Below are 144,179 nucleotides of genomic sequence, written 5' to 3'. Positions count from 1 at the left end.
GCAGATTAAAACTGTGTGCCGGACCGAGACTCGAACTCGGGACCTTTGCCTTTCGCGGGCAAGTGCTCTACCAACTGATCTACCCAACCACAACTCACGCCTCGTCCTCACAGCTTTAATACCGCCAGTAACTCGTCTCCTATCTTCCAAACTAAACAGAAGCTCTCCTGCGAACCTTACAGAGCACTTTCCCGCGAAAGGCAAAGGTCCCGAGTTCGACTCTCGGTCCGGCACACAGTTAAATCTGCCAGGAAATTTCAACGCTTTGTTTCGGTTCCGCATTAAACTTTATTAGATCCCCTTTCCCCAGTTGGATAACCTGGGTAGGTTTCTCCCATCACATCTCCAAGCGCATTTCCGACTCCCTCTTGTCCGGTTTTCCCCTAATACGTCGCCATTTTCCGAGGTTGTGATTTGGATAGCACCTAATAGCACAGCTTAAACAATATTGCAGGTAACTTCATTTCCCAAGCAAAAGAAATTAACGAATGTGCAATGTCACTGGCTACTCACGTTCGATTCGTCGTGTATCTTCCCATCAGTCACCCCTCAAACAGATACGAACTGCAGCACGTAACAGGGAAAGTAAGTACCAGGTAAATGCAGTACTCTTGACCACTGCCGGTCGGCATCCTAATGTGAGCATCAAGCAGAGGCAGTTCGCAATAGCCGCACCGCATATTAAAAAAGGAGCTGACGATAGCGGGGGAAAAGGCATCGAACAGATATCTCGACAGAACGTGCCCGGGGCAACCTTATCCCTGTAGTGTGGCCAGCTTTGCGTTGGAACTGCAGGCAAGGGGTGGTTTCGGGAGGACGGGCGAGCGTCGGTTCCCACCGCAGAAGTTTGTGGCGGTCGCGGTCACCCGCGGAGGGACGGGTCCGAGCTGAACTCTGCAGCGCCCGAGAGCGCCAGAGGACACGTGAAGCAGCACGTGCCCCTCTGCCACTATGCACGTGGAGCCTCACGTGTCTCTCTGCCACAGGATACGTGGAGCTACATGCATCTCACTGCCAGCAGACGCGTGGAGCTACGTGTGTCTCACGGCCGGGCCTGTCACAGCCGCCTGCGCTGTACTGAAGGGGTTTGTCTGCAACGCTGTCAGTGAAACGGAGGTGGAGAAGTTGCCACACGTAATATTTATTCCTTTCTTTCGGTCATCTACAATCACTGCAGGCTGGGGAACAGTCCTACAAGAGAGTACAAGAATTCAAATACCTAGGGGCACTTTTCACTGAGAACTCGTCATGTGAAGCAGAGGTCAATTCCAGAATACAAGCAGGAAACCGATCTTACCACAGCCTAGCACAACTGTTTAGGTCCAGATACTCTCCAGACAGTTCAAGATTCGACTGTACAAAACCTTGATTCAACCTGTTGTCTTATATGGCTGTGAGACATGGAGTATCCGGGAAAAGGACTTCCATAAGCTCCTTGTTTTGAGAGAAAAGTGCTTCGGAAGATCTTCGGTCTGGTTGTGGATGCAGATGCAGGGGAATGGAGGACCAGATACAACCAAGAGCTTGAGGAACTATACCAGTAGCCCGACGTAGCAGGAACTGTCAAAGCCAAACGAATGCAGTGGGCCGGCTATGTGGCCCAGATGGAGGGTTACAGATGGCCTCGGAAGCTCCTGGATTTCACACCAACAGGAAAGAGACCGCCAGGGAGACCCAAGAAGCGTTGGAGGGATGGATGCCATGACGATTTAAATCAAGTGTCAAAAGATGTGGACGGATGGCAGATAGCAGCAATGGACAGAATACAGTGGAGGAGGAAACTAGTAGATGCGTGCGGTTCACTGGACCTGATCACGTAGTAGTAGTAGTAGTAGTAGTAGTAGTAGGTATGGACCTACAAGTTTTCTCTCTACAAATTCACGAAAACGTTCACGAGCAGGGAAAGTTCAGTCATTACCAAGATACGGCAAAGCATTTAGAATGTACAGTATATGTAATTTTTATCGACAGATATCCACTATTTCTGCACATGTTTCTCAGGTTTTGAAGCCATGAAATGTGTCAACCAAAAACTACACTTGGACGAGGACAGCTCTACAACGATGTAAGTACATGGAGAAGGAATGTACAGGCTTTCACAGTTGTTATGAATGTCTTCCATTGTTCTGACATGAAAACGTAATTGTCATTTTTCAGTAGCTGCGACTATTGCGACCAGAATAAAACCTTAGGAACCTCATGATTTTCCTCAATCGATTGCACGACACCAAAGACATGTAAAATTGCATTCCCTACTTGACTGACCAATGAATGGAGACTTCTGTTGCTTTGGATTCAGTGTCACTTCTAAGATTTTGAACAGCAAGAAATGCATCTCACACTGAGGTAACAACGGCCCCGTCCACCCAGTAGAAAATCAGTGGGCGAAGCACACAATGGCTTCCAACGTCGTACCTAAGGGAAAGATCTTGACGAGAACCCGGGAAAACTATGATCGTACGTAAAATCACTAAGCGGGCTGAAAGCATGTATCCAGTCATTCGTCGAGCAGTCTGGAGCGGCAATAGAAGACAGCAAAAGGAAAGCCCCGTCCACCCAGTAGAAAATCAGTGGGCGAAGCACACAATGGCTTCCAACGTCGTACCTAAGGGAAAGATCTTGACGAGAACCCGGGAAAACTATGATCGTACGTAAAATCACTAAGCGGGCTGAAAGCATGTATCCAGTCATTCGTCGACCAGTCTGGAGCGGCAATAGAAGACAGCAAAAGGAAAGAACCGTCCACCCAGTAGAAAATCAGTGGGCGAAGCACACAATGGCTTCCAACGTCGTACCTAAGGTAAAGATCTTGACGAGAACCCGGGAAAACTATGATCGTACGTAAAATCACTAACCGGGCTGAAAGCATGTATCCAGTCATTCGTCGACCAGTCTGGAGCGGCAATAGAAGACAGCAAAAGGAAAACAGGTGTTTCAAATTTGATGAACTCATTCACGCAGTCGGGTTCAAATATTTCAAATGGCTCTGAGCACTTTGGGACTTAACTTCTGAGGTCATCAGTCCCCTAGAACTTAGAACTACTTAAACCTAACTAACCTAAGGACATCACACACATCCATGCCCGAGGCAGGATTCGAACCTGCGACCGTAGCGGTGGCGCGGTTCCAGACTGTAGCGCCTAGAACCGCTCGGCCAACCCTGCCGGCCATGCAGTTGGGCCGTAGCAACAAATCGTTGTTTGACCGTAGCACGGACTCCCGCATAGAGGACATAAAAATATACATCACTAGTGTAGAGAAGCAAATGAAAGAGTTGAAAACAAATGTCAACAGATCCACATGCAATTCAGTTATGTCTTATAGACTGCATTCCGCAGCATTGGCCCCTTATTTATTTTCCATTTATAAAGAATCCCTCACCCAGCGCAAATTCCCAGGCGACTGGAAAACCCGCAAGTGGCTCCTGTTGATCAGGCAAGCAAAAGAGCAGACTGTAGCCGCGCGGGGTAGCCGCGCGGTCTCGGGCATCTTATCACTGCTCCCCTGTCAGAGGTTCGAGTCCTCCCTCGGGCATGGGTGTATGTGTCGTCCTTAGCGTAAGTTAGTTTAAGTTCGGTCAAGTGGTGTGTAAGTTTAGGAACCGATGACCTCAGCAGTTTGGTCCCATAATTTCCAAAAGAACGGACTCGCATAATTAAAGCCCAATATCGTTAAAAACGGTTCGCTGCGGAGTTGTTCGAACGTAATGAATTTCCTTGTGACAGAAACCCTGTCTACAAATCACTATTGACATACGAAGCATCGCTCGTGCGAAAGGCTGCTTGTCCTTTTCTCCGTGCCCCACTGCAAACTGTTCATCAAGGTCCGAGTACAAGGATTAGTGTCCTAGATCTGTGAGTGGTTCGGAGACTTATTAAGTAACGAAATTTGAATGAAATTACAATGAAATCCAGACCTTTAGCCGCTGACTGACGCTGATAAATATCAACGGGGACAGTTGAAAATGAGTGCCCCGACCGAGGCTCGAAAAGAGGGTCCCCTGCTTACATGGTAGACGCTAAATCCGTCTGAGGCGCCGAGGACACAGAGGGCAGTGTGACTGGGGAGATATCTCTGGCACGCTCCCCGTGAGACCCACTTTCCCAACCTACTGTCCACACACTACATTTGTAGTGCTCCTGTCAGCAGCTAAAACTCTAGATTTCATTGTAATTTCATTCTTCGAGAGCTGCAAGATCACCAATGGCATCTGTTCTTTCGGACATGTCTGAAAGAACAGATACCATCTTCATATTCAGATTCATATTATTATGTAATAGAAACCAGTAGGTTGTCCTCAGCGGCGAGTGTTCATTAGAGGTACGGATATCGTCACGAATGCACCAGGAAAGTGTAATAGGATCGCTCTTATTCCCTGTGTACATAAATAATATGACGGGCAGGGATGAACAACAATTTATGGATGTTTGCTGATGACGCTGTGGTGAACGCAAATGTGTCGTCGATGAGTGACTGTAGGAGGATGCAAGGTGACGGTATTTCTAGATGGTGTAATGAATGGCAGCTTGCTGTAAATATAGAAAAATGTGAGTTAATTCAGATGACTAAGGAAACAATCCTGCAACGTTGGAATACAGCATTAGTAATGCATTGCTTGACACAGTCACATCGAGTAAATAGCTAGGCGTAACTTTCCAAAATTATGAAATGAAATGAGGACGTCACAACGGTAGAAGGGAAGGCGAATGGTCGACTTCATTTTACTGGATGAATCTGGAGAAAGTGTAGCTATCTATAAGGGAGAACTTGTATAGAACAGTAATACGATCCATTATTGAGTACTGAGTATGTCGAATCTCCACTACGTTGGATCAAAGGAAATAAGACGTAGAAGCATTTCAGAGGTGGGCTGCTAGATTTGTTACGGTAGGTTCGATGTGCAGGCATGAAGTAGGTAGTGCAGGAGCAACAGAGAGGGAAGTGCCCCCCACCATCAAGGGGGCACGTGTGGTCTTCCGGCTCCGAGAGGTAACTGGGGTTGGCGGAGCGGACGGGGCTAGAACTGTTGTAGGGGCGGCATAAGACGATTTCATACGTACTGGATGAAGGCGTTCAAATTTTCTCTTAGTCTCAGTGTAGGTCAGTCGGCCCAGGGTCTTGTACTCCATGATTTTCCTTTCTTTCTGGAAAATCCTGCAGTCATGCGAGCAAGGCGAATGGTGCTCTCCGCAGTTGACACTGATGGGAGTCAGGGCACATGGAGTATTGGGATATGATGGGCATCCGCAATCTCGACATGTGATGCTGGAAGTACAGTGGAAAGACATATGGCCGAACTTCCAGCATTTAAAGAATCGCATTGGGGGAGGGATATAGAGATTTACATCACAGTGGTAGGCCATCACCTTGACCTTCTCGGGTAATGTATCATCCTCGAAGGAAAAGATGAAGCCACCGGTAGCAACCTGATTATCCCCCGGAGCCTGGTGGACACGCCGAATGAAATGTACACCTCGCCTTCCTAAATTAGTGCACAGCTCATCGTCAGATTGCAAAAGAAGGTCTCTGTGAAATATGATACCCTGGACCATATTTAAGCTCTTATGGAGTGTGATGATTACAGAAACGTCCCCCAGCTTGTCACAAGCGAGTAATGCCTGACTGGGCAGAGGATGCTGTTTTGATCAAGACTGACTCAGACCTCATTTTGGACAATCCCTCCACCTCCCCAAACTTGTCCTTGAAATGCTCAACAAAACAGGCTTCATCATCACGAAAGATTCCCCATCAGCTCTTGAACATACGTGGTACCGTAGCGAATAAGAGCCGCTGCTATCCTTAGCCTGACATTCCTCCCATGGTGTGGCCAGGAAGAGGAACGATTTGGGGTCATACTTATGTGCGTTGAATTGAGCCTCTGAGAGCTTAGAGACTGCTAGTGTTTGACAACCAGCAAGAGATGATGTACTACGCTTCATCAAGTGTCATCCACCCTGATGCCACCTACTCCGACCAGGGGTCCTCCCCATGGGCACCACCCAGCCACAGCAAAGGCCGCCTGGCAGGATGGCCATTGCCAGGAGTCCCAATGCCCAGGGTGATGGGCATCTACTCCTCGGCATAACGTGGGGAGTTAATGGAGCAGAGAGATGCCTCATGGACCCAAATAGTAATCCCTGGAGGGAAGACAGCACTCCTTCCGGAAAGTTGGAGCACCGGCATTTGAGGCCGACTGCAGATTGATTCTGCTGCCGCCAACGTACATTTCGCTCATAGACCATAGAAAAAATGGCTCGTATTAAGGCATATAGAGTGTCGTTTTCCCTCGCTCTACTTCCGAATGGAAAAGGAAAGGAAATTACTGGTTAGTGATACGTGGTAATCTCCGCCGTCCGCTGTACAGTGGCTTGTGGAATATGTACAGGGCGACAGTTATTGAACTATATGAAAAGAACGTAAATAAGTTACAAACTATGGGGTGCACACACTTTATTCAGCCGTGCGGGATTAGCCGAGCGGTCTAAGGCTCTGGAGTCATGGACTGTGCGGCTGGTCCCGGTGAAGGTTCGAGTCCTCCCTTGGGCATGGTTGTGTGTGTTTGTCCGTAGAATAATTTAGGTTATGTCGTGTGTAAGCTTAGGGACTGATGACCTTAGCAGTTAAGTCCCATAAGATTTCACACAAACACACACACACACACACACACACACGCACACTTTATTCAACACGTAAACGTCACTACAGATATTCGGATTTAGATTACAACATGTTCGATATGCCTGATATTATTGGCGATGATGTGGTGCTGGCGATTAGCGAAATTCTGAGTGACCCGCTGACCCGGAACATCGATGTTGTAGATGATCTCCTGCATGCTGTTTTCAGGTCACTAATGGTTGCAGGGTTATTGCTCTACACCTTGTCTTTAATACAGCCCCACAAAAATGAGTCACATGTTTTCAAATCCGGAGAATATGGTGGCCAATCGAGGCCCATGCCAGTGGGTTCTGTGTACCGCAGAGCCAGAATGCGGCCCCCAGAGGGCTCCTCCATGACATCAAACACTCTTCTGTTACGACGGGGTCGAGCTCCATCTTGCAAGGACCACATTCTGACGATATCAAGTTCGCTTTGTATAATGGGGACGAAATAATTTTTCAAAACCTTCACGTACCATTTGGTAGCCACCGTGACTCGAGAAATATCGCATCGATTATTTCAAGACTGGATATTGCTCACAACACGGTGACCCACTGGGGGTGAAGAGAATTCTTGACCGCCAAATGTGGATTCTGAGTCCCTAAAATGCGCCACTTTTGTTTATTGACGAAAACATCCCAATGAAATTGGGCCTCGTCGCTAAACCAAACTATATTCACACCAAAGTCCCGCTCGTAAATTCTGTGTACAACAGTGCTGGCGAAATACACCCGCTGTTCCATGTCCTTGGAGCATAATGGCAGATGGATTTGATATTTGTATGGGAAGAGATGCAGGTCTTCAAAAACAATTTGTTACAGTGTCTCATTGTTGATTCCCACATGTTTTGTAGCTCGCCTGATGGATTTACTGGCGCTGCTTAGAATCATAGCGCCTTTCTTCTCGATGTTTTCAGGCGTTTTCACCATTTTTGGATGACCGATACTGCCAACACTGTCATCACGAACACTACCCGTCATCTCAAACTTGCGAAACAAATTCTTGATTGTTGGCACACTTGGGCCGGTTGTCTTCAGGTTGAACTGTGTCAGATACTTACTTTGAGCGGCAGTTGGGCTGTTATTGCTCGCTTAGTAGGCCTTCACGAGCTCTATGCGCGCAGGCACGCTGTAGCGTAACATTTTCACGTGCAAATGGCCGGCGGCAACTAGGCGCGTCCACATCCGCATACTAATCCCCATCATGCCCGGCGGCTAACCGTGCAGCTTTGACGTCCTAACGCAAACCGTTCAGCAGTTATGACGATTTTATTTCATGTAGTTTAATAACTGTCACCCTGTATACAGATGTAGTATAACACAGAGACATGTTCCATTACGCCTACTTCCTTCCTATTTTTCATAAAAATACTCTTCCTTCGAGCTCATAACAGTACTGATTCTTATGAACAACATATTTGGGTATAAACAGAACTATTCGTAATTTATTTGTCAGTAAGTACACTTGGTGCCCGTAAACCAGTTAAGCGAATAATGACCTGATATCTGAGATACCTCTGGTTACTGAATGGGTAATTATCGGAACAGTCCGCTGTACCTTTAAGAGAAGGGAATAAAAATTAAGAGAGAGATTTGAGATTCTTCGTTACCGATCTCCCAGATACATCATCCCGGAACCCGGAACTCATGAAGATAGACGTTGACTCTGGATATTGTATCACAGACACAATCCCTTTCACTAAAACACCCCCCCCCCCCGTTCCAAAGATGTAAACAATCATGCATGAGCTGCGCCTATGGTGGTCCGACCTCAACAAGGGAAGTGTCCAGGCGAGTGAACCAAAGTGATGTTGTTCGGACATGGAGGAGATACAGATAGACAGGAACTGACATGCCTCGCTCAGGCCGCCCAAGGGCTACTACTGCAGTGTATGACCGCTACCTCCCTACTATGGCTTGGAGGACTCCTGACAGTGAAACCACCATGTTGAATAATGTTTTTCGTGCAGCCACAGGACGTCGTGTAACGACTCAAACTGTGCGCAATACGCTGCATGATGCGCAACTTCACTACCTACGTCCATGGCTGGACCCAACTTTTCAACCACGACACCACGCAGCGCGGTACAGATGGGCCCAACAACATGCCGAATGGACCGCTCAGGATTGGCATCACGTACTCTTCACCGACGTCTGTGGCATATGCCTTCAACAAGACTACTGTCGGAGACCTGTTTGGAGGCACCCGGTTAGGCTGACCTTAGACACACTGCTGACACACGCATTATGTGGGGCGGACGTATGCCGCTGGTGTTCATGGAAGGCACCGTAACGGCAGTACCATACGTGAATGCCGTCCTCCGTCTGACAGTGCAACCATATCGGCAGCATATTGGCTAGGCATTCGTCTTCATGGACTACAATTCGCGCCCGCATCGTGCACATCGTGTGAATGACTTCTGTGGTGTCACCGCCAGACACCACACTTGCTAGGTGGTAGCCTTTAAATCGACCGCGGTCCGTTAGTATAAATCGGACCCACGTGTCGCCACTATCAGTGATTGCAGACCGAGCGCCGCCACACGGCAGGTCTAGTCCAGAGAGACTCCCTAGCACTGGCCCCAGTTGTACAGCCGACTTTGCTAGAGATGGTTCACTGACTACATACGCTCTCATTTGCAGAGACGACAGTTTAGCATAGCCTTCAGCTACGTCATTTGCTACGACCTAGCAAGGCGAAATATTCTTCAAGAGTGTAGTCTGAACAGGTAATATTTTGAATCATGTACCGTCAAGAGCGACGTTCATCATTAATGGATTAAAGTTAAGTATGAAACTAATTACGTCCGCTTTCTGAATTCTAATTCCTTATCATGTTCCAGACCTCACGTCAGTATGGTGCTTCCGTCCTCACGCCAGCCTGCGTGAGCTAAAACGCGTGCATTTCGGCCTCCACTAGTAACACGGCGTTGGCTCTTCTGCGAACACAACAACTTCCATTAGGGTACCGACATCGCTCGACTAGAGTTGCCAGCATGTTTTTCAGGCATGAACCCTATCGAACATGCCTGGGGTAGAGTGAAAAGGGTTCTTTATGGGCGACGTGACCCATCAACCACTCTGAGGGATTTACGCCGAATCGCCGTTGAAGAGTGGGTCAATCTGGACAAAAAGTGCCTTGATGAACTTGTGGATAGTATGCGGCGACGAATACAGAAGTACATCACCGCAAGAGAAGGTGCTACTTGGTATTAGAGGTATTGGTGTGTGTAGAAGCAATGTGGACCACCACCTCTGACGGTCTCGCTGTGTGGTGGTACAACATGCAATGTGTGGATTTCATGGGCAATAAAAAGGTCGGAAATGATGTTTATGTTGATCTCTATTCTAATTTACTGTACAGGTTCCGGAACTCTTGGAATTGAGGTGATGCAAAACTTTGGTTGATGTGTGTAGTTACAAGTTAACACCCAGACGTCGGGTGTAATCAGTCACCTTATCTGTCACTGCAAGGAATTCGCTGAGAGGTTGCTTGTAGGCTATACTTCGACATTTTTCCACTCTGTGCCAGGTTGTTTCTTTTTATGTTCCGTAATGACATTTTAGGTTTCTTCTCCCTGGAGTCCTTAGGGAGGATCGTCGGCGTTTCTGCCTCAGTCAGTGTGGGTTCCATTTAACACTAGAACCTCCGGTGGAACATTTATCTCCACAATAAAGTTTCAAACCCTCTCCCCTTCCAATTATTTTAAGAGGGTTATGAGGGTTCATGACTTTCAATAAATTTTAGCCTAGTTCACTTTGAATTGTAAGTCGCCGCTGTCGGTTATATAGTTTTAAAAATGAATAATCTAGAATCGCTGACGTGACATTTTTGTCTCATTGAGTGAACTAAATCATGACGACTGGTACACATTGTTGGCAGGTGTTATCGTGTCTGATAATGCATGCAGATATGAAAATATAAATGCAGCATCTTTCACCAAATAAAATTTTGTGTAAATACAATAAACAGATGTTGTGAAGTAGTGGAGTTTCGCTTGACGACGCGGTCTCCCAGAAGAGCCGAAGTTATCTTTGACAAATAATAGTGAAGGACGTGAATCCGAAGGAGAATATGTAGATGGTCTCTGATCTCAGTCGGATTATGATTCAATACGAAGCACAGAGGGAAACTCCAATGAATCAGGGTGCTTCGATAATATTTCAGACGGATATCCACGTGTACATAGTAGAAGAAAAGGTGCAACATAAAACGTATCTGAAACCGTATAGTTTTGTTTTCTCACTTTTCACTACAGCTGAATCACTCCTTTCAAAACGCTCAGTTCACTTATCACTAGGTGTTGCGACACGAAAATGTCAACCAAATCGTCACGGTACTATACAAGATAGTAGAGGCCGTTCTGCGCCAACAATTCGTGGAAATGGTACCAGTGCTGTTATAGTTGGCATTTCGCAAAATGACAGTGTTGAAATAGAGTATAGCTACTACTAAATGATGAAGAAGGGACCATGTACGTGATAAATGGCGGTGTAATTCAAGTAAACGATGCTTTGTCAGGAATTTGACTGTCGGTACAGAGTTGAACAAAGTGGAAAGTAGTTCCGGCTAATACTGAAGCTCATGGTAGTTGCAGAATGCAAAATGTTCTTCGGGGGAATTTTGTTCCTACTCCGCACATGGAAAGGCCTGTCATGGAAGGCCCTGGTATTTGTTTATTGGCGAACATATTCACGAATGTATTCAATACAGCACGGAAACAGAGGCACGTAGAGTGTTGTTAGGTGAAGAATGGTCATAACGGTTAGAAGAGCTTGATGTATTTCTTCCTATTCCTAGGGTTATGCTAAATGCAAAGGAACAGAAGTCGACCTTCTTTGGTCAGAGAAGTGGGAAATACAACTTTACGTGACTGTGATGCAATGTAATCCTTTTCGGGAAAGCATGGGTTTCCTCAGGGTTGACTCGTGCGTGACACGTTCGGAGCGTAAAAATGACAATTCGTTTTATATCAGACCTATGGGAGAGATTCATACCCATTTGTCAAATTATGTACATTCCTGGTCCATATAGTCACGTCGACGGAGAGTTTTTCTCGTTCGAATGTAGATGTAGATCCACACAACTTAACAATTATTGTCAGAAATACTGGATAGCCGTCGCTAAAATGTCAAGTACTGTGTATGATGAATGCCCTCCCATATATTGGTAATGACTGAACTGGCCTGGTGGTATGCCTTAGTGAATTCGTATAGAGAAAGCTTGTAGGTCCATACTTAGATAAACGAAAGAAAGTTACGAGTAACAATTTGTCGCTTGACTTTCTTTGGCACGACATGTGAAAACAAAACTTTCTTGGTGTAAAGAAAATTACGAGCAAAATGCTTGAGTGTGTAAAGAAATCTGGCGACAACCTGCACTAGACGGTAGTTTTCAAAAACGACGATATGATCCAGAATGAAATTTTCACTCTGCAGTAGAGTGTGCGCTAACATGAAACTTCCTGGCAGATTAAAACTGTCTGCCGCACCAAGATTCGAACTCGGGATCTTTGCCTTGCGTGAGCAAGTGCTCTGCCATCTGAGCTACCCAACGACAGCTCAGTACCCCTCCTCACAGTTGTAATTCCGCCAGTAGCCCACCTCCTACCTTCCAAACTTCACAGAAGCTCTCCTGCAGACCTTACAATACTAGTACTCCTGGAAGAAAGCATACTGCGGAGACATAGCTTTGTCACAGCCTCGGGGATGGTTCAAAAATGGATCTGAGCACTATGGGACTTAACATCTGTCGCCACCAGTGCCAGGTGCAAAACTCCTGCAAATTAGGGAAAAGATCACATGAATGTGCACCGTAAGACGAACCAGTTTGCAAGAAATTTGTTTCCTATGTCTGTGTGGGTCGAAAATATCGGACTACAAAGAACGATGAGGTGTAGGAATGTACAAAGGAACATTTTTAATTTGACTCAAATATTTACTTCAGACGACGTGTCAAAGTGTAGACCTACAGCGGACTATGGTAAAGTGTTGATTCCATGTCAACTGTTATTGCTTGTTTGTAGAAAACCTCACTCTGTAGTGGATACTTTTTGATGTGACTGTTTTTCTATAGGTACATGATACTACGAATAGTTTTGAAGTATTTGCGTATTTGTGTTGATTTGGCCAAGAAATAATAAAATATTTAGTTTTTATTTTCATACTTGAAAATATTTTAAAATAATTTATAAATATCAAGTGTGACTGCACCCGATGTTTGGAATTAAATGGTTCACCACAATGAGTATTTGTTGCAGAAAAAGTCATCCGGTAAAATAAAGAAAAGGCTAAGAACAAAGGCATCGGCTAGAGACGGGATATCTTTATCCCAGTGGCGGTTCTAGTGTTAATGTCGTTCACACTTTGCTTGATAGGTTGAAACCAAAATGCTCCTCCGTGATCGTGAATCTCTGAACCGCGGTAGGCAATGCTTCTGTCACTGTTGTTACTACCCACTGTGAACACTGAAGTCTGACCTCATGGGTTCTTTAACAGTGACCAGTACTGAAGTTCTCGATTTCACTCTTCTGCGATCCAGGTTAGCAGTGTCACTTTGTATGGACGGCTGAGTGGTACTGTCTAAGAAGGTTATATTATGCTGCATCTCCAGTGGTGTTATATGGTGCAAGGAGAGTAGCTGCGCAGTAGGGGTGGATTTTATTGTGTCCCTGATAGTTTGCACGGCGTCACTTGTTACCCCACCAATTTTCTTTTATCCACACTGGGACAGTGTATTCTTCCACTAAATACACGAGAGTTGCCGCTGTAGAGACCCGAGGGATGCTGCACAATTTATTGATGTTGCTAGTCCCTGTCCACGTTTTACCTGCGGCCTTCGTCAGATTTTCCTTGTAATAGAGAGTATAGGCAACAGCACTGTTTATCGTTTCCAGAGGAGTGGCACTACTTTTGTAGTTGGGATTCACTTTGAACTAAATGGAAGTGGGGCAGCATTGGCTGGAGCTCGGTGTCTGCAGTCAGTCGACCGGTGGACGAGAACTATGGAAGCACAGCTTCGCAGTGTCACTGAAAAACAGCAGGGGCAGATAGCAGGTGGCAGACATACAGCGCTGGCTCACTGTACCTCTGTCTCTCTCTTTTTCTCTCGCTTCTGTGACAGCATGTCTGAGCGCTGGCACTAGCTACGCATGTAATCTTCTGATAATGTTGTACGTGAAAGTGACTGTTACATGCTACGTTGACTGCGAGCTGAAGTTGCCAGGATAATCAGCCTGCAAATTGTCAATTAGTTGACGCTGATCAACAGCATTTCCTTTGCTGGTAAAGGCTTCTTGGTATATTTGTCATTGCTGTGAGAGCGTAGTAGTGTGAGTGGAAAGCAAAACAGTGCCTGATCGGCGTTGGGGTGGTATTATTCTTCAATCGTTTGGTTTCTTCATGGTGCTACTTATCTTAGTTGTGACTTCGGCTAGGGTGGTGCCGTTTTCCGTTCTGGTATGAGGTTGCCTCCTAGAATACAGTAATATACTTTCAAGTTGTACAGCTTAGTTATTTGCGTTTAGTTTAAGTACAGGGGTTTTATGGTCTTACTGAATACGAAGACTCTACCTCGTCCACCTTTGCTTGTGAATTAGTACTAAGCCTTACGTATTTGTATTGGTTACTTGTATTGCGTGTGCCTCTTAGGTAACGTTGTCGGAATCATTATTTGTTTAAACTGTTATTAAATACCCAATAAATCATATTTAATTGATCAGTAATATTTAGTGTGATGTTGCACCACCTTAACGTCAAAGCTTGTTGAACATACGATTTGTAAAAGCAAACATTTATGCTTCCACTTTATGTGTTTGAGGGGTTGGTTTTGAAGGTTAGTCGGTAAAAATTGGAATAAAATGCTACTCATCCGTAAATACCTTTTAGTACTTTTCAAGTTCAAGACTGATTTGTCTTCTCACTAATTTTACCTAACTACATCTGGCTACTATGCTGTAGCCCCTTGGCCGATTTTAATTTACTTCCGGCAATGAAGATGAACTTCCTGATTGTTTTTACTTTCAAATTTCATTTGACGTATGTCCATGTTTAAAACCAGCATGTTTCACTTTCGACGCCCAGGCTACTTGCCGTCTCACTTCTGTCTTGGTCGGATTTGGGCTAAAGTCTCTATTTGTAAAAGTAGTCTCTCAGCAGCAATAAAATCAGGAGATAACAACTGCAGACATGAAGCGAATGTACTTCAAGAAAGATGAAGGCAAGTGAAGTAAATACAAGATACAATTTCCATTGTGCAGTGGAGTGTGCGCTGTTTTGAAACTTTCTGGCTGATCAAAGCAGTGTTCAAACTGGGAGCTTAACCTCGGACTTTAGCTTTTCACGGCAAGTGCTGTAACGACTTTCTACTGATGTTTACTTAAATCAAACAAAGACATCACTTTTCATCTGCGCATTATATAGATACACCTGTTTTTACTGTGAGTCGTTTCCAAGTGCAGGCTAAAAATTAAGTCGTATAAGACGTCAAGTGTGAATCAAACAGCTGGAGTATAGCTTTCAGCCTCCAAGCTGAACGCCAATAAAGCGTTTTCGCATGGATCTACAGATATGTAATATAAATGTTTTAAATATGAGGAGCTGCAGAATAAACTTTTCGATTTCGGGTTATAGGTTTACTTCCTTATTGCTTTGAAGAATTAGTAATTATAGACGACACTGAATGAAATGAAGGTTCATTGGAATTGAAAGTACCGAGTTTTGATTTTAGAATAAGGTATGAAAATATTATTCAAAGAAATCTAACAAATTACGACTACCACAAATTTTGCGTGAATAGGGATGATGATACAGCCATTAACAGGTAATACTTTGCTTGTCATAACTGTTCATTGCTAATGAAAATTTATAAAAGTTGCTACAACAACACGGTTCTTATCTTAACTGTAACACATCTTAGTCTCCATCACCGGTTAGCATCACTGCCTCTAGATCACGGGGTTACAGATTCGATTCCCGGCAGGCTCACAGATTTTCTTCGCTCGAGGATTCGGTGCTTTTGTTGACCTCATCATTTCGTATCATCTTCTCCACAAAGCTTCGCTAGTTGCTGAAGCGTTGCAAACAGAAAGACTTGCACCAGATGGCAGAAGAACCTCAGAGATCACTATTACAATTCTCTTCCTATAGTAAGCCCAGACTCTGATACACTTGCTGGGATGTGTTGACGAAAGGAGCAACTTGTTACAATTTCGCTGTAACATGTCAGTGTACGAGACACTTCGTTACAATTTTTCCGTAACAGTGATGGTGTATTGCGCAGTCAATTTCTTACAATGTACTGTAGCAGTGATGATGTGTGGGGCTATTTGTTATAATTTTTTTTAAGAATAGTGCTGTACAGAGCAATTTTTTACAGTTTTTCTGTAAAATGAAGATGTAATGGCTGAAGGATCATATAAGCTATACTGTATCATAGCCCAAGTTGGCATTATCAGCCGAAGATAGTAAAGATTTTGATCTACAGGGTAAAGTTAATACCTTTGCAGAGCGATCTGTGTAAAGTTTGTCTGACTTTGATATCGATTTTAGCCAATGAAATAAGAGTTTATGACAGTTAAACAGTTTTACTTTGGTGCAAAGAGCAAATTACTGTCATCGCTAAGTGCTCTTTAAGCTGTAAGTAAGGTCAGATTTTAGTTTCTTCACTCAGTGGGATATAGACGAAAACAGGCTTGTCAACTAATCTGTGAGTTATATGAGTAGTGGCTGTTAGTGAGATGTGTAGCCGGCCGCGGTGATCTCGCGGTTCTAGGCGCGCAGTCCGGAACCGTGCGACTGCTACGGTCGCAGGTTCGAATCCTGCCTCGGGCATGGATGTGTGTGATGTCCTTAGGTTAGTTAGGTTTAAGTAGTTCTAAGTTCTAGGGGACTAATGATCTGAGAAGCTGAGTCCCATAGTGCTCAGAGCCATTTGAACCATTTTGAGATGTGTTATGTGGTAACTAATACAGGCAAGTTAGGTGTGGAAAGTTTGAGGGCCCATTGTCCCTTGCAAAGATATCGACCTTTAGTCATCAACTAGAGAATCTTACATTATAACTTTTATTATTAGTGCCAATATGGAAGTCACATGAATTTTTTATGTCACAGAACAGTCAAGTTACAGCAATAGTACCACAGGTATTTTATACCCAAAATTTTATGTGTTTAGGGATATGATTTTATTTTTGTGCAAGATCGAATTTTGGTTTGGAATCAGATATGTGATTACACTTGGGTGTTATAGTAAGCAACCTACACGCGTTTTGTACTCGAAATCATTATTTATGTTCCTGCATATCGGCAAGCGCAGGCACGAAGATGAGGAACACAAGAGCGGAAGAGGCGGTGCGACGACGTCAGCAAATATCCCTCTGACAAGGACCACACTAGGACAAGAGCGCCCTCTAGCCGAAGAGGATATAAGCGCCGCTCCTGACAGCCTCGGCCGGACATTATCATCAGTCTGAGTCCGCCTCCGTAGCGTAGCGACAGTGTTTCCGACTACCACGCAAGGGCCCGGGTTCGATTGCCGGCAGGGGACTGGATGTTATGTGTCCTTCATCATTATTTCGTCATCATTGACTCGCAAGTCGCCGAAGTGGCGTCAACTAAAAGAGGACTTTCAATACGGCTGCCGAATTCCCCGGAATGGGGACTCGCGGAGCAGGGCAGTGTTAGCACTGTACTAGCGGAGAGCACTACGATAGCAGTGATATGTGATCCGCATCAACTTCTTACAGGCCCTTCTTCCTTTTCTTCTTCTTGCGTTATGGCCTCTGTAGGACCACGGGTAGCCCCTTCGTGGACTGAATTTTCCTCTTCTTCCCCCAGAACCGCTTCATTCTTTCTCTGCTTCTCTCCTGTTCTTCCGAGATCTTCAGTGTCCGTTTCTCCTGTCGGCTCCACTAGTGACACTCGAATCTTTTCCTGTATTCTTCTCTATCATTCATCTCCGGCATATTGGTAGGTGTATATTTGTTCCTCCCCGTGTGGGGTTGCTAGTCCCCCATCGGGCGCCTCCCCGGGTGGCGAATTGGGGAATGCTCTCCAGATATGGGGGGTACCGGGGAAATAAAATACCCAGGTTGGACCAAAACTAGCACGGGTAGGGAAGACTCGTTAAGCCATGGTGAAGGCAAATCCCTAGGGGTAGAGTACCCCAAAATCAAGACTCCTGGTCCTCCACGTTGGGGGTTGTGCAGAGGGCTACCAACCCACTCATGTAAAACAATTGCCGGTCAGGACACTCAAGGTATGCCTCGGAAACAGGACAGAATTTACTGGAACAGAAATTGGCAAAGTTACAAGGATTTCTCTTTTGGATCGTGGAATGTCAGAAGTCTATACCGCCCAGGAAGCGCACAAATACTAATAAACGAACTAGGAAAATACAAGGTACAACTGGTAGCGCTCCAAGAAATAAGATGGCAGGGAACGGGATCAATGAAAATAGGAGACGGGACATTAATGTATGGAGACTGCGGTCAGCGCCATGAATTTGGAACGGGCTTTTACATTCATAAAACAGCAATTGACACAGTAAAGGAATTCAAATCAATTAATAACCGAATATCACACATTACAATTCAGGCTCAGTGGTTTGATATTACATTTATAAATGTTCATGCACCCACAGAAGATAAGGAATATGACGTGAAAGAAGAATTTTATAGTCAACTGGAACAGACATATAATTCAATAAGTAGTCATAATGTAACAATAGTGTTAGGAGACTTTAATGCCAAAGTAGGAAAAGAAGAAATCTACAAACCAACCATTGGGAATTACAGCTTACATGATGAAAGTTCAGAGAATGGTGTGCGACTCATAAACTTTGCAATGGCAAATGGTCTCACATTAAGCAGCACAAAATTCCAACACAAACGCATTCATTTAGGGACATGGATATCACCAGATGGAAAAGTAGTGAACCAGATTGACCATGTCGCCATCCAAAGATGATTTCAAAACAGTATTAAAGATGTTAAAACTTTTAGGGGAGCAGATTGTGAGACAGATCATATGTTAATCATAGCTCAAATGAAAATAAAGCTAAAAAAGAAACAAAGTACAAATATGGTTGAAATTAAAAGGTACGATGTAGAAAATCTGGCAGAAGAAAAAATAAAAGAAAACTTTAGGAAAGAAATGGAAATTAACCTATCGGAATCTAGACTGACGCATAGTGACCAGCAAGACGTGGAAAGTAGATGGAGACACCTCAGAAACAGTATTCAAGATGTAGCTTCCAAAACTGTAGGTAAAAGAAAACGAACTAACAAAATCTGGTTTAATATAAAGTGCCAAGAAAGAGTACTGGAGAGGCAAAATGCGAGGAAGGCATGGTTACAAGACATGGACAATATTACACTAAAGGAGAGATACTATAAAATCCGCAAGGAAACACAACGAACTCTAAGACAAGAGAAGAGAAAACACTACAACAACATGGTAAGAGAAGCGGAGGATGATTTCAAGCATCACAGAGCAAGGCAGATTTACCAGAATATAAAAAAGTCCTTGGGAAAATTCACTAAAAGGGAACAGTTTATAAAGGACCATAATGGGAAAATACTTACAAACAAGAATGACATACAAGAAACATGGAAGACATACTTTACACAGCTGCTCAACTGCAATGATCCACAATATTACTTTACATTTGAAGAACCAGATACAGTTGATATACAAGTCACCACACCATCAGTAAATGAAATAAGACAAACAATAAAGAAATTAAAGAACAACAAGGCCTGTGGGGAAGACCACGTATATGCTGAGCTTTTAAAAAATGGAGGACCACAATTGGAAATAGAACTACATTCCTTAATTGAAACAATTTGGGAGACAGAAAACATACCGGCTGATTGGAAAACTGCAATTATATGCCTCATCTTTAAGAAGAATGATCCCCTTGTCTGTGATAACTACAGAGGAATTGCCCTACTCGATGTCACGTATAAAATTTTGTCGATGTGTATACTACACAGACTGATTCCCATAACCGAAGAACTGATTGGGGACTACCAATGTGGTTTCCGCACTAACAGATCCACTTTGGATCACTTATTCACATTGAGACAAGTAAATGAGAAGGCATGGGAATTTAATGTAGATATCCATATTCTATTTATAGACTTCAAGGAGGCCTATGATAGCATACACCGACAGACACTCTTAAACACCATGAAAGAATTTAAATACCATTAAAATTAATCAAATTAGTTAAAATGTGTTTGGAAGAAACCATATGCAAAGTTAAGACACCTGCAGGAGAAACTGAAAATTTTAAGGTGTACACTGGACTGAGACAAGGGGATGCCATCTCACCTATTCTATTTAATATTATCTTAGAGAAGATTGATAGAGAATTCACCAAAACTAATCCACAAGGGATCCAACTGCAGGGACAAAACATTACTAGACTTGCTTATGCAGATGATGTAGCCTTAATAAGCACTTCAAAAGCTGAATTAATCAGGATGATGCAAAATTATTGCAAAATAGCTGAGAAAGCTGGACTTCATGTGAATGAAGAAAAGACAGAATATCTAGTCATAAGTAAAAAACTCCAAAAGAATACACCACTGACCGTAAATGGTCTCACTTTCAAGGCAGTTGACCACTTCAAGTACTTAGGGAGTCTTTTTAGCAGAGACAATAGAGCAGAAATAGAAATAGACGCCCATCTAGCAGCAGCTAATAGAACTTTTTACAGCTGTATCAAAATTTTAAGGATGAGATCACTCAGTACTGAATTCAAAATCCGTTTTTATCAGTCAACTATTGTACCAGTAGCATTATATGGACGTGAAGCTATTACATTCAGGAAAAAAGATGAAGAAAAACTGTTGATATTTGAAAGAAAAATACTAAGAAAAATATTTGGACCAATCTTCGATGAAAACGTCATGGAGTGGAGGATAAGGAAAAATGAAGAACTACGGGAGCTGTACAAACATAGTACCATTGTGGAAATGTTAAAGAAGAGAAGACTGAACTGGGCTGGTCATGTAGCAAGGATGCCGGAGAACAGACTACCCAAAATAGCATCCACTAAGTAATTAGAAGGAAAGAGAAAAAGAGGAAGACCTCGAATTAGGTGGATGGAGAATATCCGGGAAGATGCAGCTAGGATGGGCATCAACTCTGATTGGACAACAATTTCCCTGGATAGAAATAATTGGAAGAGGCTCGTAGAGCAGGTGTATGGTTGATAAGGCCTTAGCCACGTGTAAAGTAAAAAGTAAAGTATATTTGTTCCTCCAATTTTCCTCTCCTTCGACCTTGATCCCAATTCCAACCAGTCTTTCCGAAGTTCAACAACCCATTTGGTTTCTGTCTTTCCCCTTGTTCTCCCTGTTGTTTCCCACACTCTCTTCGTCATTCTGTCCATACTCATCCTAACTACATTTCCAGCAAACCTTGACCTTTTGAGTCTGATTTCCCCGGATATTGTTCTCATGTTACGGTACAATTCTCCCCTAGGTCTTCGCATCCACCTCTCCCCACCTCTTCTGGGATCTACTATTTTTGCCGGCCAAAGTCGCCTTGCGGTTAAAGGCGCTGCAGTCTGGAACCGCAAGACCGCTACCGTCGCAGGTTCGAATCCTGCCTCAGGCATGGATGTTTGTGATGTCCTTAGGTTAGTTAGGTTTAACTAGTTCTAAGTTCTAGGGGACTAATGACCTCAGCAGTTGAGTCCCATAGTGCTCAGAGCCATCTACTATTTTTCCCAGTATTTTTCTCTCTTCTTTCTCTAGTTGTTCTGCACCATTTCCTCCTAGTGTCATCGTCTGAGCAGGATATAACACTGCATTCCTCACCGTTGCCTTGTAGTGACTTATCTTTGCCTCTGTGGATATATTCGTTTTATTGTATATCTCTCTCGTCATGCAGAAGGATGACCTCATCTTCTTTATCCTCTCTGTTATTCCCTCCTTGCTCCTGTTCCTTCTTGTTATAAATTCTCCCAGGTATTTAAATTTGTCCACCATTTGCACAGTGCCTTCCGGTGTTTCCTAGTCTGCAGTGGTATTTAATGTCTTTGTCTTTCTGGCTGCCATACTTAAGTTGTCCAGTTGTGTCTTTGCTTCTTCTTCCATCTCACATACTATTGCTATATCGTCTGAAAAGGCTAGGCAGTCCACTTGAGCCCTGTTGTCCTTTCTGTCCCCAACATGGCTCTTTGGTATTCCCATTTCCTAGTTTATTGTTCTCCACTGCCTGATCATTTCGTCCAGTGCTATATTGAACAACAATGGTGACAATCTACATCCCTGTTTAAGACCAGTCTTGATCTCAAATTCTTCTGACAGTGCTCCTCTGAAACTCACCCTTGCTTTTGTGTCTGTCAGAATTTATTTTATGAGTTATTGTGCAGTTCTATCAAGTCCTTTGTTCTTCAGGGTCCTAACAAGAGTGCCGGCCACGGTGGCAGAGCGGTTCTAGGCGCTCAGTCCGGAACCGCGCGACTGCTACGGTCGCAGGTTCGACTCCTGCCTCGGGCATGGATGTGTGTGATGTCGTTAGGTTAGTTAGGTTTAAGTAGTTCTAAGTTCTAGGGGACTGATGATCACAGATGTTGAGTCCCATAGTGATCAGAGCCATTTGAACCAACCTAACAAGAATCTCTCTGCCGATGGAGTCATATACAGCAAAGCACTTTGATTGTTAGCATGTCGCCCATCGCTTGCGACACTATTGTGAATTCAAAGTTAAGTATTGTCATTCTGTTTTATTGTAATATAAACTATTAATGTGTATTCTGAATTTATTCAATGTTTTCCGCTGAACTATAAGACGAATGCACAGGCCAGGGAAGCTGATTCAAATATGAACATTTTGCTGACTTACATTCGCACATCTTGGCCTCGTTCCTTGCACCGAATAAAGAACTCTATAGTGCGCTGATAGTTTGCCTGTCGGCATAGCTTCGCTATACAGAAAGGTGTCATTCTTGTTCAAAATTACAGTGGTCAGTCACGTGTGCTGATTCCTAAAGCTTTACTAAGAGAAGTGTTGCTGTTTCTTCACCAAGGACACTGGCGGATTCTTCGTACGAAACAGTTACAGCGTCGACACTGGACACCCAAATAGAACATATGATGTCACAGCGTAGTGCATGTGCGGAAACAGTCCGCTCCGCCACAGTAATTCTCTGCTTGGCCTAAGTCGCAGTCACCATGGCAACGTTTGCACATAGAATTTGCAGGACCTTTTCGCAATACTCGTTGGTTGATTGTGGTTGACTCGTACAGCAAGTTTGCCTTTGCTATGCCAATGGACTCGACAACGTCACGTAACGCAAATAGAACATATGACGTCACAGTGAAGTGCATGTGCAGAAAATCAGTCCGCTCCGCCACAATAATTCTCTGCTTGGCCTAAGTCGCAATCACCATGGCAACGTTTCCACATAGAATTTGCAGAACCTTTTCGCAACACTGGTTGGTTGATTGTGGTTGACTCGTACAGCAAGTTTGCCTTTACTGAGCCAATGGACTCGACAACGTCACGTAACGCAATTCAGGTGTTGGCATCGATTTTCTGCCTCGAAGGTTTACCTGAAGTAGTTGTGTTAAGACAGTAGCCCTCAGTTCACGTCCAATGAATTTGAAACATTCTGTGAACGCAATGGCATACAGCGCCTAACTAGTGCACCGTTCTATCCACAGTCAAACGGCGAAGCGGAACGTTTTGTCAGAACATTCAAGCAGCAGATGCCCAAACCTCTCTCCCCACACACCAGGGATCAAGCATTGCAACTGTTTCTCGCCTCACATCGTTCGCACCCACGAGATGGACCATCGCCGGCGGAATTGCTTCACGGCCACCACCATCGGACACTGTTCCACCTCCTCCACACTCCTCTGCAACCGGCGCCGAAGGAAGACCGCAAGTATCGCTTTTCGCCGCATGATATTATCTTTTAAAGTGTTTTTAGCGGCAGCAGACGGTGGGCGCGACGTGAGATAGTCCGTCTTGGCGCTTGCATGTAACTTATTGCAGGTCCAGATGGCTTGCAGTGCCGCCATCAAAATCAACTACGCCTCCGTCATGTGCACAGTCGTCTTTCAGTGTCTCTTCCCCCAGATTCACGGGTCCAGAGAACAAAGCGGCCACAGCAGCTGCCAGAGGAGGTCATCACGACACCGCGGGACGACCCCATTGAGGCGGACCCTTCGCCTCTTCCACCTCCTCTCGTCCTACCGATGGAGCTGGACCCGCCCACAACTCAGCAGTTGCCGCCTTCTTCATCTGGTTCATGGCAGTAGGAGGTGGCCGCGTAACCTTCTGGTCGTTTTACATGGCGCGTTTCATCCAGAGCGCAGGTGGAATGGCTGGGTGTGACCGGAAGTTTGACGTCCCCTGCAGCCACAGCCTCCTCCGCCGTGGTCGCACTCCATACACGACGAAGATCCCACGCTTTTGAAACGGGGGGAGGGGGGGGGGGGCGAATGATGTTGCGCCATATCGACAGGTGCCAGCACGAAAATGCAGAACACCAGAGCGGAGGAGGCGTTGCAACAACATCAGCCGATAGCCCCCTGACAAGGACCGCACCATGACAGGAGCGCCCTCCAGTCGAAGAGAATACAAGCGTCGCCCATGCCACCCCAGGCCGCACAGTATAAGTCAGGGACTCACGGGCCAGCACAGTATTAGCATAGTACTAGCGGAGAGCACTACCATAACAGTGACGAGTGATCCATATCAACTGTTTTGTGTTACCAGAAGAGCCAACACCGTGCTACGAGTGGAGGCCGAAATGCAAGCGTTTTAGCTTACGCAGGCTGGCGTGAGGAGTGAAGAACTATACTGACGTGAGGTCTGGAACATGACAAGGAATGCGAATTCAGATAGCGGACGTAAATTAGTTTCATACTTAACTTTAATCCATTAATGATGAACGTCGCTCTCGACGGTACAGACTCACGATATTACTTGTTCAGAACACATTCTTGAAGATAGTAATTATAGTAAGTGAATATGTCGCCTTGCTAGGTCGTAGCAAATGACGTAGCTGAAGGTTATGCTAAAGTGCCGTTTCTGCAAATGAGAGCGTATGTAGACAGTGAACCATCGCTAGCAAAGTCGGCTGTACAACTGGGGCGAGTGCTAGGGAGTCTCTCTGGACGAGACCTGGCGTGTGGCGCCGCTCGTTCTGCAATCACTGATAGTGGCGACTCGCGGGTCCGACGTATACTAAAGGACCGCGGCCGATTTAAAGGCTGCCACCTAGCAAGTGTGGTGTCTGGCGGTGACACCACAAACTGCTTTCATGGACCTTGTGTAGATCAAAGGACTTCGATTACATGCAATTCGACCATCGCTTCCGACACCGTTGTGAATTCAAAGTTGAGTATTGTCAGTCTGTTTCATTGTAATATAAACTATTAGCGTGATTTGCTTCATTGTTGTATAGCATTCTGAGAACGCAGCATCCTTTAGGAACCCTATGCGAGACGAGTGGACAGGACCCCACAATTTATATGATAAATAAATGCACTTTTTTGGGAAGGTAATATTTTTGAGATACCTGACATTCATCTCTGTGTGGAAGCTCATTTCCTTATCGTCTCTGGCCACGTTATATTCTATGTAAGCATTTTGGAATTCATGACTTGAACGTACTCCTTGCGTATTACAAAAATATGTAGTTTCTGTGATGTAACATGTTAACGGTCGCATGAAACTGAGTAATTAATGGAACGGTTTGTCTCGCTATAATGTCAAAAAGTGAAGGTGGTGTATAGAATACAATGGAATATAACTGCTGATATGTTCAGGATCAAGGAAAGCCGTTTTAGGCACGGAATAATATGAATTTTATTTTTCTTATGCAGAATATACGTTATCCTCTTACCCCTTGAAATTTTGCTTCGTGATGTGATGCATTAAAAATCTTGTGAAAATGGCAGATGTAGTTCCATCTTTATATGGCGAGTAACATACCCGCAAGTAAGCCTACGATCAAAATGTCATCACCCTTTACACTTTTCGGCAGATATTCCAGACAATTTAGACGTGGAAAGAGCTTTCTTTTCTAAGTATTGAGCTCTGTCCGTCATTTCCTTTGAATATGTTGTATGTTTCCATCTCGTATTTGGAAAATTATGTTTATATTTTGATATTATTTAGCAATTGGTTACTGAAAAAAAAGGTCTGCAAACTTAGAGCCCTTGTACCATTGTTCCGATCGGTAAATGCCGCAGCCAGCTACCCTCGAAAGTTTTGTTTTTGTACGTGCCCTCATTTAGCCCTAAAATCGAGTATCAGCTGTCTTTGTAGTATCTTCTTCTTCTTCGCTGATGGATCACTTAGGACCACGCGTAATCATTTGTTGGCCTTCCTTTTCGCCCAGTATTCCTTCATAAACAACGAATGGGCTAGCTTTCGTTGCGTATACCATGTATGTCGGTTAGTTTTTCTCTCTTCTTCCTCAAAACCCCGTGTGTTTGTGATTTTTCTGATTTCATTTCTATCATGTAGATTTGGAGACCCTAATTCTCTCAGGTCTTTTTCCGTCTGTTTGTACCAGTTCGGTCTTGTAGTTTTGTTCTTTAAAAATGTATGGATTTTGTGCGTTAACCTGTTTGAGTCCATTCTTTCTAAGTGCCCCATGAATTTGATTCTTCTCATGCGCATTGTGTCTATTTTTTTGGAGATATTTTTATATATTTCTGCATTGGGTTCTGGATAATGTACCCCATCTTTAGTTCTTGATCCTAGGATTTTCCTCATTATCTTACGTTCTTTCACTTCTAATTCCTCTTTTAGTGTTCTGTGTTGAAGGTTTAGTGTCTCAGATGCGTAGAGAGCTTCGGGTCTAATTACTGTTGTGTAGTGTCGTATTTTGCAGTTCCACGAGAGACTCTTTTTGTTGTAAATGTTTTTTGTTAACTGAAACGCCGTCTCCATTTTCTGGACTCTTGATCTGACAGATTTCTTTTCTTTACAATTTTCTGCAATCCATTCACCTAAATATTTAAATTCTTTTACTCTAGAGATGTAGTTATTACCAATATTGGGATCAGAAGGTGCATCTTTGACGTCAGTCATAAATTTTGTTTTTTCAAATGAAATTTGTAATCGTATTTTAGCTGACTGTTCTTGTAATAATTCTAGCTGTTTCTGTGCATCAGTAATGTCTTGTGCGATCAGTGCCATGTCATCAGCAAATGCTAAACAATGTAATTCTATGCCCTTATGTCTTGGTCCCAGTCTGTGTGCTGGTGTACCTGCTTTTTTCCATTCTCTAACAACTTTTTCAAGAGCACAATTAAAGAGCACTGGGGACAGTACATCCCCTTGTAGTACTCCTGTGTCTATTTCAAATTCTGTGCTCAATTCTTCCATAAATTTTACTTTGGATTTGGTGTTCGTGAGTGTTTCTTTTATGATGTTTGTTGTCTTTTGATCTAGTCCAAATTTTGCTAATACTTCAAAAAGGGATTCTCGGTCTATACTGTCATATGCTTTTTTAAAGTCGACAAACGTGATGACATAACTTTTGTTTGAAGTACTATGTAAATATTTCTTTGAGTTTTTAAAGTTAAGGATTTGTTCTACGCAAGATCGACCTTTTCTGAACCCACCTTGGTATTCGCCTAGTTTTGAATCCAGCTGAGGTTCTGCGCGGTTTAGTAGGGCTCTAGACAGAATTTTGTATGTTATTGACAATAAAGAGATTCCACGATAGTTGTTGGGGTCTGTTTTATTTCCTTTTTTTGTACAGAGGATGTATGATTGCAGTCTTCCAATCTGTGGGGATTTTCTCAGTTTTCCAGATTTCATGCATAATTTCTTTGAGTTTTGCAATAAGATTTCCTCCTGCACTTTTCCATAATTCTGCGATGATTTGGCCTTCTCCTGATGCTTTGTTATTTTTCAGTGACTGAATTATCTCTTTAATCTCTTGTAAACTTGGTGGCTTTGAGTCTGGGTTTAGTTGTGTACGATGGAACTCAAATTTTTCTGCCGGCTTTTCACAATTCAGTAATTTAGAAAAGTATTTTGCAAGAATTTCACAGTGTTCAGTGTTGGTATGAGCACTTTCCCCATGGTCATTTTTGAACTGGAGTGATGGAGGAGAGTACTTTGTTAATTTTTGTTTGAATACTCTGTAGAAATTTCGGGAATTGTTTTTCTTGAAATCATTTTCTATGTCTTGCAATTTTTTGTCTTCATGTTGTTTACGGACTGTTCGTATTGCATTTGTGACTGTTTTCCTGGTATCTTTGAGATCTTCCAGGGTCTTTTGATTTTTGTTGCACAACCAATTTTGCCTCACCTGTTGTCCGAGATTTATCAGTTGGTCACACTCATCTGTCCACCATGGGTGTTTACGTGTTCTTGTTTGAGGTGCTACAGTTTCAGCTGCATTTAAAAGTCCTGCTTGCAGTTGTTGCTAATTTTGTGGTTTTAAATTTTGCGTTTATTTTGTAAATTGTTCATTGCCATTTATATTTTGTACATCATATTTACGGTGTGGAGATTTCTTAGTGAATTTTCTTTTTTCTGGAATGATATCTAGGGAGAATTTTGTTGGGTAATGGTCGGAATCTAGGTCTAGTCCATTAAGGACTTTAAGTTTCATGATTTCTACTGTATTTACGCGGGAGATCATTACATGATCCAACTGATATTCACCTAGTAATGGATTAGGTGAGATCCAAGTTCTCGTTTTCGAGGCTCTTTTCTTGAAAAATGTTAATTTGAAAAATAGATCATGGTTTTTGCAGATTTTAATGAGTCGCATGCCATTCCGGTTGTCTGTGTATGCCCTGACCATTTACCTACCCAATATCGATATTTCTTTTCTTTACCGATTTGTGCATTGAAATCGCCCATAAGGATTTTGACATGGTTATTTGAAATTTTTTGGAGAATATTATCTAATTGGTTCCAGAATTCTTCTATTTCTTCTATTTTGTTTTTGTTAGTGATGTTAGTTGGTGCATGTCCATTGATTAGGGTGTACATCTTATTAGCTGATTTTATTGTCATCGTGGAGAGCCGATCCGAGTAAGATTTGAAAGTTGCGACTGAATCAAGTATTGATGTATCTACTATAAATCCAGTTTCAAATTGTGGACAATTTGCCATGGCTCGTTTTCCAGGTTTTCCTTTGTATATCCTGTATCCTTCAGAATCAAAAGGATTTTCATCTGTATATCATGATTCCTGAAATGCAATAATTTTGATTTTACGTTCTCTGAATTTGTCCAGGATGTTTTTTAGTTTTCCCATTTTTAAGAGAGAATTTACATTAACTGTCATTAGCCAAATTCTAGATTTTGGTTTGATTTTGTTATTACGGGGTTTTGAGGTACTCCGATTTACCTAAATGCACACTTCTGTGGTCTCCCCAGAATCCGAATAGACCACTTGCGGTTTTTCAACCGTGGGATTTGACCCACTGGGGTAATTTGTTTTTGAAGGTGCTGTATCCATGTTGATTTAATTGGACTGGGTTTGTGACTGAAATTGAGATTTCAGTCTGGTTAAGCTCAGAGTTCCACTTCTGAGTTTTATAGATCAGCCGCCACTAACATGTGGAACAGACGCTGTAGGGTTACCGCCACTAACCTCTGGAACCGTCGTGCCCTTTGTCCAAGTAACCTTGGACGATAGCTTTTATAGTATCTGAAAAATCGAGGTTGCCTCTTCTGCCAGTTCCGCCGTACCGATGATCTTAATCTCCGCCTTCACTGCCGTTGAGGTCTTCACCGTGTTCCTGGCAAGGGGCCCTCACGAGGTACTATCACCCGGGCCAGGTGAACCAAGGTTTTTTTATGAGATGTTACTCCTCCCCCTCCTCCTTTTTCAACTGGGCTTGGGACCGGCTATGGCGGAGTTCTTTGTAGTATGTTGTTTTTAAACGAGTGCTTTTTATACTGTTACAGGAAGTAACAATTACAGAGAGGGATACGTTTTATTGATGAGGCTGTATGGTATCTGGCATAAACAATGGTTTTGTAAGCTATAAAAGAGAGACAGATGAAAATTACTGAGAGAGAGAAAGAGAGATGAATTTGCTGAACTCCACTCATTTGGCATAAGGATTTTGTTAGTGACAGATAAAAAGAGGGAGAAAGAGATGAAATTTACTGTGTTTTTGATAAATATTGCAAATATGAAAATACTCTAAGTCACACAAGTTTGGTCCTTTTTTATGCTATAAGAAATGGAATGCACAGTATTTAACATAAACACTTTTTTCGATTTGTTTGCAGGTAATACTGGACCTTAAGGTAATTCTGTACATGGCACATTCATATAGATTTGTTTATGGCACCAGTTTACACTACACAGTTGAAACTTACATGGTAGGTGAAACTAACGTATTATGGTAACCAACCAAGCTGTTTCCAGTTAGTATAGTCTTACCACTCAGATGGCAAGCACATATGCTATGCAAGAACGGAGCCTACCAGTAAACATTCATTGCACATTGAGTCTATTTTTAAGCAGTTCGCATAGTTAATATTCTGTGGAAGTTGGTTAAAAATGCTTTACAAAAACCCCTGTTACAAATTTTCCGAGTCATATTGCGTTTTACGAAGACGCATATTCGAAAATTTAATATGAACCTGGGGTGAAATTCGTTCAAAACATAGTTTGAACTTTCACTTAACTTCTTATAAGACATGGTAGACTTTCATTTTTAATAAACGAAGCAATATGACAGAATACGTCAAAATATTTTATGAAACTACAGTACTATTTGGGCTAATGTACACGTTACGGGAGGGGGATTGATTTACTCTTCCTACATCATCTAGTACACTATATTCTAAAACTATGTAGTGCAGATAAAATATGTATAACTATACTTATTCGCGGTTGTTTCCGGTCTGCAATAAACACAGTGTCGATGAAATTTATGTATGTCACGAAATTTGAGTGAAAGTGTTATTATTTGAGGCAACAACACTATGCATTTCACTTCATTTACATGAAGAACACATGTTTCTTCAATGACCCTTGACAGCAACGCACTTTCGCATACCCACTGCAGGAGCCTAATTTTTGTCATGATTCATTTACGATTGTTCAAAACTGTGCTTTCAAGAAGCATTTAACGGCATTTCAGGACCACCGGAACCTCACAGTATCCACAACTTATTATAAGAATGTTGAACTGAATAATTATTCACTATAAATTGAGAAAGATGTTCTCTCCCAGATAATGACAAGACAGGTTTGTAGAGGAGAATGTTGTAACTTGGAACATTTGTCAGACTTTCTCCTCTATCCAGCTCTATAACAGAAATGTAGCATTCACTTAATGTGTGTTACAGTATTTTCCCAAAGTTACAAAATTAGTCCGGAAAAATACCGTTTTTGAAGAGTGAAAAACTGTTCCAAACTGCGACCTAATCGTGTACCTAGGAACACATATTTTATTCAACTTTAAAAGTGTTACTATCGAGAAAACCTTGTGAAATCTGTATCTGACAGGAGTGGCACGGTTTTCCCCACATACATCCACGATTGCGGCCTGTGGCAGGAATCAGAGAGAGCCGAAACGATGCAGCGCACAGCATCTCCGGCCCGAAGAGGGGCCGAGTGACGTCACGTGGTGCGAGGGGCGGGCGCCACGCCTGAAGCTGCCACTCCCGCCTCCCTAAAAGCTTCAGGCATCCGTCGTTGCTTCCTTTCGCCATCCAAAGCCCGTCCCCGTGCCCTACCGAGGGGGTACCGCTGGTCTCTGTGAAAATTCTTGCTGTTCATTCTAACTTTAGCCGCCTCTTTGAACATAATCCCAGTATGTTGACGCATGAGCCACGGCTTTCGTTTTTCAAACTCTATTTCGTGTCAGCCGCGGCAGTCAGTGGTTTTACTCCTGTCGACAGTACCGGAGGTAGCCATCTAAAGTTCGAGAATTTTTTCCGAAATGACGCGGATTGAAAACAGAGAAGATTATATTCAGACATTGTGAGCGTGGGGTGATCTGAGATTCTGTTATTCTGCGCAACGGATTAATCTGAGCTGTACCCTTTACCCTGTGGCTCCTGCAAGATGCAATTTCCACCCCCACACTATAGTCTTTCTGTAAACTCAAGACCGAGCAGCGTTTTTGGTGAGGTAAGTGGCCTTTCCCGGAAGAATGCTGCCACCGCCCTGCAGGGGCACCCAAAATGTGTTGTCCATTACCTGTCAAGCGATGTAGATCGGCGCGCAGTGATATACGTCGATTCTGTTCGTGGGATCTTAGTTGGCAGTATTAGCCAATTAAATTTGTATGCTTACTGATATACTTCGATATCCAGAAGTGATGGATAATCGTCTAGCATTGCAAGAAAATGTGCAGAATACAAGGAAGAGGAGGTATTTGCACAAGCGTTCGATTGTCTCTAATGTTATTACAGAGTGTATTAAAGACGCGGCCCAAAAAGAACTGTTGGCTAATATTACCAGTCCCAATCAAAAGGCTGCAATTTATACAAACGTCAGCCTCGTCCAATTGGACGCGTAAGGAACGAACGCGAAAATGAGCCGCATGGTTTAGTGGAATCGTCACGAAGGAAAACTAATAATCTTGGGAGGAAACCGATCGTTGTAGACAGTTTCAAAATCACGTAACACCTTTGATTCTTATGGAACACAAAATCTTTATCTCGGTCACTATTCAACTGATTCTGAGACATATTGCTTTAAATATGTGCGCAATAGCTATTCTGAACACAGCTGAAATTTTCTTCGAAACATGTACATCGATTCTGGACTTCTAAGCAAAAAGCTTGACATACGAGGTGTGTTCACATATTAATTTTTACTTTTTGGTAAGAACTTTATTTGTTAATCTACAGCAATGTTATCGTCTTCAAAATATTCCCCATTACATAATATGCACTTGTGCCAGTGCTTTTTCCAGTTCCCGAAATTCTTTAGGAACTGTTTCTTCAGGATAGTTCATAGGTCTCTTAACTGTGCATTTTTAATCTCATCCATGCTTGTAAAACTGCTGTCCTTTAAGGCCTGCTTTGAAATGTTTATACCACCTGTATGCCCTTCACTCACAACAATCTCACCAAAAGCAATATTTAACATGTCTAAAAATTTCATACCCTTTATTCCATCCCTACAACAAAATTTAATACATATTCTCTAATCTGTTTTTATACAAAACAAGAAATCCTTGATGCTACGAAAACACATGTAACCTTTTTGACCGCTGACAGCAGAGTAAATACCCAATATGCATAGCATTGTACACATACTTTTGAGACATGTTTACGAAGACAGTGACGAAGAAGAAGTGCAAATCAGACTAATACAACACACAAAATTATAAGCTTCTGCTTGCTTTTTAAACACTCTTCGTGTTGCAAGTCCCTCAAAGGAAACTTCTACCTTTTAGTAGAAACAAAAAGTAAGAACAAGCCTTAAATTCTACAGATTGATTGCATTATATGGGGTTCGTTTTACGAATAGCAATAGAGGTACATACAATACATTCACATGAACAGGCATTCGGTTCTATGTTTGTAGTATAATACCGACTTTACTCTATCATGTTGTGTTTCGGAAGAAGCTATCGTTTTTTGTATTCCTTATGGTCTTAATGCACTTGTCTAAAAATAAACGCAGCCGAGACGTATCTGTATACGGCGTCGCGACAGATTTTTAAAGTGCGCGCCGCGCAGGGCCGGTACTACGTTGTGAAACAGCCTGTAGAAGCGATTTGTGACGTATCTGGGTTGGCAGAGTGGGGACTCGCTCGCTCGCTCTTCAGTTTACCGACAGACTATACTACAGAGGTCAGACAGACGCTCCTAACGTTCTAAAGAGAAATGCCTGAAAAACTTACAGCAATAAATATCTTCTGGAGTCGTCCGCTGTAAGGAAATGACACAAAAATTCACAAAATTTATTACGTAACTAGTGGGATACTTGAGTACTGGAGTAGTGCTAGTTAGTGTAAGAAAAATATGAAACTAACGAAAGTTATTACTTATTTTGCACAAATTCTGAGAAATTACAATGGCATTTTGAGTTGTGAATTGAACAACTTATATCCTCGTTCTTTTCGGAATGTGAAGTTACCTCTCAAGAATAGGATTCGCTAATGAAATTCTACACAAAGTTTAAGATAGTTGTTGACTTGGCAGAATGGCTGAGAGGTGCGCCTACTCAACTTGAATAATTATCCTTTAGAATGTTGCTAGGTACGGTCGAGGCTGTCGCGTGTGAAATGCAGTGAAGTGCACTGTTGTGGGGGAAATATGGGGCTCACAATAGCTGTAGCGCACAATACCGTAAGCTTCGATGACTGCTCCCTGAGCTGACAAATAAGATAACTCGTTCTATCTGGATTGATCTTCGCCAATCAAACTCTCCCTACGCTTTGATGAGGCCAAGGATTCTTATTCACCCCTAGTCTAACTATTGGCGTGGTACACCGATTAGATAACCAGTCCACTGCGATGCCACTCAAAAATTCGCTGTCAGGCGTTTAACTATAACTCTGTCCGTTCACATAGCACAATAAGTGTGTCCGCCAGCACAGTGAACAATGCTTAATCGCAAGGACTCAATATAGAAAGTCGCACTTCTATTCGCTCTCGACAGAGGTGCTCTCCCAGTGAAGTACTGGGGAGAGACTTGTTCCTCGCTCCAAGAGCGACAACGGAACGGCCCCTCTTCACGCCATACGTGAACGGGTATATCATTAAGTCTCTTCCATTACTCCTGCAGCTCAAGGCGTCAGAAATATCGTCTGCCAATCAGCATTGCTCTTCTAAAACGGGAGAATGACGTTTCTTTTAAGGCGACCAGTCAGGAAATCTGTAGTATCGGCGTTTGGCGTTTGCTGTCTCCCTGTGAAAATCTGTGAAACTGCGTGCTATGTGTAAAGAATGCGTGGGTTGGACGCTCCCACACAATGTAGCGGAATTTGCTTTTAAGCCGAACACAGGGTCATTCCTCCTTTCCCTCGGGTGAACGCTGTCTGCTCCACGGGCGGCCACAGACCGACGTAGATGGGTTGGGACTGGCCTCCTGGCGTGCGGTTGCCTGTCTCGAACTAAAACCTCCTGTGACCATCGTGTCTGGAATGTATGTCTGTGCGCCAGCCTCGAGTATTTCAGCCACAGTGCGCATTTGCGATTTATTAGTTATTTGCATATTGTTTACATGAATTCATGCAACATTGACCTTATCTTATCGAGTTTGGGTTCGAATGAAGCGTCTTGATGTGCGGAATATGACTGCGAAGGCGGAATATGTAAGCAATGAAGGTCAGGAGACCACTAAGTCTTACAACATGCCGTCGCGAAAGACTCTGAGGAGTCTATACTGTATGCCAACAATCAGTAAGTGAAATTAAGTTAAGAAGAAGTATTACCAACATGTAGTTACAAGTTACTCCGCAACTATGCATATTTCGAGCGCAACTTCCCTAGTTGACCAACCTACAGGGAGGAGACTGCGCGCCATGTTCGTCGGCTGTTGAAGCTGCGGGTGAAATGTATAAAGTTGCGGAGTAATTTGGCATTTCAGCAATGTTGTCGTGCCCAAGTTTTCTGTGGTAAAACATCACATAAGACAGGAAGGAGTGAATAATATTTTTCCCGGAAGACTAATCTGGCAATCGTCAAAGAAAGGATACAAGGTACAAACTGGATACTAATGGACGAAATTTATATAATTGCTGTCTCTTTCCATCTGCAATACGCTCAGCTCTTGACTGAGAGTGTGTCGATATGCCGACGGCAGCTCATCCAAGAGCTCATCATAGGAATTCCACAGCTAAATAGACAAAGGAATTTGAGAGTCTTGCAATCACGTGCCTATGGAAGGGCACGCACTGTCATCAACCTGTCGGTCAATAACTTTTACGAAGGAGCCGTCTCGGCCCTTGATAAAGGATTGAATTTTGTTGTTACATCACGCACTTACTGTACCTATTGTGGAGTTTATTAGTGGAGTGGAACAGGCGGTGCAGCATATCTCACCAGACGAAGCCGACGATGTAAGACTTACCACCAGTCGCATTTTAGATTCAGGCAAGCCGTCATAGTCTAACATCAGGGGAACAGAGAGAGAGAGGCTTCCTGTACTGCGGAAAGACGATGATCTTGTGGTACTTCCTGCTGACAAAAGAAATGCCACGGTTTTTCTTAATACTACTGAATATCCCAGTAAATTGACATCGTTGTTGCAAGATAGCACATACAAATGCCTTAAAGGGGACCCAGCCCTGTCATACAGCAGAAATATGGGGAGAATTCTGGTCTACCGGAGGATGTCATCAAACATCTTAGAGCACGAGCTCCTAGATCTCCTGGGATGTACGGATTACCTAAAGTCCAGAAAGAAGGTATCCCACTGAGGCTAGTTCATTGCGCCATTGGTTCCCTACCTACAGATTGGCCAAATATTTAACTAAGTTGATGACCCCAATAGTCGGCCTCTGCGAACATCACATCAAAGATTCTGAGATGTTCATTGAGAAAATTAAACAGATTACATTTGGCCCAAACGATATTTTAGTCAGCCTAGTAGTTGTCCCAGTATTTACAAAAGTTCCTGTAGAGGACACATTGAAACTGTTACTAGAGCGGTTTCCTCCTGAACTTATAAAGTTGTTAGACATGGTGTGACGACCACCTACTTCTTGTACGGTGGTAAATTTTATCAAATGACGGTTGGAATGGTTATGGGTTCTCTGTTATCTCCAGCAATGGCCAAGTTTCTTAAGTAACATTTTAAGGAACGTACATTAAATTCACCTCCCCTTCGTCCGTCTTCATTTTATCATTATGTTGACCTACGTTTGTGGTCAGGCCACATTGCGTAGAACCTCTTGAGCACTTCCAGGAACATATGAAAAGCATGCACCCAAACATCCATTTCACCATCGAGACAGAAAAAGTCTGATGTTTTTAGATGTTCTGGTACAACGAAAGTGGGATGGACGTCTAGCCCACTCAGTGTATCGCAAGCATGCGCACACAGATTCATATTTAAACGCCCAGAGATTTCACTATCCAGTACACAAGAGAGCGGCTTTAGATACACTGGTACACAGAGAAAAAACCGTTTCTGACGAAGACCACTTGGATTCAGGAATAAATCATGTGAAGTTTTTGTTCTGGGAGAATACCTAAGGATCACGTGATATCATATGAGCAGTCATCAAGAAAAGGAAAGGTGAAAATGTTGAACCTTCTGATGATGAGCCACCGATTGCATTCCTTACCCTCTGCAGTGGTACAGCCAGCAAAACAGGCAAAATAGTTACGCCGTAGTGAAGGGATGGCCCTATCAGAATCTTTGCAGGCTGTGCAAGAGTCACAGTCGGGTTCGAGTTAATTGGAATCGCCAGCACGAATTCCCCATTTTTCAGTAGATCTTTCAGCAGCTAACCTAGTGACACCCTTCTGCAGCAGAACAACAGAGGACGCAAGAGCGCCCATTAATGATGTACTGGCTGCAGCTGCAATGAGTGATTGGACACATGGAACTACTCTGTGGACGGCGTGTTTATGTCTTACAAGTGAAGCCAAGACATACATGTTGTATCAAAAAATACTGAGCAATGCCAATTTACTTTAACAATTTGTGGGAGGTTGTGTCAGAGATACTGTAAGCAGAATAGTGGTTTTTTTTTAATAGGGAAAATTTGATTGGTTTCAGACAGAATGTGAGACTGTGGAGGCTTTTTCAAACAGAATTCATAAAGTAAATGAGTAAGCATATGAGTTGACAGTTAACCCAGAAGCTTATGGAGCAATACTCAGGGAGGCAGAAAACAAAGGACATGATGCGCTTTTGCGAGGAATTCCTGCGGAGTTTCCGTTACCAGTGCGCATGGAAAATGTAGAGGATTTGGCTACAGCACTACGTGTTGCCACACATTTACAGGAAATAATTAATGCTACAAAAATAGGCAATGGCAATCGAAATTCTGCTTCTGAAAAATGGTTTTATCCTTTTTGAAAGGCAGAGCATTTGAACAAACACTGCAGTTAACCACAGAGTTGCAAATGTGGATGTTTTAACAACAAGTTGAACAAGTCTGGGACTGTTAAGTAGAGTAACAGAAACGAGCAACAGTAAAAGCTAAACATAAACAAGGTCGTTTCTATCATTGGAAAACATTCCCAGAAGTCAGAGTACTGGGGTCATGAATGCATCAACGGAAGTAGTTGGGCAAAATGCGTTCTGACACATTTCATTCGTGCAGGCTGCACACATTCAGCGGTAAGCATCCATTCAGGGGCATACCTACTGTTTTCTTAATTTTTGATTTATGTGCACCTGAGGGTTAATTTATTATATCCTGGGGATAAGCAAACCTCCTGAGAAACCCTCACCTCTCCCTATTCCTACCTCCTCCCTTACTCCTATGGTAAATTCCCAACACCAACCTCCCCTAATTAAATAAAGAACATGCCAACTAAATTGAACACAATATTATAATTGACACTGATTTGAATTCCATGTCCTGAAATCCTTCCTTTCCAGCGTAATCTGAGTCTTTTCCCCATGAATTTCCAGATGGAGAGGAGAGGGGTAGTGGGGGAAGGAGAGGAGGGCTGGGGGATTTCCCAGAGCGGACGGTTTATTAATGGATCAATTTAATTAATTAGTCAAATTAATTTTATATCAAAAGTGTGTTTGTGTTGGCGAGGGGGACGTGGAGGTAGGGGATTTCACAGTGGTTTGGGGGAGGAGGAGGACAGGGAGGGGTGTGGGGTTTTCTCAGAAGGACAGATTATCTGTAGGTGGTCATCAATCAATCTCCAGGGTATGATAAATCAATGAACAGAAAAATAAGCTTGCCCTCAAGGTACGCTTACTCCTGAATGTATGCAACTCACACAGACAAAATGCTCCAGAATGAACAATACAAAGGAATGAAAAAATAAAAAAATAATGGAATAAATTCACACAGGAGATGAACATAGAATTTTGTACACTAAAAGAGAATCTAATAAAGTTTTAGTTTTCCATTTCTTAAAAATCTAATGTAGCACCCATGGTCCAGGTGCATGCCCGCACGGTAGCTCAGCGTGTTCTGTCAGAGGGTTAGCTGCCCTCTGTAATAAAAAATCTGACTTAATGGAGCAGTAACGAACATAAACGTGTGTCTCGCGACGTCCGCGCCGAGCAAATACAACGAACGAAAACTAACAATACGAGTTTTAAAAAAAAGAAAAAAGTATAGCGTCTTTGATTAGTAACCAAAACATCCTTTTCCCAGGTTCGAAACCCACCTCTGCTCAAAATGTTTTTAATAATTACAACTGACAGCTGAAAACTTCCAGCATGAGAAGTCACCCTCATTCTGCCAGCGGTCTTGTCAAAGAGGATAAAGGAATGGACAGAGCTTCAGGGTACTTTCTTGTCCTTGGGGTGAGAAACTGCCCCCAAAAGGTGGAAGAATCAGCACTGACCAGCGGCATGATGACGCACAAGGCGATAGAGACTATTGCATTAAAGACACATAATGTGTATCCACAGGACTTGTGGCCAGTAACTGAAAAAGTGTTATGACGATCTCTCCATTGGCAAAAGATTCCAGAATCGTACCTATTCGGATCTCTGGGAGGAACTGTGAAGGGGGAAGTAATGATGAGAAAAAGAATGAATAACCAACGAAAGTATAACGTTCTATTAGTCGGAACATTGAATATTAGAAGCTTGAACGTGGTACAGTAGCTAGAAAATCCGAAAAGGGTAATGCAAAAGGTCACTGTCGGTATAATACGTGTAAGTCAAGTGAAGTAGAAAGAACACAATGGTTTCTGGTCAGATGATTATAGGGTAATACCAACAGCAGAAAAAAATTGTATAATGGGAGTAGGATTCGATAGGAATGGGAAGGTAGGGCAGAGAGTGTGTTACTCTGAACAGTTCAGTAATAGGGTTGTTCTTATCGGAATTGACAGCAAACCAACACCGACAACGAAAGTCCAGGTATACATCCCTACGTCGCAAGCTGAAGATGAAGAGATAAATGGTTCAAATGGCTCTGAGCACTATGGGACTCAACTGCTGAGGTCATTAGTCCCCTAGAACTTAGAACTAGTTAAACCTAACTAACCTAAGGACATCACAAACATCCATGCCCGAGGCAGGATTCGAACCTGCGACCGTAGCGGTCTTGCGGTTCCAGACTGCAGCGCCTTTAACCGCACGGCCACTTCGGCCGGCATGAAGAGATAGAGAAAGTATATGAGGATATTGAAAGGGTAACATATTTCACAAATGGAGATTAATATCTAATAGTCATAGGGGACTGGCATGCAGTTGTAGGGCAAGGTGCAGAAGAATACGGGTTTGGGACAAGGAATAAGAGAGGAGGAAGACTGACTGACTTCTGTAATAAATTTCAGCTAGTAATAGCGAATACTCTGTTCAAGAACCAAAAGGGGACCGGAATACTTAGGAAATAGGCCAGGTGATATGGGAAGATTTTAGTTATATTACATTATGATCAGACAGAGATTCCGAAATCAGATACTGGATTGTAAGCTGTACCTAGGGGCAATATAGAATCACATCACAATGTACTAATCATTAAAATTACTCTGAAGTTCAAGAGTTTGGTCAGGAAGGATCAATTCGCAAAGAAGTGGGATAGAGAAATATTAAGGAATGACGAAATCCGTTTGAAGTTCTCTATGAGTATAGACAAAGCAACCAGGAATAGCTCAGTAATAAGTATACTTGAAGAGGAATGGACGCATCTAAAAAAGCAATCACAGAAGCTGGAAAGAACAACGCAAGTATAAAGAAGGTAAGCATAAAGAAACCATGTGTAACAGAAGAAATACTTCACTTGATCCATGAAAGAAGAAAGTACAAAAATGATCAGCGAAATTCAGGAATAACGAAATCATTGCGTAATGAAATAAGTAGGATGTGCAGGGAATCTACCAAGAAGTGGCTGCATGAAAAATGTGAAGAAATCGAAGAAGAAAATAATGTTTGTTGGAAAGACTGACTTTGCATATGGGACTGTCAAAACAACCTTTGTTAAAATTAAAGGCAAGGGTCGTAATATTAAGAGTGCAACGAGAATTTCACTGCTAAATGCAGAAGAGAGAACGGATATATGAAAAGGATGCATTACTGGCCTCTATGAGGGGGAATATTTGTCTGAACTGATAGAAAAAGAAGCAGGAGTCAATTTAGAAGAGATGGGGGATTCCAGTACTAGATTCAGAAATTAAAAGAGCTTTGGAGGACTGAAGATCAAATAAGGCAGAAGAGATAGATAACATTCCATGGTGATTTCTAAAATCATTTGGGGAAGCGGCAACAAAACGACTATTCACCTTGGTGTGTAGAACGTATGAGACTGGTGGCATACCTTCTGACTTCTGGGAAAATAATATCCACATAATTCCGAAGACGGTAAGAGTTGATAAGTGCGAGGACTATATCACAGTCAGCTTAACAGCTCATGCATCCAAGTTGATGACAAGAATAATATGCAGAACAACGTAAAGGAAAAGTGTGTATGTGTTAGATGACGATCAGTTTCGTTTTAGGTAAGGTATAGGAACCAGGGAGGCACTTCTGTCGTAGCTGTTGATAATGGAAGCAAGACACGATCATAGGATTCGTCGACCTGCAATCGACAATGTAAAATTGTGCAAGATGTTCGAAATTCAGAGGAAGATAGGGGTAAGCTATACGGAGAGATGGGTAATATACGAGCCAAGAGGGAGTAATAAGAGTGGACGACAAAGAACGAAATGCTCGGATTAAAAAGTGTGTAAGACAGGGATGTGGTTTTTCATCCCTACTGTCCAATCTGTATATCAAAGATTCAGGAGTGGAATTAAAATTGAAGGTCAAAGGAAATAAATGATACAATGCGTTGATGACATTACTGTCCTGACTGAAACAGAAGAATTTCATGATACGTGGAATGGAATGAACAGCCTAAGGAGTGCAGAATATGGATTGAGAGTAAATTCAAGAAAGATGAAAGTAATGAGAAGTAACATAAGTGAGAACTGCGAGAAACCTAACTAACATCAGGATTGATGGCCATGATGTAGATGAAGTAATTGAATTCGGCTACCTAGAGAGCAAACCAACCAATGGACGAATGGGCGAGGCGAATATCTAAAGTACACTAGCACTTGCAAAATAGGCATTCCAAACAGTGGTTAGTCTACTAGTATCAAACATAGACCTCAAATTCAAGAAGAAATTTCTGAGAATGTACTTCTGGAGCACAGCGTCGTATGGTAGTTAAACGTGGGCTGTCAGAAAACTGGATTGGAAAGGACTCGAAGCATTTGAAATGTGGTACTACAGTCGAATGTTGAAAACTAGGTCTGCTGATAAGGTAACGAATGAAGAGATTCTACACAGAATGAGAGAGGAAAGGAATATGCGAAAACACTGACAAGAAGAAAGGACAGGAAGACAGGACATCTGTTAAGGGAATGATTTCCATGGTACTACAGGGAACTGTAGGGGGCAAAAACTGTAGAGGAAAGCAGAGACTAGAATACATCCAGCAAATAGTTGAGAATGTAGATTGCAAGTTCTGCTCTGAGATGAAGATGTTGGCACAGGAGAAGAGTTCATTGTTGACCACATCAAACCAGTCACAAGACTGATGATTAATATTTTCTTGATAACTGCTTCACCTCAATAAATTTTTTAGAAATGTGTATATGGTGTGTGTGTTGATGTGTTTGACTGACGTCACTGTGCATAAAAAAGAATTTGTGGTAGAAAAGACTAATGGAAAGACCATCGTAAAAATGGTCAGTAAGTTGCCATATTTTTCATGGTTAACAGACATTATGAGTGTAAACTAACTCTTTCTACATTACAGTGAGAGACCACATTTATAATCCATTGAACAAGCAAGCAATTAGCCATCGTCTGCGAATAACTCCAGGGAATGATGACCGATAACATCGAAAACCACCGACATCTTGACAAGTAACAGTTACTGTCATTTTAGCGTCTTTTCCGATCCAGTCTGTGCCTTGAAAACGACAGGGGTTTACATGTGGAAATATCGGACTTTTGACGAATTTATTCAGCTGCATTCTTGCGTGTTATTAGAGCATACAACCTGGTGGGAGAAGCTTAACATCTCCTTGGGAAATATGTTGAACATAATAGTCTGCATAATTCAAAGGATACAAAATCCTAATCAAAAAGGTAGGAAGTTCTCGTTATTATGTACGCAATTGATATGTTGACAAACACATTTTTTTAAGTCACAAATCTTTAAAACTAAGAAGTAGTATTACTCTCTTCCAAAGTCTACATCGCAATATCACTGTCACTTCTATATGAATTTGCTACCGAACAATCTGTTTGTAAGTTTACAGTGATAGTTTCAAGGCTTTATCCTTCATCACTTCCCTGTCAAATCATTCTTTCTGAAGCTTTTAAGCACGCCGCACAGACAGTGCCCACGCTTCAAGTAGGAATTTGTCTATTGCCTCATGCACAAGCGATTCAATGAATGTTATCTTGAACGTTTATCCTTTCCCCAAATTAATTCCATAGGGCTACATTTACAGCGACACGTAGGTAAACGCAAAAGTGCCTCATTCTAGAGCAAGGAAGTCAAGTTTGTACGTTCTGTCACGTGACTTGTATGAATTAACGAGCTCCAGGAGATCGGCGCGACTCTGGTTAATTCTGTGCTTAATATTTTTATTTTTAAGCTAGGGAAAAATATCTACTTTACTGGTGCCTCTCCTTGATGTTTTCTCTGTAATAGTTGAATTATAATTGGCAACGGCAGACGTCGAAGGTATGACAAGAATTGTGAATTACGCCACGAAACTGACAGCGTTCATTTCCGAATGGTAGTCACTGCCGTTTTTCTTATACATAAATACAAGTTTATTCTCGCAAACAAGACCAGACGAAGAGTCAGCAAGTAAAATAATTATCCGATAACCTACTTCTATGAAAACTTTAAAACCGCCAGAGCCACCTCTCATTTTCCAGCAGATCTTCCTGGAATGATTTCATTGGCCCATTTTTCATCAAGGTAATACACTGTTGAACTATGTCCTTCTCTTGTATCATGTATCTTTATATGGGACGTAGTTCGTGCTGCACCTGTGTTACTTCTTTGAACTGAAGACACTCTTTTTAACATACACTCCTGGAAATTGAAATAAGAACACCGTGAATTCATTGTCCCAGGAAGGGGAAACTTTATTGACACATTCCTGGGGTCAGATACATCACATGATCACACTGACAGAACCACAGGGACAAAGACACAGGCAACAGAGTATGCACAATGTCGGCACTAGTACAGTGTATATCCACCTTTCGCAGCAATTCAGGCTGCTATTCTCCCATGGAGACGATCGTAGAGATGCTGGATGTAGTCCTGTGGAACGGCTTCCCATGCCATTTCCACCTGGCGCCTCAGTTGGACCAGCGTTCGTGCTGGACGTGCAGACCGCGTGAGACGACGCTTCATCCAGTCCCAAACATGCTCAATGGGGGACAGATCCGGAGATCTTGTTGGCCAGGGTAGTTGACTTACACCTTCTAGAGCACGTTGGGTGGCACGGGATACATGCGGACGTGCATTGTCCTGTTGGAACAGCAAATTCCCTTGCCGGTCTAGGAATGGTAGAACGATGGGTTCGATGACGGTTTGGATGTACCGTGCACTATTCAGTGTCCCCTCGACGATCACCAGTGGTGTACGGCCAGTGTAGGAGATTGCTCCCCACACCATGATGCCGGGTGTTGGCCCTGTGTGCCTCGGTCGTATGCAGTCCTGATTGTGGCGCTCACCTGCACGGCGCCAAACACGCATACGACGATCATTGGCACCAAGGCAGAAGCGACTCTCATCGCTGAAGATGACACGTCTCCATTCGTCCCTCCATTCACGCCTGTCGCGACACCACTGGAGGCGGGCTGCACGATGTTGGGGCGTGAGCGGAAGACGGTATAACGGTGTGCGGGACCGTAGCCCAGCTTCATGGAGACGGTTGCGAATGGTCCTCGCCGATACCCCAGGAGCAACAGTGTCCCTAATTTGCTGGGAAGTGGCGGTGCGGTCCCCTACGGCACTGTGTAGGATCCTACGGTCTTGGCGTGCATCCGTGCGTTGCTGCGGTCCGGTCCCAGGTCGACGGGCACGTGCACCTTCCGCCGACCCCTGGCGACAACATCGATGTACTGTGGAGACCTCACGCCCCACGTGTTGAGCAATTCGGCGGTACGTCCACCCAGCCTCCCGCATGCCCACTATACGCCCTCGCTCAAAGTCCGTCGCGGCATGCTACCAGTGTTAAAGACTGCGATGGAGCTCCGTATGCCACGGCAAACTGGCTGACACTGACGGCGGCGGTGCACAAATGCTGCGCAGCTAGCGCCATTCGACGGCCATCACCACGGTTCCTGGTGTGTCCGCTGTGCCGTGCGTGTGATCATTGCTTGTACAGCCCTCTCGCAGTGTCCGGAGCAAGTATGGTGGGTCTGACACACCGGTGTCAATGTGTTCTTTTTTCCATTTCCAGGAGTGTATCAGGAAACAACGTCATGTAAAATTCTTTACATTGATGAAGCACTTACCATTGAAGGTATTGTAATTTTCTCCTATATGACTGTAACACGCTTTTGTGATGTCGGGCATTCATAATTCACATGGAGCACTTTAAAACATCGTGGTTAAAACCATATATTTGGATTATAGGATCCTTGCGATTTCGATGCTTTCCAGGCGATGCGAAACCACCTTTTTCTACCATTCCTAAGGCCTGACATTTTTGTTTGCAATTCTCTTTACAGTTCTCTTGCTGACACCACATGATTCTGGATTCTGTGCTTGTGTCTTCAAATGTCAACAGTAGGAGATCAGCTTTCAAATTCACATTTGAAAAAGTTGTAAATATGCTAAGTAATCCCCCTCGCCTGATCGTGAAGCATTTCACATTTACTGCCATCACCTGGCTTTTTTATTGCATTTAAACATTACTGACACACATTAACACCTGTACTGCTACAAGAAAAAAAAATAATACAAAAATAATTCGGATGTCGCCAAGTACGGCAACAGTCCAGCATGTAGGAGTGAGCTTCTCAGAGTCTAAGTGTAACTCACTGCTGTCTGCTTGGAAAGAGAATGAATAGTATTGGTTGCTAGTGGCTAATGGAGGGGGATGGGGATGCGCAGAACTACTGAAAATTGGGCCACCTTCCAACATGACGCATACTTTAGTATGTAGCATAGCCGGAGGTCTACGTTAGGTTGGAATGCTTGTGAATCTTCGAAGCCAACATATGTGCGAGTAGAAAACTTGTCTTTGATGACAGACTGACCTGTAGTGTCGCCCGATGTCTAGATTAGAATAGACAACAGTGTGTACGTACTGGTTTGGCGAACATAAGGTATATGATAGCCAAAAACATATCAGTGGTAACAGATTGTTCTGTAGCATGGCCTGAAGTCTAGGTAAGGTTGGAATGCAACAGCGTGGTGGCGATTTCGCGAGGCCAACAAATGTTGTAGCGAAAAATGCGTCTTTCATGGTAGCTTGGTCTGCAACTTAGAATGATATCTATGTTAGAGTGGAATGCAATAGCTTCGCTGTGCGTTCGCCGAGACAAGTAATGTGAAAGCGAAAACTGCGTCTGCGAGGACAGAGTAGTTTTTTCATAGCCTGTAATCTCGGTCAGGCTGGAATGTAACAGTTTGGTTATGAGCTGACGAAGCCAACGAATGCCATAGGAAAAAAGCGAATCTCTAGTGACAGCCTGTCTTATAGTGTACCCACAGGTCGAAAGTTGTTTGGCTGTTTAGTTGGTGCACCGGCCGCGGTGGCCATGAGGTCGCAGGTTTGAATCCTGCCTCGGGTAGGGATGTGTGTGATGTCCTTAGGTTAGTTAGGTTTAAGTAGATCTAAGTTCTAGGGGACTGATGACCTAAGATGTTAAGTCGCATAGTGCTCAGAGCCATTTTTTTGTCTAGTTGGTGCAACTATTGACAGTGATAGTGAAAAACGTGTCTGTGTTGACAGACTGATATGTAGCGTAGACAGAAATGGAACAGCTTGGTTTTGAGGTGGTTACACAAATGAATGTGATATCGATAAACGTATCTGTGTTGACAGACTGAACAGCAGTGCAGTCTGAGCTCAAAGTTAGTTTGAAATGGAACATTCTGGTAGTGAGGTGCGGACCCAACGCGTTTCATAGCGAATAATGTTTCTGTGGTGGCAGACTGATGTGTATGGTAGTCTGACGTCTATGTTAGACCTGCAACATCCAGGTTTTGAGTTGTCAGAGCCAACAAATGTAAGAGCATATAAAATGTCTATCGCGAGACTCGTGCCAAAATCCATAGGTCTTGGTTTGTTTGGAAAGCAACACATTGATGTTAATGCCAATGCATGTGATATCGAGACGAAAAACATGTCTGTGATTTCAGACTGGTAAGTAGCATAGCTACAGCTCAACGTTCAATTGGCATGCGAATTTTGCTTGTGAACTGATGCAGCCAATGAATGTGTGAGGGAATATCGTGACTTATCAATAGTGTATCTCGTGTCTAGGTTACGATGTTCGGTTGTGAATTGGTGACCACAAGGAAAGTGATAACGAAATCTTGTCAGTTGTAACACACAGTTCTGAAGCGTTGCTGAGTTCTACGTTAGTTTGGAAGTTTGGAAGTTTGTTTGTGAATAGCGAAACGATTGAACGTGATAGCGATAAACGTGTCACTTTTGACAATCTGACATGTAGCGCAGCCTGAATTCTGGATAAGGTTTCGTAGGAACAGTTTGGTTGTGAGTTGGCGAAGCCATTGAATGTAATATGGAAAACGTGTATGTGCTGAAAGTTTTGTGTTTCCGACTGATAGGTTGGCGTGCAACAGTTCATTTATCAAACTTCCTGGCAGATTAAAACTGTGTGCCCGACCGAGACTCGAACTCGGGACCTTTGCCTTTCGCTGGCAAGTGCTCTACCATCTGAGCTACCGAAGCACGACTCACGCCCGGTACTCACAGTTTTACTTCTGCCAGTATCTCGTCTCCTACCTTCCAAACTTTACAGAAGCGCTCCTGCGAAACTTGAAGAACTAGCACTCCTGAAAGAAGGGATATTGCGGAGACATGGCTTAGCCACAGCCTGGGGGATGTTTCCAGAATGAGATTTTCACTCTGCAGCGGAGTGTGCGCTGATATGAAACTTCCTGGCAGATTAAAACTGGTTTAAAAAAATACAGTTTTAATCTGCCAGGAAGTTTCACAGTTTTAATCTGCCAGGAAGTTTCATATCAGCGCACACTCCGCTGCAGAGTGAAAATCTCATTCTGGAAACATCCCCCAGGCTGTGGCTAAGCCATGTCTCCGCAATATCCCTTCTTTCAGGAGTGCTAGTTCTGCAAGTTTCGCAGGAGAGCTTCTGTAAAGTTTGGAAGGTAGGAGACGAGATACTGGCAGAAGTAAAGCTGTGAGTACCGGGCGTGAGTCGTGCTTCGGTAGCTCAGATGGTAGAGCACTCGCCCGCGAAAGGCAAAGGTCCCGAGTTCGAGTCTCGGTCGGGCACACAGTTTTAATCTGCCAGGAAGTTTCATATCAGCGCACACTCCGCTGCAGAGTGAAAATCTCATTCTGGAGTTCATTTATCAGTTGGAGAAGCCAGCGAATGTGATTCTCACTGGAGACAGACTGATCGGTAGCATAACCGGAGGACTAGGTTAGGATAGAATGGAACGACTTTGTTTTGAGATGGCAGAGCCGTTGAATTCAATTCTGGAAAAAGGAACAACGGTGACACGTGGGTCTGCAGCTTAGTCCGAGGTCCAGGCTAAGTAGGAATGCCACAATTGAGTGGTGAGGAGGCGAAGCCTACGAATGTGATGGAGCAAAGCGTATCGATAGCGACAGATTGGTCTGTACTGTAACGCGAAGTGTACGTTATATGGGGCTATAGCAGTGTGGTTGAGTTGTAGAAACCACTGACTGAGATACTGATAAAGGTGTCAATGGTGACTGACTGATGTGTGAGGCAGCCCATGGTGTAGGTTATGTTGAAATGCAATAGTTTAGTTGTGAGTTGGTGAGGTTAGTGAATGTGATAGCGTAAAACATACCAGTAGTGAAAGAACATTCTGTAGAGTAACACGAGTTCTAAGTTACCTTGTGAAGTAACGTATTGCTTGTGAGTTGGATGCTGCAAAAAACCTGTTGGATGACAGAGTGATCAGCAGCGTATTCCGGGATGGAATTGGGAATCTAAAGGTTTGTTTTTGCGTTGGAGAAACCCACCAATGTGTTTGTGATAAAACTGTCGGTGGAAACAAACTGATATGAAGCATAACCCGAAATCTAGATCAGTTTGGAATGCAACAGTTTGGTTACGAGATATTGAACCCAGTGGTTGCGATGAAGACTGAGTTATCGCAGTGTTGTCAGAATTCTAGGTAAGTTAGGAATGCAACAATTTGGATGTGAGTTGTCGTCGCCATCGAACATTATAGCGTAAAAACATGTCTGAGGTGACAGACTTAGTTTTTAACATAGCACAAGCTGTAGGTTAGTTTGGAATGTAGTGACTACGTAGTGCTTTGGTGGAGTCACAGAACTTGATAGCGAAAAACGTGTCAGCTGTGTAGTCTGACCTGTAACGTAGCGTGATTAGGTTGGACAGGAACAGTTTGGTTGTCAACTTGAGGAGTCAATGAATGTGGTAATGAAGAACGTGTCTCTAGTGACAGACTGGACTACAGTGTAGCCCGAAGGCTAGGTTAGATGGTTAGCAGCAATTCATTTGCGAGTTGGCGGAGCAGTAGAACGGTATGGCGGAAAAGCAACTGCAGTGCAACAGTCAGCTTGTGATTTGAGTTGTCAAAGAGTGTGGTAGCGAAAAGCGTGTCTGTGGTGACAGTCGGCTGTTGGTCTGCTCCAGTTCTAGATTAGTTTGCAGTGAAACGGTCTGAATGCCAGTTGGCGAAGCCAACGAATGTATTAGCTATAAGCGTGTCTGTTGTTTACACACTGGTCTGTTGCGTAGCCCGACGTCTAGGTTATATCGGAATGCAACCGTCTGGTTGAGTGTTGACGAAGCCATTAGTTGAGACGGAGATAAACGTGTCAGTAGTGATTGATTGATCTATATCACAGGCCATGATCTAGGTTGGTGTGGAATGGAGTGCAACAATTCGGTTGTGGGTAAGCGAATCAAACGAAAGTGATACCGGAATCCTGTCTGTGCTGGCAGAATGACCTGTAGCGTATGTAGCACATCGACCGTCTTCGGTCAAAAAATACTCCAGAGCGGGTCTGGGTTGCAACAGGGCCAGCCACATTCGGGTGAGAGGGTTAGCGTTACAAAGCAAGACACTGCCTACTGGCTTTGTGCAGCAGAGCCGGCTGGGCGAGGTATAACAATAGCCGATGCTGCAATATGCTTGCAGAAGGACAAGTCTTTCTTCACTCGCCATCAAAGTAAAGTTTAGAGTACGTGCCTTAGGCCCTGAACAAACGTAGTCTGTAGTGTATAAGTATTCAGCCATTTATGTACTAAATGATCATTGTCTCAGTGTCATATCGTACACCAAGAGCCTGTGACATCTGCAGAGACATCCTGGAACGCAGTTCAGGGTCTACTGCTCGACCATGAGACAGGGCAGCCTGCCTTGACTCTCGATGGAGCCACCCCCTGGCTCGACGAATTCACTGCTATCATCGGCTGTGCCGCCGCGTTTTCATCACAGTCGCCCCCGGCATCATCGCTGACAGCGGCATTCGAGTGGTGCCACGCTTGGCCCCGCTCTTTGCGCTGTCAGCAATGCCAGTTCCGCATGAGAGGCAACAGGAAGCCCCAACCAAGCTGTTCCTAATGTACTAAGCGAGAGGGCTGAAATAAAGAAATTAACTGAACAAATCTACTCTCGTCCTGATGTCTCATTTCAATCTCCACGTATGTCCAAAAAAAGAATGGTATTTTGATCTTGGAGATGAAGTTTGACTCACCATCATCATCATCATCATTTAAGACTGATTATGCCATTCAGCGTTCAGTCTGGAGCATTCCTCCATGATCCCCTATTCAGTGCTAACATTGGTGCCTCTTCTGATGTTAAACCTATTACTTCAAAATCATTCTTAACCGAATCCAGGTACCTTCTCCTTGGTCTGCCCCGACTCCTCCTACCCTCTACTGCTGAACCCATGAGTCTCTTGGGTAACCTTGCTTCTCCCATGCGTGTAACATGACCCCACCATCTAAGCCTGTTCGCTCTGACTGCTACATCTATAGAGTTAATTTCCAGTTTTTCTTTGATTTCCTCATTGTGGACACCCTCCTGCCATTTTTCGCATCTACTAGTACCTGCAATCATCCTAGCTACTTTCATATCCGTAACCTCAACCTTGTTGATAAGGTAACCAGAATCCACCGAGCTTTCGCTTCCATACAACAAAGTTGGTCGAAAGATTGAACGGTGCACAGATAACTTAGTCTTGGTACTGACTTCCTTCTTGCAGAAGAGAGTAGATCGTAGCAGAGCGCTCACTGCATTAGCTTTCCTACACCTCGCTTCCAGTTCTTTCACTATGTTGCCATCCTGTGAGAATATGCATCCTAAGTACTTGAAACCGTCCACCTGTTCTAACTTTGTTCCTCCTATTTGGCACTCAATCCGTTTATATTTTTTCCCACTGACATTACTTTCGTTTTGGAGATGCTAATCTTCATACCATAGTCCTTACATTTCAGATGTAGCTCTGAAATATTACTTTGCAAACTTTCAATCGAATCTGCCATCACAACTAAGTCATCCGCATATGCAAGACTGCTTATTTTGTGTTCACATATCTTAATCTCACCCAGCCAGTCTATTGTTTTCAACATATGATCCATAAATAATATGAACAACAGTGGAGACAGGTTGCAGCCATGCCTAACCCTGAAACTTCTCTGAACCATGAACTCAATTTACCGTCAACTCTAACTGCTGCCTGACTATCCATGTAAAGACCTTTAATTGCTTGCATAAGTTTGCCTCCTATTCCATAATCTCGTAGAACATACAATAACTTCCTCCTAGGAACCCGGTCATATGCCTTTCCTAGATCTATAAAGCGTAGATACAATTCCCTGTTCCACTCATAACACTTCTCCATTATTTGCCGTAAGCTAAAGATCTGGTCCTGACAACCTCTAAGAGGCCTATACCCACATTGATTTTCATCCAATTGGTCCTCATCTAATACTCGCACTTTCCTTTCAACAATACCTGAGAAGATTTTACCCACAACGCTGATTAAAGAGATACCTCTGTAGTTGTTACAATCTTTTCTGTTTCCATGTTTAAAGATTGGTGTGATTACTGCTTTTGTCCAGTCTGATGGAACCTGTCCCGACTCCCAGGCCAATTCAAGTATCCTGTGTAGCCATTTAAGACCTGACATTCCACTGTATCTGATGAGTTCCGACTTAATTTCATCCACCCCAGCTGCTTTATTGCACTGCAATCTATTGACCATTTTCTCCACTTCCTCAAATGTGATCCTATTTCCATCATCATTCCTATCCCATTCTACCTCGAAATCTGAAACATTACTGACCGTATTTTCACCTACATTGAGCAACTCTTCAAAATATTGCTTCCATCTGCCCAAAGCATCCACAGGATTCACCAGCAGTTTTCCTGACCTGTCCAAAATACTTGTCATTTCCTTGTTACCTCCATTTCGAAGAGTGCTAATTACACTCCAGAATGGTTTCCCAGCAGCTTGACCCATGGTCTCCAACCTGTTTCCAAAGTTTTCCCAAGATTTCTTCTTGGATGGTGCAATTATCTGTTTGGCTTTGTTTCTTTCTTCAACATAACTTTCTCTGTCCGCCTGAGTTCTAGTATGTAGCCATTTTTGATACGCCTTCTTTTTCCTTTTACAGGCTGCCTTGACTGTCTCATTCCACCAAGCTGTTTGCTTCATCCTACTTTTACACACTACTGTTCCAAGACATTCTTTAGCCACTTCTAGTACTGCGTCCCTGTACCTTGTCCATTCCTTTTCCAATAACTGTAATTGACTACATTCAACTAACTGGTACCATTCTGAAATCGCTGTTATGTACTTGTGCCTGAAGTTTCTCCACTCTTATCCTCCTACATATGGACCTGACCTCCTGCACTTTCGGCCTCACAATCCCTATTTCACTGCAGATTAAATAAAGATCAGTGTCATCAAAGAATCCCCTGAATACACGTGTGACCCTCACAGCCTTCCTGAATTCCTGATCTGTTATTATATAGTCAATGACAGATCTGGTTCCCCTGCCTTCCCAAGTATATCGGTGAATGTTTTTATGTGTAAAAAAGGAGTTCGTGATTACTAAGCCCATACTGGCACAGAAATCCAAGAGTTGTTTCCCGTTCCTGTTGGCCTCCATATCCTCTCCAAATTTACCCATAACCTTTTCATACCCTTCTGTTCGATTTCCAATCCTTGCGTTAAAATCACCCATGAGCAGAACACTGTCCTTGTCCTTTACTCTAACAACTACATCACTGAGTGCCTCATAAAAACTATCCATCTTATCTTGATCTGTCCCTTCACAATGCGAATATACTGACACAATACTAATTTTCTTCTCGTTCGTTTACGTACCTTATTGCAACTACGCTGGGTTCCATTTCTTTCCTGATGTAAAGTTTGACTGCAGTGAATTTTGTAAAGTAACCTGTTTGCATGTGGAGAACCAGTGGATTTGTCTATATTTAGAGGTAATGTAAGTCACGAGGAGTTAGCGCGTGTTAAGCGTGTGCAGTATAACCTTAAAGGGGAACTCAGCGCCAAATGAGAAATCAGTTCCAGGAAATGTCATACATGTAGTCGTGGGGGTGACATATGGCTAGGCAACTCTGGGAGACGAGATGGCTCATGATTAGAAGTAAGAATTAAGTTGATGCACTTTGTTTTCTTGTCTTGTTTCTCACAAGGGGGTGTTGTGACTTACAAACATTAGACAGAACCAAAACACAAGATGTGTCAGAACAGGGAGCAGTACGCATATTGTTAGAAAAGGTAGCACAGTTAACAGCGAATAATACCGATCTGCGTGGATTGGTAGAGTTACGAACGTCACACCGGGGTACAGATTTGTCAGTCGTAAGCTCCTTTTTCTACATTAAAGAGCCGAAGAAACTGTTCACCCGACCAATATCGCGTATGGCCCCGTCGAGCACGCAAAAGCACCACAACACTACGTAGTATGGACTCTGCTAATGCCTGAAGTAGTACTGGGGAGAACTGACACTATCAATCCTGCAGGGCTGTCCAAAAATCCGTAAGAGTACGAGGGGGTTGAGATATCTTCTTGACTTCACGTTGCAAGGCATCCCAGATATGTTCAATATTGTTCATATCTGGGGAGTTTGGTGGCCGGCGGGAGTGTTGAAACTCAGAAGAGTGTTCCTGGGGCCAGTCTGTAGCAATTATGGACGTGTGGGGTTCGCATTGTCCTGCTGGAATTGCCCAAGTCCGTCGGATTGCACAATGGACACTAATCAGGTGATCAGACAGGATGCTTGCGTATGTGTCACCCGTCAGAGTCCTATCTAGATATATCAGGGGTCCCGTACCACGCCAACTGCACTGCCGAACCTCCACCGGCTTGAACAGTCCTCTCCTATCTTGCTGGGCCCTGAATTCATGACGTTCCCTCCACACTCGTACAATTTGAAACGAGGCCACATGTTTCCAGTTAATAACAGTCCACTGTCGGTGCTGACAGGCGCATGCGAGGCGTAAAGCTTTGTGCCGTGCAGTCATCAAGGGTACATGAATGGGCCTTCAGCTCCGAAAGCCCATATAGATGTCGTTTTGTTGAATAGTAGGCACGGTGACACTTGTTGATGGCTGAGCATCGAAATCGGCAGCAATTTGCGGAAGGGCTGCCCTTCTGTCAAGCTGAACGACTCTCTTCAGTCATCTCTAGCCCCGTTCTTGCAGAATCTTTTTCTGGCCCCAGGGATGTCGGAGATTTGATGCTTTACCGGATTCCTGATATTCACGGTACACTCGTGAAATGGTCGTGTGGGAAAATCCCCATTTCATCGCTACTTGTGAGATGCAGTGTCCCATCGCTCGTATGCCGACTATATCATCACGTTCAAATGCACTTAACCTTGATAACCTGCCATTGTAGCAACAGTAACAGATGTAACAAATGCGCCACACACTTTTACGGGTGTTGCCGATCGCAGCGCGGTATTCTGCCTGTTTACATATCTTTGGACTTGAACATGCATACCTATACCTTTTCCTTTGGCGATTCGCTGTAATAACAATCGAGGATGCGCAGGCCTTTGTTGGAGACCTCGGAAATGTGTTTGAGATGGTCTGATAAAGAAAGATTAAGTGTTGCAAATCTGAGACTAACAGGGGAAGCGAAAACTTATGTAGGGTATTCAGAAGCTCTTAAGGGTGTCACAAAACTTAAATAATTTAAGGAAGGGTGAATTCAGTGACACACGAAAGGAAACAGTGCCACACATTATAGGGGTTATGGGTAATACCTAAGAAAAATACGGAGACTGTGGAGGAAAATTAATGGATGTACCTATGAATTAGAACAGAATGCGGCAGTAAATGCAAGAAGCTAAGTAGCGGGGACTTGACGCTTTTCTAAGAGGGTTGCACCCGCAAATGTCGAGACTTGTACAGGCAGGGGATTTGACGGATTTGCACACAGCGGTGAGGTTAGCTATGCAATGTGCGGAGACGGATTTGTTGACTGAAATGCATGGTAAATGGACGTTGTTTGCAGCTAAATACGAAGTGTTTAAGGTGTGGACGAATGATCATGTAAGGAGGCAGTGTCGCCAACCTCAGACTAGTGTGAAAGAAGTAGGAGGAGGCAATAACTTTAGAAGTAGAGGATCAGGAAAGGATAATGTGTTGAAAACAGTTCTTCCCAGTAAGATTGGATGCTACGAAGTCGTATGCAGAGGTGGATTGTCGACAAGAGGAATAGTAGGAAAAGATGGTTGCAGGACACAGTGACGCATGTCTCGGTCACCAGTAGTGAACTGGTGAAACGTAAGCATTGGGACTCACCATGGTATAGATTTCGTGGAGTGGGAAATAAAAATGTCACGCTATTAGGATCGGTGGACATAGACTTCTGCCTGGATAGGGTTCAATTTAAACAAAGAGATTGTGCCACCCATGAGTGAAGGTTACGACACGATCCTGAGATTATATTTCTTACATTAGCATTGCGCCACAGTCTACCTTCAGCAAGATAGGGTTAAGCTTGACGGAAATTGTTTCAGTTAGCCAAAGCCAGTGCCAGTGTAGTGATGTCGCGAGGTGAATCTGTCGTGAAGGCGAACCGAATAAACCGCGAACGACCACACTAACACTTTATTCGTGCGATTGTGTATCGACAGATACTGGGAAATCACGTTGGGTCCTGTGCGGCTGGCCCCGGCGGAGGTTCGAGTCCTCCCTCGGGCATGGGTGTGTGTGTTTGTCCTTAGGATAATTTAGGTTAAATAGTGTGTAAGCTTAGGGATTGACAACCTTAGCAGTTAAGTCTCATAAGATTTCACACACATTTTATTTGAACACATTGGGTCAGTGCTGAGTCTAGCTCGTGGTCGTGCGGTAGCGTTCTCGCTTCCCGCGCCCGGGTTCACGGGTTCGATTCCCGTCGGGGTCAGGGATTTTCTCTGCCTCGTGATGACTGGGTGTTGTGTGCTGTCCTTAGGTTAGTTAGGTTTAAGTAGTTCTAAGTTCTAGGGGACTGATGACCATAGATGTTAAGTCCCATAGTACTCAGAGCCATTTGAACCATTTGAGTCTAGTTTGCCGGTAGGAATTTCGAGTGTGCTGGAATTGTTAGAAGAGAATGAAGTACTACATCAGACAGGTTGCTAAGTTAAAAGAGGTATTGTACACGTAGAAGAAATAAAGGGCGACAATAACGTACCTGTGTCTATTGATAATTTTAGCGCGGAGGACATATGATTAACAAAGAGATTGTTAATCGCTAATCCTGGAGGAGGAAGGATTGGACATGAGGGGTGTCAGCCACGGACAATCATTGGATGCCATTGAAACTGCATTACGAGAAAAAGTGAAGCATCTAGAGGGAAGCAACAGGGAATGGATGGAACTCAAGGATTTATTTTTTCCAGACGGACCACTAACACCATATTACACTGCACCGCATACCAATCGGAAACGAATCAGCCGGCCGGAGTGGCCGAGCGGTTCTAGGCACTACAGTCTGGAACTGCGAACCGCTACGGTCGCAGGTTTGAATCCTGCCTCGGGCATGGATGTGTGTGATGTCCTTAGGTTAGTTAGGTTTAAGTAGTTCTTAAGTTCGAGGGGACTGATGACCTCAGAAGTTAAGTCCCATAGTGCTGAGAGCCATTTTTGTGAAATGAATCACCAGTCTACTGCAAACCATACAGAATACTGTGGTTACAGACACCTAAAGGGGAAATCCTAACGGACGCCTGCCCTTTTCCAAACATCACAGAAACCTTAGCTTACTTAGGGCAAAGCAGGTATTTTTCAACAATGGATTTGAAGAGCGGTTATCACCAGAAATAGGTTTCACTCCAGGATCGACACAAAATAGCGTTTTCGGCACCCTGGGAACACTACCAACTCAGAAAATGGCATTTGGATTAGGAAATGCATCTTCAACGTCTCAGAGACTGTTGGATAGAGTACTCAGAGTCTGAAACAAAGGGAACTCTGATGACGTAATTGTTTATGGGACTGATATGGAATAGTATATGCAGCGACTAAGGGAAGTAATCCTCAGGATAAAAGCGGCGAAGTTAACACTGAGGACAGCACAGTATAATTTTGTGATGGAAGAGGTAGCTTTCCTCGGTAATATCATAAGTAAATATGGGGTCAAGACAGATCCAAGGTTACAGCTATACGAAAATTTCCTATACGAGAATCTGTAAAGGAATTGCAGTCGCCCTTGGGACTCGCGAACAATTACCAGTGACTCGTAAGAGGATTTGCGGATATTGCCAGATCGTTGACACAGTTCCTTAAAAAAGGTACTAAGTTTGTGTGGTCAGAAGAGTGCTAGCATGTTTTTGAGCAGCTGAAAGAAGCTTTAAAATTGAGTCCGATATTGGTATTTCCGGATTTTAATAGACAGTTTGTTTTAACATGTCATGTGTCAAGGTATGCACCGGATATGTACTGTCACAAGACGTACAAGTCACAGAACACCCCACAGTTGATGCATCAAGACAACTAAATTCTGCAGAAAGACATTATTCCACAACAGGGAAAGAGATGTTCAACTTATTTATAGAATCATACATTTGAAACTTTATCTGTAGGGTAAAATGTTCAGATTAATAACAGATCGTGTGGTATTACAATAGTTGGTGTTAAGGGATCCTTCTAGCAGGCTGACACGATGGTGAGTAAGACAAGATGAATTTGACTTTGAAGTTACTCATAGATCTAGGAAGAAGCACGGAAATGTGGAGGGCTTAAGTAGAAAAATAGCAACATTACGTACTGAAGGTAATGAGAATAAGGAATGCCAAGCTATACAATGAACAGTGCTGAGTGTGGCATCACTCGAACGCTCCTAACAGTGACGTCTCCAGCTGCAAAAGTGATGACAGTGTGGCGGCACACATGATGATGTATGAGAACTTCCTCCACTGAGTGGGTGGCTCCCTCGTGATTCAAGGCAGGCTACCGTGTCTCGTGCTGGAAAAGTGGACCCTGCACTGCATTACTGGATGTTGTTCCAGATATCACAGGCTGAGACGAGAATCATTTAGTACACAAATGGTTGAGTTTTTATGTGCTCCAGACTATGTACGTTTATGGCTTAATACACGCCCTCTAAACTCGTCTGTGGTGGTAAGTGAGGAAACGCTTCTGTCACACTAGCGTACTGTAGCGTCAGTTGTTGCTATACCTCACCCAGCTGGATCCACCTCCGAACGCTAGCAAGCCGTGATATGCTGTGCAGTCTCGTCCGCCTGTAGCTGTGTCTGGTGCAACACACACCCACTCGGGCGTACCTTTATGACCCAATACGGTCGACACGCTACAAGTAGCCTGGTTTCAGTGTTATATTGTAATGCAAGAGTCGGGTTGTGATTTCACGAAGCCAGTGAATGCGATAGCGAAAAACGTGTCTATGATGAAACACTTGTGTAGAGCAGTCTGCGGTTTATGTTAGTTTAGTATGTAGTATTTTCTTGTCAGTAGGAGCAGGCAACGAATATGATAGCGAAAAATACGTCAATGTTGACAGATTGGGCTGTACCTTAGGCTGATGTCTAGGATAGTTAATGTAACAGTTTGGTTGTGATTTCGCGAATCCAATGAATGTGATAGTTAAAACCGGATCTGTAGTTACAATCTTGCCTGTAGGTTTCCCTGAGGTCTGAGTTAGGCTTGAATGCAGCAGTTTGGTTGAGTTGACGAAGCCACTGAATGTGATAGCGACAAACAAGTCAGTGTTGAAGACAGTTCTACAGCGTAGCCCAAGTGTTAGGTTACAGTAAAATGGAAGTATTTGGTTATGAGTTGGCAAAGCCAACGAATGCAGTATCGATAAACGTGTCTATGGTGAAAGACTGGTCTGCAGTGCAGCCAGACGGTCGGCTTAGGTTGGAATGCAGCAGTCCGATTGTGTGTTGGTGAAGCCACTGCACATTATCGCGAAAAATTGTGCCTGTGCTGGCAGAATGGTCTGGAAAGGAGACCGAGTTTCTACGTTAGTTTTTAATGCAGCAATTTGGTTGTGTGTTTTCGAAGTTTCTGAATGTGACGGTGAACAGCTTGTCTGTAGTGACAAAATATTTTAAAGTAGTCTCAGGTCTAGGTCAGATTGAAATCCGACAGTTTGGTTGTGTTCATGAAGCTAAGGAATGTGATAGAGGAAAACGTATCTCTAGTGACAGGCTTGTCTGTAGCGCACCGAGAGATATACAGGGTAGTCTATTCATCGTGACCGGGCCAAATATCTCACGAAATAAGCATCAAACGAAAAAATTACAGACAACGAAACTTGTCTAGCTTGAAGGGGGAAAACAGATGGCGCTATGGTTGTCACGCTAGATGGTGCTGCCATAGGTCAAAAGAAAATGAACTGCGTTTTTTTTAAAATAGGAACCCCCGTTTTTTTATTACATATTCGTGTAGTACGTAAAGAAATATGAATGTTTTAGTTGGACTACTTTTTTCGCTTTGTGATTGATGGCGCTGTAATAGTCACAAACATACGACTCACAATTTTAGACGAACAGTTGGTGACAAGAAGGATTTTAAATTAAAATACAGAACGTAGGTACGCTTGAACTTTTTATTTCGGGTGTTCCAAAGTGATACATGTACCTTTGAAAACTTATCATTTCTGAGAACGAATGCTGTTACAGCGTGATTACCTATAAATACCACATTAATGCAATAAATGCTCAAAATGATGTCCGTCAAACTCAATGCATTTGGCAGTGCGTGTGACGACATTCCTCTCAACAGCAAGTAGTTCGCCTTATGTAATGTTCGCACGTGCACTGATAATGCGTTATCGGTGGATCACGATAGCAAATATCCTTCAACTTTCTCCACAGAAAGAAATCCGGGGACGTCAGATCCGATGAACGCGCGTGTTTCGACGAAAAATCCACCTGTCATGAAATATGCTATTCAATACCGCTTCAACCGCACGGGAGCCTTGTACCGGACATCCAGCATGTTGGAAGTACATCGCCTTTCTGTCATGCAGTGTAACATCTTGCAATAACATCGGTATAACATTACGTAGGAAATCAGCATACACTGCTCTATCTAGATTGCCATCGATAAAATGGGGGCCAATTATCCTTCCTCCCATAATGCCGCACCCTACATTAACCCGCCAAGGTCGTTGATGTTCCACTTGCCGCAGCCATCGTGGATTTCCTGTTGCCCAATAGTGCATATTATGCCGGTTTACGTTACGGCTGTTGGTGAATAACGCTTCGTCGCTAATACACTCCTGGAAATTGAAATAAGAACACCGTGAATTCATTGTCCCAGGAAGGGGAAACTTTATTGACACATTCCTGGGGTCAGATACATCACATGATCACACTGACAGAACCACAGGCATGCACAATGTCGGCACTAGTACAGTGTATATCCACCTTTCGCAGCAATGCAGGCTGCTATTCTCCCATGGAGACGATCGTAGAGATGCTGGATGTAGTCCTGTGGAACGGCTTGCCATGCCATTTCCACCTGGCGCCTCAGTTGGACCAGCGTTCGTGCTGGACGTGCAGACCGCGTGAGACGACGCTTCATCCAGTCCCAAACATGCTCAATGGGGGACAGATCCGGAGATCTTGCTGGCCAGGGTAGTTGACTTACACCTTCTAGAGCACGTTGGGTGGCACGGGATACATGCGGACGTGCATTGTCCTGTTGGAACAGCAAATTCCCTTGCCGGTCTAGGAATGGTAGAACGATGGGTTCGATGACGGTTTGGATGTACCGTGCACTATTCAGTGTCCCCTCGACGATCACCAGTGGTGTACGGCCAGTGTAGGAGATTGCTCCCCACACCATGATGCCGGGTGTTGGCCCTGTGTGCCTCGGTCGTATGCAGTCCTGATTGTGGCGCTCACCTGCACGGCGCCAAACACGCATACGACGATCATTGGCACCAAGGCAGAAGCGACTCTCATCGCTGAAGATGACACGTCTCCATTCGTCCCTCCATTCACGCCTGTCGCGACACCACTGGAGGCGGGCTGCACGATGTTGGGGCGTGAGCGGAAGACGGTATAACGGTGTGCGGGACCGTAGCCCAGCTTCATGGAGACGGTTGCGAATGGTCCTCGCCGATACCCCAGGAGCAACAGTGTCCCTAATTTGCTGGGAAGTGGCGGTGCGGTCCCCTACGGCACTGCGTAGGATCCTACGGTCTTGGCGTGCATCCGTGCGTCGCTGCGGTCCGGTCCCAGGTCGACGGGCACGTGCACCTTCCGCCGACCCCTGGCGACAACATCGATGTACTGTGGAGACCTCACGCCCCACGTGTTGAGCAATTCGGCGGTACGTCCACCCGGCCTCCCGCATGCCCACTATACGCCCTCGCTCAAAGTCCGTCAACTGCACATACGGTTCACGTCCACGCTGTCGCGGCATGCTACCAGTGTTAAAGACTGCGATGGAACTCCGTATGCGACGGCAAACTGGCTGACGGCGGCGGTGCACAAATGTTGCGCAGCTAGCGCCATTCGACGGCCAACACCGCGGTTCCTGGTGTGTCCGCTGTGCCGTGCGTGTGATCATTGCTTGTACAGCCCTCTCGCAGTGTCCGGAGCAAGTATGGTGGGTCTGACACACCGGTGTCAATGTGTTCCTTTTTCCATTTCCAGGAGTGTAGAATGCATGCAAAGAATCTGTCATCGTCCAGTAATTTCTCTTGTATCCAATGGCAGAACTGTACACGACGTTCAAAGTCGTCGCCATGCAATTCCTGGTGCATAGAAATATGGTACGGGTGCAATCGATGTTGATGTAGCATTCTCAACACCGACGTTTTTGAGATTCCCGATTCTCGCGCAGTTTGTCTGCTGCTGATGTGCGGATTATCCGCGACATCAGCTAAAACACCTACTTGGGCATCATCATTTGTTGCAGGTCGTGGTTACACAGGTGGCTGAACACTTCGTCTTTCCTTAAATAGCGCAACTATCCGGCGAACGGTCTGGACACTACGATGATGTCGTCCAGGATACCGAGCAGCATACATAGCACACGCCCGTTGGGCATTTTGATCACAATAGCCACACAGGAACGCGATATCGACCTTTTCCGCAAGTGGTAAAAGGTCCATTTTAACACGGGTAATGTATAACGAAGCAAATACCGTCCGCACTGGCGGAATGTTTCGTGATACCATGTAGTTATACGTTTGTGACTATTACAGCGCCATCTATCACAAAGCGATAAAAGTGGTCCAACTAAACCATTCATATTTTTTTACGTACTACACGAATTTGTAATAAAAAATGGGGGTTACTATTTAAAAAAAACGCAGTTGATATCCGTTTGACCTATGGCTGCGCCATCTAGTGGGCCAACTATAGAGCTATCCAGTTTCCCTCTTCTAGGTAGAGGAGTTTCGTTCTTTGTAGTTTTTTCGTTTGATGCTTATTTCGGGAGATATTTGGCCCGGTTATTATTAATGGACCACCCTGTATGTTAGGTTGGAACGCATCAGTTTGGTTGTGAGTTGTTACTGTGACAACTTGTCTGTAGTATAGTCCGAAGTTAAATTTAGTTTGGAATGGGACTATTTGAATTTGAGTTGGCGCAGATGTAGAATGTGTTAGTTAGAAACGTATCTTCAGTGGCAGCCTGGTCTCTAACATACCCAGAGTTCTAAGGTTATTTATAATGCAACAGTTTACGTGTGAGTTGGCAAATCAGTAGAATGTGATAGCTATAAATGCGTCATATTTGATGGACTGACCAGTAGAGTAGCCCGAGTTCGAGGCTATGTTGGAATGCAATAGCTAGGTTTGGATTTGGCGAAGCTAATTAATGTGACATCGAAAGACTGATCTCTAGCATACCCCAGACTGTAGGGTGGATGTGGAAGAACTATCTAATAAACTTTCGATGGTTTCTCGCGTGTGTGCAGCCCTATATGAGGCGATCCTTCGATAACCTCGAATTAGAGTGTCCGCACGTTCCAACACTATAGGGGTAAAAGCTGTGTTCGGCTGGCCGCCACGCCGGAGATCGAACAGACTTGTACGACCTGGTTGAAATGATGACAGACGTCTTCGTCAGCGACTTACCGTGCTTTTCTTTGCCGCCAGCTCTCCGTAGGCGTTCTGCAAATTTCTATGAATATTTCCCATACTCTGGTTTTCCGCTAAATGGCATTCAACCACAGCTTTCTACTTGGAACGCATCCTTGTTACACACACCGTTTTGAAAGATACGTGTAGCTCCGCCACCGATCAGAATATCATGAAACTGTAAGGGCTGAAGCGGATATATTTCACTACTTCCCACAATAAGTTCTGTATCTTTCAACCGAAATCAGCGAAGAAAAATACACTACTGCCCATTAAATTTTCTGCACCACGAAGATGACGTTCTACAGACGCTACATTTGGCCGACAGGAGGAAGATGCTGTGATATGGAAATTATTAGCTTTTCAGAGCATTCACACAAGGTTTGCGCCAGTGGCAACACCTACAACGTGCTGACATGAGGAAAGTTTCCAACCGATTTCTCATACACAAACAGCAGTTGACCGGCGCTGCCTGGTGAAACGTTGTTGTGATGCCTCGTGTAAGGAGGAGAAATGCGTACCATCACGTTTCCGACATTGATAAAGGTCGTATTGTAGCCTATCGCGATTACCGTTTATCGTATCGCGACATTGCTGCTCACGTTGGTCGGGATCCAATGACGGTTAGCAGAATATGTAATCGGTGGGTTCAGGAGGGTAATACGGAACGCCGTGCTGGATCCAAACGGCCTGGTATCACTAGCAGTCGAGATGACAGGCATCTTACCGGCGTGGCTGCAACGGATCGTGCAGCCACGTCTCGATCCCTGAGTCAACAGATGGGGACGTTTGCAAGACAACAACCATCTGCACGAACAGTTCGACGACGTTTGCAGCAGCATGGACTATCAGCTCGGAGACCATTGCTGCGTTTACCCTTGACGCTGCATCACAGACAGAAGCGCCTGCGATGGTGTACTCAACGACGCACCTGGGTGCACGAATGGCAAAACGTCATTTTTCCGGATGAATCGAGGTTCTGTTTACAGCATCATGATGGTCGCATTCGTGTTTGGCAACATCACGGTGAACGCACATTGGAAGCGTGTATTCGTCAACGCCATACTGACGTATCACCTGGCGTGATGGTATGGGGTGCCATTGGTTACACGTCTCTGTCACCTCTTGTTCGCATTGACGGCACTTTGAACAGTGGACGTTACATTTCAGATGTATTACGACCCGTGGCTCTACCCTTCATTCGACCCCTGCGAAATCCTACATTTCAGCAGGATAATGCACGACCGCATGTTGCAGGACCTGTACGGGCCGTTCTGGATACAGAAAATGTTCGAGTGCTGCTCTGGCCAGCACATTATCCAGCTCTCTCACCAACTGAAAACGTGTGGTCAATGGTGGCCGAGCAACTGGCTCGTCACAATGCGCCAGTCGCTACGCTTGATAAACTGTGGTATCGTGTTGAAGCTGCATGGGCAGCTGTACCTGTACACGTCATCCAAGCTGTGAATGCCCAAGCGTATTAAGGCCGTTATTACGGCCAGAGGTGGTTGTTATGGGTGCTCATTTCTCAGGATCTATGCACCCAAATTGCATGAAAATGTAATCACATGTCAGTTCTAGTATAATATATTTGTCCAATGAATACCCGTTTATCATTTGCAATTCTATTTGGTGTAGCAATTCTAATGGCTAGTAGTGTACGTTGCTCGACTTATTGAAAGCCCCATGTATCACGGGCGTGCGTGCTTTCACATCTTCGACCACGGTACACGGGCTGGCCGATGGTATTGTGACGCTGTGATCCTTCCTCATTAGCGTATTTTCAGAGGAGAATTCGTACCCGATTTCGTTTTTATGTATGACAATGGACGACCGTATCGAACCGTGCTGGTGGAGAAGCTCTCGGAAGGAGAAGATGTTCGGCGAAAGGACTGGCATGCGCGTTCCCTCGAATACCATCCATCACGTGTGGGATGCGTTAGGGTTAAGTATTATAGCACGTCTACATGCAACATCGAACATCCAGCAGTTGTCAGCCGCACTGGTGGAGGACTGGACGACCATCGACAAGCACTGGTTATCGAACTTTTGGTCGGCATGGGAGCAACTTGCACTGTCGTCCGTGATGATCACACACTCTATTAATAACCATTCCCCGCCAACTGTAATATCCATGCGACCATTATGTACCATGGTTGATATGGCGCGCTGCGCTATCCTGTGATCTTGTTTAGAGTGCCCGCTATAATCGATTATAGTTCGCTGTTCTGGTGCGGGTGGCGCTCCGGTGGTGATTTGCTATTACGTCGCTGGCGTGTGTTTGTGGTGGCCGGTGGAAAGCGAGAGGGTAGTCGGTTTCCGGGTATTGGACGGAACGTGAAGTTCGCTCTGCCTGACCTGCTGGTGACTAGCGCTAAGGTTGTTGTGCCTCGCAATATGAGCAGAGTGGTCTGGGGTGGAGGCGACTCGCCGCTGTGCTGGCCATGCGGTGGTGATTAATTGGAGTCGGAGTACTTGTTCTCCCTGCCTGTCTGATGTGGAGGTCCGGTGGCGTCCTGTGATACTCTGGCCCGAAGACAACTAGTTGCTGAATTTTGGAGTCGTCTGCCAGGTTAGGTTGTGGGCTCGGTTGGCTCGTCAGATTTTCCACTGGAAGCTCCAGCAGCGGTTTCTGAACTTCATTCTGATGTGGGAAGGCGTTGTAGAAAGTTTTTGCTGTGTATGTGTGGCACGTTACGATATTTGTTGGTACTAATTTCTTTGCTCAACTGGAGTGTCTTTTGGTTAACCCGCTGAGTGGGTCGTTGCCCACCCGGCCTGCTCATCGTTACCTTTGGTGGTGCCTGTTTGTTCCTTTTTGAAGGAATTCACGTAGGTGGTTCATGTTACCTGCCCGCAGTTGCGTTCATGTATGGTATGTTTGGCATTTCATGTGTTAGGTAAAGTCTGCCTAAGAAAGGCGGTTTTGGACAGTATATGCACAGTCAATTACTGCTGCTTGTTGTATGTGGTCTTCTGGGACCTGAACAACACGATCTGGTCAATTTGGTTTGTGTAACAGTATTTAGTGGTATGTTCTGTATTTTATCTCACTGTGTTATTATTAACTTGGTGGAATAGTCGCGTTTGGTGTCGTTAAGGCGCTTCTAAGACAGTGCTTTGACTATTCATGTGCGCTTAGCTTTTATTGTTTTGTTTTAAGAAGCGAGAATTGTTTATTAAGATTTGTGTGTGTTGGCATCCGGCGCCTTGGTTATCATGTGCTGTCGGGATGTTAAATTGTTATTTGATTTTTGAATTTTACCTTTTGTTGATATTATCAGTGGTGTGTTAAAAAACATAACAAAGGTGCGTAAGTGATGGGTAGTTGTGGGAGGCATGTTAGGGAACTCTCAGTTGTTTATTTCGGGGACAGTTTCTAGAGGGAAGGCTCCGAAGTGTTGAGAGCTCGCTCGTCTGTGATTGCTTTGGGAGTTGCCCTTGCCCTTTGGTTGTATCAAATTATAATTTTATTATATTTATTGGTTGTACGTTGCGCTTCTTTGATTTTATGGTGCCAAGTGCCATTATCTTTCTGAAAGGTCTTTTATATAAATGATTTTAAATTGTAATGCCAAGTTATCTTATTATTGGATCTTGGTCTGTGGAGTAAAATCTTTTAAAGCACCATTGTAATTTGCCCTTGCAGAAGAAATTTCTCTTATTTTATGGTGCCAAGTTGCCTTTATTATAATTTTTTTTAGTTTATTACTGCTCTTAATGTTTTCCGATTTTATGTTGCCACGAGTCATTGTCATTTTAAAGGTTTTTGTAAATGATCTTAAGTTGCATTGCCAAGTTAACTTATTTTTGGATTTGGTCTCTTGGGTGAACTCTAAAAGCACTATTGTAAAAGGTTCTTTGATTTTATGGTGGCAAGCCGCCGTTGTTGTTTTTAAAGCTCATTCTTTTAACCATTTGTTAAATTCTATAAGTTATATGAATTTGTTGTTATTTAAAAGAGTTTAGTATTGTTAATTTAATAAATTGTGTACAGAGTCTGCTGTTTGGATATTATAGGGTGGAAATCCTTGGATAATTGTCCTGTAAGAATACACATTCCAGTGGTGGGTTCACTGTACTTATTACTTTTGAATAAATTCTGTTTGCCTCATTGCTTATTTCTTTCAGTTTCCTTTCATACTCCACTGTAGGTGTTCTTTCTGTTTATATTGTCCAGGTTTACTTGGCTGCAACACATCGTGCGAAAGTTAGAGCCAAAGCTGCGCGTTCTGGACTAGTGCGTCAATCGGTGCCGACTGTTCGCCTTGTCATCCTTTCTATTCACGTCGTCGGATGCGGTATGTATGGATGGGCAACGGGACAGCACACCGTTTTCCCAATCGCTGTCGGCTGTTTTGTCCTTGGAGTCGCTATAACTGATGAGAGAAAATTAAACACATTCTATGAACAACTACAACACGGTACTTAGGATGATAACGACAAACTCCTTTAGTAGTAGAAATCACAATTTACGCATATGAAAACGAAAAGCCTATGTCGCTCATCAAAAACCAGCTTACTTTACGAACAACAGACTTCAATATGTAAATCATATAACATATCTGCAGGCCATAATCGGCAGTAAGTTTATATTCAACACATGACCAATAGATGTACAGCTTTAATTAATACTGCCTTAAAATAAGCTACACTCAGCTGAGGTAAGCGCACTGGTACAATATGAATTATTTACAAAAAGAACGCACATCTTGACGTCGTTCCTTGCATAGAATAAAGAACTCTGTAGTACGCAGATATTTTGCCTGTCGCCATAGCTTCGCTATACAGAAAGGAGTTATTCTTGTTCAAAATGACAGTGGACAGTTACGTGTGCTGATTCGGATTATAGTAAAAAATTATGTTATTTATACAGATTTTCCCTTCTTCACAATTCATTTCTTACTGCAAATTGTTGCAAAGGTCTTATAATATTAGTTAATTTTATTTTCAAGCCTGCTTGATGTTGGAAAAGTTAAGAACTGTGAAATTACTGGACTCACAAGGTAACGACAGAGATACAGTTGCACAGGGAAGTGGAAGCAACATTCAGCATTGTGTACGAACGGAAGAGCGTCACCGTACACTTTGTTACGTACAGACTTTTATGGTGAACTGACTGGCCGAGAGACAACTCTTATGGGTATTGCGAGAACTTACTATTTCGTAGTACAACTGGAACTTATTGAAACCTATGTTTGTTAACTTACTAATTGCATTGTTAGGAAGGCAATTCCGGCAGGAGTAGCCAAGTGACAGGTATCTATAGAAAATATAATGGTTAAACGTGACTGGTGAATTAATCCTGAAAGTTATTACAGAGTTAAGTTAATATGTTAAAGTTACTGTAGGAGGTAATAACTGACTTGACGTTGTGGTAAACAGAGTGGAAATTGAGGGAAATAATCAACCGAAATGTTAAGCCCAGCAAATAAGTGTTGCTACACTATTAATATAAATAAGTTAATCTGTATAGAGAGAACTCATATAAGACTCATGTTTGCGTAGTCTACATTATTTCAATGATTACATAAAAGGATATGTCTGTCTATCCATAAGAGATAGATCACTGTGAAGACTGTAAACTGCTGTTAGAACTTTAGAACGAAAGCAGCACTTGTATGCCAGCTTCCATAGCGCCAGGTCACGAAAACTTACAACTGCCGGGAGAGCGGTACGCTAACACCGCATTCAGTGACGTAACTGGCGGAGGATGACACGGCGGTAGGTCGCCACCAGTGCGCACCCAGGTCCTGTAGACTGTTTCGTTGTGCTCTTTTAACTTCAGTGCTGTTGCATTGTTGCTTCAGTCCTTCTATCCATACCGACAACGCGTATGTTAATGTACACTACTAGCCATTAATATTGCTACACCAAGATGAAATGCAGATGATAAACGGGTTTTCATTGGACAAATATATTATACTAGAACTGACATGTGATTACATTTTCATGCAATTTGGGTGCGTGGATCCTGAGAAATCGGTACCCAGAACAACCACCTCTGGCCGAAATAACGGCATTGATACGCCTGGGCATTGAGTCAAACAGAGCTTGGATGGCGTGTACAGGTACATCTGCCCATGCAGCTTCAACACAGTTCATCAAGAGTAGTGACTGGCGTATTGTGACGAGCCAGTTGCTCCGCCACCATTGACCAGACGTTTTCAATTGGTGAGAGATCTGGAGAATGTGGTGGCCAGGGCAGCAGTCGAACGAACATTTTCTGTATCCAGAAAGTCCCGTACAGGCCCTGCAATATGCGGCCGTGCATTATCCTGCTGAAATGTAGGGTTTCGCAGGGATCGAATGAAGGGTAGAGCCACGGGTCGTAACACATCTGAAATGTAGCGTCCACTGTTCAAAGTGCCGTCAGTACGAACAAGAGGTGACCGAGACGTGTCCACCAATGGCACCCCATACCATCACCCCGGCTGATACGCCAGTATGGCGATGACGAATACACGTTTCCAATGTGCGTTCACCGCGATGTCGCCGAACACGAATGCGACCATCATGATGCTGTAAACAGAACCTCGATTCATCCGGAAAAATGACGTTTTGCCATTCGCACTCCCAGGTTCGTCGTTGAGTACACCATCGCAAGCGTTTCTATTTGTGATGCAGCGTCAAGGGTAACCGCAGCCATGGTCTCCGCGCTGATAGTCCATGCTGATGCAAACGTCGTCGAACAGTTCGTGCATATGGTTGTTGTCTTGCAAACGTCCCCATCTGTTGACTCAGGGATCGAGATGTGGCGTCACGATGCGTTATAGCCATGCCGGTAAGATACCTGTCATCTCGACTGCTAGTGATACGAGGTCGTTGGGATCCAGCACGGCGTTTCGTATTACCCTCCTGAATCCACCGATTCCATATTCTGCTAACCGTCATTGGATCTCGACCAACGTGAGCAGCAATGTCGCGATACGATAAACGGTAATCGCGATAGGCTACAATCCGACCTTTATCAAACTCGGAAACGTGATGGCACGCATTTCTCTTCCTTACACGAGCCATCACAACAACGTTTCAACAGGCAACACCGGCCAACTGCTGTTTGTGTATGAGAAATCGGTTGGAAACTTTCCTCATGTCAGCACGTTGTAGGTGTCGTCACCGCCACTAACCTTGTGTGAAGGCTCTGAAAAGCTAATAATTTGCATATCACAGCATCTTCTTCCTGTCGGTTACATTTAGCTTCTGTAGCACGTCATCTTCGTGGTGTAGCAAGTTTAATGGCCAGTAGTGTATTTGGGTGTCCACACCCTGTCAAGTTCAGTGTCGATGCGCTAACCGTTTCGTACGAAGAATCCGCCAGTGTCATTGGTGAAGTAACTGAACGACTTCTGTACGTAACAAAGAGTACGGTGACGCTCTACCGTTCGTACACAATGCTGAATGTTGTTTCCACTTCCCTGTGCAACTGTGTCTCTGTTGTTACCTTGTGAGTCCAGTAATTTCTCAGTTCTTAACTTTTCCAACATCAAGCAGGCTTGAACATAAAATTAACTAATATTATAAGACCTTTGCAACAATTTGCAGTAAGAAATGAATTGTGAAGAAGGGAAAATCTGTATAAAGAACATAGTTTTTTACTCTAATCCGAATTGACATAATCACATGATTGGCTGCGGTGTTTTATTCCGACCTGATGGCTCTTAAACGAATATTGTGTATTGATTCCAAACACCTTCGACAAGGCATTAAACTGACAGCCGCCTTTAAACAAATTACCCTCTACCACCACAACGTCTGTTAAAGACCAATTCATTCTCCATATATTGATTATGCTCTCCTTTTCTTTACGTACGTATGCTTGATAGATTGCTCTGTTTAAATGAATTGTGTTGCGCTGTCGAAACATAGTAGCAATGGTCCCCATTGTTTATGCGGTATTTCAGCCGGCACACCTGCCGAGGAGGGTTGAGAAGGAATTCAAAACAGAACTTGCTGAGGCTCAGGGTCGTCGTTTCCCCACCAAACAGGTTGGTCTCTTTCAGATAAAATAATCTGTAATGATAAATGACACCAGTGTACGTTTCAACTTATTTCGTAAGTAAATGTGTGTACCCTGTGGTCACTAAAATTTGAACATTAAGATCATGAAGAAGTCCGCTTGGCATAAAGTGAACAGCATGCATGGACATGCAAATGAATAGTATTTCACGGAAACCACACAAAGCAGGAGCAACTTGATCTACAGCTTACGTACAACGAAAAGTTACGCACCACTTTCACACTCATAAACGCCATTTGAATTTTGGTCTTTTTCGACGAAATCCCCCTTGTGAGTCGTATGTGATGGAGAACTATCCGCACTTTTGAAAAATCTACAGCATCAGTGTGGTGGACTGTCGGGACTACACGTTATCGTTCGGCGACAATGCTGCTTGTATTAGTTGAGACCCTGCGATTTCGAGGCGCCGGGGCTAGCAGTGTATTTAACACTAAATTCTTCCAGAATCTTTATATCGAAATGATGCTCTAGCCTCCCCTCCCCCCCCCCCCCCCATTTTCTAACTCCTACCTTTGCTGTTGCACATGGATTAAGAAGGAACGCGAACTGCCTGTAATCGACCCTGCAAGTGGAGTAGAAAAGAGTTTGGCAGCTGCAGTAATTTAATTTGACAGAAATTAATTTGATAAAGGACAGTTTCATCAACGTAGTGAGAAATGAAAGGATTGCTCTACCGATCAAAAGAATGAAAGTTCTGTCCAAAATAACACTTTGATTTATTATGACTAAACTCAAAATAATAAACAAAACACATGAAAATCATACAACATGTCAAACTGAATACTCAAATAAATGCTGTGAAGGTGAAGTTGGCCATTAACTAGATTGTGACATTTATGACCAAGTGATATGTGGAGTCAATTCCTTGCAACTCATATCTTAAGAGAAACACCCAAGACAGAACCACGTTAGAAAAGATGGGAACAGGCGCGCTCTGCTGAGCTCAGACTGTCACATAGCGAAATTCCATAATCTGCCGGTGTTGCGGACTAACCTTACCAAGCTGTCTTCTTAAATGAAAGGACACGATCCGGCATACCGGAGGCGATGGCTGGTTGCTTCGACGTCCCGTCGTGGTGATGATAATGTCGCGAGTATAGCCCGAAACAAATTATCCTGGTCTGGTTGTTCCAGACTAAAGACCTCCTAGCAACACAACTGCGCCACTGAGGGAGACGAAGAAGGCTCGCCACACAATCACGATTGTAACAAGTGAAGTCACACAGTAACTCCGATGCAGTCAACTTTTGCCAAAACTGTTCACGACGGGCAACATAGGCCGCTTGTACGCAGAACGCTCAATTGCCAACTGTACTCGGAAAGTTACGTTGATGTCGAAACTTCAGCAACTTCGTCCAACAGTTACAATTAAATGAAAGTATATTAGACAGCCAGCGGAAGGTAGGCTGTACAGAGCAGCGAGAGCTCAGTCTTGTAACCTAGTCCGACCGAAAGGCGAGAGCCGACTCCCTCAAGAGCACCCGTACAAGTCGAACACAGAACATTGCCGCCCCCACGACAGTGGCCGTGGTTAAACTTTCCTATCAGCAACTCGAAAACCGGCGGAAAATTCCACTCTATTGCCGAAGCACTGCTATTCCACCAATGGAGATTCTTGGCGCCAATTTCAGCGCCGATTTTGCTACGGTACGGAGCTATCTCCTGAGCAAGCCAATCACAGTTATGATTTTGCAGAAAACGCGGAAATTTGCCCGTCAAGACTGCCTGGGAACACAAGTCATTCCCACGCCTCGCTGGTAGCCCGTGAGAAAGTGTTTTCACTAAGTTTCTGCGAAATAACGGAATCTCAAGCCTGCAAAATAACGGAATCTCTAGCGCCAGCTGCTCCTTCAGGCCCCAGTGGGCGCGCCGGCCCCGCCCTTATGATAATGTCGGCGTCTGGACAGCATCCACTCGACTCCCTCACACCCATCGGCATAACACTTTCCAGATCAGCAGTGCCCGTCTGTCACCGGACGACCCAGGTGACGAGAGACGCTGCGTGGGAAGTCGGCATGTGAAGCAGTAGCAACTTTTCACCACCTGCAATTAGAGAGGAAAATATTAATATCTTCTGAGTTCTCAGTACTAGCCTTGAAACGAGAGTGCTCGGCCATACTTCCCCAAATCGAATTACTCAGAGTAGGATATAAATATGAGAGGGGGCAAGTCACTGTGTGCGTGTTAAAGGCATGCCACCTCTCACGAATACCATACGAATATGCAGTCGACTGGTTCAGAACGCTCATATCCGACGCCATATGGGATCTCAAACCCCCTTCCCCAACTAGCGCCCGAGAGGAATCGCTTGGCCAAGGAGGATCGTTACATGCCTTGACTCAGGAAACAGTCTTGCTTGCAGCATGACAGGGTCGTGGGATCGAGCTCATATGCAGAAGCTTTTCTTCATTTTCAATTTCTACCTTACACTGCGAATATTCTGAAATAATGATCAATGTATTGTATTTATTAGTGCAATCACAAAAGACATGAAAAGGGATGGCAAAGAAAAATTTCGGATTGCAAAACAATATTTCCAGTAAAGCATTGCATCGTCCAGGAAGTCTCTGCAAATAACTTCCCAACAAATGGCTGTAATTTAAGATGTACAGCACTCCGTATTCCGTTAGCTTCACTTTGACTCTCAAACAGACCTTGGAAGTTTATGCAGCCCTGCGATGTCTACGTTTATCGTCAGGTATAGAACGTGATCAAAAAGATGGAAAACAGTCGCATTCCCAACAAGAGAGAAAAAGAAATCACTTCCCGAGAATGCTACATCTTTGTACATTCCATTGTACACCACCAGCAATCTTCGCCATTATTTGGCGAAACGGTGCCTTACGTGTAATTTGTTACCAAACTGTGCGCTGACAGAGAACCTTTTATGAATGTAAAGCAAGTCCGTTTTTCTATACCATCCTTAACACAATCACATATCTGTGAAAATGGAGAGTTTTTATCGTGTGCGAGATGCCGGTAAAATTATTGCTTCTGCTGTTATTAATATAAATGTCACCCAAGCACGTGTAAATCATGAACTGCAACATAATAAATGTAGAAGAATCTCTTGTGTATACTTCACAGTCCATTACTGTAAATTTATTTGAAATCGAAATTTTTACTTTGCCTATCTTTTTCAGATCTTTTATGAAAATGTTAACAACTACAGTATATATTAGCATTATTTAGATTTATTTAGAGTGTGAGTAAAGTAAAAGTTTAAAGCGAAAAGAAATTCACATAGCATTCTGTACTTTATAAGCCATGCCAGTCACTGTATTCTAAGCACGCTAACGTAAATGGCTTACAAGCGCCCAAAAACGCGCCAAAATGATATTTTTCTCTCAACGATTGGCCATATTAAGCTTCCACTCCTGTGACTTTCATTTCTGTCCAAACCCTGCTTATGAGGAACATATGAATGAATTTGGTGGAGATGAGTAGGTGCGGTCCCCTTGTCAGGCAAATCCCTGCCTCATGTACGGCATCATGGTAGATGCATCCACGTGTAAATTGCTCCAAGATGAAAGAACGTTACCTGATTGAATACCACATTGTCATATTGGTACAGCTACTGGCGTGAGTGTTTACAGTGCTACTAGATGCTGTATATGACCATTACTGGCTAGCGCAACCGGTAAGCTGGACAACAGCTTCTATACATTCTCACATAAAGGGGACAATCGAGTTCCTATGCCGCCAATGTTAAATTATCGATTTTTGTGACCCATTATCTTGAAAACTTTTTAAGACATCAATTTACAATTTTCCATAACTATTGAACGTACCTTTCTAGATACATTTCACTACAATTATTACTAATATGTACTGTGGGTCATGCAATCTTTTTTTTTTTCAAACACTCAATTTGTGAGGAAATTTTGTAATTAAATGAACGTAAAAACAAAACAACTTAGGATATATTAATTATTCTAGTTTCATATGTGTTGAATCTCACGTTTGGAATACTGTGAAAATGTCATGTCTCTACCATCAGTACTTTTTTAGAAAATGAGTCATTTATTGCAAAAAATGTAGTTCAGAGATATTGAGGTTTAAAACTTTTATATTACAAATTCTTATACAGACTTACATTTCTACTTCTTTTATGCACTAGAATTGCCCTGGCCCATAATCTATGTCTTCTTCAGTGTCACAACAGCCCAGTGCTTACCTTCGCCTTTTCTTTCTGGTTTCTTTTGTCATTTGCTGAGCAGTTAACTCTGCTTCACGTACACGAAGCTCATCCAGTTCCCGCAGTCCTTTAGCTGTGTTCTGTCCAAATCTTACCCGTAACTTCTCCAGAACCTTAAGCCCTTCATAGTTCCCACTATTAAAACTTATTACAGCATCGGACACTGCTAACGTTAGAGTCATAAGGCAAACAAATACATTTTTAGGCACACTGCACCACACAACATTATTGAAGGACTCATTCACATTCTGGATATCCCCATGTAAACACTTTTTTAGTAGCTCAGGATTTGCAAAACTCTGTAAATAGGTTTGATTGCCTCCATTACTGCCAAAGGAAGAGAACGTTTATGTGTAAATTCAGCTTGCCTATATTCACACCAAGTGTTTGGTGGTGGCTGTGTTCTCAAGTACTTCAGAAGAAAATGCAGGTGTCATATCTGTTACCCGCAAGTTTGCGTTTCTTGAAGTTACTTTTACCCTTAGTCATTTTATATATGTATAAAAAGCAATATAAGTTACCTTACTACAAAAATAGCTGATAATCACACTACTTTCAACGAAACTTAGTATCAGAAAGAAAGGACTGATTTGTTTATTCGAAATGCCAACTTAAGAGACGTAGCAGTAGGCACAAAACAAATCAATTCGCAGCCTTCTAGACTGTGTAGTTCCCATGATATGACTGTTCAACGCAGGCAATATATACGTAGCCGCGAAATTTGACAGTCACGTGTCAACATTCAAAATACTATTTGAAGCTCTCACATTATATACCAAAATGTTCAGGAAATTCCAAAGTACATTAGGGAGTTGAGAACAGAAAATGCCAAATTTCAACGAATTTCACATACGTTGTTCCCTTAATCTGACAACCTGTCAGAAGCCTGAATAACGACGTTTCGCAGCATGACACGTTGCGAGATGTGCAGGAAGTGAGTTAGTGTGGCTCTGCAAGGTACCTACAGGGTTGTGGAGCCACGTCGACTACAGTGGAACAGATGGTCCCATAGATTGAGTTTGAAACCAGGGAGTTTGGTGCCCGGGAGAGGAAGGTAAACTCATCCTGGTGTTTTTCGAACCACACTCTTACAGCTGTGTGACATGCTGCATTATCCAACTGGATGCCATCATGCTGAGGATGAATGAACTGCGTGTATGGGTGGACATGGTCCCTAAGTATAGGTGCATATTTGAATTGATCCGATGCGCCTTCCAGAACGACAAGGTCACGCAGGCAATGTCACTAAAATATTTCCCAGACCATAACGTGTGACCCTTCTGACGAGTATTGCAGGGCATTTGCTTTCAGACGCTCACGCCATAAACGCCAATGGCCATCTGTCCGATGCAGTGCCCGTTTAGCCACGTAGCAGCTACGGATCTCGTCCATTGGGGGGCCGCGCCCGGGCGCGAAAACTCTTGTCAGGTTAGAGCGTTTTCTTTCTTTTTTCTTTTTTTTAACAGTCATTTCATGTATAGCATTTATATGTAGCAAGTAGACTAGTGAAAAAGGTGAATTATCTCATCACTGGTTAAATTCGTAACATTCTGCTAACTGATTAATAATGTTTCTCGCGTCATGATGAAGAACAGGGTAATTCGAATGTCGCAGCTAGCCTCTATGGCCAGCAGTAGCTTCTTAGTGACATTCAGTTCATGCAGCAAGCCCCTTGCATGCATCCAATGCCTCACAGAACAACAATTAGAAACGTAAAACCGCGGGAGTGTTGACGTTGGCAACAAAGATTCAAAAAGGGCAGTCGACACAAGTCCCGAGAGGTACAGACATCTAACAATCGGCGCTTGGAGGCCAACCGTCAATTTCTTTTACAAAGCAGAAGGTTATTAAGTGGGTTATGTCGATTTTATATAGTAATTCCAAAGCTGCTGACTGAAAAAAATGGTTCAAATTGCTGTGAGCGCTATGGGACTTAACATCTATGGTCATCAGTCACCTACAACTTAGAACTACTTAAACCTAATTAACCTAAGGACATCACACAACACCCAGTCATCACGAGGCAGAGAAAATCCCTGACCCCGCCGGGAATCGAACCCGGGAACCCGGGCGTGGGAAGCGAGAACGCTACCGCAGGACCACGAGCTGCGGACTGCTCACTGCAAAGTGGGAACCACAGAAGCGTAAGGTGAGGTCATTGTTTGTTCGTATATACCGCTAAGTTTAAACAATTGTTGGTTCTCGGCATGTACGAGAGTGAGTCAAATGAAAACCTTAAATTTGTAATAACAAATCGGAATTTCGCGCCGTCATCCTGTAAGTTGGTAAGTTGCTACAAACAGTGTGCAGGCCTGCAGGTGGCAGTATAGTGCAGATGCACACATACCGTCGCAGTATCAGTATAAAGATGGCCGCCCCACTTGCATCTTACACCAGGGAAGAACAGCGTTCTGCTATTCGGTTTTTGCGTAGTGAAGGTGTGAAACCTATTGAAATTCATCGACGAATGAAGGTTCAATACGGTGATGCATGTTTGTCACAGCAGCAAGTCTACGAATGGAGTAGGAAGTTAGCAAATGATGTGACTTCAGTGCAAGATGCTCCTCGACCAGGTCAGGCACAACGAGTGTGTGCCTAGAGGGACCACTGCCACACTGATCTCCTAAAAAATCATCTGCGGCCTGCAACCAAATCAAAGTGACGTGGATTGCTGTCAGCAGGCGTCCTTTTACAACATGACAATGCAAGGCACCACACTGCCCGTACAACAGTTGCAACAATCACGGACCTGCATTTTGAGTGTCTTCGTCATCCAACATGCTCACCAGACACTGCCCCAAGTGATTTCCATATGTTTGGGCCACTCAAAGACGCAATGGGAGGAAAGAAGTTCCGTTCTGATGAGGAGGTACGCAGCGCGGTGCACGAGTGGTTGCGCGGACTACCAAAAGAATTTTTTTCTAAAGGGATTTAAGCACTTTGTAAGCGCTAGAGGACTTGCATTTAGCGTGGGGGAGATTATGTTGAAAAGTGATACAGCTTGGTACCACTTCTGCACAATAAATAATATTTTAAAAAATATTTAAGATTTTCATTTGACTCACCCTCGTAACTATGCTGGGAATCAGATGTGTAGGGAATTCGAGAAGCTTGTTCCTACCATGGGGCCAGATCACGAACGTATCATTCACAAATCAAGTAGGTTACCATTTGGATGACGCCAAGGCTTCCTCCTCGAAGTACTCCATATACAGATTCCACGAACAATACGAGACTGGAATAGAAGGGAGAACCAATAGAGATACTAAAGGTACCCTCCACCACACACCATCAGGTGGCTTGCGGAGTGTGGATGTAGATGTAGATTCGCGACCATTGGTGAGAGTGGGCTGCCCACTGCAACTCCTTCCATTTGTTCATAGTATTCTCAGTTAAACAGAAAATACGTGGAGGTCAGGAGATGCTTGAAAAGGTCATTGGTCTTCTCGTCAAATTTCTGCCCAATAAGCTCGACTGACTCTTGTAGAGGCACCCTGATGAATAACGAAACAACGTCATAGCTCACAAGGATATCTGAGTCTTGCATCATGAAAGCGGACCGCGGAGGAAACGGCCCGTGGTGGGAGGGAATACAACGCGGCCATCCGTCCTCAGGAACTCAGCTCGTCAGCGCATCTGATGCGCCGAAATATTGTGTCTGTTGGACACTATGAACCGGCAGTACACCCGTGGACTCTTCGATTAACAAATACGCTGGGAGAAACTAAAGAATCGCACTCTTAGAACGAATTGTTTCAGTCGCAAGCTTTTTAGCTGAACGAGGCCTAGCATTTCGAGGTAGTGATGAAAATGTTGGTTCACCCCACAATGGAAATTATATGGATTTATTAGAATTACTAGCAAATTTTATGTGTTTCTGTCCCGACATATACGTATTCATGCAAATAAAGTAAAGTGATATACGTCATTTTTGTAAAAAACAACGTGAGAGGAGTTTATCCGTCTAATAGCATCAGCCATACTGTATCATATTATTTGCGAAATTAAGACATTAAAATACTATTCAGTCTCACTGGATTCTACTCCTGATATATCTCACATAGATCAACTGACTCTGATACTTCGCTACGTCCTACCATCCGGACCAGTGGAAAGATTTGTGAAGTTTTTGGACACGGAAAGTCATACTGCTGAACAACTCTCCCAAAGATTGCTATCTTTTTTAACAGGGAATAGCATTAATATCAAAGATTGTCGTGGGCAAAGCTATGACAATGTCAGTAACATGAGTAGCAGGTACACCGGCTTAGAAGCGCGAATTAAAGATATAAATGAGTACGCTGACTATATTCCCTGTTTTTCACATTCGCTAAATTTGGTCGCCAACTGTGCTGCAGAACGTTGTACAGAAGCATTCCTTTCCTTTGATTTCCTTTAAAGCCCCTGTACATTTTTTTCCGGTTCTGCCTATCAATGGGGCCTTCTTTTGAAACCACTGAAAATTGATGGTACTTAAATTCCGATTTTGAAAAGGTTATAGGACACTAGGTGGTCGGCCAGACCTGATGATACGAAGGCTCTTTTATTTGCAGAACGAGATTTTCACTCTCCTTTCTTTCAGGAGTGCTAGTTCTGCAAGGTTCGCAGGAGAGCTTCGGTAAGGTTTGGAAGGTAGGAGACGAGGTACTCGCAAAGTAAAGCTGTGAGGACGGGGCGTGTGTCGTGCTTGGGTAGCTCAGTTGGTAGAGCACTTGCCCGCGAAAGGCAAAGGTCACGTGTTCGAGTGTCGGTCCGGCACACAGTTTTAATCTGCCAGGAAGTTTCTCTTTTATGTGGTTTCCATACGATCAGACAAGTTTTGTATGAGATATTTACTAGCATGTATCAAAAGATAGAGCGCCGCAATCAGGCTTATGGACTGGTTTTGAAAATTAGTAATTTGGAAACGGAAATAATGTGTGTCGCAAGGAACAGAATCCCAGAAGGCTTGCAAGCGATTAGCGTTTCGCTACAGTCGTCTGATCGAGATCTGAGCACCGGATATGCCCCTTCTAAATCCTTACATGAACATATACAAGCAATGATGTTCACATTTAGAGAAATTGAGGCTAAAGCCAAATCCCTGACTAGCTGCGAAGAACATCAGCAACAAATTTCAAGACGACAAGAGAAAAATACAAAGTACGACCATGTTAGTGAGTCAACTACACCCGATGAAGTTGTATAAAATAAAACACATGGAGAACATTTTGAATTTTAGGTGTTTATTGTTATAATTGACAATTTACGGGTTGCATTAGCTAAACGCATGGATAAATACCATCACCAGACCAATGTTTTCGGAATATTACGTGACTTTAAATCTCATATAGCAGAAGAGATCTTGAAAAGAACACCTAGCACCGTGAATGCTAGATGAGGAGATGAGATTTAGGAGAGTCGCCCTTGGCAAACACGCTAGCCACTATAGTGCATACTACGGTCTTTTTTTATGTGAATGGTAATCAGCACGTGGATTTGATAGTTGTGTAATTGTTAATGGTGATGTGCTTTAGACCCTACAGCAGTGATTGATTTGTTCAAATAACTTACGGGAATGGAGCTGGGAGACGTCACCGACAACCACCAAGATTTCGACAGAAGCACACCGTGCCATATTCATGGCAGTTTTGCCTTGAGAATGGCAGGGTGAGCTCCTGTCGAAATGTTGGTGGTTGTGGACGATGTCCCCTGGCTGTATTCTCGTAAATTCTTTAAACGTTATATACCCCAGGACAAATTAAGGTCTCACAATGATCAATTTGTTTACATAACAGATTATATAATTTCATTCTAAATTGTATTACCTGTGTTAACGAACAACTAAATATTTACAAGAACGTGAAATTTTCCGTTTTTTAGTTCAAAATAATGTCAGGATATTTCATCATATATGTGAAACTTCCTATTTACTCTAAACAATTTAGTACACTACCATTTTTGGCAGTTAGTGGGATTGACAGTCATTGTATTGTGTCACTGGCTGTGTCTGTTTGTTGTTTTTGGTGGAAGCCAAATGCTTCATTTCAATCAGATTGAGGTATTCTAGGAACTTAGTATCTAAATACCTTCCTGTGTGTCCTATTGTATGTTTCCTCGCATCTACCTCATTTTAACTTATAAACACCTGAACAGCTAGATTTACAGAACTGGTCTAGGGAACGAACAATTCGTGATCGTATTGTGTTGTGTGTTCTTAACCTTATACTAAGATTTGGTTTTCGTGATGCGTAAAGTTTGATTTGAAAAAATATTAGCACTTTTTTTTAAGAAAAAGGTGAGACTTAACAGCACCTTAGTGCTCAAAACAGATAAAGGCAATATAGTTGTAATCATGTGCAAGACAATCTATATAAAATTAAAGTTAGAGTTTTTCCATAAAAATAGCATTGTTCACGAGGAGAAACACACTAGAAATCGAGTCTTGTCGGAATTAGGAAATCCTTGCCTAAAGATAGAAATCCTTGACAAAAGATAGAAAACCTTTTGCACACTATGAACCTACTTGCATCTAAATTATAGTCCAAAAGAAATATTCATAATGAAAGCACACCTATCAGACCAACAGTAACCCGTATGAATAACCCTGCATTCCATCTAAGAAAAACATATACTATATGTTACAACTACATACACAAACTTCAGTAAAGAATAAAGGATTCATGAGACATGATACAGCAACTTACAGATCTCTGCTTCCCTAACCACGTAAAAGTTATTTCCTTAGAAGTAACCAACATGTACACAAATGTGTCACTTGATGAAGCCATTAAAGTAATGGAACATAATTTACATACACATCGTAATATGACCGCAATGGTGAAGGATTACTTACTTTACCTAAATTAGTAATCTCCTTTAATTATTTCAGGTTTAAGAACCAGCTCTATAGACAAGAATAAGGTATTATAATGGAAAACAGCCTTGCTGATACAATATATCAATATATCCATCGTGATGGGGTACTAAAATTCGTAATTGCTGTAGGTATGTTGATGAAAGAATATTTTATCTGACTGATCAGGAAAATACATATTTATGTTCCATTGACAATAGAATAAAATACACATAAATATCATCTTTATAATCATGTATGAACAACATAATAAGATATGTGTTGTAGGTCTTGAAATTACAAAATTTTTGCCTTCCAGAGAAAGACAACCACAAACAGCATAATTAACAATGCAAAAACGCATACAGAAAAATACTTTTTGACCTTCAATAAGAAACTAATGAAATATTCACTAAATGAAGAGTACAGTGTCTGAAACAGAAACGTTAAAATAGCTACAATATAGCAAAAAACAATGGTTACGATTGCTCCTCAGTCGAAAAAATTTAAACTAAAAAGCTGCACAAATAAAAACTGCAGAGCAGCCTTACGCTACCAAGGGTACATGACAACAGGAAAATTTTCACATAATAGCACACTTGCGCTTCATAGAAACGTACCGTAACTGAGAAAAAGCAACAGAACACACAATACAACACGCTCATGATTTTTTCTCGTACCCATAACAATCCTGTAAATTTAGCCATTAATGTGTTTATAAATCAAAATTCGGTTGCTGTGTCAATATGTGCATAGGACAGACAGGAAGAAATTTCAAAACAAGATTTGCACTTTACTTTTCTCGCGCCTGAAACAACAAAAACGTACAAACAGTGACATAACACAAAAAGGTAGATCGTTTAATAGGTGAGAAGAAACAGAAGCTTCCACATATATCAAGAAACAGCCCTACAGTATAAAGTAATTAACAGTGAACGCGAAAAGGAAATATTGCTGTGACTACAGTAATGTGACAGAAAATCCTAGAAAGTTCTGGTTTTACGTTAAATCAGTAAGTGGATCGAAACAGCATATCCAGACACTCTGGGATGATAATGGCATTGAAACAGGGGATGACAATCGTAAAGCTGAAATACTAAACACCTTTTTCCAAAGCTGTTTCACAGAGAAAGACCGCACTTTAGTTCCTTCTCTAAAACCTCAAACGAACGAAGAAATGGCTGACATTGAAATAAGGAACAGAAACTCAACTGAAATCATTCAACAGAGGAATGTCCAGTGGACCTGACGGGATACCAATTCGATTCTACACAGAGTACGCGAAAGAACTTGCCCCCCTTCTGACAGCCGTGTACCGCAAGTCTCTAGAGGAACGGAAGGTTCCAAATGATTGGAAAAGAGCACATGTAGTTCCAGTTTTCAAGAAGGGTCGTCGAGCAGATGCGCAAAACTATAGGCCTATATCTCTGACATCGATCTGTTGTAGAATTTTAGAACATGTTTTTCGCTCACGTATCATGTCATTTCTGGAAACCCAGAATCTACTCTGTAGGAATCAACATGGATTCCGGAAACAGCAATCGTATGAGACCCAACTCGCTTTGTTTGTTCATGAGACCCAGAAAATATTAAATACAGGCTCCCAGGTAGATGCCATTTTCCTTGACTTCCGGAAGGCGTTTGAAACAGTTCGGCACTGTCGCCTGATAAACAAAGTAAGAGCCTACGGAATATCAGACCAGCTGTGTGGCTGGACTGAAGAGTTTTCAGCAAACAGAACACAGCATGTTGTTTTCAATGGAGAGACGTGTACAGACGTCCAAATAACCTCTGGCGTGCCACAGGGGAGTGTTATGGGACCATTGCTTTTCACAATAAATATGAATGACCGAGTAGATAGTGTCGGAAGTTCCATGTGACTTTTCGCGGATGATGGTGTAGTATATAGAGAGCTTGCAGCATTAGAAAATTGCAGCGAAATGCAGGAAGATCTGCAACGGATAGGCACTTGGTGCAGGGAGTGGCAACTGACCCTTAACATAGACAAATGTAATGTATTGCGAATACGTAGAAAGAAGGATCCTTTATTGTATGATTATATGATAGCGGAACAAACACTGGTGGAAGCTACTTCTGTAAAATATCTGGGAGTATGCGTACGGAACGATTTGAATGGAATGATCATATAAAATTAGCTGTTGGTACGGCAGGTACCAGGTTGAGTTTCATTGAGAGAGTCCTTAGAAAATGTAGTCCATCAACAAAGGAGGTGGCTTACAAAACACTCGTTCGACCTATACTTGAGTATTGCTCATCAGTGTGGGATCCGTACCAGGTCAGGTTGACAGAGGAGATAGAGAAAATCCAAAAAAGAGCGGCGCGTTTCGTTACAGGGTTATTTGGTAACCGTGATAACGTTACGAAGATGTTTAGCAAACTCAAGTGGCAGACTCTGCAAGAGAGGCCCTCTGCATCGCGATGTAGCTTGCTGTCCAGGTTTCGAGAGGGTGCGTTTCTGATGAGGTATCGAATATATTGCTTCCCCATACTTATACCTCCCGAGGAGATCACGAATGTAAAATTAGAGAGATTCGAGCGCGCCGGAGGCTTTCCGGCAGTCGTTCTTCCTGCGAACCATACGCGACTAGAACAGAAAAGGGAGGTAATGTCAGTGGTCCGTAAAGTGCCCTCCGCCAAACACCGTTGGGTGGCTTGCGGAGTATAAATGTAGACGTAGATGTAGATCTATAATTCATATAAGAAATACACATGTAAACTGAAAGGTTACCTCTCGCAGTTTAGGTTGGCAACCACGAAAGAACGGAACGTAGCCGCTTTTGTTCATCGCTGGTGTTAATATTCAAGATTCTGCCATAAACGATATGAAGGACGTATTGTGAAGCAGAACACGCTAGAACATTAACAATAACGATTGTGCAAACACACTTTCATCACAACGTTGCTGGAAGGGAAGCATTTTTAGGAGACAGGATGCATTTGAAAAAAGACAACGTCAGGGCGGCCGTCAGTCGAGAACGAAATGGTGGAAAATATTTGCATGATCTACGAAAAAAGCCCCAGAAAATCCAGGCGCTGTGGCAGCAGAGAATTGAATGTGCCGCAGTCAGCACTCTGGCGTGTGTTGCGAAAGCATCTGGAGCTGAAGGTGTACAGAATTCAAATGTTGCAGGCGCTAAAACCATCTCATATGCCAAAACGGAAACAATTTTGCATTGATTTTCAAGCAAAGACGAACATGGTCACCTAAGTCACTTACGTCGCAACATTAACAAACCTAATCTGAGGATATGGCGTACACAAAACACGCACACCTCTCTGAACCATCAACATGATTCTCCGAAACTGAACACTTACTGCACCATAACCGCCCGGAGAGTCTCAGGTCCTTTCTCCTTTCCAGAATCTTCCGTTACAGGCATAACGTACCCCGATATGCTTCCTCAGTGATCGTTGCGTAGCCGGCCGGTGTGGCCGAGCGGTTCTAGGCGCTTGAGTCTGGAACAGCGCGACCGTTACGGTCGCAGGTTCGAATTCTGCCTCGGGCGTGGATGTGTGTGATGTCCTTAGGTTAGTTAGGTTTAAGTAGTTCTAAGTTCTAGGGGACTGATGACCTCAGATGTTGAGTCCCATAGTGCTCAGAGCCATTTGAACCATTCTCGGAAACGTCAATGTGTAAAGGACATACGTAGCCTCATTTCCGCATTACTTACAGGAGCTAGGGACTGATTAGTCGGCGCAGTTAATTCCACTGACTGGGCTACGTTGCATCTGGTCTGGCGTGAAATGCAGTAACGGATAGACATCCACTGTGTCACAAATGGAACCCACATCGAACGTTTGCGAGTGTCCATACAAATCGTTATAGTTAAGTTATCAGTCTATATATGTATTTCCGAAATAAAGTCATTAATTTAGTCACAGGAATACTTTCTTTTTGTCCCACTGCTTTTGATTTACTCTGTAATTTGAACGAATAGTCGGAACTAAAAAACATGAAGTTCTTCGAAATGCTCAGTGTTGAAGTGCATTATTTTACATGTATATTCCATTAACACAAATAATACAATTCAGAAATAAAATTATATAATCTCCCATACGACATATTTTCTGAATTCTGCGTGATACAAAATGTGGTTTCAAATTTAAATTTTTAGGAGAAAGATCCTTTCTTTTTTTCTCTTTATTGAGTGCGTGTAGCTATAAACAATAGATTTACTCTTTAGCTTCATGTAATATTTAGAGGCCTGTAATATTTGAATGAATAAATAATTATTAAAACCGATAAAGGATTATTTCTGTTAACGGCCTTTCAATAACAACAAATCATAACCAGTTGTACTGTGGATGACGAACTGATGAACACTGTCATTTTGAGACTCATGCTGGTATTATAGCAATACTTCGTATATATTCACGTCTATTTACACTTATATATTCTATGACGTTCAAAACTACAGTGTTACAAGTAGATATAATGACGATGAAACCTATCCGAATTCAGTGCCTGTTGCCATTAGTTTCATATCGAGATATACGTCGTTTCATGTAAGCCACGTCTGTAATTTTAACCAAGTATACACTAGACACAACAGCGTAAGTGCCATACAAAAGTGGAAATCTACCGGGTGATCAAAAGGTCTGTATAAATGGGAAAGCTGAATAAATAACGGAACAATGTAGATATAGAGGTTCAAATTGACACACATGCTCGGAATGACATGGGGTTTTATTAGAAACAAAAGTTAAAAAAAACATGCTACAGATGGCGCTTCTTCTGATCAGAATAGCAATAATTAGCATAACAAAGTAAGACAAAGCAAAGATGATGTTCTTTGCAGGAAATGCTCAATATGTCCAATATCATTCCTCAACAATAGCTGTAGTCGAGGAATAATGTTGTGAACAGCACTGTAAAGCATGTCCGGAGTTATGGTGAGGTATTGGCGCCAGATGTTGTCTTACAGCATCCCTAGAGATGTCGGTCGATCACGATACACTTGCTACTTCAGGTAACCCCAAAGCCAATAATCGCACGGACTGAGGTCTGGGGACCTGGCAGGCCAAGCATGACGAAAGCAGTGGCTGAGCACACGATCATCAACAATTGACGCGCGCAAGAGATCTTTCACGCGTCCAGCAATATGGGGTGGAGCGCCATCCTGGATTTTGGTTCTAATAAAACCCCATGTCATTTCAAGCATATATGTCAATTTTTACCTCTCTACATACATTATTCCGTGGTTTGTTAAGTTTACAAATTTATACTGACTTTTTGAAAACCCGGTATATTGTACAGTACAACACGGCGTGGCTTTGATGATGATATAATATGTGGAAGAAATGTTACACTAATTTACATCTTACGAGACGGTTTAGGTTTACCTGGCTTACCTCGATGATTGTGCACAATACTGCTTCAGCTGAGACCCACCACTTCCTTCTCCACCAGAGCTACTGTGCTGTCTGAATTGTTCCCGAGGTATCTCCATTCCCTTTTATCATCTTTCTTTTATTCATTTACTTTTGTCTAGGATGTTTAGAGCTTTCACATCCTCTCTTGTATATAACACGGCTTCCTTAAAGTTATTCTTCACAATGGACTTGGCTGTGTGCTTAGTACACGATTTGTACTAAGCAATAACTGTATTTCTGGTAAATAATAGACATATCACAGAAATGTCGGTTCTGTTAATTGTGTTAAATCAGCATAAGAAGTCAGACAACCAAACAGACAAACCGTACATAGGTATCACACGTACCAGTATGTGAGTAGTTTCAGTTACCTTGGTCTGGGTAGAGATGTGGCAGCACCACTGGATGGTCTGGGTTTTGTTTCGTTTTCAATGGCTGTATCTTTGAATTTCCGAAAAATGATGAGTAAGACAATGTTATTGCTCTTTAATTCCCACAATCCGTTTCTAATCCTACAAGTGTGCACCAGGGTCAGTCTGACGCTGAAGTTTTTGTCTGCTACTGCGCATGCGCCATCACACATACACAGCCCTCTGCCACCAGTGTAAATTCAATGTTGAGCGAGACCTAGCAGATGACGGACGTTCCAAACTGTGAGACGCCGTGGTTTAACTAATTTGACAGAAACAAGTTTTAAAGCGTCACTGTGACTCAGGAGTACACATTGTCTCTAAGTGTGAACCACATGTATGCCAAAATGGTACATAGGGGCGAAATTTTACCAACGGTAGATGCTATACGAGAAGCACTGTTAGAAGAACTCAGTCGTCAAAGTGACGTAAGTGACTTTCCTGATGGAAGTGGTTCTCAAGCTGAATCTCAAGCAGCTGTCGTGCACCAGCCGAAACTGTTAAGTCTGCGGGATTTCGGACAGCGATGAAGAAAATACCCTCGTCCACAGTAAGAACGGTCATTGTTGAAATACAGGTGTCCTTAATAGAAGAGGCCTACCTGTTGCCTGTAACATTGTAGTCCGTATTCCAAGAGTGAGGAAATAATGAATGAATCGGTCTATTAATAATTGAGAACCCCTCAAAATATTTCTGTAATGTGTGCCATTTCATTAAATGAATAGCATCTCCATGTACTCAAGCTACAAATAAATTCTTTAGATCCGGATCACGTTCAAGTTTCGTCATTGAAAAGCAGTTTTTCCTTAGTAACGAATTTTGTATTAATAGTAATACACTCAAATTCTGAAGGTGGCAGGGGTAAAATACAGTGAGCGAAAGGCTATTTACAATTTGTACAGAAACCAGATGGCAGTTATAAGAGTCGAGGGGCATGAAAGGGAAGCAGTGGTTGGGAAGGGAGTGAGACAGGGTTGTAGCCTCACCCCGATGTTATTCAATCTGTATATTGAGCAAGCAGTAAAGGAAACAAAAGAAAAATTCGCAGTAGGTATTAAAATCTATAGAGAAGAAATAAAAACTTTGAGGTTCACCGATGACATTGTAATTCTGTCAGAGACAGCAAAGGGCCTGGAAGAGCAGCTGAACGGAATGCACAGAGTCTTGAAAGGAGGATATAAGATGAACGTTAACAAAAGCAAAACGACGATAATGGAATGTAGTCGAATTAAATTGGGTGATACTGAGGGAATTAGATTAGAAAATGAGACGCTTAAATTAGTAAATGAGTTTTGCCATTTGGGGAGCAAAATAACTAATGATGGTCGAAATAGAGAGGATATAAAATGTAGACTGGCAATGGCAAGAAAAGCGTTTCTGAACATGAGAAATTTGTTAACATCGAGTATACGTTTAAATGTCAGGAAGTATTTGTATGGAGGGAAGTATTTGTATGGAGTGTAGCCATGTATGGAAGTAAAACGTGGACGATAAATAGTTTATACAAGAAGAGAATAGAAGCTTTCGAAATGTGGTGCTACAGAAGAATGCTGAAGATTAGATGGGTAGTTCACATAACTAATGAGGTATTGAATAGAATTGGGGAGAAGAGAAATTTGTGGCACAACTTGACCATAAAAAGGGATCGATTGGTAGGACATATTCTAAGGCATCAAGGGATCACCAATTTACTATTTGAGGGCAGCGTGGAGGGTAAAAATCGTAGAGGGAGACCAAGAGATGAATACACTAAACAGATTCAGAAGTATGTACGTTGCAGTAGGTATTGCAAGATGAAGAGCTTGCACAGGATATAGTGTCTTGGAGAGCTGCATCATACCAGTCTCCGGACTGAAGACCACAACAACAACAGTAATACTGATAGAAGAAATACATGACTTAAGTGCAATATGATGCGTTTAATATACGAGAGTTCAATTTCATTACAAAATAATCCATACTGTGGCAATTTCAGAGAGTTACTCTACTAGGGTTATGTTAATAAGCACGAATTTCTCGCGAACGTGCTATCTTATTGCTGAGTTTACTATGTTAATCAGGTGTACGCCAAGAATTTTAGATTAATTCTCCATGTATTGCAATATTCCTGCCTACGGTAACTGAAAAACTTTTTCTTTCCTCGCAGGAACTGCAGTGCTAGCTACTGTCGAAATGGCGGCCAGAAGGGACCTGTTACGATGTGTAGCGCGACACCACGCCATTTGCAAAGTTTTTGGGATGACACCATTCACAGTGAACAATGAGAGGTGTGAACTACGGACCACACGCACTGGTACACTGTACGCTGTGACCGTTCTGATCTTGAGTGTGGCAACAGTAGTGATTCCCATAAAATGGCTGCAAGGTTTCACTGCGGAAGCAAAGCATACCTTCAACTTCGTGTGGCTGGTCACCTATATGGCTACTAACCGCGCCACTATAGTGACGGCAGTCGCGGCAGACCTATTTCAGAACACACGCAAGTACCAGAGGATCCTCGCTCTGTTGTCTTATCGAGACAGCGGCGTCCTGGAACTTCGCCGTCCCTCTGGTGCGGCAGTGCAGATCTCCAGCGAAGTGGTGTGCATGGTGTCTCTTTCGCTACTCGTACTTGCTGTAACGTTGGATATTCTGGAATACGAGCCCATCTGGTCATTTGCGCTCATACTGTTCACCAGTATTATTCCACAAATAGCTCTTTCCAGATACGTAGGGCTCGTTCTTCTGGTGTGGAGTGACTTACGCCGACTGAACCAGTGCCTGAGAGCTACGGCTACAGCGAGATGCCAGCAGCGGCGACCACTTGCAGATCGCTACCGGGAACTGAGGAGAGTCTACTCCGCACTGTGCCACCTCTCCCAGGAGGTTCTTTCGGCCCACCAGCCGTTCTTAACGTTTCTCATACTCACTTCACTCTGCAGTGTTTCTTGGAATTTAGTTGCCGAAATTTTCTCACAGCGCCACGAAAACGTAGCGGTACCGTATGTCTTGTTTCTGTCGTGGCGATCGTCGCAGGTATTTATGGTCGTAGCGGCCTCGCACGCGCTGTCAAGCGAGGCGGCTCAGACGGCTCCAGTCCTGTGCCGGCTGCTCCTGAGTTCGACTCTCGGCAGCGCAGAAGCGGTGGAGCTGCGCCGTTTCTGCCATCTAGCACGCAGTCAGAGCCCCGGCCATCACCTGTACGGCGTCACGCCCTTGTGTCTGCGATTCCTTGTGATCTCCTCCTCTTTCATCACAACTTGCACCGTGATTCTGTTAACTTTCTGAGCAGTGTTCTCAGATACTGCTTGTGCTAAAAATCATAATTACATTATTGCTTAGCGTGAAGTACTATGCACTGCTTTCAATAAACGCGTTGTTATGAGTACGAGTTTCTGGAACACATCCCTGTTATATCAATTTATACCTGACAATTGGTCAGTACTTAATATCTGTAGTATTGTAACGTGTCTGCTATGATGAGACGTAATTTTATTTGGTTCTCAAAATGCACAAATTGTTATTGTTACTATTAATTTTATAATAATTTCCCATCACTTTAGAAATAAAAATACAGTATATACATAATTTACAAATTTACAGATATATTACACTGGTATCAAAAACTAAAGCAACAAACCACTTTGTTTCTTTCCTGTGTCTAATTGATGATATAATCGCACAAACTCTCGACAGGTGACCGTGCGATCGTGGCATTCTGGTCAACGGATAACAACGCCAAAGATGACGCCAAGGCACCTATCAAACGGGGTAGTGCTTGCTGTAACACCATAATGAACCCCAAAACCCAGTTAGGAAAGACCATCATGATGTAAAGTAGGGAAAAGTCATCCTGACAGGTACGACAACTTTGCCGATGATATAACACCAGAAAGTATTGATAAACACCAACATTAAGCATTACAGAGTGTGTTTTGGTAGAAACGAAGAAGAAAGAAAGGTCATCTTTAGTTACACTCCTGGAAATGGAAAAAAAGAACACATTGACACCGGTGTGTCAGACCCACCATACTTGCTCCGGACACTGCGAGAGGGCTGTACAAGCAATGATCACACGCACGGCACAGCGGACACACCAGGAACCGCGGTGTTGGCCGTCGAATGGCGCTAGCTGCGCAGCATTTGTGCACCGCCGCCGCCAGTGTCAGCCAGTTTGCCATGGCATACGGAGTTCCATCGCAGTCTTTAACAATGGTAGCATGCCGCGACAGCGTGGACGTGAACCGTATGTGCAGTTGACGGACTTTGAGCGAGGGCGTATAGTGGGCATGCGGGAGGCCGGGTGGACGTACCGCCGAATTGCTCAACACGTGGGGCGTGAGGTCTCCACAGTACATCGATGTTGTCGCCAGTGGTCGGCGGAAGGTGCACGTGCCCGTCGACCTGGGACCGGACCGCAGCGACGCACGGATGCACACCAAGACCGTAGGATTCTACGCAGTGCCGTAGGGGACCGCACCGCCACTTCCCAGCAAATTAGGGACACTGTTGCTCCTGGGGTATCGGCGAGGACCATTCGCGACCGTCTGCATGAAGCTGGGCTGCGGTCCCGCACACCGTTAGGCCGTCTTCCGCTCACGCCCCAACATCGTGCAGCCCGCCTCCAGTGGTGTCGCGACAGGCGTGAATGGAGGGACGAATGGAGACGTGTCGTCTTCAGCGATGAGAGTCGCTTCTGCCTTGGTGCCAATGATGGTCGTATGCGTGTTTGGCGCCGTGCAGGTGAGCGCCACAATCAGGACTGCATACGACCGAGGCACACAGGGCCAACACCCGGCATCATGGTGTGGGGAGCGATCTCCTACACTGGCCGTACACCACTGGTGATCGTCGAGGGGACACAGAATAGTGCACGGTAAATCCAAACCGTCATCGAACCCATCGTTCTACCATTCCTAGACCGGCGAGGGAACTTGCTGTTCCAACAGGACAATGCACGTCCGCATGTATCCCGTGCCACCCAACGTGCTCTAGAAGGTGTAAGTCAACTACCCTGGCCAGCAAGATCTCCGGATCTGTCCCCCATTGAGCATGTTTGGGACTGGATGAAGCGTCGTCTCACGCGGTCTGCACGTCCAGCACGAACGCTGGTCCAACTGAGGCGCCAGGTGGAAATGGCATGGCAAGCCGTTCCACAGGACTACATCCAGCATCTCTACGATCGTCTCCATGGGAGAATAGCAGCCTGCATTGCTGCGAAAGGTGGATATACACTGTACTAGTGCCGACATTGTGCATGCTCTGTTGCCTGTGTCTATGTGCCTGTGGTTCTGTCAGTGTGATCATGTGATGTATCTGACCCCAGGAATGTGTCAATAAAGTTTCCCCTTCCTGGGACAATGAATTCACGGTGTTCTTATTTCAATTTCCAGGAGTGTATTTGCCAAACATCTACGTAATAATTGCAAATTAATACCATGAAAGTTAATTCCAAAGAAATGTCGGTCAGAGATAACTTTTATGTGGAAGAGAGTTCTAAATGCAACGAAGAAATTCACTGCGTATACAATACTCATTCACGGAAAAAGTAAGTCGCTTCCTAGCTATCGTGCTATCCAGTCATAAGAGAGCAGCTCTTGCCATAGTTGAGCGAACGGAGAGCGACGAGATTGTTTTACTTTCAAGATTCGTTGTTGCGTGACGCAGACGCAAGGATTTTGTGAACTGATATTCAGACTAGAGACTTGAACCGAGATAGTATGCTGACTTATGTATTCCGAGTTGTTGGACTTTATTAACGGAAGTAGGCAATATTGGACTCAACATTCATATAACTGAACTTATAGAAAGGAATGGACAAAGATTCAAAAGACTAAAATACACGTTTAGTCTCGAATAGGAGACATTGTCACGAATACATGAAGTAAATACAATCACGCCGAGGGTTAAATCTTTCGTAATTGTCACGATACTTGAAACTAACAGAACTTCCAGTCTAATTAACGGTGTGCGCGTGTGGCGTGATGTTTATAAAGTATTTAGTGAAAAATAACAATAAAATTGTTCATGAAAAGTGGAAATTCAACGTGTCGCGTCCATCATTCTATGAATATTTGGTAATTGCTCATCAAAAGTTGATGAACAGTGACTACTTGGAAGTAAATTCGTGGACTGTTAGATGTGACAAGGTAGGTTTGGATATACACCGTATTATGACGCAAGACAATTAAGACATTGTTAAAGAGTATCTGCGGATCTCGCGTCAAATAGAGCGAACAATTTTACTTAGCAACGAACAAACAACGACCAATCCGATCTGCAATTGAACTTTTTCCTCGCTTTTAGTGATGTGGACGATGCGCATGAGGGAAGATTCATCAATTACTGCACTAAAGTGTTAACCGGGTACATAATAATTCAACTTCAAATCATAAGAGACAATGAGAGTGCGCAGTTCGCATTACTAAGGATACTGTGTAGACTCGCAATCAAACTTTAATCACTACGCGAGGAACGATTTCTTAAGAGCTTTTTCAGGCCTTGTCTCTCGTTAACCGACGGAGACATCCATCATACAGCATCGCGTCTCGACTCCCCCGACCGAGATGTAGCAGTAACAGCTCCACGGCGTCGACAACACCAGCACGCTGCGGAGAGAGAAAACGTCACATTGCCTAAGAGCACTGCATCGACAGTCGGTGTTTACAGAGTCACAGACAGTGCAGTATGGCACAGGGAAGACGCCTACCAGACTGTCTGCTGTGGACGGTCGTAAGAAGAATGGAAGCAGAACAGTCGCAAAATGATGTGTCCCAATGGCTTAATGTGGATCTCTCTCTTGTTTGTCGGACGTGTCGACAGAGAGCGAAACTGTATCCCGAAGACCGGGGCGGGGCCAACCACGTGTGCCTTCAGAAAGAGAGGACCGTTATTTGGCTGCAAGGGCACTACCTTATTGCTGTAGCACTGCACGTCAACTGGCGTCTGACCTCGCAGCATCCTCTGGATGTGTTACACCGTGGCAAAGGCTGTGCAGAAGGCTTCGGCAGAGTGGCCTTTATTGTCGGAGACTTGCTGTATGTGAGCCTCTGACGCTTCTTCACGGAAGGGAACGTCTAGTGTGGAGTCAACTGGATGGTAGAACTGGGGGGGGGGGGGGGGAGGGGGGGGAGGGTGGCAATGTTCTTTTCACAGATGAGTCCACATTTGGTCTGGAGTGTGATTCTCGACAGATTGTCATCTGGAAGGATCGCGGAACACGATTTCTGGAGCCAAACAACGTAGAAAGAGACCGATATCGAGCAGGATCGCAAACGGTATGGCAAGGATTATGCTGACCACTCGAATATCTCTTCATGTATCTGTGCAGGTGAATCGGAAGGGGTTATCTGCGCTCAGGTATCGTGACGAGGTGTTGGACCTCATGTACGGTTATTGCGTGATGCTATCCGCCCAGACTTCGTGGTGATGGACGATAATGCTCGACCTCACAGAGCACGAATGGGTGATGTTTTCTTGGAAACGGACTGCACGCATGGCGTGGCCTGTTCGCTCTCCCCATTTAAATCCCATAGAGTATGTCTAGGATTCAGCATCCAGCAATCACTCTCCAATACTGGTGAGCAGCTCCACGGGAAGAATGGGCGTTATTGTCTCAAGAGGACATTGATGACGTTATTCACAGCATGCTCTGTCGCTATCATGCATATATTGCTGCCAGAGGCGGTCACACCCCACAGTGAGCACATTAATCACTTGTTGGAATGTGTGCGCAAATATGTTAAATTGGAAGAAAACGAAGAACTATTTTTGTTTACCACTATGCATGTTGCAGCTTTTTACGTTCTGTATTCTTTACATTGTTTGTACTTTACTACCACCTATTTATACTGCTTCGAGGCACGCAACCTTGCAAAATGTCCGGTTTTTTGCTTTAATTCTGGACAACAGTGTATTTAAATGCATTATCACATCTGCTGTAAAGTCCAAGAGGTAAGTGAGGTTTCCATGGTGTGAATTGCTCTGCCGCAACTTGTCTGACAGCCTGTCTGGGAAAGCACAGGTGCACGCTGCAGTGGTAGTCTTTCCCCATCCATTACCAGAATGCTCGGGTTGGGTCTGTGAGACAGTGAATTTATATGCTTATAGTTACTGATTTGACTCGAGTGCTGTGCCAGCTTCCTGAAACATCCGGGAGAAAGAGTTAACGTCGTGAATGAGGTTTTGCTTTGATTAGTAATTGTCTGGCAGTCTTCCACAAAGCGCTCGACCCTTTCAGACCCAGCTCGACCGTTTACGTTACTATTTCCTGCCAGTGTGATTCCACTTTTATTTTGGTACAGGCCTATAATTGAGTTACTTTGTGAACTATTTGTGATGCCCTACATTTTCAATAGCTTACAATATAAAATGACATAAGAAAATGTTTCACACAGTTAAATTTACAGAATTGTATATGATGTTGAGAGTAATGTAGACGACTCTGGCACAGATTTCGAAATAAACAGGGACCATGACAGTAACACCGATGTAAGTGCTGGTGAAGAGGAAAATGTTCAGCCTTCCACCAGTACCGATGGACCTACTGTTGTTGATTCAAGTACAACTCCTGTAACTTGACTCGGATACATCACCTATTCGCTTTTATAGAGGAAGGAACGGAGCAACTAAATGGAGAAAAACTTGCTTCCCACAAAACTTTAGAACAAGACGTAAAACATAGTTACCGTGCATCTTGAAGGAAGTATTAGAGCTGCGATGGATGTACAATCACCGTCAGAATCATAGCAGTCCACTGACATATATTTCTTGACTCAACCAATATCTAAATTGATTTAGTTAGAAATAAATATACAGCTGACCCCAATATGGCTAGGCCTACAGGTTTTGATGAACTAAAGACGTATCCTGGCCTACTTTACTTAGCTGTAACATTGCATGATGGTAAAATGAATACTGAAGACTTTTGGAATACAAATGAGACCGGAACAGAAATCTCATCGGAAAGGTTCAGGTCTCCGAGTCGTTGTATTAGGTTTGACAACATCCATGTGAGGAAAGATAGAAACGCACAACATAATATTCCTGTCATAAGACCCATTCGTGATATGTTTGTCTCCAACTTCAGTGCATATTTTGCTGCGTTGAAAAACGTTACTTCGGACGAAACGTTCGTTCCATACAGAGGTAGATGTAGGTTCAGGATTTATATCGCAAATAAACGTCAAAGTATATGATCAAGGTTTTCATCATGGCTTGTTCTAAAACGTACTATGCAAAAATTTTTGTATGCTACGCATGTGAACAGCTACAAAGTCCGTACACAGTCAGTAATAGGGCGTAAGATGTTGTTTAGCGTCTTATACACCAGTTTAAAAGGTCTGGAATAAATCTGACAAAGACAGTTGCTTTATTTCTTACCCAATCGTCAAAAGAGTACAACAAGAAAAGAATATTACGATTGCTGGTATGTTAAAAACAGTTGAGTCTTTACCCAAAAAGTCTAAGAAAGGAGAACTAAAGTATGTTCGGGTTTCAGAAAGACACCACATTACTTTCATGTATAACAAAACGAAACAAATCAGTACTGCTTATTTCGACAGTGCATCATGATGGTGAAACTGACAGACAAAAGAAAAAATAACAAGTATAATAACGTCCTAAAACAAGAGTAATGGTGGCGTAGGTGTCGTTTAGGCTAAGCGTGGTGAATACACTGCTGTCAGATGGTCAAGATGGTGGCCTCTCTGCCTCTCTTTTCAGTTGTTGAACATTGCAGCTCTCAATAGCTACATTGTATGCAAAGCAAGCGAAAGCGATTCAGTTAGAAAAGAATACCTGAGAACTCTAGGAAAATCTCTCATTGCACCACAGTTGACAAAGAGAGCAGCCCAGCATCCATTGGTGTCATCCTTCTATTGACCTCAAGCAGAAGAATATTTCTCGACGTGGCGCTCCATTTTCTAGCACCCACAGCTCCATTCAGTACGTCCAAATGGGAATATCGCAATATGTAAACTAAAATAATTACAGCGAACTACAAACAAAAAAAGACAATCGATAGCTAAACCCATACCAACCGGAATACCAATATGCAAAACCAAAGTTATGTACCAACCTAATAGAAGCTAAATAGTAGTGGAGCTAGGTGTGAGCTCTGATTTGTGTCATTGTTGAGGGTCATCTACCTTATGAGGTCCGTCAGTCACCATATCGTTAACAAACTATTCATCTACAGGAAATTACATGGGGCAGCTAACAGACAACACCTTACCTCCACACAGTATCATAAGCTGCGGGCAGGTCAATAAATGCAACAAAATTTGTCAGTTACTTAAGGAAGCCAGTTTCTATGTAGATTGACAATAAAGGTACTTGAAGAACCAACCGATCGATTGTGATGCATGCAAAATTTCACGAAAACCAACAAATCTAAATTCTTCGCCTATAATTCCCCGAAACAGTTTAGCCAACATTGGCGTATAAAGAAAGTAATAGGAATGATCAAAATTCTTTCTTGAGACGCATGTCAGAAGAGCGGAGACTGACATATCAAGACCTTGCAGCGCAATTCATTAGGCATGTGTCCTCTCTGTCTCATGATCTCATGAAAAGTGGCATTTCGCTTCGAAGTAGCGCTTGTCTTTCCTTCCACCGGAGGTCCTCGTTTCCTAAACATTGACCAGCCCTAACGAAGTCACACACATTACCAACGCCGAGAGGAAACCCTCCTTTTTTAATATCTATAGTGGCACTGCATTATTGCTTTTCCAGGTACTTTATCCGCTTAAGGGTGACAAACTCCCAGGAAATTAATGAAAATTAGAGTGGTTAATGTCTGTTGTTTTTCATACAGGCAAGGCCGTCTAATTTCTACACACTCTGACCCACTGAAAAAAATGCAGAATATCCTTCTTAAGCGAGATAACAAGGGTCATTCAAGACGTTTTTAATACCTCGGATGAGATTAAATTTAAAATAAATACAAAAACATTTGAATAGAAAACGAAGACACGGAGGAGTGTTGTAAACGCGACCGTTCCAGTAGCGGGGTTGCCGTGAACGAAAGCGCGGCAGGACCGAAACGGAGCGGCCCGCGAACAAACAAGACGGACGAACGGGAAAGGATGGAGAGGCACGACGACAGACGACCGAGCAAGACCTTAAGAACAACAACAAGCAAAAAGCAATGGGATCACACCCAAAAACCTCACCAAATCAACAACGTCCACTCGTACACTGAAGCAAGCAAAGTACACACGATGTCTGTAGGCGAGATATCGAGAGACTCATCCGAATATCATACTGAGACGCTGAGTGAGAGGCAATCGCTTAAATACACAATAAGGTACGTCGCTATTGACCGCTGGGACCACGTGCTCCACAGTGGCACCCACACATTATAAGCAGGCAAGGAGCGCGTGCAGCCACGGCTTACGGAGCGATAGCTGCAGAGACCTCCAGTGGTAATCGAGGTCCATGCCGTCTGACGCGGATTCGAAACCCGTGGCGCTCTGTACCAGAACGAGTTAACAAGATAAAAGTAGAAATTGACGTTCTGAACGCCCCACGTTCTGTACAAGTCGACACAAATTACATACAAAAGATGAAAACACAATACAGACAATAAACAATACAGTATAATGAATTGAAATTAGTATGGGGATTGACACTATCCCACAACGTTCACCCAGTTCAAAGCTTAAACGGCAGTGCAGGCATCCTATTAAGTATCGTATAGTATTCCTACATGAATTCAACAACACTCAGACGCCTCTCGTAACTCAAAGGTAATCCTCAGGATGTTGACGACACATCTTGAGCCTTTATACGTGACTGTGTGGCCATCACTCACCTTGAAATACGACAGCGATGTGCTTGAGGAACGCTGTTAATTAAACTAGACGTTGTTCCCGCAACACAGTAGAAGATTGTACCTACGTGTTAATAAAAAGTGATCATACATCGACTATTGTGAAACGATTTATGGAAGTGGTGAAGAAATTCGTTACACGTTTCAGAATGTACATTTTGTCTGTCACTTGCGAGAGGTGAGTATACTTGTACCATACGTCTCATTGTTGACGATAGAAGTTTCATAGATGTTCTTGAATTTTAACGAATACAGTCCAGTATATTCGTGAATTGTGAAATGTGCGGAACACAAAGTGTTTTGTTGCTTGAGAGGTAAATTTCTGAAAGTGAATGAAATGGCTCATTGCAAAAATCACTATCGTTGAAAAGTTTCTAATAGCACAGATAACACACTACTTATTGGCTAAAAACACATTGATTCCATGTACTGACTACTGCAGAAAAATCAACGACCAGTACTAAGACTATAATACCTTCTGTTCTTAGCAGTTCGTAATAAATAAATAATTGTGCTTAGATTTACAGCTGAATTACCCTCAAGGGCTCTCGAATTAAAGATACAAGGGTCAGTCGAACGAAAATGTGACAGACTGAAAAAAGTAAATAACTCTTTATTATTTCAAAAGTATTCGACATAACACTTAGTACATTTGTTCCACTATGAGAAGAGGTGGTCATTATCTCCATGGAAGTAAATTTGTGGTTGCCTGTGGAGAAATGATTGTACCCTGGTGTGCTCTCTTTCGTCGAAAGATACTCGATAGTAACTAATGTCTTTCTTCAAAGTTCAAAGTTCCGTACCTGTGGAAATCACATAGGGAAAGATCGGAACTGAATGGAGGATGTGTAAAGATTTCCCTGTGAATCTTTTGCAACTTTCTCGAAACGTATGGGCCGGTCACATTGTGCCAACTTCCTTACGACTGCGGTTCTAAAGTTTCACTCGTAAGTACTTACACACCTTCCATACAGTTCCGATCTCTGCCTAGTTTTGGATTCCTCAAGAAAGACGTTCGTGGACGAAGTGTGCACGCCGAGGTAAAATCATTGTTCCGCAGACAACCGCAAATATTTCTCCCTTCTTGCCTCGCAATCGGATAAATGTGCTAACAGTTACGATGATCACTTTTGAAGCAGTAAACAATTTAATCACTTTTTCCCATCTGTCTAGTATTCTTTTAATCGCTCCTTACATCTACTGTGCGGTACAGAGTGGACGCGCTATGGAACAGTTCGATGCGTCCGGTGACTGGGAAGACGTGGGACAATCAGTATCAGATTGTGCAACACGCGGCCTGGTGGTGCGTGCCCCACCCATGATACGTGCTGTCAGTGAGGTTCTGTAAGAAATTAACTCTTCTAGTTTGTGGGTGTGCCGTGATTAGCAAAATAACTGGGCCACGATAATCCAGTGCTGAATGCTGCTATTCGTCGAAGTCACTGTCACTAATTAATTAAGAGGTATTTATAATAATTTAAGCCACTCCTTCACTCTGTACAGGTATAGGAAAGGAAAAATGGTGCACTATATGCAGTAATTTTTTCATGTGTCAGAGACAACTGAAATGTAGGATGAAAATCCTTTGGTAAGTCTTATTATGTCAGTTTACAGTAACATAAGACAAGAAATTTCATGTTTTTCATTTTAGCAAATGCTCTTTTCACTAGCTGTCGACGACTATTTGAAAAATGAAGTAATGCTTTGAAAAATAAGTAAATAAGTAAAAACTGTAGCTCCTGCTGTATCGCCATGGATAATATTCATTATGTTGACCATCTGGCAAAACATTCTCCTCTTTGTGTACCATCATTGGCCAAAATCTCGTTTAAAAATCTCGAATAGTTTACGCGACATGAGGGGTGTTATGAATATTTCATTCCTACACTCGTGAGATCGGAAATGAACATGATACTTAAAATCCGTTTTCTCGATATTGTAAACAGATACAGACCTCCTACACCCATCCCACCCCCCTCCCCCAAGTCTAAAGAAAAATTCAACACCTTAGTTAAACTTCATTCGCAACCACATATGGTGTACTATGCACCAAACGAAAAATATACGTGGTGTCGGTGAGGTTCTGTAAGAAATTAACTCTTCTAGTTTGGGGGTGTGCCGTGATCAGCAAACAAACTGGGCAAAATGGCTAAGCAGGGGGACAAATGTAAGGATGTAGAGGCTTATCTCACTAGGGGTAAGATAGATACTGCCTACAGGAAAATTAAAGAGACCGTTGGAGAGAAGAGAACCACTTGTATGAATCTCAACAGCTCAGATGGAAACCCAGTTCTAAGCAAAGAAGGCAAAGCAGAAAGGTGAAAGGAGTATACAAGGGCGATGTACTTGAGGACAATATTATGGAAGTGGAAGAGGATGTAGATGAAGATGAAATGGGAGATACGATACTGCGTGAAGAGTTTGACAGAGCACTGAAAAACCTGAGTCGTAACAAGGTCCCGGGAGTAGATAACATTCCATTAGAACTACTGACGGCCTTGGGAGAGCCAGTCCTCACAAAACTCTACCATCTGGTGAGCAAGATGTATGAGACAGGCGAAATACCCTCAGACTTCAAGAACAATATAATAATTCCATTCCTAAAGAAAGCAGGTGTTGACAGATGTAAAAATTACCGAACTACTATTTAATAAGTCACAGCTGCAAAATACTGACGCGAAATCTTTACAGACGAATGGAAAACTGGTAGAAGCCGACCGCAGGAAAGATCAGTTTGGATTCCGTAGAAATATTGGAACACGTGACGCAACACTGACCTTACGGCTTATCTTAGAAGAAAGATTAAGGAAAGGCAAACCTACTTTTCTAGCCTTTGTAGACTTAGAGAAAGCTTTTGACAATATTGACTGGAATACTCTCTTTCAAATTCTAAAGGTGGCAAGGATGAAGTACAGGGAGCGAAAGGCTATTTACAATTTGTACAGAAATCAGATGGCAGTTATAAGAGTCGAGGGGCATGAAAGGGAAGCAATGGTTTGGAAAGGAGTGAGACAGGGTTGTAGGCTCTCCCCGATGTTATTCAATCTGTATATTGAGCAAGCAGTAAAGGAAACAAAAGAAAAATTCGCAGTAGGTATTAAAATCTATAGAGAAGAAATAAAAACTTTGAGGTTCACCGATGACATTGTAATTCTGTCAGAGACAGCAAACGACCTGGAAGAGCAGCTGAACGGAATGCACAGAGTCTTGAAAGGAGGATATAAGATGAAGATTAACAAAAGCAAAACGAGGATAATGGAATGCAGTCGAATTAAATTGGGTGATACTGAGGGAATTAGATTAGTAAATGAGACGCTTAAATTAGTAAATGAGTTTTGCTATTTGGGGAGCAAAATAACTAATGATGGTCGAAATAGAGAGGATATAAAATGTAGACTGGCAATGGCAAGAAAAGCGTTTCTGAACATGAGAAATTTGTTAACAGCGAGTATACGTTTAAATGTCAGGAAGTATTTGTATGGAGGGAAGTATTTGTATGGAGTGTAGCCATGTATGGAAGTAAAACATGGACGATAAATAGTTTAGACAAGAAGAGAATAGAAACTTTCGAAATGTGGTGCTACAGAAGAATGCTGAAGATTAGATGGGTAGTTCACATAACTAATGAGGAGGTATTGAACAGAATTGGGGAGAAGACTTTGTGGCACAACTTGAAAAGAAGAAGGGACTGGTTGGTAGGACATGTTCTTAGGCATCAAGGGATCACAAATTTAGAATTGGAGTGCAGCGTGGAGGGTAAAAATCGTAGAGGGAGACCAAGAGATGAATACACTAAGCAGATTCACAAGGATGCTTGTTGCAGTAAGTACTGGGAGATGAAGAAGTTTGGACAGAATAGGGTAGCATGGAGAGCTGCATCCAAACCAGTCTCACGAATGAAGACCACAACAACAACAACAACAACGTCGATTTTCCTTGCAACGGTTTAAAATTTTTATTTATGTAGGAAATATCACAATAACTGTGACCTTCACTATTTCGCTGAACATTTCACGATGAACCAGGCATATAAAACTACGGGTAACGTAGGAACTAAGTTCTTTCACCTAACAGATTCTGCAAAATCGTTCGATAAAGACTGCCATGCGGGCGCCTCGAATCCGTCAGCGCAGCGACTCGTCATGCATGGCCCGTACGGGTGACGTCACACGGAGCGAGCCGCGGCCTAACCTTTAGGTGGTGGCTCAGGCGGCAGACGTCGCCACCCACAGTGGAGCCACGTGCGGTCGCCCTGTTGGTTGCCTCGGGGGTTCCCGCAGCACTCAGCTCCATCCCCTCTGGGTCGCATTCCGTGTGTACGCCTACGGACGCTGGTGCGTAACCTGTACCTGGTTTCCTGGTCGGCGCTCCTGGGCACGTTCACGGCAAATGCCGGGGTGTAGCTGGGCGCTCAGAGCCGACAAAATTTTCGCGCACCCACCGCCTCAGTTGCGCCGGAGTACCATCCTCCTCCACTCATGCTCCACATCCTCACCTTTTGAGAGGTGTGAGGTCTGAGGAGGAGAAATATACACTACTGGCCATCAAAATTGCTACACAAAGAAGAAATACAGATAATAAACGGGTAGTCATTGGACAAATATATTATACTAGAACCGACATGTGAGTACATTTTCACAAGGGGTGACCGAGACGTGTAACCAATGGCACACCATATCATTATGCCGCGTGATACGCCAGTATGGCGATGACGAATACACGCTTCCAATGTGCGTTCACCGCGATGTCGCCAAACACGGATGCGACCATCATGTTGCTGTAAACAGAACAAGGATTCATCCGAAAAAATGACGTTTTGCCATTCGTGCACTCAGGTTCGTCGTTGAGTAGAACGTCGCAGGCGCTCCTGTCTATGATGCAGCGTCAAGGGTAACCGCAGCCATGATCTCCAAGCTGATAGTCCATGCTGCTGCAAAAGGTCTTCGACCTGTTGTGATACGAGGCCGTTGGGATCCAACACGGCGTTCCGTATAACCCTCCTGAACCCACCGATTCCAAATTTTGCTACCAGTGATTGGATCTCGACCAACGCGAGCAGGAATGTCGCGATACGATAAACCGCACTGCGATAGGCTACAATCCGACCTTTATCAAAGTCGGAAACGTGATGGTACGCATTTCTCCTCCTTACACGAGGCATCACAACAACGTCTCACCAGGCAACGCCGGTCAACTGCTTTTTGTGTATAAGAAATCGGTTTGAAACTTTCCTCCTGTCACCACGTTGTACATTTCGCCACCAGCGCCAACGTTGTGTGAATGCTCTGAAAAGGTAATCATTTGCATATCACAGCATCTTCTTCCTGTCGGTTAAATTTCGCGTCTGTAGCACGTCATCTTCGTGGTGTAGCAATTTTAATGGCCAGTAGTGTAGTACAGGGTAGCGCTGGTGCTTGCTATCGACATCACAAAGGTGCCGCTTGCTATCGAAGCATCGCTGGCCACACCTATGTCATGTAAACATCAAGACACACCCACTGAAGTCCTCGGCGCCGTTCGGCGGCCTGTCTTGAAACGGGCCGACTCATAGACACGAGGTTAGTTCTACGCCAGGCCATGTTCAAGTCAACATCTAGTCCACAGGAAGCAGCGGGAAGAGTACGCTGTCTGGCGACAATAGAGTTCGAGGTAAGCAGTTGGACACTTCCGCTTAATCTGCAAGTCCTTGCACATGCTTGTGAATTTTGTCTTTGAACAGCGCTACGAGAAACAGTTTCTACTGAACAGTGATTCCATTTGTATTAGTAACGACAGTGTTCTTCAACACAGTCACAAAAAATAAGAAGTTGTATAACAAAATATTAGTCCTCATTTTGACTGTAAGTGCATATCAGTCCGTACATTTTACACGTGCAAGAGTCATGTCATTTATCAACTGTTTTGGAACCCAGTTCATTTCTGACAACGCGTCACAAGTTACATATAACGCTGTGCTTCAGGCATTCACAGCTGTGGTAGTACATCTTGCAGAAAGAATAGTGATCACAGCTGTTTAATACTCTTAAATGGGCATGTTATACAGCTATATGCGGTGTTCACTTTGCAAAATGTATCTAGCGACGGTATTTTATCACGCTCTTTCACGAAAAAAGTATGATTCGACTTACTTTCCTATCTTAATTTTTGTCATTGCGAATACCATGATCAAAATAGGCGAAACTGAAAGCTCACACCAACGTGGTTTTTACCATTAACAAAATATTATCATCTGACTGTACGTCAGTGGTGATAAACATATAAACTATATTATCGTGTAATTGTTAATGGCAATGTGATTTATATCCAAAGATAATCTGCACCTGCATACATACTTGAGGAATCATCGTATGATGCACAAAGGAGGGTGTCTTGTGATCTATACACAGCATTTGGCCACAGCATTCTTGGCCAGTCCCATTTCTGGTAAGAAGTCTGCACCCTGCAGCTTGCTGCTGTTTACCATTGTAGGCATTCCTCCTTCGGAAGCAGTTATGCACCTCACAAGGTCTTCCGAGTTTGTATTCTGTGCATATTGTAAACATTCTGATTAAAGGCTCAACGCTAGCAGGCACTACCAAGTACCGCTACCATCGCCCATATGCAGTGCATGCAGCAACAGCTATGCTGCTATTGGGCGCTATCTTGTGTCTGTGAGTCACGCTTCCTCAAGAGTCTGTGGATGTTTCACCACCACAGTATACTTGAGCCATGGTGCAAGTTCCAGTAACCAGTTGCAGATGCAGCTCAACTTCAGACCACTCGGATTGGTCCCCTGTGCTGTCGCATCTGTTGCAGCTTCAGCTGGCACTGCGTCACGCTGTAGCAACCACCACGTCACGACATCATCACTTCACTGTGCTACAGTGTAGTCGTCCACAAACGATTATCGTCACGACTTTGTAACGACGGGCTGTTGTCACGACCTACGTTATGACACAGGGGACGACAGTCTTTTGGCATTAGCACAGCATACGAGATCAAGGAGGGTCGTTTCTGTTACTATTGTCTTTTGTGCAACTTTAAATCTTATGTGGTGAGGTTAAAATAAACATACATTGTCAAATTAACTGCAGAAACATTAATCATCTGCGTACAAATAACCAGCTATGGCTATAAAAGAGACGACGATTGACTTTTTTTTGTTGTTGTTGTTGTTTTCCACAGTGGCCACTTACTGCTTACTGGAGTCACTGCTACTCGTATATTTCTTCAACTGTTTGCCACCGTTCCGCAGCTGGCCTCAGTTGTCTCGGCCCAGTCGTCCCTGTTCCACATCATGCAGCACAATGCTACACGCGTCCCGCAGAGGTCGCCCATCCAGTCATGGCCTCTTCAGGAAAGCCAACATCACAGCTCGCCGCCATCCTTCCCCAGTAGCACCGCACCCTGTCAGCTGCTTCCCTTTCTCCAAAATCGACGCAACAACACCAATCGCTGCAGATTTTCAGTGAAACATCGGAATCAAGGTCCACTTTCCTCTACCAGCTGGAACATATTTCCGTATCGTTCACCACTACGGAGGACACTCACAAATGTGCTCATCTCCTCAACTGGTTTGGCACTGCTCATTATCCTGACACCAATGGAGCAAGGGGTGGTGGAAATCTTTTTTGGGCCTTCTTTCCTGTTGTATGTGGACTCCTGGCTGATCCTCCACTTGTTTTTTCTCTCTGAACCTATCACAGTCACTCCAGACTCCACTCTTGCAGAGTTCGTCACCCTCTCCTGCTCTGACGAACCTGGCGGCTACTAATCTTGCACCAATGGCCCTGGTGGTCCTGCCTCTGTGCCACAGTGTAGCCGTTGGCTGTGCAACGTTCTCTCCGGCTTCTGCACCACGGATGCATCGTCCCAGGTCCCAGTACTAGCAACCAGCTCCACTTCTACTAGTTCCGCTGCCGCTGTACTATTCACTGCCAGCCCATCCAGTCCTATCCTCTCAGACGCCGACTAGTCACTCTCAATAGTCGTCACTGGAGCGGCCTCCACACTCGACACACCTGGGCCACAGCCCGTCTGCCACTCTTTCTGGCCTTGAACTCAAAGCTACTTCCGTCCTCCTGTGCCTTGCCTTGGGGATTTAGCCATTTCTGGCCTTCCTCTAGGAGGATGGCTTCCTACATCTCTCGACGAACATTGTCTTTCCCCTTCTTTCTTTTTCCGTAAGATTTAACCCCCTTTGAACTTTTATTGATAATAACCTTCTAATATACGTTTCATATTTTACATTTAGGAATGCTACAAATTTTGCACCAGTTGAGATGCGTTATAAGTGTTTGACAAAGTTTTCTTAAAGTACACTATCGGTCATTAAAATTGCTGTACCAAGAAGAAATACAGATGATAAACGGGTATTCATTGGACAAATATATTATACTAACACTGACATGTGATTACATTTTCACGCAATTTGGGTGCATAGGTCCTGAGAAATCAGTACCCAGAACAACCACCTCTAGCCGTAATAACGGTCTTGATACACCTCTGCATTGTGTCAAACAGATCGTGGATGACGTGTACAGGTATAGCTGTACATACAGCTTCAACACGATATCACAGTTCATCAAGAGTAGTGACTGGCGTATCGTGACGAGCCAGTTGCTCGGCCACCATTGATCAGACGTTCCCTGCAACATGCGGTCGTTCATTACCCTGCTGAAATGTAGAGTTTCGCAGGGATCGAATGAAGGGTACAGCCACGGGACGTAACGCATCTGAAATGTAACGCCCACTGTCCAGAGTGCCGTTAATGAGAACAAGAGGTGACCGAGACGTGTAACCAAAGGCACCCCATACCATCACGCCGGGTGATCACCAGTATGGCGATGACGAATACACGCTTCCAAAGTGCGTTCACAGCGATGTCGCCAAACAGTGTATCAAGTGTCCCAGGAGTTACTTTCGACAGACAGAAGTTTCATTTTTATTTGTGGTGACAGATCTGTGCAGCGGTTCTTGCAAAGTACACTACTGGCCATTAAAATTGCTACACCACGAAGATGTGCTACAGACGCGAAATTTAACCGACAGGAAGAAGATGTGGTGATATGCAAATTATAAGCTTTTCAGAGCATTCACGCAACGTTGCCGCCGGTGGCGACACATACAACGTGCTGACATGAGGAAAGTTTCCCACCGATTTCTTATACACAAACAGCAGTTGACCGGCGATGCCTGTTGAAACGTTGTTGTGATGCCTCGTGTAAGGAGGAGAAATGCGTACCACCACGTTTCCGACTATGATAAAGTTCGGATTGTAGCCTATCACGATTGCCGTTTATCGTATCGCGACATTGCTGCTAGCGTGAGTTGATATCCAAAGACTGCTAGCAGAATATGGAATCAATGGGTTCAGGAGGGTAATACAAAACGCCGTGCTGGATCCCAAAGGCCTCGTGTCACTAGCAGTCGAGATGACAGGCATCTTATCCGCATGGCTTTAACGGATCGTGCAACCACGTCTCGATCTCTGAGTCAACAGATGGGGACGTTTGGAAGACAACAACCATCTGCACGAACAGTTCGACAACGTTTGCAGCAGCGAAGACCATGGCTGCGGTTACCCTTGACACTGCATCACAGACAGGAGCACCTGCGATGGTGTACTCGACGACGAACCTGGGTGCACCAATGGCAAAACGTCATTTTTTCGGACGAATCCAGGTTCTGTTTACAGCATCATGATGGTCGCATCCGTGTTTGGCGACATCGCGGTAAACGCACATTGGAAGGGTGTATTAGTCATCGCCATACCGGCGTATCACCTGGCGTGATGATATGGGGTGCCATTGGTTACATGTCTCGGTCACGTCTTGTTCTCATTGACGGCACTCTGAACAGTGGACGTTACATTTCAGATGTGTTACGTCCCGTGGCTGTATCCTTCGTTCGATCCCTGCGAAACTCTACATTTCGGCAGGGTAATGAACGACCGCATGTTGCAGGGAACGTCTGATCAATGGTGGCCGAGCAACTGGCTCGTTACAATACGCCAGCCACTACTCTTGATGAACTGCGGTATCGTGTAGAAGCAGCGTGGGCCGCTGTACCTGTACACGCCATCCAAGCTCTGTTTGACTCAATGCCCAGGCGTATCAAGTCCATTATTACGGCCGGAGGTGGTTGTTCTGGGTACTGATTTCGCAGGTTCTACGCATACAAATTGCGTGAAGATGTAATCACACGTCAGTTCTATTACAATACATTTGTCCAATGAATACCCGTTTATCATCTGCATTTCTTTTTGGTGTAGCAATTTTAATGGCCAGTAGTGTAGTTGCAACAATATTGTTGCAGCAGCATAAGGGGCCAAATGTGACACACATTTTCGTTGTACCATTGAAATCATTACAGATGTTAATGATACGACTGGCCTCACACTCGCCTGCTAGGGAGGCGATAAAGATGGCTGCTATCCCGTGCCGGCTACAGCTGGGTTCGACTTCAGCAGCACAGATGATGTGGAGCTGTGTCGCTCCTTGCGTCTGGCATGCAGCCACGGTCCTGTTCATCAGCGTTGCGGCATCTCGCCTTGGATCCACGGACGTTTGTGACGTCTCTCGACTCCCATCACAACTTGTTCCGCGATTCTGCTGACCTTCTGAGCAACGTATATTTTTTTAAAAATATAACAGGGTTACTGATTAACATGGGATTTTCTGAAGTCACTTCTGTAGCTATGTTGCAGTGACTTCGAGTTTGTAGAATACGTCGCCACTTTTATTAATCTGCACTAGAAGCACATGTCTCTATTTAATGTCTGTAATATTGTAACGACTCTACTGTGAGGACATTTTAATTATTTACTATGTCTCCTCACTTAAGGGGGTAGGACTTCAAACGGGCCGACTTGGAGCAGGAGAGGCACCACAGGATATTTTATTTTCTACTGACTATACGTTTACAAATAAATTCATAAATCTTTGTCAGCATGACCAGGAAGGATTCAGGATTCACACACATATCAGTGGAAGTGAAAAACATAACAAAATAATTTTTTTAGATATGAAATTTTATCATTTGTTCACTTACTGTTGGCTGCATTTGTTGCTATAGGTACATTTTTCTTCACAAGTAAGAGAGATTCTTTGATGAATTTTGCACAGCATACAAACTATACTTACAGGTGTATGAAACTCCAGAATTTTCCAAATCTATTAAAAACTGTGGTAAAAATTGAGATAATTAACTACAAAATTTGATTTTTTTTCTACAAATGAAATTTAAAACGTAACAGCTCATGGCAGCTGACGCAGCCGATTGTAGCTTCTCCATAGGTTGCCTTCTATCCGAGACAACTCAAATTACGGAATACTGTACCTCTAAATACCTAGGTCTACAACAATTAGACTTGTATTACTCTCGGACATAGGGATGAATGCCTTTAGAGTTGTTGGATAAGGGAATGGTAGCACCACCATTTTAAGAGGCTGACCAAACATGTTTTCATGTTTCTGCAGTCCACAGTCCCCTTAAAATGTTGTCATGGCTTCACAGAACTGTACTTCTCTTCAGTATTTTATCACCTACTGTTCGCCAGTTTCGACCACACTGTGACATTCACGCTATCCTCGGGCATATCAAAGAAGATATTAAAATATGAAAATTGTCAGTTGATAATTTATAGGTGTATACCAAAAATCTGAAAACGACAGAACATGATAAAATGATTAATTTTTTTTATATTTGGTAATGCAAAGGAGAAAGTTTACAGAAGACTTTTTCCATTATTTAAGAAGTTAAGAAACATTCAGTCAAATCGCGAGCTTTGTCGAGCAATCCTGGAAAACTAACGACCCCAAGGAATGTAAAGCTGCTGGAATTACGGATTTGAGCTTTTCAACTGTTGGAGAGTACTCGCATTAATGTCATTTAAAATGAACTATAGGTAGATCTCGCGGCAAGGTACACCATGACTCCAATGACTTCAATGCGTGATACCTCTGAGAGAACATGGTGCAATTAACACAGGTCCATCATTGAACACAATCGCACTCGGGCACCTTACACACGCACTTGGTGATATTGCACAGAAACACTGACCTAGCAAGGAAAGACAGCTGTACGCCATACTTACATACTAAATCCTTTGTTTTAGTAGGTGCATACCTAGCACTTGCAGGAAATTTCAGCCAGTTCATAAATCACGTCGAAACGCTATTCTTTTGTTTAAGAGTAAGTAAAAGGAAATTTTCTTAAAAAATCCACAAATACGAATTTGTTGCAGTCAGTAATATTATTATTCAACATAATTCGTACTGTAAACTTTCCAGTCTGGTAAGCTGTATGCCCGAAAATAGGCACTGATAACATCTTTAAAGAAAAATCTGATGAACGAGACGTACATTACAAAGCCAACAGTCTATGGCCCCAGGGTTGCAGTCCCTTCTGTTCAACGAGAATGCCGATCAGCATACAAAATCTGCAAAATCTTAGTACAGAAGGATAGTCAGTCACACGAAATTTGATTATTTTAGAAACTCCTCAGAGCAACGAACTGGAATGTGTGTACAATGCTCATGGCATGAGTGACAAATACCGTACTTTTACTGATAAAATTGTTACTTTATTTTAAAATCTTATCCCAGATTAGTGCAAAGTCTACAAAGAACCGATGGACTTGTCAGGGAATAAAGACATGTAGTGAATCAAAAAGAAAACTATATCTGTCAGTCGGAAACGGTCTGAAGTTGATGATGTAGCATAATATTGAAGATAAACCATAATGCAAGCCGATTATGAGAAAAGTACAGGAGCATAACGTAAAATAATAAAGACAATATGTTACATTGTAAAGGAGAATATTGGTAGAGCTATGATGAAGTGGACAGATACCATTACAATTAAACAACAGATTGGTAACAGGTGAGTGTAGTGTTTCAATCATTTTAACAAGCATTTCATCATTGTCACTGAACCGATGGGGTTATTAGATCCATTAGATGCAAATACGCAATAGCACAGTGCATCATTAAAAATAAGTGCAATAATATGAATACGACCCATACCATGAAAGTTGAAATAATGTCCATCACAAAAACTTTGCCGGCCGGAGTCGCCTAGCGGTTCTCGGCGCTACACTCTGGAACCGCGCGACCGCTACGGCCGCAGGTTCGAATCCTGCCTCGGGCGTGGATGTGTGTGATGTCCTTAGGTTAGTTAGGTTTAAGTAGTTCTAAGTTCTAGTGGACTCATGACCTCAGAAGTTAAGTCCCATAGTGCTCAGAGCCATTTGAACCAATCAAAAACTTTGAAATCATAATTTCTATCATTTATGATAAAATATCAACAAAGCTATGTAAATAGTGTCCATCTGAGTATTGTAACATATTAAGTTATTCGTGTAGCCAGTCATTTATCTGTGAAACATATCCAAAATTGTCGAAATATGCTGAACCTAAAATTGTGTGTTAGAGTTGATATAAAGGAATGCTATCCAAGTTCTATCCAGATTTTTTTTTCTTCCCGCCAATCTCGAAAACTTTTGTGAATGTAATACGCAACTGGCTTCTTACACACATGACACAAATAAAATATTCCCCGAGTCACAGTTCAGACATGTAGTGGGTTTTGGTGTTCAGGTTTGTATTTACACATACAATAATAGTGTACATAATTTGTTAGATATTAATTACAGGCTACTGATATATCTTATGATCTGTCAAAGACATTTCGAATGTCAAAATTATTACATTTTAAAATAATTAGAACATTTAGTGTAGTGGGAAATGCTGAAAGTAGTTGAAATATTATCTCTCTGAATAGAAACATCGAGTGTCAACAGGAAAGGGTTCTGGATTAAGATATCACGTATCATCTAAGTGGGACTTAATTACACATAGAGTCCCACAGTTTCCATCTTAAGCACTTACTTTCCCTGTGAGTGGTAATGACTTTTTATCAGTAACAGATAATACGAAAATTAAAATAAACAGAAAATAATTACATTCTAGAAAGATGAGTTAATGAAATTTGTATGGACGAATCCTAAGCAATTATTTGTCAATAAACTTCGAAAAAACTGTTTGATCCTTGTATATGACTAAAATATGATGATAGGTGGATTTAATCGCTGGACAGTGTTAAATTCTCAACAAAATTAATTCATCTGGGTGGAGCCTACCGCATTAACTGCTACAAGCCTTATTAAACCGCTATTTGCAAGGTTGACGTTGTCACACATAGGTGATAGAAGAATAAAAAAGCTATCATACTTCACTTACCTACGTTTCATAATTTTCAAGCCAAAAAGAATTATTGGTGGCAAACTTCGTCTACTCCATTGGCGATTTTCTTAGTAAAGTGGACAGATATGGATGCATTACTAATATCAACTATCTCCAGTGCAGTAATGTGACCACTGTAAACAGCTGTTGAAATCTGGTTCTTCTCTTTGATGACATGTGGTGACGACAGTCTATGAAATATCATTCATACCCCTGAGTATTATATATTTACATGCTTTGTGACTAGTTAGGCATTATCTTTTAACAGAAAATAAGTTTAAGATTTATCGACTTTTTCACACGCTTAAATATAGATTGTAATGTGTGGAAGAGATATTAATTTTTCCTTGTAAATATTAATTGTGTGTTGTTGTTTTCCTGAAATATTGTACATCCTTGACCACATCCTGAATATAGGTCTACAGAATTAAAAGTACATCTAATGTAGTCTAATATGTTACAGAATCTCCAACAGAGGAAAAAATAAGACAGTACATGGGTTGATACTTGAAAAATATCTGGAACAAGGCAGTGCACGGATGACAGGTAACCAGTTCTTCTCTAAATTAAAATAATGATTCGGCACACTAGTTAGTGACAACATGTTACATAAAGTACGGCAGTGTTTTACAGATATCGCTTGATAAGATATATCTTGAAGGTCTGTGAGAAGTTTTCACAGCATATTAACAGTCAGTAGCTTGTCCTAAAACTGCTTCCAAATAAATAGTGTCTGCTGCAAAACTATTCGATGTTTTTGTCCTTTCCATGATGTTGCAGACGTAATTGGGCCGTTTTTGCCAAACATTTCACAACTGGCAGTAAAAGAATGGTGAAATTCATACCAGTGACAACAAAACTATCGTGAGTAGATCTGCGTAGTGTCAAGTGAAAGTATCAAAAATCTTTCCCTTACAATCTTCCTGTCACCTTATGTCATTGTAACTCTGTTCCATTAATCTTAATAGGAAAGCTATTGCGAAAATACCAACTGAGAATTTTGGTTAGTATTTTAGCCAGACATGTATCGGCGTCCAAAATTCATTGTGCTTCAAGGATCAATTTGAGACTGCATACAGCTGAGATATAATCTTATCACATACATGAAAGTCTTACTGTGCTCAACAGAATATTTCACTTTTCTGCAAAACTGTAGAATCTAACTGTACATAAGGGTTCAACTTATCAATGTTTATCACCCTCAAAAGTCATAAAACGACATTCAAAAAGAAAGTTTTCTACTTACACAATTAACTTCAAGACGAGTGAGGTTGCTTCAGAAAATACGCATTTATTAAGTATTTTTTAAATTCACTAAGATTATTATAAATTATATACTATGTGTATATAATTCACAGAAAGCAAAACGCTGTCTCTGGAGACCATTACTTTTTACTCACATGTTCCAACGGCTCACTGGTACTCTTCATCGAAGATATTTTCCCAGAACATTTCTCTTCAAATTCATTGATATGTAATTATATAACGAAATATCTGACAAACAATAATTGCTTTCGTTCTCGCATTAATTATTTCAATCACCTTACAACTATAAGTGCTAGCCGCTCGCTACCTCCACTGTCGGCCAGATCAACCCAGGCTTGCTTAATCCTCTCACTACAAGTTTTTTTTTCGGAATTGGTTATATTAAAGTACTGTTACTTTAACCATAGTCTGCTGTAACAATATGAAAAATATTAAAGGAAACACAGTTTTCAATGTTTGCAGGTCAGCTGGTCGTTAATTATTAAGTGGCTGCTTTCAGGCTGCCAGTATTCTGACTATCCATGTATTTTGTATTTGGCGTATATTTGGTGTGGACAGTTCTAGCTATGTCATCACACTTAACAGTAGCTCAGATCTTCATTATATAGGATGATATGATTTGCATGGCAATGATATTTTATATGCAACTCAGAAAATTTTCTCATTGGAATACACTGTGTGTAACATTGGCTTACTTTTCCTACAAAATGACAACGTACTCTCCATTTGATTTAAAACATCGTAGTCACGTGAATCAGATCGTGCTGGATAATGGAGATCAGAGTCACATGTGAGTGTTGTAACATCTGTACGACTGTCCGCGCCAAACATCCCCCAAATACGAAACATGTGGCTTGTGAAAATGGGCAAAGCCCAAAACTAGTTAGCCAGTAAACGATTATCAGCTTTGTCGTAAACGTTAATAAATATCTTTGCTTCAGCTTTTGAGAGTTGCTAGACGTGGTGTATTGAAAATCTTTAATATGAAAATAATATTTTCCGTCGTCTCGTTAGCAACACAGGGAGGTGTAGAACATACAGAATGGCTCGTGAGTACATCTCGGGTTTCAGAATACAACTGCGCGAAAACGACAATACACGCAGAAAACAAACATCAGTGGACAGAGCATCTCTCATGTTAGCAACTCACATTACAGGTTCTCAGCATGGGTACCCCTCGTGATGCGACAATTATCAGCACGCGTGAGCAATTCATCGACACGAATAGTCCAGGAAAGAATGAGAGAAGCCCGTTTAGCAAATACGTTAGTTAGAGTACCCATATGCAGGCGCGAACTGAAGCCATGCGACAACATGGAGCAGAGGGTTAACAACGAAAATTAAGACAGCACAACCTTCAGTCGCCATCTCTGATTATAAGATTTCTGCCAAGTATTAACAGGCTTCTCTTTACCATGGAGGAAATGCTCACTGGTCGTCTGATAACCTATCATGGGACACTTACGTAAACTGGTTCAGTCCTCTCGGTGACTTTATATATACCAACACGACGGTAAATAGAAGTTTCATCGCAAATATTTCCAAATAAGCGCCAGTAAGTTTCGCGAGTGACACCGTCGTCGTGTGGGAACATGGCAGAGAGGCCCCACCTGAGTTCCTTGACCACCGGAACAGCACCATTCAAAACAAACAGTTAACGATGGAGTTAGAACATAAGGGATGTCTTCAAGTTTTGAACATTCTAATGAGAGGAAATAAGACTCCCTCGGATCTGCAGTACCTTGATGCAACGATCCGGCATCACACAGCACAGAGGTACTCTGCAACAACTGTATCTTGCCAAAAAAAAAAAGAGTATAGCGAAGGGCAGATTGACATGCATCGAAGAGAACGAGTGATACAGCCATCTGCAAATAAGAGATAGAGAAAGATGAACAGAAACTCACCACCCTACTTTGAGACTGCCTAAGCCAAAACTGCGAGATCTTTGAAAAAAAAATCATCAGAGCCACCTTCCCGCCACTACGAAAAACGAAAAATATGTTGGGTTCGGTAGAGGACAAAATAGATTTCCGGATAGTGTGTGTATATGGCATTCCTTGAAAGTGTGGCTCCCAATTAATTGAGAACACAGCACAGTATTTCGCAACGCTGGATGTAAGGCATCAGATGGGTACATCTGGGGCATAAAGACAAGTCAGCACTGGCAAAACACATCCTCAACGTGGAGCATACATTCGAATTTGGGAAAGGATATATGTTGTGCCCAGCTAGTGGATTTTGGGAGAGTATCATCAAAGAATTTAGTGACATAAGGCTCCAAGACAGTCTCGTCAACATGCACGAGAGCTATCAGCTGAGTTCGGCATGGAACCCTGATCCAGCAGCTTTACGCCAAGAAGGCACCCATCAGTTGACAGTTCGTGAGTCTGGGCACTGAATGCACCGAGAGTCGAACGGCGGTCGATGGCTCCCACCACACGCCATTCCTGGGGCAGTCGGTTACCGCTCAAAGGGTGAATGGCTATAAGTGCAGACATTTCAGCTGCAGACTGAGAACGGTTTATTCAGCGACGTTAGACCAGTATTCACTTTATGTTTGTCTGTTGGTTAGCATCTCTAAGTATGTGTGGCAAGAGTGAGCCATTAATGCTTATTTCCCCTGAGCAGCGGGTCAGGTTTTCAAGTGTGGACACGTGGACGCAAAACGGTTAATTTATTCCAAAAGGCACGGTCTACTTAATGGTGCAGTTACAACCATGCGGAAAACATCAGGTCGTAAACTTTGTGACGTGTTTGTAAGAGGACTGTTCCGCTGAGAGAAAAAACAATCGACACGCTGATGAACGTGAATATTAAGGTACCACGTGTAATATATCTGCACGAATACCCTTTACACATCTGTATATAGGACTCCCACTGGATCTCGACATTTCGCCTTGAAGATGAAAGGAGAGTTATTCACAGAAAGAATATTTGATCAGTGCCAGTAACGTTTACGCACTGGCATGGCACATTTAAAAGCTGAAAAGGGAAAATGGCAGGTAAGTATTATTACTATCAGCCAGATCTTTGAAATCAGTAAAGCGTTTCTGTAACACAAAACGCTTTGATATGTATACACACCAAAGTAAAAAGTGTTTCGAACCTGCCGAGGACCCACAGAAAAGACTTCGAAATACGTCTGCTTCAACCAGATATAAAATTATTCACTACAGCAGTGACGTTCAGTGTCATGCAGAATTCTAAATTTAAGAATCTGTGGTGTAGCAGTGGGGATCGTACTATACCATACTAACACTTTGTGTGCTTTCTGAGTTCTGGATGTTAAGGATTGCGTGTCAGAGGATCAATCTACAGTAATCTATTTCGATCACGAGTAAATTACCTCACTCCCCTTGACACTTATAGTTTCTAAATACTTTTCCTTTTTTCTTACAAGTAACCAAGTAACGCCGCCTCATCCCTCACTCGCACCCCGACACCAGTCTCAAAAGTGCAGACTACGTAAAGAATAAATCTTCCAAGTGTAAAATATCTTCAGCATTTGATTAATTTAAAATGAATTAATACTTGACTTATTGTACTAACCTTTAATGTAAGGACATGAGTATGACATGGCAGTATTTTAAATTTTTAAAATAGGTCAATCATTGTATGACATATTGGTAATCAATTTTTTGTTGCCCCTGGAAGGCGCTGGATAGTCAAACTGCAAGTATAGCCAGATGACCTTTAGCTGTTTTGTTGGACAGATTGATAATGAAGATTACTATAGAATATATTGACACTCTAAGTGTTATACGAGAATCTTCACATACAGTATATGTGGTATTTTGGAACTAAGATAAGTGACTAAAAATAGTCAACAAATAAATAATAATAAAAAGATATCGTAACAATCGTCGCACCTGCCATGTGACTCAGTAAGAGGTTTTCACTGCATGCATTCAAAATGATAACTCCCTGCCTGTTAGTTCCCTGCCTGATTACGTTTCTTTCGTGACCATAATGGTGCTACATAATCGTTCGAGAGTATGAGGCACGTTAAAATATTACATTGACACCAGGGGATCTGAGAAAATACGAAATACTGAAGTACACAAACAAAGAAATTATGAAGCAGAAAAAATGTGTGTCTTTTACCCTGCTGTACTGATTCGGTTGTTCTGCAGTGGCTTTCAAAGTGACAGCCACTTTAAAAAATATTACTTCCTTCCTACACTATGTCAGTTTCAGACCACTTCATTTTTCATGTATTAATCATTGTCCTTCTTGTCCATTACGTAGATTCAATTTAGATATAGCGCAACCATCTGCGTCGTTTCTCACAGACGCAAAACACATATCTGTCACCAGCAAGTTCTTATTTCAGCGATCACAACTGCCGCGGAAGGATCAGTAAAACGTCTCAGTTGTAACTGCCAATTCAAAGGGACTACGTGCTCTTGGGACAGAGGTTAGTGCTTTCATACACAATAATATTCAACGACGAATAACTGTCAGCCATGTAGGCTGTAATTTAATATGGATGACACAAGTGTACACCTATAGCTATTAAAAACTACATGGTATGCACCATGAGGGCTCCATGCAACAAACGGCAAAGTGTCAGAAGTGCACTATATGCTTTTACTTGCAGATGGTTAGCATATAAGCGCAAACGCACGACGTATGTATGAATAGCACCAGCTAAATACTGAGTATAAGTGATGGGCTCACAGGAGGTTTCTCATTCGCAAACCGTATTCATAAGTTGTTTGTTTTTGAGATGACTGAGTTATGTCTCGTGTAAGAAGTAGAAATGTCTGCCGGTACCTGCTGAATGTCGAAACATCACGATATAGTTTATCGAGGCTGCATGTGATCGTCCTAGGTAATTGCTGGTTGAGTTATTCAGACTGCCTCGACCGTCACGAGAGTATGGAACTGATAAGATCAGCAGCTTCATACTCAACGTCACGGGGAATATCCTGGAAAGGAGAAGGGCACTGCGGTTTCAGGCAGCAGATAAACTGGTAGGCTGGGAAAACCAAGGTCCACTTGGTCACTGGAGAGGAACGTAACGTTTGAGCCGCCATGGTGAAAACTAGAGACTAATACACTTACTGAATAGACCAATATTCTGTAAAACTCGATCCCAGAAAGTTAAAACATGAATAAACACATTTACAGAAGGAGAAAAACTGATGTGTGTTTGTAAGCATCTCCTCAAACAGACAAGTAGTTGCTCAGTTAAGAATTATCTAAATTATGCAGTTAATATGAAATAAGAAACTAATGCTCCTGTATTACAAACGCCTAGGACGAGTTGGATAAACTATGTCTCAGAATTTTGACTGTGTTGCACGGGGCCTCCAGCGACGGTTTTGCCACAAAGACACGAAAATTTTGATGTCAGACGTGCTGTGGCCTTCACGGGCGGAATTGGCTGGCTCCCAAGTAACACTATCAACCCAGTCCCAATTCCAGGGGCCGGCCGAGGTGGCCGAGCGGTTCTAGGCGCTACACTCTGAAACCGCGCTACCGCTACGGTCGCAGGTTCGAATCCTGCTTCGGGCATGGATGTGTGTGATGTCCTTAGGTTAGTTAGGTTTAAGTAGTTCTATATTCTAGGGGACTGATGACCTCAGATGTTAAGTCCCATAGTGCTCAGAGCCATTTGGACCATTTGAACCAATTCCAGGGATTAAAATTATTTGCCAGTTGTAAATGCAGTCTAAACAGTTCCTGGGAGTTGTATTCAAGGCTCCGGCGGATAAAGTGCACCTTCTCACGTACCAAATTGAAGTTGTTAATTCTCCTGGCTGACGTCGGTGCGGACCGCCAAGGGTACGGCTCAGGAGGCGTATGGGGAGGGGTAGAGGGGGGGGGGGGGCGAAGGGACATACATCGGTCGCGTGCCTCAAGAGCTCAGCGTAGCTATCGTTCAGTACACACGTCCGCTGTCGCCGCTCTCTAAGTGAAAGCAAAACAGTTGTCCCCTCTGCTAAGGCGAACTAGAGCTAGGCTTAGTAGTCTGGACAGCCAGACTTAGGGACGGATATTTAGTGCTACTGAGACCAGGGTCTTGTCCAGGGACAGTCAGCTCAAGTCTTCCGAGGATAAGGCACAGAGTTTGGGGCCAGAACTGCAAAAAGCGAGCAGGTTCGATATGCTGCTGAGTCATCCCATCTCCTCACGCAGAATGAACGTTCTACAAGACAAACAAAAACGAGACTAGAAACAACAAATCTCACACAACCACACCGGTCGAATATCAGCAATTACCAACCGACCCTCAACAATCACAGCAACCCCAACATTCCCAAAAAAAAATGGCTCTGAGCACTATGGGACTTAATTGCTGAGGTCATCAGTCCCCTAGAAATTAGAATTACTTAAATCTAACTAATCTAAGGACATTACACACATCCATGCCCGAGGCAGGATTCGAACCTGCGACCGTTGCGGTCGCGCGGTTCCAGAGAGTAGCGACTAGAACCGCTTGGCCACTCCGGCCGGCCAACAATCTCAGTCTGACCCACATACAGGTACCCATCGTCAAACAAACGATTCTCCTCATGAAACGATCTCTCTGGAGATATATGACGACGAAGGCTTTTAAAAGTTACGCTCCAGGAGTAATTCGAGATGTCCAAAGAAACCAGTGAGAGCCCACCTGAACGTTCAAACAGGAACTGTTATCATTGAAAATGCGGACCCCAAGGAAACTTTAAGTCTTCTCCTATGCGCTCCAAATGAACTGAACCTTGTACTATTTGTGATTGAAATGAATTTTAGAAGGAACAACGTCAAACTCACCAAAAACTGCTTTGAAACCAAACTCAAATAAATAAAATAAATAAAAATAAAAATGGCACGACTTACCTACCGGATGCCACTGTCAAGACAATAAACTCATGCAGTACACCACAACCTGACTGGAAACATATGGCACCTTCTTAAGTGTCGTCATCACTAAAGTCGATGACGATGTTACCAACGAGGAAGTCGAAGAGGAACGAAAGACTCAGGGATACCTATTCAAAGAAGCAACGCGCATCTACTCACGAATCACAAAACGACCCATCAAAACAAGATGCGTCATCTCTACTCACAAAGAAACCTACTCAAACTTCTTTCCTACCACTTCATGGTGCTTTGCGTACCACATGACGTTGAACCATCCAACCCGCTACGTCGTCAACCCAAACAATTCAAAACCTGCAAAAAACTTTCAGCTCACCTCCAAAGACTGTCGCAACCAACCCAAATGTGGGAAATGTTGGTGACCTCACCTGATCTTCAGCTGCAAACTACGGTAAATTCCAGAAAGGAAACGCCTAACTGCAGCAACTGCATTGGTACTTACATCGCTACCGATATAAATTGCTCAGAATGGCCGCAGCAACCCATCTCCACCAGCTGAACAGAGAAGAAAAATCTCACTGATGTACAACCTATGCTGTGCAGGAATGTTCACAAATTGAAAACTTTCTGCGTGCATTCGCCACTGCAGTACTCAAAATTCTTGCGGAAGGTAAATACTTCATTACTGAAAAGATAGAAACGAGTCCCAAAAAGTTCCTGCGGCAGTATATGGAAATTGTGTACGCCTGGCATAATATACACACCGACATCACCAACCTGTCAGACTCATCTGCTTTTCTCTACAAATTTCGTAATCTCTTCACCACACGTCCCGAAAAGACACTGCAACTATATGCTTTGTCAACATAAATGGCTTGTGTGCTAAAATAGAGCTCCAAGAAAAATTGGTTCCAGGGCCAAACGTTACATTTATAATTACTGGCGAAAGCAAATGCTTCGTCAAATACATAAGCCGTCTCGAATATGTGTTCCACAGGTTAGACAATCCAAAAACGGGAACAACAAGATGCTCACAAGAAGCAGTAACCATCCTTCATACAAAATAAACGGCCGCTATAAGTCGCCAACAACAGGATACCCAAAATCTCTACATTCCACTTTAGGGACAAGAAATTTCTCCATAAATAAACGTTAAATATCTGGGAATCTGTCTAGATGACCTCTTAGATTGGCAGGAAAACACGACTGAAAGTATTAAATAACCTGTAAGCCGATTTAATTTAGTGCATTTCATGAAATACTGGACACGCGGAGTGGAGCAACCAGTTTCCCTTCTTACATACAAAATACGTATCCGACCCATTCTTGCATATGGGTCTCAGGCATGGATTATGTAGTCTAATCAAACAAAAAGAACTCTATCTGGTGACCAGAGGATCTTTCGATTAACTGGAGATCTACAGAATGACTTCCCACAAAAACTCCCTTTACGAAACGTTTAAAACCAAGAACATAGTACACACAATAAAAGAAAAAAATCACCAGATTCGTGCTCAACAGGGTACGTTGCAACAAACTAAAATGTTAAATATTCAGAAATACAAATATTCACATCCTCCCAACTTTATTCTCGAAGTCGTATTCACTACAATAGAATCCTCTGGAAAACGTAGAAATAAATGAAACTGTCAACAAACCACCAAGAACATCTACAAGGATTTGGGATGACTTAGTCTCTTGATATGGAAATAACAACTAATTGAGCAAAATTATTTTAGGCAACTTCTATAGAAGAAGACAATATTCGCAACATCGACTTGATTTTCAAATTTCTGATCTTCTATAAGATTAGACAGAAATTTTCTACACCATCAAAATTCCAAGAACGCAGTACAACATTATCAAGACCACTGAGATAATATGAGAAAATGTAAGCCGAACCCCAGGCAACCAATACCTACTGATGTTTTTTCGGATGAGATCTTTTTCGCTCAGGGGTAAGGCAAAAGCTGGGATTTTGAATGAAGTAAATCAATAAGCAACGTCTTCCTCTCAACTATCCACCTACAAGTAGCTAAAATTCCTACAAAATTAAATAAGCACCCAATTGTCCTAAATAACAGCACAAACTACAACTGTTATCTGAAAATGGCTACGCCCTCCTAGAGCCCACCACCCGCTTCGGAGGTGGAATGAAATATTTAAATAAATAAATAAGCTCGTCAGTGCACTTGACAATGGCGACATGTCTGGTAGGCATTATATTGTGTCTGTTGGACACTATGGACCGGCAGTATACCCGTGGACTCTTTGATCAACAAATACGCTGGGAGAAATTGGAGAATGACAAAATTAGCTTTGTTTTCTAAACCCACATTGTGTTATTCCAGCCTTAAAATAGTTCATTTGTTCCAAATAATTGGAATATGCATTTGCCATTATTACTGTCACATTGTAAATGTGTACTTAAAGAAAAAAATACTAATGTCTTTGTTGTCTGTTTATGGAGTCTCAATCGAACTGCCAACAAAGAGGATGATTCTGTGTTGACCTTGGTAGATGATAGCCTATTATTTGAAATAAGAAATTTTATGTGGCCATTATATGGCACATAAGTGATTCGTATTTTTTTGCTCTATTTACTGTTTGTTTTGCTACGGTTAATGTAACGCTCACGTGTAATCAAGGTGTGTGTTTGCAGGCATGAATGTGTGCATGTGCCTTTATCCCCCGTTGATTGTTGTTTCTTCGTGTGGTAAATTTTGCTTTGTTGTATGAAGTACTGGTATGTTCATCAGCATTGGAAGTACATACAAGCAGTGATTGTTTTATTTCATAATGAAAAATAGCAGCATTGGAATCAGTATCTTTATTTTTTAATCGCTATTTGTTATCTCAGGAGTGGAACATAAGCGAATCTCTTTATTTAAGTGTGTTGTATAATTATTTTCTAGCGTTATTTTATTTTGTGTTGTTGCTGTGTTGTTGTAGCGGTCTGTTTTAGAGCAGCTATCAATGGTCGACCATCGTGTACAATCTGTGCTATGTCTTATATTGTGATCAGTGATAATCAAGGCTACAACACAAAATATCACAATAATTGTATTTTATACTTTATATATAGTTATTAGTTTTTCTGCAGCACATGATTCTGCAGAGTTGTCACCATGAGGAATAACTACTCAGAAGAAATATTTTTTGTTATGGAGTGACATGACACACTTATCCTTGGTGCAGAAGCCCTGCAGTTCTCGTACTCAAATAAAATGCCTTTGGTGAGTATAGTGACATTCAGCAGAGGTCTGTGAACATCCTATTACATAGTCACTCAGGTATTTCCCTAACATTTTCGTGTACTCGTGAAAATTGTCTATATATGTCGAGAGTTAGCGTGGCTCGCAAACACGTGTTCAGTGGAGTTGTTGTTAAGAGTTTGGAGTCAGGTTGTAGAGTCTGGATGTGAGGGACGCTGGCCTCTATGATCTCCTTCTCAGTTATCTTTGGTGAGATCTAGTCTTACATTTTGCGTGGAATGCATTAAAGCGGTTATTTCGGCTGGCATTCATAACTAGTTTCTTTATTCCAGTGGTTCTCTCCGAGAACGTTTACATATCATTGTTCGTAACGAAAGCTATTTTATATGAGTTTGAGACTTGAAAATTCTCTGAGTGGTTTTACACTAGGTGACCATGTGTATCAGTGTATCCATTCGAGTTTTTTCGTCGCAATTTGTATCTAGTCAGACATACCTCATACAAACGGGAAAGAGAGCAACCTCTCGCTAGCAGACGAGTCCTTTTGTCAGGACGTTCGGTGAAAATCCTTTCTGCACCTATACTCCGCGGTTCACCTCGAGGTGCATGGTGGAGGCTATTTTCTGTACCGCTGTCCCTGTCCACCTTTCCTGGTCCAGTCGGGAATGGTTCGGGGTAAGATCGATTGCCAGTAAGTCTCCAAGTGGACCCGGCTCACTAATTTTGTTTGTATATTCACGGTTCTTCCTCCAGATACAAGTAGGAGAAAGCAATATATATGTTGACTGTTCAAGGAACCTAAGCTCTCTTTAACAGGAAACTACACAGCGATGCCGAATGACTCTCTTTCATTGTCTGGCACTGGAGTTCATTGATCAGCTCCATAACGCTTTTATTCGGTACTGTCGGGAAGCAGATGTATTTCCGATTTGTTTCACACTGTACCTATTACATGTGTCTGTCCAGAAAAGCTAACATAAAAAAAATCATAGAGGTAGATTTCCTTGCTGTTTTGCACTTCTGGTTTATGCGAGACGATGATTCATTTACTCATATATTCCGAATTTTCTTCATCACATGATTTACGTCCAACTATGGATTTACCATCCTGGTTGTTGAGTGCCACCAGTTTTCACATCTTTATGTACTGGTTAAATAATTTCGCCAACACCGTTGACTTTTTAGAAATTATGGCAACAATTCCTCACTTTCCATTGGTACAGGTGCTCTTAACCTTTGTTTGATTGATTTAATGTTTTTGTGCACTCCTCGTTATATTCCAGCCTTCTTCAGCAGTAAAGCTATGTCTATAATTATCGTGATTTTGATCTTCCTTACGGTAAGTCCGGAGATTTATTACCACGTGAAGCGTAATTTACTTGTGTGATTAGAGTGTGAGCTCAGTTGATCCTTGTGGAGACAGTTAACAATGCAGCAATGCTTCTAATTTTCTTTGAGCTGGTAGACAAAGAAATAGAATTATTATTATTATTATTATTATTATTATCAAGGTGAGATGCATAGCATGCATTTTCTCATTTCTGAATCCTCATGATCATTAATTATGGGCCTGAAGACTGATAGTGTAGATATTATTATCATAGGCAGATACACGTAACCTTTTTGAAGTATTCACAGATATATTGTTTTGTAAACAAACCCGCCTTTTACAGATGCGCTGTAAGACGGTTTTATTTTCAAAACAAATACATCTATGCTCGCTGAGGAGGATAGTCACATAAATAAAGTTATTATTCTCAGGTATAATTTTTGATCTAATACTGTAACGCAAATACGTGCTTTCCACCAGTTGTTCCCACACGAAATTACCTATTTACACGAAAGCATAACTTAGTAATTTTACAGAGATTAAGCTTTCAATTGACGTGTATAGTGACCAGTCTGTTTATCAGAACAGAATTTCAGTGACTAACTCAGTAAGGTGAACATATTGCTTTCTCTTAGTAACAAGTACGTGTATTAATTCAGCTAGTAAGTTCAATCAATATTTGTAGATGCCTATTATTACGGCCAGAGATGGTTGTTCTGGGTACTGATTTCTCAGGATCTATGCACCCAAATTGCGTGAAAATATAATCAAATGTCAGTTCTAGTAAAATATATTCGTCCAATGAATACCCGTTCATCATCTGCATTTCTTCTTGGTGTAGCAGTTTTAATGGCCAGTAATGTATTACAAGACCCACTGGAAAAATAAAGACGTTATTCCACTGAATATAATAAATTACACAAAAATGTTAACAGTATGAAAGGGATAAGAAGAGACGTAGAGTCACAGAGAGGTTCAGTCAAAAAGACTGCTAAAGTATTGAGCTTTAGGATAACATTCCCCTTCGGAAATAGAAAACACACACACATTCATACAAGTACAACTCTCATAGATGTAGACTGTTTCTGGGCGCAGGAGCCCGACTTAGCATCAGTCAGGCTCCAGTACCTGCAGACAGTGACCACGTCTGTGTGCGTTTTGCTTTTGTAAGTATGTGCATGTTTTCTATTTCTGAAGACGGACTGCCTCAAAGCTCAGTATTTAGGCTGTGTTTTCACTGTGCCTGTCTGCAAAGCAGTGGTGAGTAGCATTACTCGATTTCACACAAAAATATATATATAATTGATTGTGAAAACCATAATAAAATAATCTTTTTAGATCTAACTTAAATAGCAAAATAATTGCAGAAAACTATTGGTACAATCCCACTTTAGGCGACAAACTTTTATAAGAAAGCTACATCTAAATGGAAATAAAGTAAAAGACAGCATTTTGCTAACAAGGAAACATAACAACAAAAACGTCCAGTGGCAAAAAAGTTCATATACAATTTGAGTATATGGGAGAAACGGAATATGAATTTCCGTTCTGCCAGACCATAAGGGTTTGCTTGGTTTATTTTGACTGTCGACAGCGTTCCTTCAAGAGGCAATCACCATTTCCATCTCTAAGTGATTTAATGTGAAGTCTGTAATGTTCTCAATTATTATCCAATATTTCCTCTTAAATTTCTTTCATTACTGTCTTGTGTACTTTCATTTATTTAGTTACTTCACCCAGAATGTTCAAAATCTTTCAGGCTCTGTCTGGGAATTAACCAACACTCCTTAAAGTTACTCATAAGAGTAAAATTTTCAATGTGCTTGCTAGGTGGTTTTTGGGAAACAGTAATAATACCTGTTGTGATTAATAAGCGCGTTATGAGGCGTTCAGTCTTACTAATTTTTTTAAGTGAGCATGTGAACTTATACGCTTCATGCTCAACGACTTATGAGTAATTATAGTTATCTTAGTTTTCATTATTTGTGATTTGTAGGGGTGCGAAAACTACACTCGATGGTGAAGTTTTTGTTTTGTTAAAATGGTTGTACCTTTGTCCAGTTTTCAGATGTCGAAAGGTAATGTTTATGACAACGTTTGTTTATCAAACCTATGGTTATTCCACTACGGTTTGTGGAAACATGTGCAAAGGAAAATTTATTTCTCGTGGATGTGGTAACTCATGGCTGACTTTACTCTGTTAATCAATTCTGTGTTGAGAATTTTAGATTAATTCTCTGTGTAATGTAAGCATCTTGCCTACTATAACTTCAGAACTTTTTTTCTTTCTTCACAGGTAACAAAGATATCCTCGAATGCTAGCAATTGTTTAAATGGAGAACAGGAGAATCCTCTTAAGATCTGTAGCACGATACCACATCATCTGCAGAATTTTCGGGCTGACGCCGTTCACTGTGGACGCCGAGAGATGTGAACTACGGAGGACACGCGCTGGTACACTGTATGCAACTATTGTTCTCGTGATGAGCCTGGCAATAACAGGGCTTACGATAAATTGGGTGCTAGTTTTTAAGGCAAGAAGAAAGGATTCCATCACATTTGTCTGGTGGGTTGCGTATACGATGACATACTGCGCCACCATGGTGATGGCAGTCGCCGCAGACTTGTTTCGAAATACCGACAAATACCAAAGGATCCTCGATTTGATGTCTTATCGGGACAGCAGCTTCTTGGAGTCTCATCCTTCTTCCAGTTGGGCAGTAAAGATCTCCTGCGCGGCAGTTTATGTCATGTCTCTTTCGCTGATTGTAACTGTTGTTATGTTGGAGTGTTCGAGCCAAGGCATGAACTGGGCATTTGTCCCCATATTCCTCATTGATAGCATTGTACCAACAGCGGTTTCTAGATACGTAGGACTTATTACTCTGGTGAAGGGCGACTTACATCAACTCCACCAGTGTCTGCGAGCTTCGGAGCAAATGAGATGCCAGCGCCGACCACTTGCAGATCGCTACCGGAAACTGAGGAGAGTCTACTCAGCACTCTGCCACCTGCCCCAGGAGGTTCTTTCGGCGCACGAACCATTCTTAGTTCCTTGGCTGCTGACAGCACTGTGCATCATTTCTTGGAACGTTGTTGCGATAATCTTATCGCCGCATAGACAGCCAGAGATGATGTATATTTTGGTTCTCTCGTGGCAGTCGTCACAGGTGTTAATGGTAACAGCGGCCTCGCACGCGCTGTCCAGGGAGGTGGCGCAGACAGCTCCTGTCCTGTGCCGGCTACTGCTGGCTTCGACTCTCCGCAGGGCAGAAACGTTAGAGCTGCACCGCTTCTGCCGCCTGGCAGGCAGCCAGAGTCCTACTCATCAACTTTACGGTGTCACTACCTTGGATATGCGGATGTTGGTGGCCTCCTTGTCTTTCATTACAACTAGTATCGTGATTTTGCTAAGTTTCTGGCAGGCGTTATGAGGAGAAAACATTGTGCTATAATGATTACAGAAGTGTTGGTAAGTATGGACTGTTCTCCACTAAGATCGATAACTGTGTTGCTGTAATTACGAGCTTGTATAATGCACGCCTGTTACATTAAATTTTTTACGTTAACCACAGTTAGCTATTAAAACTATGTAGTAATGCTGAGAACATTTTCCTTCAAATTTTTTCCTTACTTAGAATTGCACAGTACAGCCAAGCTGTAGGAGGATGGACGTATTCAAGTCTGTCGTGCAGTATACAGGGTGTTTCAGAAGTGATAATTCGAAACAAATAAGTCAGGTAACCACGGGTATTTGGTCAGGAAATGGCAAACTGTCAAAGGTTAATGACAACAAGCATAAGGTGGTGGGAGATCACCACTCAACTTATGGCGATGGCTAAAACGACAGCGCCCAATACTCCCTAGCTAAAATGATCTCCTCGTGGCGAGAGGGACTTGAGGACGTCGGCCATGCCCGGTGGGATAGGTTTAATTCCTCGGAGCTTGTGACAATGAAGCGAAGACCATCGGTGATGCCAAAGTGACACCAACTGCTGACAGATGGCAACACGGTGATTATCTGAAGGAATGGATGAACTAGGGCAGCAGCTTCAGTGGCCTCGTTTACCGTCGGGCCGTCGTCACCAGGAACCCACGAAAACATCAAAGTGGCTCCCTCAAGAGTGAGCAAATGGATGTTTTTTTTCGGACCCATTGCACTAAGGCAGGGGCGAGCAAACGTTGCACGCGGCTCATGAGCGCACAGCGCTGCACGTGTGCTGCTCGCGTGCAGGCGTCGACCGGGGCTGTGGCGACAGCCGGCAGGTTGCGACAGTGTAGTGCCAGGCTAAGCTGCGGACGTTGATGCCAAGCGAGCACTATGTAGTGAACGTTGTATTTCAAGAAACGGAGAAGTGGAGATTTAATATCTTTTAAAACGTAATGGGAGAATCATTTTTTCTTTGTGCAAAAACGTGAAAATTCGAAATGTTTAGTATGTGGCAGTATTCCCGCTGGGCAACGGAAGTTTAGTATTGCAGGCCATTATAATAAATTTCACAAGGACGAATACAATTTATTGTCGGATTCTGAGCGGATGGGGAACTGACTGAGCTTAAGAAGAGCGATCTGACGATACCAGATGAATCTGTCGTAGTTGGCCGGCCGGAGTGGCCGAGCGGTTCTAGGCACTACAGTCTGGAACCGCGCGACCGCTATGGTCGCAGGTTCGAATCCCGCCTCGGGCATGGATGTGTGTGATGTCCTTAGGTTAGTTAGGTTTAAGTAGTTCTAAGTTCTAGGGGACTGATGACCACAGCAGTTAAGTCCCATAGTGCTCAGAGCATTTTGAATTTGTCGTACTTTCTGTTGTCACGAGAGATCTGCGACTTTCTCTCGTCATGTCTCTCATCTAACTGATTTAACATTTTATGGAGCACTGTTTTCAAGTTTTCAGGACGACTACAATAACAGCCCAGCGGTATGAGCAAGTTATAAGACTGCGCTTAATATAGCGAGAGCTGGAAAACCATTTGCTGAATTAATAAGTCTCGGTTAAGAGCAAACATCAGTGATAAAAATTTACGTAACTGTTTGTGTTTGTCTGTATGTACAATATTAAACGTATTGTAAACTCCACCTGTGATAATTAAATAAAACGTATCGTAGGTAAGAGGTACTCTTTCAAACCATGATTTCTTTCAAGCACTCCTACTAACCTTATTCATTCACTCAATAAAGCAAGCTAGGAAACAAAACGCATTATAGAGGAAGGAGCGGACAGAAGGTATGGTGGGGATGGGAGATAAGCGGGTGGCCAGCTTGCCCCTGTGTGCACGCGGAACACCTGTTAACTGCACGCGTGCAAGTGCACCGCACATGTGCAGGATTCCTGCCCGCCCCTGCACTAAGGGATCGAGTGTGTTCAGAACACAGAGGCTCTGAAGGGCAGAGGGAGTCAGAGCAGATGACACAGTTGAAAAGTGTGCGTCGCGGAATGTACTGCGTAACCTGATACAGGACGAAGAACTGCTGTAAATACTGATCAGTGTATCGGAAGCCGATTCCGAAAATCTTCGGTGCCAAAGAAAGAGGCCCACCCGGGATCACGGTCAGTCTGAGAGCCATCAGTGTACACAAATGTACTACCGCTAAGATCCATGCGAAGGTCGAGAAATTTAAGGCGATATATTGAATCTGGAATAGTTCCCTTAGCAAGCAAATTAAGTCCAAGGTGAACTCGGGCCGCCACACGAAGCCAATGTAATGAAGGATTCACACCCATCACGAAAGTGGCAGGTAGCGTGAACTGCCGGAGCAATAACCCAAAGTGAACTCCAGGAGGTAACAGAGAAAAGGGACGCGACCTATACTGCCGGTCAAAGGAGTCATCCAAAGAGGAAGCACAGGATGTGCCAAGCATGGCAGACAAATGGCATGCGTATCTGCTGAGTAGAACATCACGCCAGTATGGCAACGATAGTTCGGCAACTTTTGCATAGAAACTCTCAACTGGTCAACAAGGCGCCAGTGGCCACAATGGTAAATTGTATTTCGACGACGTAATATGAACGGACGTGCAGATGCAAAACGAAACACACATAGTCTAGTTTTGAACTAACAATGGATCGATACAAATGGAGGAGTGTTGTCTGATCCGCTCCCCAGGAAGTACCGCTTAGGACACTTAGGACACTGAGGGATCGGGTGCAGTGGACGGCCACATAAATTACGCCGGAGGACCAAGAAGGTCTTCTATCAAGCCACAGGAATTTCGTAGTTTCTGCAAACGTAAGTGCAACGGGCCAATTGCTGTGGCTGTGCCCTCTTGCTATATTTGGTATTCCTCGCTGGATGAGGAGAGGGTGGTATGATAGGTGGGTTGCTGGTTTCCTCTCACTACAACGCAAAAAGCACAAGTGGTTAAAATACACTTTATTACAGAAATCAATAGACTAGTTAACTTCAATGATTTCCAGTTTGAAGTTCAATTGTTAATAGAAATCAAATAACATGTACTAATTCTTGAATCTTGTCCATGTCCATATCACAACTATATACAATGACTAACGTTTCCTCATAGCTAGCTAAGGTACGAGGTGACGACTTGTAACCTCCCCCTCACTTATCGACCTTAATGACAGTGAAAAATTAAACCGCGTGTACCTAATGGAAATTTGGGAAAAGCAATCGTCAGCGAACTTAATCTGTCGGTAAAGAGGGAGGAAGGGCTACATCTAAATGAAAGGAAAAATGCAAACGAAATTGGTGGAAATTAATTTTGAAAAAGTGTAAAGTTAATAAAGAAAGTAAATGTGCGGTCATTACGTTAACAATTAACTGGCATTAATTAGATATTTGAGATTTGGGGAAAATTACGGTCGCTAGTCCTATGGACAACTACTATAATAACTGAAAATGAAAGGTTAATGCACATAGTATTAGCACTAAAACCGTGGCAACTGAAGGTTGACACGTGTAGTGTGAAAACTGAAAGTTTGTCAGAAGTAATAAATTTCGCTACACTTTGACTTAATTTAGCAAAAGAATTAATAAAACCGGAAAATTGAAAGTTAATTTAGTGACTGAAATTAATAGTGAGCTTTGTTTCTGAAGCACATCGAAATTCAGTAAAATACGGTTAGTCTTGGGCTACCTCAACAATCATTTCAAAAGCTACTTGAATCTACGCAATTTAGAAATAAGAGATTTAACTTTGAACGTGAATTAAATGATTTTGAACAATTAACAATAGTAAAATTTAGTACGTACCAAGCTGAGCTGCAGCCACAGGTAAGCTAAAATATGGTAACAAAACTCGCACTCTTAATTTGAGCCTGTGTAATCTAAATATTGTAGCCAGCTATGAATACTTTAACTCAACTTTGAAATTAAAGCAGTGAAATGGAATTATATTACATTAATGCTGGCGTTTGAATATCAACAACACACGGGTTCATTTCGGAAAAGGAATGGACCCTGCTTGCTAATGCAATTGTGACAATGAGCAACAAAGGTTCATGCTAAGTTGCTGTATTTTAGTGATGCTAATGGATCAATTTGAAAAGCTGAGGTCTGCCATACAGTTCTAAAACTTTACGTGGTTTCAGCCTTCCTTGTTGGTTGATTGAAGGATTGAGGTAGTCGATCGAGGGGGTGGTGACAGTCACTCATTGTTGGCCGTAGCTGTTGCAGAAGCTAGATGTTGTCGCGCCTTCTTCTCGACACGGTCACCAGGCGAAACGGGCTCTTGCTGTGTGCCAGCCAATGTTTCCCATCCGCGACACTGTGCCAGAAACTATCATAGCAAGTCGAGCCCAATTACATGCCGCCAAGCCCAGAAAGCGCGGCAACTCGCGGGATCGTCACTCAACATACCTGCTCCACCGCCCTACTCCAGCCAGACTCTGCTCCGCCCTCGCTCAACGCGGCAGAGTTAACATTACCCAAGATCCTAAACACTTTGGTTCTCCACACGATCTATCGATGTAATCGTTCGATAGCATAGTTTTCCCTAGGCCAGACCCAGCGTAAAAATACAAATAATATCCGCAGCCAACCAGTGTGGCCGAGCGGTTCTAGGTGCTTCAGTCTGGAACCCCGAGACCGCTACGGTCGCAGATTCGAATCCTGCATCAGGCATGGATGTGTGTGATGTCCTTAGGTTAGTTAGGATTAAGTGGTTCTAAGTTCTAGGCTACTGATGACCTCAGAAGTTATCTCGCATAGTGCTCAGGGCCATTTGAACCATTTTTTGAAGTTAAGTCCCATAGTGCTCAGCGCTATTTGAACCAATATTTGCAAAACAAACCAATTATACATCGACATATATATATAAATTGTAAAACAATTAAAATATATAAAGACACAGAAAAGTCATTTCTTCAGGTAAGAAAATAAGGAAAAAAATTGTAGTACAATAGATGGAAATAGGAGGGTATGCATTTCCGGCGTTACGGACTTCTCCTGTGGAAGACTAGAGCACACTGCGACGTTGTTGTTGTTGTGGTCTTCAGTCCTGAGACTGGTTTGATGCAGCTCTCCATGCTACTCTATCCTGTGCAAGCTTCTTCATCTCCCAGTACCTACCGCAACCTACGTCCTACTGAATCTGCTTAGTGTACTCATCTCTTGGTCTCCCTCTACGATTTTTATCCTCCACGCTGCCCTCCAGTACTGAACTGGTGACCCCTTGACGCCTCATAACATGTACTACCAACCGATCCCTTCTTCTAGTCAAGTTGTGCCACAAACTCTTCTTCTCCCCAATTCTATTCAATACCTCCTCATTAGTCATGTGATCTACCCATCTAATCTTCAGCATTCTTCTGTAGCACCACATTTCGAAAGCTTCTATTCTCTTTTTGTCTAAACTAGTTATCGTCCACGTTTCATTTCCATACATGGCTACACTCCATACAAATACTTTGAGAAACGACTTCCTAACACCGCGATGTACTGAGGTTAATGTGAACTGAGTCCAGATGCGACGTTCTCAGGTACTGAGATTGCGACAGGTCGGTCGGCGGCGGCGGCCTATATGCACGCTGCCCACGGGGCGTTATCGGCGAGTAGCGTGGGGCCGTGGCTTGGTTTTCTCTTGTCATAGACGCGCCCAGTTCAGTACCTGCTATACATAGTTTCCTATAAAAATGTGCCGATCAGCGTTCCGGCGAAGGTGAACACCAGCACATTGGGTTCGCCCCGAAACGCCGCACAGTTGTCGTACACTAGAAATGCGAACCACAATGCGTGGGGGCGAGATATGAGCTGGGAGCCATAGCTGTGGAGGACAGCGTACTCCTGACCGTGCCCCGCCATCTGGCTCGCGAGAGAAGACGAACATCCACCCGAAAACACTGCTCAGGGTAGACGTCCAGTGCAATGGGTGTCTCCTAGGGCGATGTCGCCGATGGCGGTGGCGGGTCTAGGTCCTTCGGGTCGGACAGCGGCGACAGAGGCGGCCAGGCCACGACGTTCATTGGCTCGTCCTGGGTTGCCGTGGCGGCACCAGCGGGCGGCTGCAAAGGACACGTGGTCCCGTGAGGCTGTGAATGTAGGGGAATTAAAGCAGCAGAAGCACGGGGCAAACGGGAAATACGAATCTGCTTCTGGTGACGGCGCTGCAGAACCATCCAGCCCTACAGTTAGATACGTATATGTGCCAATGTGATCTGGATCTCGCCTCGCTACCAGGGCTGACATCGGCCAAAAACCCTGAGAAGAACAAGATCGCGCGCTGTAAAGCAATACCTTGTGGATAACCAATTGGATACCTTGTGGATAACCAAGTTCACTGAAGCATTTTGCGGATGATGCTGTGGTACATCAAGAGGTTCTAACAATGGAAAATTGTGCTGAAATGCACGAGGACCTGCAACGAATTGACGCATGGTGCAGGGAATGGCAACTGAATCTCAATGTAGACAAGTGTAATGTGCTGCGAATACATAGAAAGTGTGTTGTCACCTCCAGACACCACACTTGCTAGGTGGTAGCCGTTAAATCGGCCGCGGTCCGTTAGTATACGTCGGACCTGCGTGTCGCCACTATCAGTGATTGCAGACCGAGCGCCGACAATCGGCAGGTCTAGTCTAGAGAGACTCCCTAGCACTCGCCCCAGTTGTACAGCCGACTTTGTTAGCGATGGTTCACTGTCTACATACGCTCTCATTTGCAGAGACGACAGTTTTGCATAGCCTTCAGCTACGTCATTTGTTACGACCTAGAAAGGTGCCATATTTAGTTTCTATAATTACTTCAAGAATGTATTCTGAACAGATAATATTGTCAATCATGTACCGTCAAGACCGACGTTCATCATTAATGGAATAAAGTTAAGTATCAAACTAATTACGTCCGCTTTCTGAATTCTAATTCCTTGTCATGTTCCAGACCTCACGTCAGTATAGTTTTTCCCTCTTCACGCCAGCCTGAGTGAGCTAATGCGCGTGCATTTCGGCCTCCACTCGTAACACGCTGTTGGCTCTTCTACTAACACAAAAGAAAGAAAGATCCTTTATCATTTAGCTACAATATAGCACGTCAGCAACTGGAAGCAGTTAATTCCATAAATTATGTGAGTAGGCATTAGGAGTGATTTAAAATGCAATAATCATATAAAGTTGATGCCAGACAGATTCATTGGAAGAACGCAATCCGAAAACAAAGGAAGTAGGTTACAGTACACTTGTTCGCCCACTGCTTGAATATTGCTCACCAGTGTCGGATCCGTACCAGATAGGGTTGATAGAGGAGAACAGCGCGCTTCGTTACAGGAACATTTGGTAATCGCGAAAGCTGGAATAGAAGGGAGAACCGATAGAGGTACTCAAAGTACCCTCCGCCACACACTGCCAGGTGGCTTGCGGAGTATGGATGTAGATGTAGTAGCTGTAGATACCTGCGGACCATCGGCGGCGCCGGATGCTGCGGTGGGTGGAGAAAGTGAAGCAGCGTCTGATGGTGGCGGCTGTGCAGAAGCTCTGCAGGTGAAGGTCCGTCGCCTGGGTTATAGCGACAGGAGGCGAGAAAGAGTTGCAGCGCCTCTTCCTGTGTGTGGGAAGTGCGAAGCTTGACCTTGTGTTCTCTGAACTTGCGAAGAAAGCGGTCTGCTTCTCTGTTGAACTGCGAGAGAAACGAAATGCTTGTTAGTTGACGAATGTCATTTCGTGGACAAGACTGTTCAAAGCCATGTGACGTGAACTGAGGTCCGTTCTCGGTAATAATTACATTACTGGGCATTAAAATTTCTACACCAAGAAGAGATACAGATGATAAACAGGTATTCGTTGGACAAATATATTATACTAGACCTGACATGTGATTTCATTTTCATGCAATTTGGGTGCATAGATTCTGAGAAATCAGTACCCAGAACAACAACCTCTGGCCGTAATAACGGCCCTGATACGCCTGGGCATTGAGTCAAACAGAGTATGGTTGGCGTCTACAGGTACAGTTGCCCATGCAGCTTCAACACGATACCACAGTTCATCAAGAGTAGTGACTGGCGTATTGTGACGTGCCAGTTGCTCGGCCACCATTGACCAGACGTTTCCAATTGGTGAGAGATCTGGAGACTGTGGTGGCCAGGGCAGCAGTCAAACATTTTCTGTATCCAGGAAGGCCTGTACAGAAACTGCAACATGCGGTCGTGCATTATCCTGCTGAAATACAGGGTTTCGCAAGGATCGAATGATAGGTAGAGCCACGGGTTATATCACATCGGAATTGTAACGTCCATTGTTCACAGTGCCGTCAATGCGAAAATGAGGTGACCGAAACGTGTAACCAATGGCACCCCACATCATCATGCCTGGTGATATGCCAGTATGGCGATGACGAATACACGCTTCCAATTTGCGTTCACCGCGATGTCGCCAAACACTAATGTGACGATCATGATGCTGTGAACAGAACCTGGATTCATCCAATAAAATGACGTTTTGCCATTCGTGCACCCAGGTTCGTCGTTGAGTACACCATCGCAGGCGTTCCTCTCTGTAATGCAGCGTCAAGGGTAACGGCAGCCATGATCTCCGAGCTGATAGTCCATGCTGCTGCAAACGTCGTAGAACTGTTCGTGCAGATGGTTGTTGTCTTGCAAGCGTCCCCATCTGTTGACTCAGACATCGAGACGTGGCTGCACAATCTCTTACAGCATTGCGGATAAGATGCCTGTCATCTCGACTGCTAGTGATACGAGACCGTTGGGATCCGGCACGGCGTTCCGTATTACTCTCCTGAACCCACCGATTCCGTATTGTGCTAACAGTCATTGGATCTCGACCAACGAGAGCAGCAATGTCGCTATACGATAAACCGCATCGCGATAGACTACAATCAGACCTTTATCAAAGTCTGAAACGTGATGGTACGCATTTCTCCTCCTTACACGAGGCATTACAACAACGTTTCAGCATGCAATGCGAGTCAACTGCTGTTAGTGTATGAGCAATCGGTTGGAAACTTTCCTCATGTCGGCACGTTGTAGGTGTCGCCACCGGCGCTAACGTTGTGTGAATTCTCTGAAAAGCTCATCATTTGCATGTCACAGCATCTTCTTCCTGTCGGTTAAATTTCGCGTCTGTAGCACGTCACCTTCGTGGTGTAGCAATTTTAATGGCCAGTAGTGTACTCCAGGAACTCCTTCAATGCAAAACTGAGGATAAAGCTTGAACGGTGCTACGTGACGTGGTAGCGTTCATAGGCACTGAAAATGGGAACTTGCTAAAAGAGTCTACCTCTATGAGCCAACAAGCGTTCCAAAATGGTTGTGCAAAGTCAATGTGCATTCGCTGCCATGATGATTGAGTCTTAGGTCAATCTGCGAACGTCTGTGGCGGATCTCATTGGCTGTCAGTGCACTCGCGACACTGTGACGTTATCTGTTCAATGTGGGCATCCACGCCCTACCAAGTACAGTGCCAACGCTCTAACTGTTTAGTGTGAACCCTTCCCAAATGTCCTGGTGAAGCAGGTGTAGCACATCTTTTTTCAGCACTGTGGGAATGAGCACACGCGAGTGTCCACTGTCAGATTGTGCTAAGATCACACCTTGTTTCACTGAAAGATTATGTCGACAAGCAAAGTGTCGGCTCACTACTGTGTTCTGAATACTGTTCAATGAGTGAGGCCAAGAATTGCGAATGTAATGCGACAAAATCTTTAGACCATGGTCAGTTTCCGTGGCCTTTGCAAGTTTTCTGTTATTCAGTGGAAAAGACTGCAGCAATTCAGAGTCCTGCGCATCGATCTGGCAACAAGATGCATCAGTGGAATCAGAATCAGAGTCTGGGACGATCGGAATGCAAGAAAGGGCGTCAGCATTGCCTTGCTGTGCTGTAGGTCTTCACACAGTTTCGTACTGATACTGGGATAGAGGTGAAAGCCAACGTTGCAGTTATTGAACTGTACGTCTATGAACCAGCTTTGACGGATGAAACAGGAATGCAAAGGATTGTGATCTGTCACTAAATAGAACTCTCGACCAAACAGATAGTGATGGAATTTTGTCACACCATACCCCAACAGGGAGAGCTTATTTTCCTATTTATGAATAATTGCACTGCGTTTGAGTTAACAACTGTGAGGCAAAAGCAATAGGTTTGTCTTGCGCGCCAGTTCTGTGCGAAAACACAGAGCCGAAGCCATAAAAGGAAGCATCTACTTTCAAAATCACTGGTTTGGCAGGATCAATATGTACTGAACATCTGTCACCCAGCAAGGCATTTTTGAGTTTCAGAAATGCATCGTGACACTCTTTGGTTCACATGAAAGGCACATTTTTCCCACACAAGCGATGCGATGGGGCCACGATCTCTGAAGCGTTAGGAATGAGACGAACGTTGTGTGTCATCTTGCCTGGTACTGACTGCAGTTCAGACACATCGCGAGGAGCTGGCAGGTCACGGATTGCAAGTAAATGAGATTGGAGGGGATGTACATCACCCAAGTATTGTATTTCTGTCTGAAAAATGTCACACTTTTCGAGACGACACTTGAGTCCTGCATCTGACAATACTCGAAAAAGTGTGCGCAAATTGGCAATGTGTTCCTCTGGACTACGACCTCAGACGACAATGTTGTCAGTGTAATTCTAACAGAAGGGCACTTGAGTAATGAGCTGTTCCAAGTAACGTAGAAAACGGCGGGTGCGGGGGCACTGCCGAAGAGAAAACGCAAATACTTCAACAGTCCTAAGCTTGTATTTACAACTAACACTTTATGTGATTATTCATCCAACGGAATTTGCAAGTAGGCATCACGAAAATCTATCTTAGAAAAGTAGAGGTCTGCGCCAAGACTGTCCATAAACTCCTCAGTGCGAGGCAATGGATAAGTGTCAATTGCTGTCTGTGGATTGACTGTAGTTTTGAAGTCCAGAAAAATGCGAATGCGACCAGAAGGTTTGGGCATCAAAGCCAATGGACTTGCCCACTGACTAGCTTGTACTGGAGCAATCACACCGTTTTCTTGCAATTCTTTTTTTAATTCACTGGGCGCGGGATTAGCCGAGCGGTCTGGGGCGCTGCAGTCATGGACTGTGCAGCTGGTCCCGGTGGAGGTTCGAGTCCTCCCTCGGGCATGGGTGTGTGTGTTTGTCCTTCGGATAATTTAGATTAAGTATTGTGTAAGCTTAGGGCTGATGACCTTAGCAGTTAAGCCCCATAAGATTTCACACACATTATGAATATTTTTTTTAATTCGCTGGCTGCTGTGTCTCGTAAGGCAATGGGATCAGGCCGAGCCCGGAAAACAAGCTGTGATTTCTCTTTCAGGATAATGTGTGCGACAAAATTATTAGCCCTTCCAAGTCCATCAGAAAAGAGTTGAGGAAATTCCTTAAGCAAACTAGCTACACTGTCTTTTGGATTAAAAGCGGTCACTGAAAGTACATTGCCTTGGATGCTAGGGCCAAAGAAGTCAAACGAACCTAAGCCAAAAATATTTTCACTGTCTCTTGACTCCAACACAGTAAATTTAACTGTACTAGTGCCAGATTTGATAGCAGCAAGCAAACTACACCCTCCAAGTACTGGGATTTCCTGTTCGCTGTATGCAGGGAGGTGCGTGCTAGATTTTTACAGCCGTGGTGAGCGTAACTGTTCGTAAGTGGCACGATTAAGCAAAGTTATAAAAGCACCTGTGTCCAATTGAAAGACAACACGACGACCAGCAATTTGTAGTGTTAGAAATAGTTCGTTGGAATGGCGTCGCATTGCACTGGGGCGAGATGAGGGCACAAGCTTATCTGAATTACTGCTAGAACCTGTAGTCGGTTTTGAAAACATTGCATGCACGGATGTGCATGAGACCTGTTGTTACGAAAACGGACAGAATAGGCGTTCGTTTGCCGTTGCAAGCTATCTACTTGAACATGGAATTCCTTTCCATATGAGTAACACGTCGCGCTGCGTGACGGGAAACCCTGCTGCCTATGACGAGCAAGACTTCACTAGCTTTACAGGCCGGGCTACTTGTTTACTAGTCTGTCTGGGCGTTTGTGTGAGCGCTCCTTGTGGCGGCTGTGTGGGGCTGTGGCGGGCAAGAGGTGATTTGACATGAAAAATCGGCACCTGGTCAAATTTATCGGCGGCTCATGCGCCGGAATCGAATTTTTCTAATATTTGCAACACTTGATGGAGTGAAGGATCTGAGTACTTTAGAACCTGTTATCTAATTCTGCTATCAGGGACATTGTATGTGATCGCATCATGGACCATCATGTCACTACAAAAGTTGCCACAACTACACTTGAATTTAGACTGCCTAGTGATACCCTGTAAGTCGATATACCATTGACGTTACGTCTGTTCCGCCTTTTTCTTAAGGCTAAAGAACTGAAATCTGATTGCTGACATCTTATCTGCTGTTCGTACTACTGATATAATACACTTATATCATAGGAGAGTGCGTCGGAGGAAGGCGTTGGGAAGAATTTTTGAATTAAGTGAAACACAGGGGTTCCCGTGACGGACAGGAAATAATGAGATTTCACAGTACTTTGAACTCGATGGACTTGAGAGTGGGCCTGGAGCTGGGTGAGATGTTCCAGCCATTCCTCTTCTTTTTCATCAAAGTGCCGAAACAGTGGAATATTGTTTGGTGCCACTTGGTGGATCGGCTGGTTGGTCGTTTGGGCAGCCGACGCAGCATGTCCGAAAAGCAGTTGCCGTAATGTAGACAGCAAGGCGGCGATTTGCTGGCTCTGGAACTGAAACATCTGATTTAGTTCCAGAGCAGGAGCAGTCTGCGACCGAGGTGCAGGGACAGGGGCTGGAGGGGGAGGGATAGCCTTTCTAATGCTAGCAAATTACAGCAAAATACGAACAGACAAATAGAAATACAATGTTCCAAGTCTCTGAAAAGAGGAACATGTTACTTCTACAGTGTTGTGTACATAGTTCCGCGTAGTCAGCGCGTACACAACTTTCCCACTAGATAAACGTATAGACACTTTTGTCAAGTATCAGAGATATATGTGAGAATTAGATAAACATACCAATACCAAAGGAACTTCAGATTGTCAATTGTAAATAACGTCCAGAACCAAGTTAAGTAATTTTTATGCTTGTTATTATTTTAATAAATGAGTGTGAAAATTAATAATGTTCTGTTTAAAGTTGGTCATCATCAATCTGCTGCTCTAAGCGTGCAAGTGGCATTTCTATCGTCTGACCTAACGACAGAAGATAAACACGCCACGTTAAGACCACAAGACATATTGCTGACACTCGCCTACTTCGTTAGAGCGACAAGTCAAATAATCTGATGGTGTGTGTGCTGAAGGTCTTACAGTACGCACACCACATACAGCTTCCCTCCTGTAATGCATGCAACAACAAGATCAAACGAGCAAACAGAATCACTAACGACAGCTCCCCGGTAGCAACCTAGAACACATGAAAAGTAAACAAAACCTGTTGATCAGACTTGTCGCCACTTGTTGTGGCTGTGCCCTCCTGTGATGTTTTGTGGTTCCTGGCTAGATGAGGAGAGGGTGGTAGTATAGGTGGGTGGAAAGTTGCCTCTCACTATAACACAAAATGCACACATGGTACCTAACTTCAGTGACGTCCGTGGTTAACAGCAATCAAACATCATGTACTAATTCTTGACTCTTGTCCGTGTCCATATCACAACTATATACTATGACTACCGCTGTGGAAGACTAGGGCACAGTACGGCATGCTGAGGTGCAATGCCAACTGAGCCTCGATGCGACATAGCAAGGCAAGGTACCGA

The sequence above is a fragment of the Schistocerca serialis genome, chromosome 1 (assembly GCF_023864345.2).
Source record: "Schistocerca serialis cubense isolate TAMUIC-IGC-003099 chromosome 1, iqSchSeri2.2, whole genome shotgun sequence".
Lineage (NCBI taxonomy): Eukaryota > Metazoa > Arthropoda > Insecta > Orthoptera > Acrididae > Schistocerca > Schistocerca serialis.
This window is presented reverse-complemented; position numbering follows the sequence as displayed.